We start from the raw sequence: 144,179 nt of genomic DNA, 5'->3' as shown, positions 1-144,179 counted from the left end.
AGCTAAAAAAGGCATGTTTGTACGATGGTAGATAATGAAGTGCAGAAAGGAACACTGCTTCAGTTTTGGGCTGTATGGAATTGGAAATACAATAAATAGGGAGGTTTGATAATAAGCCTATCATTCATTGACTAGGAGCTAGAGCAGGAGGCTTTAGAAACCTGCCACTCAGGAGAACATTGTCAATGCCAAGGATTCCTTGTTGATCAGAAGACTCTCTGACCTGAATCACCCTCATTCTCCTACCTCCTTTTTCGAAAGTTCCTGCAGCTCAAGATAGTATAGTACTAGAACACTTGATGCTGGAATCAGAGAAGTTGGGTCCAAATCCTTCTTCTTACGTTTAGTACCTGTGTGAGCTACAAGGCACTTCACCTTGCTGGGTCTCACCTTCTTTATCTGTAAAATGAGATTCCTTCAAAGTCTAGATCTATGATTCTAGATTTATTATTCTATAATGGAATAGGATTCTATTATAACAGGAGATATAGGTCAATGGAAGGCTGAGTCCCTACAAACATATGAGCCATGCTCTGCCTAATACAGTCTTCCACATGGACTTCAGAGTATGTGCAATTACTTTAAGGAAGATTTCTATATGTTTAATACATGATGAAGAAAAGGCCCTTTGGTTGGCTGCTGAGCTGAACTGAACCAGACAAAGTGATTCGCCTTTCCTCCCTGGCTGTGTTCCAATGAGGAGGATGAAATACTGTGGGTCTCCAGGTGGGGGTGGGGCCATGGACATTTTCTCAACCAGGCATGGCCTTTCCATTGCTTCTATCTCTGTTGTATGGATTCTTTTCTGCTCTTGGGTGAAGGAATATTGGAGACAGCTGTAACCTTATGAGTTTCAAAAGGTTGGGAATCCAAGCTCCCAGAAGTCCATAAAGTGGAATCCATACTAGAGTTTGTCAATAAGTGAGTCCAGGAAGGGTTAACCTGTGGGATCTAGCCCCACAGTGAATCTGACCCAGATACCATTTTCTGGAAATACTTCATCAGTTGCACTACATTCAAGTGAACTTGGTGGGTTAAATGCTTTGTAGCAACCATTTAAGTTTGAGCTCATGGACCAAGGTCATGTAGAGGAGAGTGTGCTCCTGATTTAAGGGTGGAGAGAGGAGGGGAATGTGTTTCTACTTTCGTTCTATATCTTCTCAGTAACTATCCCCATTATAAAAGCTAATTGCTATCAATTGGTTAAATGATATTGGAGTGTTAACCCTTGAGTAAGTCAATGATATAAAGGAGGTAATAACTGTAATTGTCAATTATACTTAAGCTGATAAGGTTAGAGAGAACCTCATTGCCCCAACTGGTACCTGTAGGATCTAAAAGGGGAGCTATAGCTAGCCAGCCCCCTGACGACCTGACTCATTAGTAGAAGTGGGAGTTGGGATATGGATACCACCCCCACCCCCACACACTAAGTATAAAGTCTTGACTTTACACTTTAGAGTAGTCATATACAAGACAAAAAGCCACTTTAAATTGAAGGTGGTCATCACTTAAAAGGAATAAAGAAAGGGCTCTGAATAGCACTTGATATTCTAAGTATAATATGTAGTGTGCCCCTTATAGATAAATCATTTAACAAATGTTTATTGAACTGAATAAATTAAACTGTGGCCTAGAAAGGTTAAATGATTTGCCAAGAATTCCTATCTTCTGATTCTGTTCTAACGTTCTCTCCACTACATCATACTGACCACATTTTATACTACATGCAATACTATATCATCTTCTCTGGCTGATGAAGATGCTGTGATCACCTTCAGGCAGTGTTCTGACTGCACCTGAAGAGTAGGCAGCATATTACATTAGAGACAGAACTGGCTTTGAGGTTGGAGGCCCTAGGTCCACATGCCAGCACTGTTTAATACTTGTATCACCTTGGGTAAATCACTTAACCTCCACTGACCTCAGTTTCCTCAACTATAAAAGGATGGGGTTGGACTAGATACCCTCTAAGATTCCTTCCAGCTCTGATCTATGATCTTTGTTTTCTACTTTTTTGTTTTGTTTTGTTTTGATCAGACCTGCTATTCATTTGTATGTATGGACAAAGTCTCCTAGACAAAAATCCTTCAACCAATGCAGATCAACAATGGTTCTGTAACTTGACAGTGTTAGAGAGTTGCCTGAGGGAGACACTGAGAGATTAATTGACTTGCCCAGGATGCAAAGCCAATATGTGTCAGACTTGATCCCAGGTCATCCAGACTCTGAAGATGCTTTTTTTGAGGGGTGGGGGGTGGGGGGGTGTTCCTTTGATTGCTAACTGAAAAGGCACAGTCTGATGAAGTGATAAACTTACTAGCATGGGTACAAAGTAGCCCCTACATTCACTTCACCTGGCAAATCTGGAACTGATGCAGGGACTTTAATCTTATGTAGGCCAGACTAGGCCTGAGGCTAGAGCTCCAGCCTCTAGGGCCATTAAAAAGATGGAACATTTCTAGGCTAACTGGGGAGCGTGGGTACTTTGCAGGGTAGGTCCAAGACTTCTGTTCTGGAAGCACCTTAGAGAGGCTCCAAACCACTAGATAACCCCACTACTGCCCCCAATCTACCATAGAGTCCATAAATTGTTATTATGGGAAGAAAGATCCTATAATCTTAGATCTAGAGATGGAAGTCACCTCAGAAGCCCCCTACACTGGCTCCTTCATATAGATAAGAAAACTGAGGAGCAGAAAGTTATAATAACTTGACTATGGTCATATAGACAGTAAGAGTCAGAGGAAATATGTGAAATTAGGTCCTCTAATTCTACAGTGTATGTTCTCTCCACTCTACCACATGCCACTCAAGGGCATTCAAGGTGGGACCAGGGGTGAGAAGGAGGGTAATGAGTGAAAGTTCAGTGAGTTCATGGAACCTCAAGCACCAACTATACATACAAGATACTATACATACCAGGAGCTATTTTTAAGGTATAGGAACTAAGGTTGGATAGTTGGAGTAGTCACATTATGAAGACCCTAGAAAGCTACCTGAAAAGAGGAGTTTGGATTCAGTGTGGTGAATAATTGGGAGCTGTTGTTGGCTAAAACTTCAGTTTTAGACTCATAGATTATTAGAGCAGGAAGGAACCTTAAAAGTTCCTCTTTGTCCAATGTCTATTTCAATTCTGCCTTCTCTCCACCCTGGGCAAGTCACTTAACCCCTATCTTCTTGAGTTCTCTCATCCGTAAAATGAGTATAATAATAGCATCTTCCTCCCAGGCTTGTTGTTAGGATCAAATGAAATAATAATTGTAAAGCACTTAGCACAACTCCTGGCACATAGTAGGTGCTATATAAATGTTAGCTATTATTATCATCATCACCATCATCGTCATCATCATCATCATCTTCATCTACTGCCCCACAATATCCAGTCATGAAGAACTATGACTTTTTCACAACACTATCATCTCTTGAATTCATCAGTTCTTTCCCTTTCCCACTGCTGTCATTGAAACAGTCCCTTATTACCTCTTGTCTGGTCTATTATAATTGTCTCCTAACTGGTCTCCTCGGTCCCTCTAGCTTAATCATCCAAAAGTACTTCTTGGATTATGCTCCCTTTCTACTCCAAAGTTTTCAATGCCTCCTGACCCTGACTGCCTAACAAATAAAATCCAAACTCCTCAGCTCATTGTTCAAGGCTAGTCCCACACTGCCTTTCTGACGGTATCTCCTACTGAGCCCGGCAGAATTCACTCAGTCAGTCAGTCCCTAAACATTTGTTAAGTACCTGATGTGTGCCAGATCTTCCTGGCATGCCCTTAAAATACCTTGTGCTCTCTTGCATTGAGGATCAAGTGAGTAATTTATGTAAAGCACTTTGAAAACTTTAAAGCACTATATAAATATTATTGTTAGTATTATTATTATTGCATCTGCAGAAGAATCCAGTTGGAATCTCCCATCTTTCTCCCTCTTCTATTCTTATGTCTTCCTCTCAAAATGCTAGTTTTTAAGGCCCAGTTCAAATCTTACCTCTTCCAAAAAGCCTTTTTATACTGTTCTGATTAGAAAAGATAATTCCCTTCTCTGAATTCCTACACTTATCATTACCACTCGTATGACACTTAGCAAAGATGGCTTTATATTGTCATTATTTGTGTATCTGTCATTTCCCCAGTAGGGCAGCTAGGCAGTGCAGTGTATAGAGAGCTAGACCTGGGGTCACAAACACGCATCTTCCTGAGTTCAAATCTGGCCTCAGACCCTTACTAGCTGTGTGACCCTGGGCAAGTCACTTAACCCTGTTTGCCTCAGTTTCCTCATCTGTCAAATGAGCTGAAGAAGGAAATGACAAACCACTACAGTATCTTTACCAAGAAAACCCCAAATGGTGTCATGAATAATCAGACATGACTGAAATGACTGAACAACAATATAGAGCAGGGATCACCTCATGTTCCTTCATATTCCCTCACACACAGTATAATGCCTCTCACACAGTAGACATTCAATAAATATTTGCTGAAAGGATGAACATGTCCACACCAAATCACTTTGCTTCAGGACATTCCACTTCTAGCAATCAATTCCAACCCTCCTAGAAATCTACATCTGCCAGCCCTTCAATTGTCCTCATCTCCTCCTAGCTCTGAATGCCAAATAGAGGCACAAGGGACAGCTGCACAGTAGACAATGGAATGTAATAGAATCAAGCCAGAATGCGACCACCAAGAGGAGGGGAACATTGCCTGGAGATCAAGAAATGATATCAAACTGACTGTGCCCCAAAGACACAGACAGAACACTCACAACTTATCTCGTTTTAAAACATTAGCTTTCATTCAAATGGTTTTCCCCAAGGTGGCTGAGACAATTTCTTGACTCACAAATAATTTAGCCTTCCAATCCACTGCTCTTACTGTTTTAAGAAGATTGAAACGCCAGCGTCTTAAACTCAGAGTGTCCCCACTGGTTTTTCTGTGTTTCTGTGCCGTATTAGTAGGGACCATATTACAGAATTCCTCTCCTCAGTCCTTATGTTCCCTCCACTACCCTGTAGTTCCCTCTCAACCTCCTTTCTCCTAATATTTTACACTATATTTTCCCTTTCTTCTTCAAGAGGAGCATTTATAATAGTTACAAGAAAATAGGTTTTTAAAAAATATTTATTTATTTTTTTTAACATATGTTTTTAAAACTTTGGATTACAAATTTTCTTCCTTCCTCCCTCCCCACCCACCCTCACTAAAAAGGCAAGCATCTTGATACAGGTTATAGATAAGTAGTCATGCAAAAACACTTCCATAGTAATCCTATTGTGAAAAACTAAGTATATTTCCCTTCATCCGATCCTACTCCCCATTTATTCTATTCTCTCTTTTGACCCTGTCCCTCCTCAGAAGTGTTTGAAAATAGGTTTTCTGCTCTTAAGTGTGCAACAGAAATAGTTCAGTTATAAAGGGAAATACCATACTACAGAGATTGGTTGAACTCATTTGTAGAACCTAAATAAGTCCTGGGTTCTGTCTGTCCTTTTTATCTAATAAGCATACAATTGATCACAGAGGAGATATCAGAGTTATTATCAGTAACCCCCAATCCAACCCACACATGCTGCTACATAGCAAGGCAGAGTTAGAATTGCAACCACTCCAGGGGCCTCTCTGAAAAGAATGTATAGGAAAACTATAGGAATAGTCAGTGTATAAAAGGAGTGGAATCCTGCCCTTGATTTCTGCTCATGCTTACTGCCAATAAAAATTCAAGTTAGAATCTTAGATTTTGATCTGGAAGGAACCTGAAGGGCTGTCCTGTCCAACCTTCTCATTTTACAGATGAGAAGACTGAGACCCAGAAAACCTAAGTGAATTATCCAATGTCACACAGGCAATGTGACAGAAGAAGGAGATGGGCGCCAGTGAGCCAGCACATGGCCTCCCTTAACATCAATGATGCTTCACATTTAAATTTACTTATTTTCTAAGGGAAAAAAAACTGTAAAATTGGAAGATGAAAAAGAAACAGTGAATATCCTTATCCTGGGTTCCCAGAACAGGAACACTTATCATGACTCCATATTGAAAAGTTATTTTTTCCCCCTTTTTTAAAAAAAATGATGGGGCTTTTCCTTGTTATTTCATCTAGTACCACCTTCCTGGACTTCTCTTTACCAGACATAGTATAAATCTACACAGTAAACGTGGTTAGCAGTCCTCAGCTAAAATAAACAGTTGTTAACAGAAAGAACACAGTACAAAGTGGGATGAGGCCACACCGAGTACTGAGAACTACAATATATACAGTGTATACTTGTCTTCCTGTTTCTCATACCCTCTTCCAGAATGTTACAATCAAAAATAAATACCAGCCAAGAAAATCAGTTTCTGGTCCAAAATCATTTCACATTTGCCCTATTTTCCCATGTACAGTCTTACACAAGATAATTAGGACAATTTTTAACCTATCAGTCATTAAATGTAGTAGTCCTCTTAAAATAGAAGTGAGTCATACAACAAATGAGGTTCTTTCTCCAACATCAGAACAAAAAGCAAAGTTTTGAGTATGCAAAGAACCTTTCCTTTTTCTTTTCAAGACAATTGGGGTTAAGTGACTTGCCCAAGGTCACACAGCTAGTACGTGTCAAGTGCTTGGTGTAGGCCGGATTTGAACTCAAGTCCTCCTGACTTCAGGGCCGATGCTCTATCCAGTACACCACCTAGCTGCCCCCAAAGAAATTTTCTTTAAAAGAGCACTACAGTAGCAAGCTGGAAAGAAATGGTAAGAGTTGGTGCAGAATGGGATCACCTCTTGGGACAGCCCAGAAGTCTGGGGAATTTCTAGACTTGGTATGAACAAAAACCAAGCTAGCTCTAAACCTGCAGGGAGTCCATGAATTTGGATAGGAAAAGAAATTACATTTTTATTTCCACTAACCTCTAGATGAAATTCAGCATTTTCTTCAATTTAAAAAAAATTTTATTCTGAGAAAATGTCCATAGGCTTCACCAGACTGCTAAAGGGATCCATGAGACAAAAAAAGTTAAGTACCTTTACTTTGATGATGTAGAACTCCTGTCCAAATCCACATCTCTAGACCTTAGGCTTATATTATCCCAAAGGTGACAACTATGTATTTGGAAAGTCTTCATTTTTATAGTTTCTGTTTTATTCGACCATCTTGTCTCCTGGAAGTTCCATTTTTATAGTTACAAAAAATAAATATCTACTGATAACCTACCCTGATGGAATTCCACTTAGTCACTGGGCATCGTGGGAATTTGCCAAGCTGCTTTGTAGAGGTCATCCTACAAGGCCTTAGTGGACTTAATAATACCCTAGTGACCTGAAAGAATTTCTAAACAACCCTCTCTTGACAAAGAAGAGTCTAGAGTTTCTCATTTCCCTTCAAGAAAATAGTTAAATGGGAATCATAAACCCTGCCTACCTGCCAAGATCACTGTGAGGATCATATGAGGAAATACACGTGGTAGTGTTTTGAAAACTATGAAATGCTTACATAAATGTAAGACACTATGATGAATCACAGTTATGGAAAGATACAGAGACTAAAATGACACAAGGGCAAAAATGACAAATCTTAGAGGGAATGTGGAAAAATTGAGACACTAATAACACTATTGGTGAAGTATGAATTGATCCAACCATTTTGGAGAGCAATCTGGAATTATGCCCAAAGAGTTATAAAACTGTGTATACCCTTTGACATAGCAATACCCCTATTAGGTCTGTTTCCTAAGGTGATCAGGGAAAAAGAAGAAGAGCCTATACGTTCTAAAATATTTATAGTAGCTCTCTTTGCGGTGGCAAAGAACTGGAAATTGAGGTTATGTCTATCAATTGGGGAATAGCTGAATAAATTGTGATATATGGTTGTGATGGAATACTACTGTCCATAAGAAATGATGAGCAGGTTGATTTTAGGAAAACACGGAAAGATTTGCATGAAACAATGAAGAGTGAAATGAGCAGCAACAAGAGAACATTGTAAACACTAACAGCAATATTGTTCAAAGAGTAAATGTGAATGACTAAACTATTATGAGTTATATGAATATTCAAACCAACTACAAAGGACATATGAAGGAAGAGAAAGAATTGATACATGGAGCTATGTATTATGTAGTTTCACAGATGGATAGATAAATAGATACATAGATAGATCTGTGTCAAATGTTGGCCTTCTCTAGTGCGGAAGGATGAAGAGAAACAGCTTGGAACTCAAATGTAACAACAAAAAAAAAATGTTTTAAAGACATGGACAAGAATCGCACACGATGTAAGAGGACATAGAGGGACTGCCATCTACATCAATGAAGGAAGTACCCACAACAATGAAATCAAGAGTTCACAAAAATATGGGGAAGCTAAGTGGTGTAGTGTATACAGCACCGGCCCTGGTGTTAAGAGGACCCAAGTTCGAATCCTGCCTCAGACACATGATACTCACTAGCTGTGTGACCTTGGGCAAGTCACTTAAGCCCAATTGCCTCGCCAAAATAAAAAAGGGTTCACAAAAAAAAAAAAAAAAATTTTTAATAAGTTTTATTGTCAGTGTAGCAACCTCCCCGCACTATACCCCAATACACACAAGCAGGTTGGGAAATGACTACTCCAGTTTCTAGGTATTCTGTGGGGCCATACTCCTAAAAGCACAGTTTATAAGCCCCAACTAGTGTTTATTTTGTCTCTAGTCAGAAGATTCAATTAACTTAAGACAAAAAGATAGGGAGGGAAAGGGTGGTGGAAGATAGGTAGCGTGTTAGATCTGGAAAGACAACTGGTTCTGGAGTTAGAGAAACTGAGTTCAAATCTCCTCTATAGCATTGGTGAAGTCCCTTAATTTCCCTAAGCGTCAGGGTCATCTGTGAAATGAGGTGGCTGAATGACATGATCTCTGACATCTCTCTCAGTTCTAGATCTGTGTTCTCAACCACAGACCTCAGCCATAACTCTGGTGGTCCCTTCCATAAGCACCTGCTGCTAGCTGTTCACAAGGGCAAAACAAAGCAGATACAAATCTACTCCACTTCTGGTTGTTGTTGTTTGTCCTTTGTTTTCTAAGAGGACTACTGACATCACGGGGTAATGTCTCGACTTGTGGTGAAATGGATTTAAGTGAAGCAGAGTGCCACAAAGTTGTCAGCCTCATTTTCTCTTCCAGAGTCATTGAAGTCCAGTGGCAAGACAAAAGACAGGATGACTGGTGATGGCCCAGGACACAGTAGATGACCTGGTACCTTCAATGTCTGACCAAGCTCTAAGCGCTCCACAGAGGCTACATCAGCCTCCTTCATGGCCATGGAATAAATTGTTTTCATCTGCCCATTCTGTTGGGGGAAGTGTTCACATGCTTGGGGTAGACATCCCCCTAACTCACCAATGGTTTTAAGGTCTATAAGTTATCCTCAACCTGGGTTAGCCCATATGCCAAAATGATTTTACCAAGGTGTGGCTGCTGTGCATGCTACAGCTTCTTGGAGCCACATGTGGAGTTGGATGAGATGTGGATACCAAAGGTGGATGGGCAGCCCTAAAAAGGGATCAGCAAGCCCTCACTTCAAAGGTTCTGGTCTTCCCTGAATATCCCATATATCCCCACTTTTGGTAAAAAACAAACAAAGAATCTCAGAGTTTACTGGACTTGGGAGTCAAGAAGACCAAAGTTCAAACTCCACCTCTGACATTGACTGTGTAAGCCTCAGTTTCCTTATCTGTAAAATGAGAGGTTTGGACCGGATGACTCTTAAGTTCCCTTCCAGCTCTATATCTATGATCCAATTATGATCATAGTATTTCTGACGATAAGAAATATCTTTGCAAACAAGGATATGAATTGTAAAATTTTAGAGCTGGAAGGGACCTTACTAGCCCAGCTACAATGTTGGATATTTTGATGTAATATACTTTTCAAAGGTAGGGCAAAGGATCATAAATGCAAAGCTGGAAGACATCTCCAAGGCAATCTAATCTAACCTCATAGACGAGGTTACAATAGAGGTGAAGTGGCTTGCCCACTAGTCATAAGCTAGTGTCTGAGGTCAAATCTGAACTCAGGTCTTCGTGATTCCAGTTCTCTATCCACAGCAGACTGAATTGCTTTAGGAAAAATGCAGAGCTCCTTCATTGACCCAAACCTTCTCATGAAATCCAAGAACTATCTTTTCAATACTAATGTTCTATCATTGTTGCTCTCTCTTCAGTCTAGTCAAACTGGACTTCCTTCTGTTCTTTACACACCATATTCCATCTCCAACCTTAGTGCCTTTAAATAAACTGTATTTCCCCACCCCATCCCCAGAATGTATTCCCTCTTCACATCCATCTCTTAGAGTTCCTAATTTCTTTCAAATTCAGTTCAAATGCCATCTTTTACATGAAGTTTTTGTTGGTCCACCCCAGCCGACAGTGCCTTCTCTAAAAAATTACCTTGTCTTCATGTTGTACATATTTTGTATATTCTAACTTAGTACATATGTGTACATGTGTAAGGCAGTTAGGTGGCACAGTGGATAGAGTGCTGAGCCTGGAGTCAAGAAGACTCATCTTCCTGAGTTCAAATCCGGCCTCACATACTTACTAGCTGTGTGACCCTGGGCAAGTCACTTAACCCTGTTTGCCTCAGTTTCCTCATCTGTCAAATGATCTGGAAAAGGAAATGGCAAACCACTGCAGTATCTCTGCCAAGAAAACCCCAGAATGGGGTCACAAAAAGTCAGACACAACTGAAACAACTGAACAAAAACAACCGAGTATGTGTGTAAATGTATCTCCTGATAGAATGTAAGCACCTTGAGGCTAGGGACTATTTCAGTTTTGCCTTTATATCCTCAGCACATTATGCTTGGCAGAGAGTAGACATTTAATAAATACGTATTGGTTGTGTAAGAAACAATAAATACGAAGAATTCAGAGAAATGTAGGAAGATGACAATTAATGCAAAGGAGGGTCCATTAAAAATAATATATACAATGATAACAAAAATACAGAAAGGACAACAAAATGAACCTGAATGCTCTCTAGTCCTAATGTGTAAGCTTGTCCCCAGAAAATTCAGTGGGGAAAAAAAGCACTGACTTTGGAAACAGAAAACTAGAATCCAAAGCCTGTCACTGATGTTTATTACCTGTGTGACTTTAGACAAGTTGATTAGCTTTCCTGGGTCTCAATTTAATCTTTCACATAGTTGGAATAGTAAATATTTTTGATTGATTGAATAAAATAGTCTGGTATAGTAGATAGGAGTCTGGGCAAGAGTCAGAAAGATGAGGGTTTAAATTCTGACATTTATTAACCAGGAGGGGAAGTCATTTAACCTCAGTGTGCCTTAGGCAATTCTCTAGCATTTATTTACTAAGTCATAGACCATTCTGAATTGGAATCTTCCAATTTACAATAGTGACAGGTGTTCCCACAGCAGGAGTTCCCCATACTGATGAAATACAGACTCTTTGTATATTTATGTTCACTGAACTTGAGCAATGTTTCTCTCCCTTGAATCTCTAACCAAACTGGAACAGATATGCAAAGTAGAGAAATACAAACATACATACATGCACACACACACACATTTTTGTACCATAGGAAAAGGAAAAATATTATAAAGTATATTCCTTTTCGGAGGTCCAAGTCTAATGATTTAAACAAGAAATGAATAGTCACTTCTTAAAATTATTAAAAAAGCAAGACTACTTCTTGTAAATCTTATTTACCTTGGAGACAGCAATAGTAAATTACATGAGTTGGCCTTGTGAGAGGCCCAGGGTTGGAAGTGTGAAGAAATCCGTTTACTTATGGTTGAGATATTTAATAAGCTAATATCATTTAATAGGATAATGTCAGATGAAACAACACTAGGAAGGATAGCTAACACGCTGGATAACAAAGTCAGGATCCAAGATGGTCTTGACAGGCTAAAGCAATAGGCTGAATCTAATAAGATGTAATTCAATAGCAGTGAATGTAAAGTCTTACACCTGGGTTCAAAACATCAGCTTCAGTCAGCCAATGAACATTTGCTTATTAAGTGCTTGCTATGTGTCAGGCACTGTGCTAAGCACTGGGATACAAAACAAAGACAGTTCCTGTTCTCAAGGAGTTTACAATCTAATGGGAAAGACAACAGTACCTGGCATGGGCAAATTATGGGGAATTCCAAAAGGACAAGTATTCAAGTATAAGATAGAAGAGGTGTGTATAGATTACAATTCTTCTAAAAATTTTTTTTAAAGATCTATGGGTTTTAGCAAATTTCAAGGTCAATGAGCCTGTGATGTAATATGATAGTCAAAAAAGTGTGATCTTGAGGGATAGAGCTTACAAAAAATAGGGATATAATTGTTCAACTGTTCCTGATCAGACCTGATAGTATCACGTTCAGTTCTGGACACCATGATTCAAGAAGGACATTGATAAACTGGAGACTGTCTAAAGGAAGGCAATCAGGATGGTAAAGAGGGGGATGGCATGGATTAATAACAATCACATATCATGTCATATGAGAAGAGATTAAAGGAACTGAGGATGTTAAGTCTGTACAAAACTCACTGGGAACAAGATAACATGATAACTGTCTTCAAGGATTTGAAAGACCATCATGTGGAGGAGAGGTTAGATTTTTTCCATTTGGTCCCATAGGACTGGAAGTTGCAACTTGGGCTTGATATCAGAAAGAGCTTCTTAATTTGAGCCATCCAAAAGTAGAAATGGGGTTACCTTGAGAAGTGATGGATTCCCCTTTCTTGGAGGTGTTCATGCTGAGGCTGGACAGTAACTTATCAGGCATTTTATAGCAAGGATTAATGTAGATATAGCTTGGGCTAGATGGCTGCTGAAGTCCCTTTGAGCCCTCAAATGCTGTGTTTCTACAGCACAGATTAGCTAAGAATCACCTGACTCATCCTTATGATTCCTCTGGTTTAGCCAATTGTCCTTACCTGTCTCCACCTGTATGCTCAGGCAGGCATTCCTAGCATCACATCAGTTCTGCCTCTGGCTGGGAAACATGTCAGGAACACCTGTCTCAAAAGAATGTTACTTCACTAGCAAACTCTATTCTGGCTGGCAGTGCCCTCTACCACTACCCTGACCTTTTTCTTGGAATTTTGGACCATGGATGATCAATTTACTTACATTCAAACATCATTCATTAAGTACTATGGATACAAAGATGAAAAATTCTGCATCTTCTGCCCTCAGAGCTTGCAGTCTAATGGGTTGGGGCTTTAAAATATTTCTTTTTTAAATTATACTTTAGATAACCTAGTGCAGGGGTGGGGAACCTGTGGCCTCAAGGCCTCATGTGGCCTTCTAGGTCCTCAAGTGCAGTCCTTTGACAGAATCCAAATTTCACAGAACAAATGGTTCCTTACCCCTAATTTCTAATGCATAAGAAAATTGAAATGACATAGCATGGAATATTTAAAGAGGAAAAGATCATTCATACCTGGAGGAAAAACAAGGACGGCTTCATAATATATGATGGTCTGTGAGTTAAGCCCTGAAAAAGTATTTTGACAAGTAGAGATTTGAGTGGTCAGCTAGGTGGTTCAGTAGATAGAGTGCTGGGTCTGGAGTAAGGAAGATCTGAGTTCAAATATGACCTTGGACTGTGTGACCCTGGGCAAATCACTTAACCCCTATTTACCTCATTGTTCCTTATCTGTAAAATGGGGCAGCACCAAAGAAGGAAATGGCAAACCACTCCAATATCTTTGCCAAAAAAAAACCCAAAAACAAAACCCCATGGACAAGTCCATGGTGTCATGAAGAATGAGACATGACCGAACAACAGAGATGTGAGTAGAACTGCTTTCAGAAATGAAGGGAAATGTGTAAATATATGACAGGAAAATGTTGTAAAACAGCATATGGAACAGTTTGGCTGAAGTATAGAGTGTAAGAACAGGAGTAGTGAATACACTATTTGAACCTAGTTCATTTTCCAAATTCTCTGCCTGGGACCCTAGGCCTTGGTTCTCAATCACTTAGCTAAGGTTCCTCATCTTGGCTCCATGGTCTTCAGGACTTCTTGCTTGTCTGGACTCATGGTCTCTGCTTATACCTACCAGTTTCCTTTCTGTCTAGCCAAATTCCCAGTCTTGCCTCCACTCTATTCTGCCCTATTGTATTGCTGCCCAAAACCTCCTATATTATTGTCCTGTTTTAAAACCATTTGGTTCCTTTAAAGTCAACTAACTCAATTATTTTCCCAGAGAATATCCCAATGAAATAAATTAGAAACACCTGGGGCAGAAAGAGCACTATTACATGTCTCTACAAGTAGTAAAGTAATGTTAAGGTGTAGTTTAAACATTGGCACTTTGACTTTAAGGAGAGAGGGCTCCAAAACAGTGGAAAGGTCAGAAAAAATAGATAGCAGCAAGATAGCTATTGACAGCTAGATAAATAGGTGTCTATCTCTAGCTACATCTATCCATAAATATCCATGTGATATCTACCTAATCACAGATTTCCATGGGATCTATCTATAGATATAGACATGGATATGGATATATAGCCCAGAATTATCTGCTAAGAAGTGAAACTGCATGCTTTTGTACTTAGAAGTTTTTTTTTTTAATTTGGCTTGATTTTTCCCTTACTATGTATTGTTTGGTTTGCCTAATTATATTTAAAATGAATTAAGTAACTTTGCTTAAATTCTTTTTAAAAAATATACAAAATACTATTTAGTATAGTAGATTCCTGCATTTCTTAGAGTCCATGACCAAACCATCCCATGGTTAATCAATGGTGCCTGCTATGCTGCCAAGAAAAGAGATGTGACTTCAAACATCTGGTAGCAGAAACTAGAAGAAAAGGTAAAGGGGGGGAAGTAGACCTCTTCTTTAGGACATGCTCTCAAACTTTAAAACATGACAAGATTATCACAATATCCTCAATATTTAATAGAGGGAATCTCTACCAGAAAGTAAACGAACATCCTTCTAGTAGCTGGTGGGGTAATTTGCACCTCTCGTAATTTTTTAAGGAGTGGGCAAGAGTAGCAGTGACCTGTTACCCTGGAAACACTGGCTAGTAGAGTGACATCATGAGAGCTTGCCTGATCTATTTTGTGAAAGTTACTCAAGTTTAATGCTAAGAAACAGATAGAGGCTGGCCACAACACAGCACCTAAAATTGTTACCCTAAGTCTTAGAAGCCCTCTGCCCAGCCTAAACAGACATGGACACAGTACTCACTCTGCAACTACGTCCCCAATTCCCTGGCATTGACAGACTGGGACTCTAGAAGTTGGCTAACTCTCCTATCAGTGCATTAGGCATAACCAAGAAGTGCTAAGGCACTAACTCCTGGGCCCCCAACCATTTTTCTTTCCATTGTCAACCAACCAGGGCAGCTGGGTGGCACAGTGATTAGAGTGCCAGGCTTGGAGTCAGGAACTTCCTGACAGTTCAAATCTGGCGTCAGACACTAACTAGCTATGTGCCTCTGGGCAAGTCACTTAACCCTGTTTGCCTCAGTTTCCTCATCTGTCAGATGAACTGGAGAAGGAAGTGGCAAACTACAACAGTTATCTTTGCCAAGAAAACCCCAAACTGGGTCACAAAAAGTTAGACATGACTAGAATGACTGAACAACAACAATCAATCAGCCAGTAGAACTCTATTAACTTTCAGAAAAGTGGTTTAGCAAGAATAATAGTTATAAAAAAATCACCACCACCACCACCAAAGGGAACATTCTTCCTTTGTACACACAAGGTACTTGGGGAGTGGGCTCAAACTTAAAGTATAATGAGAGCAGGGGACCTACCCATCTTTTTTTTTAATTTTTTTTTTATTTTTTGGCTAGGCAATGGGGTTAAGTGACTTGCCCAGGGTCACACAGCTAGTAAGTGTTATGTATCTGAGACCGGATTTGAACTCAGGTCCTCCTGAATCCAGGGCCGGTGCTCTATCCACTGCACCACCTAGTTGCCCCTATGGCTCACATCTTGCACCTGCCAAAAAGAAAGAGAGTGAGAGACCCACATCTCCCTTTTTAGATGCAAATTCAGTTCTGGCACAGCACTCCCTGAGGACTCTTGGTTCTTCTGTCTCCACAGACAACTAGAAGACTTTTTTTATCCATCATATCACACCAATCCCTCAATTACTCATGGCCAGAAACCAGTTCCCTGAAATTCCATGTGTTAGATTGAAACCAGGCAGTGAATTTTTTAAAAATATAGTTTTAATTTCTTTAAATATTTTCCAAATACATGTAAAAGAATTTTTTTAACAAAAAAGTATGCTTCAATATGCATTGAGTTCATCAGTTCTCTCTCTGGAGGTGGATAGTATTTTTCATCATCGTCTTGATCAAAGTACCTAAGTCTGTCACAGTTGGTCATTTTATAATATTGCCATTACTATGTAAAACGTTCTTCTGGTTCTGCTCACTTCACTTTGCATGAATTCATATAAGTCTTCCCAGGTTTTTCCAAAACCAACCTGCTCATCATTTCTTATAGCACATAGTATTCCATCACAACCATATACCACGACTTATTCAGTCTTTCCCCAATTGATGGGCATCCCCTCAGTTTGCCATTCTTTGCCACCAGAAAAAAAGAGCTACTATAAATATTTTTATACAAATAAGTTCTTGTACCTTTCCTTTGATCTCTTTGGGATATACACCTAGTAGTAGTATTGCTGGGTCAAAGAGAAAGCACAGTTTTATAACTCTTTGGACATAGTTCCAAATTGTTCTCCAGAATTGGCAGACTGGGAAGCTGGGTGGTGCAGTGGATAGAGCACTGGGCCTATTGTCAAGAAGATCTGAGTTCAAATGTGGCCTCAGACACTTACTAGCTATATGACTCTGAGCAAATCACTTAACCCTGTTTGCCTCAATCTCCTCATTTCTAAAAGGAGATGGAGAAGAAAATTGCAATCCATTCCACCATCTTTGCCAAAAAAAACCAAAACAAAACAAAACAACCAAATGGGGTCACAGAAGAGTCAGGAAATGACTGAAAAACAACAACATGGTTAGACTAGTTCACAGGTTCACAAGCAGTGCATTAGTGTCCCAATTTTCTACATCCCCTCCAATATTTTTCATTTTCCTTTTCTGTCATGGTGACCAATCATCAGATTGGTGTGAGCTGGTATGTCAGAATTGTTTTAATTTTCATTTCTCTAATCAGTAGTGATTTATAGCATTTTTTCATGTGATTATTGGTAGCTTTGACTTCTTCTTCTGAAAACTACCTGTTCTTATCCTTTGACCATTTGACAGCTGGGGAATGGCTCTTATTTTTATAATTTTGGTTCAGTTCCCCAGGCAGGGAATATTTGTGCACTTATGTGTACAACCTCCCAGAAAGAAAAATATCAGAGCATTCTGTAAGGACTGGGCTCTCACTGGCCAGTCCCCATGTTACATATGCATTCCAACTGCACATAAAGTAGCTTCATAGGCAAATAGGTGATGTCATGGATGGGGGGGGGCTGGAGTCAGGAAAACCTGAGTTCAAATCTGACCTCAGATACTTACTAGCTGTGTGACCCTGAGCAAGTCACTTAACCTCTCTATGCTTCAGTTTCCTTAACTGTAAAATGGGAATAATAATAGCACCTATCTCCCAAAGTTGTTGTGAGAATCAAATGAGACAACTGGAAAAATGCTTAGCATAGCGCCTGGTACATAGTGGGCATTTAATAAATGTTTGTTTTCTTCCTTCATAGACATCCTTCAATTAATTGAAGGACTTCCAGAGGATGTTAGAATATTATATGGAGCACAGATATAAATATAATATCTTTTAAGCTGCCATTTACCTAGGATATCATAACCAACTCACCATCAGTAGGTCGTGAACCTTTGAGGGGATAGGAGGGGAAGATTTTTCCCCTTATTAATGGTGACAAAAATTCACTCTTTCACCCTATTCCCCTTGTGATAAAGGACCCACATTTGTTGGATGCCTAATGAAGGGTTAGTGGTACAGTCTATGTCCAGAGAACAAAGAGAAGCCAAATGAGTCCAAATCCACAAATCCAACTTCACACATATCCTCCTTTCACCAACTGAACTGCATACACATGCATGAGGTACCCAATAGGTGATGGAGTAGGGGCAGAAGCTGTAGCTGGTAGTGAGTACCAATATCCACAGGTTCTCAGCAGCCATCTGCATCCTGCCTGATTCTTTTAAGAATTATTCCCCAGTGCCCTGAGGGTGCTGGCCCCTTCTCAGAATATCTCATTGCCTTCAGATGCTAAATCTCATTGGGAAATAGGTTCCTTTGAACTTTTCAAAGGTATAAAGGAATGCCTCCCATTTTTATGAGTTCTGTCCTGCTGTAGGCAGAGGAAGTTGCTGTATGTGAGGAAGGGGCCAATTAGAGCAAAGAGCCATAAGCTAATCCCTTATGGCACTGCTCTATGAGCTGGGCTTGTTGCAGCCTGCCAAAGAAGTGTTCCCGAAGCTCAATTCTTGGACTGAAGTAGAAGAGACGGAGAAGGGGCTTGAGGGCGGAGAATCCATTCTGGCTGCCTTTTTTTGCTGCTGAATTCTGGAGTACAGTGGCTCGGTTCAGCTGCCTGTAATCATTAGCAGTTGTGAGAAATGTACCACCAAGGAGTATATAAACTATATAAAAAAATTCTCCAGCTTTTTATTCTCAGGATCCCCTCGCACTCTTAAAATCTATTGAAGATCCCCCAAGAGCTTTTTTTTATGTGGGTCCTATCTATCGATATATATATATATATATATATATATATATATATATATATATATATATATATCCATCTTAAAAATTAAAACATCTTACTATTATTATGGAAATAGTTTTGACCTCACAGACCCCCGAAAGGGTCTTGAGGATCCCTTGAGGTCCTTGGACCACACTTTGAGAACCATTGATTTCAACCAATACTGATAATGAGAGAAAGTAGGGTGGCAAGTTCTTCTTGAATTAGCATCAGCATCTCTGCCCAAATATCCACATGTTTGTGGTAGGGTTGAATTCTCTAAACACATCATTCATGGCTTAGATCAATAGCACTTCTTTTCCTGGGACCTAACCTGTGGTTAAGTTGTCACATTTCCTGCATGGGCCTAATTATTCCCCTAATAAAAACTCAATGGGAAACATTGAAACCTACCCCCTCCAGCCAATTCTGGGAAAGACATGTTTCATGGAAGGAGAGGGAACAAATGGGAATTATCTGGAATCAGGCTATATTTTCTGAAGCTGCTCCAGACACATACTACTAGTGCCAATCTGGAATTGAAGAATCTGATGATGACTAGGCAAGTAATAGACTTAAAAATTTTGACATATTATACTGAGGACTTTTTAGACCAAATTTCTGAACCTCATAGAATTGCTATAAGCCTCAAAGTGGAGAGAGAAGCAGGACCAGTGGCCTACTCAAACCTGGCCCAACATGTGCCCTTGAACACATGGCATTTCTGTTCCTATCGTGTTTCTTCTTTCTTGTTCTTGGGTGAATGAGTATTTTTGAGATGAAATGGGCTGTGCCCTTATAAGCTTTGAAATATCAGAAGAGTTACCAGGAGTTCAGTGGCCAAGCCTGGGAAGGAGCCAACCCTATGGAGCAACCTGTTTAACCCAGACCAGTAATGCATCAACTTGGTAGCTAAGATGCTATCTCCCTAAACAAAGGAGTGACTAACCCATCAAGTATGCCATACCCAAAAGTGAACATTAGAACCTACTCTCCTCAAGGACTGAAGTATAGAGGATAGCATATGCCCTAATTCAGGATGCCATTTTTGTACTGTGGGTTTTGCTTTATCTTTTCAGCAAATATCTCTTTGTAGAAGCTATTTGATGTCAATTAGTTAGTTGATCTTGAAAAATAAAGTGATTAAATCAATAGTAGAGTGCTAATCACTAGTACTGAGGAGATATTAACTGGAGCTGGGTGACTGATATTGGGAATAATATATCAGAACTGGAACTGGAAACAATAACTTCAGAAGATCCTTGCAATCCCTCGGGGAAACTCCTAGGACCATAAGGGGGAAATGGAGCCATCCATGCTCTGAGAACCCAACTTGCTTGTGTGTAAATTGAGATAGTAAGTCCAGATTCTCACTCTACATAGAATGCTAAAGTATCTGAAGAATTAAAAAATTCCATGTCTGCCAAAAAGCAATGAAAGAATGAATGAATGGTGAACATTAGGATGCTTCAATATATTACCAGTGATGTATATGACACCAGAGAAACAGTATAAAGGATGACATCCAAAGTATATGATGTGAAAAGGAGCTCATCTATTTATGTAGCAAAATTGAAGTGTGGCTGATAGCCTGAAACAACAGAGCCTGATAGCTCTGATAACAACATGTCAATATATCCAGAATCAGGCCACCAACACATAGAGGACCACTTCCCCCTCCCCCCAAGGATTGATGAAAGGACAGAGAAGGGCTGCAGAGATATGGATGGGTAGGGATCTGCACTGATTGACTAAGTACCAGGATCAATTAGATCACAGATCTGCAAAAGGAAACATTTAACCTAGGTCATCCTTTACCCAACTGCACTAACATACCAACAATGGGGCCAAGCACTGCTTGTAAGTGTCATGGATGAACTTCAGGCCTAAGCAGGAGATAAAGTTAAAAAGGAGATGGAAGGTGGGGATGTTTAGGGAGAGAAAGGGAGATAAAGTAGAAAAATAAAAGAGGTACATAAAGGGGGAGAGGCAGATTAGAAGAAAGCCACCAGTAATATTCCAGTCTTTTTGGTGGCACCTATGTCTACTACTGCTATGAAAAAAGGTCTTGAAAATGTAACTCTTGAATGCAAATCAAAAAAATTCTGAAGTTTGTCTCAAACTCAGCAAATTTGTAAAGATGACGAAAAGATGGAAGTAGTCAAAGCTGAAGTGGTTGTGCAAATACAAGCCCACTGATACACTGTTGGTGGAGCTTGGACAAACCATTCTGAAAGGATATTTCAAATTGTGCTAAAAAGGTGACTAAACTGTCCATACTCTTTGGCCCACTGCTAATCATATAGATCCAAGGATGTCAAAGAGAGAAACTTCTATACATCAAAATATTCACAGCAGCATATTTTTTGGTAGGAAAGTACTGGAAACAAGATAGGTATCCATCTATTGAGGACTGGCTAAATACATATATAAGAGTATTACTGCATTATAAATATTAAGATTTAAAAGAAGCACAGGAAGATTTATATGAACTGATACACAGTATATCAGCAGAACCAGGAAAACAATATACATAATCATTACAATGAAACTAGAAAGAACAAAAAACTAAAACTGAATGCTGTATAATTATAATTACCAAGTTTGACCCCAGAGAAAAGTTGAGAACATGCTTTTCCCTCCTTTCATTGCAAAATAGAAGCATTATAGATTGTAGAATTATAATATAGCAAATCCTATCCGACATGGTCAATGTGTTTGAATAGGTTTTTTAAACTGCTTTTTTCTCTTAATTCTTAATGCTAGGTGAGGGTGGAAAGACAAATATATTCAGAAATTAATGTAATATAAAAACAAAAGCTACAATAAAAATAGATAATTTTAAAAGAAAAAGAAAATGTTGCTTTTATCTTTAGTTTCATCTACTTCTTCACCTTGGGAAAATAAATTAATTTGAGGTTCTAAATTTAAGATACATGAGCACTATCCTTATGGTACATATTAGAAATGGCACTATGCAAAACACACATTTGATTCATAAAATGTATCTAGAAATCTCATATATAACTGGCCAGCTCCCCCTGCCGTCATTTCAGGGAATTGGTGGGTACAGTGGGTCAGCAACAATGCTAACTCATAAAGAAAGAAGTAAAGAGCAGCTAGCCATTCTGGAAACAAATAGTGCCAGACATAAGAATAACAAATAATCAAGCAATTCATGTCTATCTTTTTGCAGAGAGCATTAAGAAAGTCAATAATGTTCTGCTGATAAAATCAGTGAGGGATCTTTCAAAAATTTTAAATGCAAAATGATTCATACATTCGGTACAAAGAACAGGATAAGAAACAAGATCCACCCCTAAAGCAGACTAAGGTACTTGATGCACATACACAGTAAAGAGAAGGCAGGAAAGAGAATAAGCATTTATACAGTATCCTCTGCTATGTGCCAGGCACTGTGCTAAGCCCTTTATAAATAAGATCTCATTCAACCCTCACAACAACCCTGCAAGTTAGGTGCTGTTAATATTCTCATTTTACAGTTTACTGAGACAAACACAAATTAAGTGATTTGCCAAAGGTCACATACCTAAGTGTCTGAGGCCAGATTTGAACTCAAATCTTCCTGACTTTAAGCCAGCTGTTCTATTCATTGCACCTTTTAGCTGTGTCTATGTTGCCTCCCTCAGTAAAACGTAAGCTCTCTTAGGATAGGGACTACTTCACTTGTGTCTCTGTATCCTGAGCACAAAGCTAGTATCTAGTGCTTAATAAGTGCTTTTTGATTAATAGATTGATTGGTTTGAATTTCATACTTTTCATCATCTTGACAACCCTAGAGATGGCTCATTTCATCAGTATCCCCCTTCAAGTGGGACACCTAGAACTGAATGTCATTCACCAGAATGGACTTAAGGTAGAGTACAGTATGACAATTACCTTCCGTGTTCTGGACACATTTACTTCTATCAATACAGCTTAGCCCCAGGCCTCACAATGACCGCATGTGATTAACAGGAAAAATTTATGCTCTCTTTAATTTATATGGAGCAATCCAAGGAGCAGAGATATAAAATGTCTTGCCAAAGTCACATACTCATAAGCTTGTATTGGTAGCCAGGTATCTATCTGGATTCTAATTCCATACCATCTACTATCCTATGCTGTGTCTTCACTTCTTGTTTCAGTGAATGATATCCCTAACCAGAGCAATCCCACAGATAAACAGGGAGAAAGGATAGTATGTTCCTCATTAGCCCCTTTCTGGCTATATGTTACTTTGACATTTCCCTTCCAACAATATCAGCTTCTTTCTAAAAAACTCTACTATCCAGTAAAATTTATTTACTTTAACCTGTCACATTTAATTATTTAAAGATTTTTGTTTTGTCTGAACCTGTAATTTCCTTAACATGAGTAATTCCTGGTGTGAAACATTCTACCCCCACTTCAGACTAGCACTTCATCTGTAACTTATAATCTTAAAGAGACACCTGGGACACTGAGAGATTGTGTCAGTATTTGTCAAGGGACTTGAACCCACATCTTCCTGACAACAAAGCTGGCCCTGTATGCACTGTTTCAAGCTCTCCAAACTCTCTCCAAACTCAGCTATCTTGTTAATGTACCACAATACTGCTCTGTGTATGTGAAGATATTGGAATGACCTTTTAACCTATTTTTTCCAGTATAGTGATGAATTTTGTCTATCCTCACTTTCTCCCTAATTTATCCTGAAATCAGTGAGTAACAGTTTATAAGTCAGTTGTACTCAGTAAAGATAGAGTCATAACTGTATGTTTTTTAACAAACGGAAAGACCTTATTCTATTTGATCCCATAAGTAAGGTCCTTTCCAGATTTAAATTAATGAACCTATGATTCTAAGCTCTGAACCTATTTTGTGATGAAATGCTACCTCTGGTTTCAAGAAGGAATTTAGTGGGCCAAGAGGGAACTCTCAGAACATAGTAATGAATGAATAAAGCATTTATTAAATGCTTCCTGTATATGAAGCACAGTGCTAAGTGTAAAGGATACCGACAGAAAAGTAAGACAGTCCCCGCCCTCAAGGAGCTCACATTCTAATGGAGGAGACAACATATATGGAAAGTTTCAACAACAAGTCATATGGAAAGGTCCCTGGTCTTTAAGGTGCAGTAGCAAGGCATTAGTGTTTCTTCCTTAATGTCATTTCCACTGATAAAATCATGTTTCTGATGTTGAACTATCTGATAATGTCAAGGACTTAAGAGGTAAGAATTTTCCTTCCTGGGTGGTTAGTAGCTGTGGCTCTAGCACCTGGAGGAACAGTTGCAAGGCTGTCTCTCCACAAAAGCTGCTTCCCAGGATGATGGCTAAGAACTCTGGACTAGAAGCATGACTACTGGAAAGGCTCTTGTGTTCAGGGCTCTGTCTCCATCAGGTTGTGAGGGAAGGTAGTAATCAAGGTGGTGGTGATAGTTTGACTTACCTGGTACATCCTGTCTCCTGTCTCTCCCTCAGGGTGCCTTGCTGCTTCAGCAAGGCTGGCTTGTCTGCCCTATGGATGATAATGAGTGACTTTTACATAACACTAAAGTATGCAAATTGTTTTTTATATATTATATCATTCAAGCCTTACAATAACCCTGTGAGGGAGGTGCCACAGGTATCATTATCCATCCTAATTTTACAGAAGAGGACACTGAGCCTCTGAGACATTAAATAACCTTTTCCTGGTCACACAGTTAATAAATATTAAATCCAGGATTCAAACCTAAATCTCCTGACTTCAAATCTAACCCTCTAATCACAAAATGCCACAGTTTCACAAGTTTTGTTTCTTTCTTTGACATATGGAACACTATCAGAACTACCTGAAGGTATTGTTTAATTAAGTAAAATGGAGATACTGGCATTTGCCACTGAGCTGTCTCAAGGTTATGTATGTTTTAAAAGCAACAAGAAACACACAAAAGACTTATATAGACTCAATTATAAAATGTTCCTTAAAGAAAAAAAAAGAACAACTTAAATAACTGGAAGAATATTCAGTGTTCATGGCTAGACCATGCCAATAAAATAAAACCAATACTACCAAAATTAATTTATACTTTAAATGCTATACTGATCAAATTACCAAAGGGATACTTTATAGAACTTGATAAAATAATAATAAAATTCATTTGGAAAAACGAAAGATCTAGAATATCAAGGGAAATAATGAAAAGAAATAAGAATACAGGGAAAGTAGTTCTTCCAGATGTCCAACTATATCATAAAGCAGCAGTCTTCAAAATTGTCTGGTTTTGGTTAAGAAATAGAGACATAGATCAATGGAACAGACTAGACAAACGAGAATCAGAAATAAGAGAACTTAATAACTCAGTTTTTGTTAAAGTGGAAAACATAAGTTACCTAAGAAAAACTCCTTACTTGATCTAAAAAACTGCTGGTAAAACTAGAAAGCATTCTCACAGAACTTTGGCTTAAACCAACTTCTTATACCACAATACCTTTTTAATGTATATGCAACCTTAATATTAAAGATAATGCTATTTAAAAAATTAGAAGAGAAGTAGATCATATACCTCTCACAGCTGTGGATGGGAGATGTATTCTTAATCAAACAGGAAATAGAGGCAATTACAAAAGTCAAAGTAGAAACTGAAAAGCTTTTGCACAAACAAAATTAATGTACCTAGGATAAAAAGAAAAATGGTTGAATGGGGGAAAAAATTGCATCAAATTCCTCTGATAAGGGTTTGGTATCCAAGATATATAAACAATAAATAAATGTTCATAAACTAATAGCAATTTCCCAATTGATAAGTGGTCAAAGGATATCAACAAACAGTTCTCAAATGAAGAATTGCAAAGTATTCATAACCACATGAAAGAATGTTCCATATCACTAATAATAAGAGAAAATTAAGTCTAAACATCCCTGAGGTATCACCCTATATCCTGCAAATTGGCAAAAATTATATGATTCCCAAAAATCCTAACAATCAATGTTGGAGAGGTTATGGAATAACAGACACACTAATTTATTGTTGGTGGAGCTATGAAATGGTACAGACACTTCAGAAAGCAACTTGGAATTATGCAAATCTGAACCAGAGACTCCATTACTGGGCTTATACTCCATTGATAAGAAGAAAGTTACTATAGTTCCCAAAATATTTATAATACCATTTTTTGTGATAGCAAAGAATGAGAAACAAAATAGATATTCATCAATTGCAGAATGGCAAAACAAATTGTGGTACATGAATATAATGGAAACTTACTGTGCCATAAGAAATTTTGTGTGGAATAAATATAAAGAAGCATGGTAAGATCAACATGAACTGATGCAGAGCGAAGTAAGCAGAGCCAACAAAACAATATCCACAATAACTACAACAACATAATTAGAAAGAACAACCACACACTAAAAAAATCAAAAGTAAATGTAACAAAATTATGAAGATTAAGCATGACTCAAATGAAGAGACATGAGAGGACACACCCAACTGACCCCTCTGTAGAGGTGGGAGGTCCACAGATGTCACATAATCTACATGTTTTGAAGTTTTTCAAGATATCAATCAGGCATGATAATTTTTTTCCTCTTTAAAATACTATTTGTTATACAGAGGGCTTTCTGGGAGAAGGAAAGCGAGGAATATTTGGAGACCCTAAGAAACAAGACATTGACAAAAGCTTTTTTTTTTAATGAGCAAAGGAAGGGAAAAAAAAGTAAGGAAGCTAATTTGTCCCAAACTGATTTTGATATACTGAGAATGGCATCTTGTCTTGGACATGTTCTTTTTTAAGTAAAAAAAACCACTATTTTTAGCAAAAAAAATCCTTTGTTTTTACATCACATATATTTTTCAATATATCCCTCTCCCTTCTGCCATCCAAAGAGATATCTATAATAATGAAGATTTTTTTTAAAGGGTAAAGTGGCAACACTAACCAACTCATCTATAATGTCCTATGTCATATGCAGTGTTCCACATCATCCCCTACCTCTACATAGAACGGAAGGAGGCATATTCTCATACCTCTTCTTTGGGGACTAAGCTTGGTCATTATAATTTCAAAGCATTCATTTTTCAATTATGAAAAACACTAAATTTAAGAGAATGTTATGGAGACTTATTGTACTGGGCTCCTAGTATCAAATGACAAAGGATTAGAAGTTAAATTGCTTATTTAAAATAATCTCAAAGAAATCCAGAGGAAGGCAGACATTGATTAAAATCTGTGTCTCCCAATTATAATAATGATAGAGCAGATAAGCAAAAAACACTGGACACCATTGGGAACAAGAGCAAATTTTTTTGCAAGGATCACTGCATTATAGGAAGTTTATGTTCATGAAAGCCAAATTTGGATATTGAGACATAAAGCTGACTTTATGATCTACATGTCAGTAATCTTCCACATTATGCAAGTGCAAAGCTAAGCCTTTGGCAGCAAGCTGGAGCACATGTGTGCCAGGGACATTCTGTTAACAAAGCACAAGGGGTAAGGAAAGGGGAACAAGTCATTCTTGTGCACTGTTCTGTTGGGAGAGCAAATGCCATTGTATTTATCTGGCATCAATGCCTTTGTCACTGAAGGCTCACTGGCTACCACTGGTTTTCTTCACTTAGAACTCATTTTGCCATATAATCATAGATTCAGCTGTCTGATCCCCAACGAAAACCTTGCTGCTTCTACCCATAAAGCACTCTGCTCCCCACCATTTTTGCCTACATATCCTCACACACCATGCAGATACACACACACACACACACACACACACACACTTTTTTGTAGCAATCTACCTAGGTTAAGAAATCCCATCTTTCTACACGACTGTACAATGTTGGAAAGATGACCTGCTAGAAGCAGCTGGAGGGGGCTTTTCTGGGATACTATTCTGTCATTGATGTATGAGAGGCCTTTCAGGACCAGTGTAACAATCTCAGCCCCCAACCTACCTCCTGTTCATTTATATTTGTATAACTTTCAATCATGGTGACAGAGCTGCCAGTCTCTCTGACGCACTAAGGCACACCCTGTCTTTAGGAAAGATAACCTGTTTCCCTTGTCTCTTCCCATGGCTTTATGAAAATGGTGCTATACAGTAGAATACTCACTCTACCCTCCCACCCTTTCCACCCCAGACTTCTGCAAATGAGTTCACACGTCTCTAAATACTCTCTGGGAGGCCAAACTAGGGCAAACTCCCTTGTCAATCATCTGGACACAGACATTTTTAGCTGATACAGAACCAGAAACAAACTCCCTCAAATGTATCTGAATTCAGTTTGAAGGTTGAGGAAGAGGCACCAAATCCAATCCAATGACACTAAAAGGTAAGAAACAAACAAACAAACAAAAAGATTTACTCGTGTTCCCCTTCTTTCTGGCATTGTTCCTACGCTTCAATAAAGCTAACATGCTATCATAGCAGAAAAGGGATGAACAAATCAAGTACCATGAGAATTATTTTAACAGATTTGTTCTAGTCCATCACTTAAATTTTTGTCAACTTAATAGGATCTGATAGGAGAATGTGCCTTCTTCCTCTCTTTGCAGGATAGGGGACCATAGGTGTAGAATACTGGAGGTGATTAAGGTCAGATTGGTTGATGTATTGTCTAGTTTTGCTGAACAATTTTTTTTTCCCTTTTTTTGTTCTTTGTTATAAGGAATAGCTCTCTAGGTGAGGGCAGAAATAGTAAACAGCATATCATTGAAAATTGAAGGTGAAATAAAACTAAAGATACCAATAAAAAATTTTAGAAGAAAATATAACTTAGGAGGATTTTCCAATTACCCTAGGAGTCTAAGAATCCTGTTATTTGTACACCCGTTCTAAATGGCAAATTAAATCTTTGAAGTTGACGACCTCATGCAAAGAAGAAAGACAGCACATTAGAATGATTGAATACATTTAGAGAAGCTCCATGGTAGCCAGCTCCCAGAATAATAACCAGAGGTAGCTTAGTATATTGGGAAACATATTAGATCCGATATCTAGAGACTTGAGTGCCAATGCTGGTTCTACACTGTAACAATGGACATTTTTATCTCTCTGAGATTTAATTTCTACATCCATTAGATGGTGACAATAACTATCTGTCTCAGTGTTATTGTAAAGAAAACTCCATAGAAAAGTGAATGTGTTGTTGTAGATTGGTTCAAATCTTGGAAGTTTGTAGAATTCTTTTTTTTTTAATTTTTAGGCAGTTGGGGTTAAGTTATTTGCCTAGGGTCACACAGCTAGTAATTGTCAAGTGTTTGGTCTGAGGCCAGATTTGAACTCAGGTCCTCCTGACTTCAGGGCTGGTGCTCTATCCATTGTACCACCTAGCTGCCCCCAAAGCCTGGGAAGTTTGTCACTGGACATATATACATCACATACATAATAAAGGAAAGATTTTGGAACAAAGGATTGAAATGGAAGAGGTATTCTTGCCTTCCTCCCCCTTACCTCACTTCATATGGGAAATCCAAAGCACCTTGAGGAATTGAAAAAAAAAAATCCTGAGCCTCAGACCCTGTCAGGCTTTGAAGATTGTTGGAAGGTTGACCCTGAAATGATTTGAGGGAGATATGGGGACCATGAGCAGAGAGATGAATACTGATGAGAAATAAAAAATGGGGTCAAAAACAGACTAAATGCTGCGGGTCCTACTTAGCTGTCTCACTGTGTTGCTTTCCAAAAGGAGTTCAAAGACAATCCATAAATATTTTAAAGAGCTTCTTATATACCAGGCACTGTGCTAGGCCCTACAGACACAAATACGAAAGTAAGACAGACCCTGCCATGAAGGAACTTATGGAAAGAAAGTATCTAATGACTTTTTCCCCTAGTCTAGTGACTGGATATATGAAGGTTCTGCCTTTCTCACTACAAAAGCCAAAGCATAAGACCCTGGAATCCAAGCTAAATCCATTCCTTTTTATGAGGAAGAGATAGTACCACTGCTGAGGACTTCATCAGAAACCAGAAGTGAGCAGCTCTGCAATGATATACCTTTTGTGTGTCCCAGTAGTGACCACATGGCCAGCATATAAGCCAGTAGGAACAGAACAATAATATAACCAGAAGATGTCAGCAATACCGAGGCATCAGAAATATGTTCTCTATGTAAGCACTGCCTCCACATGTGTCTTACATGTGTATCCATCCACAAATGCTCCCAGGCACAACCTCCATCCCCACTGTTAATGTGTGTATTTGTGGGAGACTGTGCCCAAGGTTTATGAGAGAAATGTTTTATTGCTACTTTGCTTACTATACCATTTCACTATATGCTTTTGCTTTGAGTTCACTGAATCTTTAGCAAGCTAGTAAAAGTAAACGCATCAGTGGATGTGGTATTGAGTGGACACAGAGCCATAGAGTTAATTGAACTTGAGGTAGCTTGGCTGGGTTGAGATGGGCGGCACGTGTACGTTTGGGGCCACAAAGGCTATATTATGATAATAGTCATATATACAAAACCAAAAGCAGGTGAATGAGAAATCTGTCAGGAAATGGAAGCCAAGCCAAGTAGAAATTGTAGACACAACTTAGCAAATCACCATAATAAGAACAAAGTGAAGCTAATAAATCATTTTTACTCTGTTGTCAGAAAACTTTCTATCCACACAACTAAAATTGAGTGGAATTAGACAAATATCAATCAGTCAGCAATTAGTAAGGGTCTACTGTGTATCAGGGGCTGTGACAGATCATAGCAAAACTGACAAAAATGAAATAACCCCTGCCCTTAAGCACCCCAATTCTATTGAAAGAGGAAACCTGCACATATATAAAAATATATTAAATATATACTGCGGGGACAGGAACTTGCAGCTGGGAGATGAGGAAAGGCTCATGTAAGAATAGGAATGTCAGATTCAAATAGAAATGAGGACCACTAAACCATACATAAGAATCTCTGAATGTAGCATATTGACTTGAAAAATCACAGTAATATTAATCAATGTTCTATTATATTTTTTAATTATTTTGTTAAATATTTCTCAATTACATTTTAATCTGGTTCAAAGACCACACCTGGGAATCTTGCATTTGAAATAAAAGATAACACCTGAACTGAACTTTAAACAAAACTATGGATTCTAAAAAAAAAAAGCAGGGGGAGGGGGGATGGTTTGAGGGGAGAGTGCATACCAGACATGGGAAAGAGCTTATGAAAAGGCAAAGAAACAAGAAATGTGATGCCCTGTGTGAAGAATAGCAAGAAACCAAGTCTGGCTGGAACCAAGACAACATGAAAGGAAGTCATGTATCATTCATTAGGCTGGGAAAGTAGGGTCAAGCTAGGTGTAAAGTGTATTAAATGCTAACATAGTTTGTATCATATACTAGAGGCAAGAGGGAGCTACTAGAATTATGGAGTAGGGGAGTAACATATGCATCCTTGTACTGGAGGAAAATCACTTTCACAGGGGTATGGAAGAGAGACAATGCAAAAGGCATTTGCTGAACACTGTGCTATTAATTTGGGGATGTCATATGGACTAATTTGGATGAGTTGGGGAATAGAGAATTACACTCACATAGACTGTGTGGCTCTTCTTGAATATACCAGGTTGCTAGGTAACCCTACGCTTTGTTATGGTTCTTAGGTCATGGTCTATGTGCAATAGGACATTCTGTTCACAGGAGTCTGCTTGGGGTATGTGAGCTCAGACCTGCATTGGGACAGTTGAAACTCAGGTGTCCTGAACACTGGACTTGGCTCATTCCATGGTCTTAAGTCAGTCACTTCACCACCAATTTTTAAAACTGTATAATAGCAAGAATGACAACTTCTTGGAAAGAATACAAAGTAGCACAATTTGTGAAATATTTGTCATGAATAACATACTGTGCTTTGTCTTTACCTGTGAGTTATTGTAATGTTTCTATCCCATACTCTTATATTTCTAAAAATTGTTCTCTCTGAAGTTACCAATGATCTCTTAGTTACCAAATCCAATGACATTTTCTCAGTCTTACTTCTCCTCGACCTCTCTACATATAGCCTTTGACACTATCAATCACCATCTCCTCCTTGATACTCTCTTCTCTCTAGGTTTTCAGGACACCACTCTTTCCTGGTTCTCCTCCTACATATCTGACCATTCCTTCTCTGTCTCCTTTGCTGTATCCACACCCAGGGGTTACTCTCTAACCATTGGTGTCCCACAGAGTTCTGGACTAGGTCCTCTTCTCATCTCTTTACACTCTACTTCACTTGGTAACCTCATCATTTCCCATGATTCAATTACTATATTTACACTGATGATTCTCAACTCTACCTATCCTGTCCTAATCCCTTTGCTGACCTCCAATCTCATCTCTAACTGCCTCTCAGAAATCTTGAACTGGATGTCCAGTAAACATCTTAACTCAACCTATCCAAAACTGAACTCATTATTTTTCCCCCTACACTTGCCCTTTATCCTATCTTCCCCATTACAGTAGAGGGCAACGCTGTCCTCCCAGTCCACAGGCAACCTAGGTGTCCTTCTCAACTCCTCACTACCCCTTATCCAATCTGTTGCTAAGTCCTGTTGATTTCACCTTTGCAACATCCCCCCAAATACATCCCCTTCTCTCCTCTGATGCTGCCACCACTCTAGTGCAGACCTTTATCACCTCATACCTGGACTATTGCAATAGGCTGCTGGTGGGTCTGCCAGCCTCAAGTCTCTGTCCACTCCAACCTATCTGCCATTCAGTCACCAAAGTGATTTTCCTAAAGTGCAGGTCCAACCATACCAGCACCACCCCCACTCAGTAAACTTCAGTGGCTCCCTAACACCTCCAAGGATCAAATACAAAATACCCTGTTTAGCATTCAAACCTAATCACCTTCATAAGCCATCCCCTTCCTACTTTTCTGGTCTTTTTAAAACTTACTTCCCACCACACAGTCTTCACTTCAGCGATTCTGGCCTCCTTGCTCTTCCACAAACAAGACTCTCTATCTCTTGGCTCTAGGAATTTTCTCTGGATATCCCCAATGGCTGGAATGCTCTCCCTCATCTCCATCTCCTGGCCTCCCTGGCTTCCTCCAAGAACCAACTAAAATCCCATCTTTTATAGGAAATCTTTCCCAGCTCCTCTTCATTTTAGTGCCTTCCCTCTCTCATTCATTTCCTATTTATCCTGTACGTAGTTTATTTGTACACATTTGCTTGTTGTCTCTCCCATTAGATTGTGAGATCCTTGAGAGTGGACACTTTCTTTTGCCTCTTTTTGTATCTCCAATGCTTGGTATACTACCTGCCTCGTGATAAATGTTTGTTGACTACGTTAGTTTGTGCAAAGCCCTATGCTACATACTGAGGTAGACACAAAAATATTCTAGATGTCGTTTAACCAGGGACAAGTACATTGAAATATTGGACGTAGAGGTAATGCTGGAGGCAGCTAGGTGGCGCAGTGGATACAGCACCGGCCCTGGAGTCAGGAGGACCTAAGTTCAAATGTGACTTGAACATATAACACTTACTTGCTGTGTGACTCTAGGCAAGTCACTTAACCCCAACTGCCTCACTAAAAAATAAAAATTAAAATAATAATCATAATAATGATAATAAAGGTAATGCTGAAAACCAATAGACAGGATAAGATTACAAAGGGAAGGAGTACGGAAAATATCAGAGGGCTAGAAACTAAATTTTGGGCTCCCTATGAGGAAAGATTGTTTCATTTTTTATGTTGGTACCCCCAGCCCGCATGCCTATTGTGTAGTAGGGTGCTTAACAAATACTTGTTGATTGATTCATTTGAGGAAATACCCGCATTTTGGATGTAAGAAAAAGAAGAAGCCAATGAAGATGACTGAGGAAAATTAGGAAAGTGCAGTACCTTGGAAGCCAAGACAAATAAGCCAAGGAAACTTAGAAAGCAACAGTGATACATACCAAATAGTACAAAAAGCCTCAAACACATGTGTCCTCTTCTCAGGAAGCTTGGGTGAAACATGTATTTGGCAATGGTAAGAATCTTACCAAATTTTAAAATGAACAAGGACAAGTGGGGTTTTTTCATTCCAGGAGAATCCAAAGAAGTGGAGGCATTTGCTGGTACTTCATTCTAGAATAAGGTTCAAATCCCACTACTCCACCAACTGTCTTGTAACGGTCCTCGTTACTTGAGGAGGGCTGCCTGGGTCATACTCACCTGTACCTGCAGTCTTCAGGCATCCCCGGAAAACAAAGGAGTGGAGTCAAAAGAGAGGTATAGTTTCAAAAGGTTTATTCAGCCATTCTCTCAAGCGGGTAAGCAACTATGCAGCTATCCTACTCGCTACTGCTACTACTGCTGCTACTCCCGCTGGTCCTGCCTTCAGCGTTTTATAACTTTTACTCACGGGAACATACTCCAATGTAACAGTGAACAAAGCAACAAGGTTTACATATCTTTACCAATAGGCAACACTGAACATCTTTCCCATGCACATAACAATCAAAGTATCCACAAGTACATTTCTTTGCAACGTTGTCCTGACTGTGTTCTTCTCCTGTGCTGTTTCCGTAAAACACCATGTACTTTTCATTCCCGGAATGTTCCCAATACTTGATACTTGAACTAGCAATACTTGATACACAACTTAGCAATACTGGATATGTCTTTGTGCTAGAGCTGACTGTGCTTGAGCTAGCAACATTGTGTTATAGTTTGAGCTCGCCTAGTATCAGAGTTCTGCTGATTGGGGAATGCAAGGTCCGTGGACGGAGAACTGAGCCAGGATATTCTGCACATGTACTAACACCCGAGAGGGGCCTTCGCCCATCAGTGAAGTCTCATGAACAGCCTGTGGTACTCAACGTCCTACAGATCCCTACACTATCTATCCTCTTTCCATTGGAACTCTGTTCTAGAGTTCATTGAATTTAAAATCTGGAACATTGTGTTCCTGTTTTATTAAGTTTATCTTTAAAATCCTTGTTTGCCATTGGCTCCTTTTTATGGAACAGGCTTGGCATTTCCCTAATTATATTCCTGGTTGCCATATGTAGGGGCAGGGAAGAACATGGGGGAAGATACAAAGGATTTCCAAGACACCTACTGAAACACAGCCTGGTTTCTCTTTGGAAGCCGGTCTTTTTCTCCTGCTGTATAGATACTCTATTTTTTAAAAGATACATATGCCTATCATAAAGTAAATTTAAGCATAAAGAAACTCTGGCATCAGTACCTCCAGCCTAGCAATAGGGCAAATTTCCTACTGTTGGAGTGTTTTGGCTTCAGTATATGAGCTGGCTGTCAGGATCAAGGATTGATTGGCATCCCTGCTCAAGGTATGACTGGATTCAAAAGCCAGGATCACACAATTTGAGCAGATGGACACAAACACCTATAGCCAAAATCCTGTGTGCCAAAGATGGCTGAAGAAAGCAGGAGACCAAGCCACGAACATCTAAATAGCTGTCAAAAGCTGGATTAAAGGAAGATAATTTTTGGCCAAGAACCGTCTGAGCAAAGTCAGTTTTACACAGAGCTTTATTTGTCCTCTGGAAAAGTCAGAAATGTCAGAAGAGTTTGTTGGAGTCAAAGACCCCAAGTCATAGAAATAGTAACATATTAAAGTGAAACGTGGGTGAAAGTCAATTTTTTGTGTTTCCTGCATGTTTATTTATCACCTATGTGCAAATTAGCACCATTTATGGTAGCACACTGGCATGAATCTTTTATTTTTACAGTGTGATGGATAATCCAATTTAATAAGCATCTATTAAAACACTTAGAATGTGCCAAGCACTGTGATGTATGCTGGGGATTGAGATCAAAATGAAAGAGTTCCAGCCCTTGAGGAGTTTAGGGCAAATGTGGTAAATAAATAGAAAAATAATTTTTTTTTTAAAAAAAGGAAACTTATTTATTTGCCTGTGGGGGAAATAATGTAAGAATTGATTGATATGGGTGCTGCTAGGTGGCACAGTGGATACAGAACCAGCCCTGGAGTCAGGATGACCTGAGTCCAAATCTAACCTCAGATCCTTACCAGCTATGTAACCCTGGGCAAGTTACTTTGCCTCCCCCCACCCCCACCAAAAAAAATAGTTGATTGACAACTTTTTAAAATTTCATCATGGTATCATAGAAGTAAATTTAGAAGATGTCTCGGAGGTCATCTAGTCGAACTCATTTATTTTACTGATGAAGCCTAGGGAGGCTGAGCTTGAATAACTTACCCAAGGTCACGTAAATAGCATTAAAGGTGAGATTCGAACCCAAGTCCACTACATTTGGTAGATCCTCTATGGGACAAGAGGAGCAACGATCATGTCTTGTCCACTGTAACATCACATGCACAAGTTTCATTCTTCATAATGTGGTCCCCATTCCATTTACCCAACCTTATTTCTCACTATTATGAACACTTTGCTGCTCCTTTGGGGCCAGCCTTCTTATTTTCCTTCAGAGGGCTTGTTCTAGATTTCAAGCCTTTAGCCATGCTATTTTCTCCACTTGGATTTCCTTCCCTCTCCGTTTCACCCAGACAAATTCTACCCATCCTCCAAGTCCCCTCTCCTTCATGAAGTCTTTTCCCTGATTGCGCTAGCCCATACCAATCTATTGTGTCTCTGATTTATTGCACTTAAGAGTTAATACTATATATGTTAATGCTTAATTGTCTTATTATTTCATGAATGTTGACTTACATTTCTTTTGCCATCTCCACAGAATCCAAATAAGTTCTGGGTACATGGGACTAATTATTTGCTCCTCATGGCACCTGGAGTAAGAGACTATTTGGGGATGGAGTAAACAATCTGCTCACAATACCAGCTCTAACTACATTATATACAGTTTTAATCAATTTCCAACTATAAACTTGTATTGGTAGTATCTTAATCACTTTAATAAAGCAGGATTCCAGCAAGGAAGGATGTTAACCCTCTTTCACAATAATTTATCATAAAGCAATTTTTACATGGCCCATCCTCCTTATTACTGTCTTTCATTATTGACATTGACAGGAAACTAAATATCTATAAAAAGGAAGATAAGTGTCTGCACTACACTGGAATCAATGACAGGGGTCACCACTCCTGACCTTTGAGACTGTTATACATATGAGCCCATTAACCACTACCGAATCAGTACCTGGTCAAACCTTGTAATTCATTTATTGCATGATTGCATACTATGAGTCATATCCAGTATGAGAACTCAAAAGGGCCTTGTGGCCCAGGAGGCAATTGTGCACAGGGAAAGAAATGAGAACAAAGAGCTCTGAAACTCACTGGAAATCAGCTAAGGAACCACAAATAAGCAACTATACTTAAGAATTCCTAACCCACTCCCACCCCATTCTATCGTCTACATGAAGCATTCCCCAACCCTCTCTTAATCTTAGTATCTTCCCTCTGTTGATTATTTCCAATTTATCCCGCATATAGTTTGTTATTTGCATGTTGTCTTCCCCACTAGACTGTGGGTTCCTTGTGGACCAGCAATATCCCCAGCACATAGTACAGTGCCTGACACATATCAACTACTTAATAAATGTTTAGTGACTGACTGACTTCATCTCTTTACCATTACTATTACTCCCGGCTGCTGCCCTACCTTCTTAACTTTCAAGTCAAAGCAGGGTCTTCCATACCTTCCTTGCTCACATTGGGTAGAACCAGAGAAATTCAATCTTTCTCCACAGAAGACAAATGTGGAGCAAGATGGAATGCACAGCATTGAGAAGTTGGTGGCAAAGGGCAAAAGGGAATCATTGTCTTTAGATCTTACAGCTCCAAGGTTTCAAAGTCAACTGTAAGTTTCCATGTCTTCAAGATAGCCTTATAAACTCATCATTTAATTCCTCTTGGCATTATTTCGCCATCAGCAAAACTGGCATTTCATCATTAATAACTAACATTTACATAGTACTTTAAGGTTTACAAAGATACATACATACACATATAATGTATATTTAGAATGTCTTGAAAAAATGTTATAACTATTATAACTATGCTGTGGTGAGGGTTAGATGGTCTAATGGTTAGAGAGCTGGCCTTGAAGTTGGGAAGATCCAAGTTTGAATTTTGCCTCAGATGCTTTAGTTGTACGACCTTAGACAAGTCACTTTACATCTATAAGCCTTAATTTCCCCATCAATAAAAATTATAGGTGATAAAAATTATAATCCTCTATCTATAAAAATTCTGTATTATAAAAATCATATTCTCCCTATATATAAAAATCTTGATTATAAAAGTTATAATTTTCCCATCTACAAAATTATAATTTTCCATTATAAAATTATAATTTCCCCTATCTATAAAAACTCTAGATTAAAAAATTATGATTTCCCCATCTACAAAAGTTGTAATTCCCTCATTACTAAAAATTCTAGATTATGAAAATTATAATTTCCCCACATATAAAATTATAGATTATAAAAATTATAGATGAGGAAATTGAGGGCCAGGGATGTTAAGTGGTTTGCCCAAGGTCATACAGCTAATAAGCATCGAAGACAGAATTCAAACTCAAGTCTTCCCAACTTCAGAATCAGCACTCTAACTAATAGACCACCTAGCTCCAACAGGAGCATAGTTATTACCTATAGGCAAGGTGGTCTGGAACTGTGATTTCATCAACATAAGCCACTTCCAGTGTGGGAATGCCCTCTTTCAAGGCTAACAGAAAACTTGACTGCAACTTGTAGACATATAGAGAGTTATCTGGGACACTGAAAATTTAAATAATTTGCCCAAGGTCACAAAGCTAGTATACCTCAGAAGCAGGACTTGAATCCAGCTCTTCCTGACTCCAACATCAGCTCTGTAGACATTATAGTCATTATCATCGTTATTATCTCAGATTTCATATTATGAGAGATTTAGGTCTGGATGGGCCCTTAGAAGTCATCAGGCTCAACTTTCTTGTTTTGTGGATGAAAATTGACACCTGGACAGGTGAAATGACTTGCCTAACGTCACACAGATAGTAAATGACAAAGCTGCCATTCAAAAAGCAGGTCCTGGTATTCCAAGCCCAGCATTCTCTACACCATGCCATGCTGTTTCCAAACAATTCAAAGTTCTCCTCTATATCTTTTCTCATTTATCTTCCCACCACCTCTTCCATGTAATGACAAACACAGGGAGTGATGATTTAACAAATGAGACTGATAGAAAGGTTAAGCTATCTGCACAAGGATGCATAGCCAATCAGTGCTTGTCCCAGAACTAGAATCCAGATTTCTTGACTATAAATACTAACTATACTGCAAGTAGCAACTGCATAGCATAGCTAGAGTGCCTTGGGAAAAAAAATGTTCTTCTCATTATATTTGGACAGATTTAGATAATTCCATCCCTGAATAGAAGGGGGGCCCCTCTCTTCTTTCTAAGCAGGTGGGCTTCATTTTCCCATTAGTAAAACAGGTTAAAGGAAGGTCAACTTCTATAGCTCTGGAAAAGTTAGACATCACAGACTAATTTCTTTTGGCTTTGAAATGCAAGAGTTAGACCAGAAGGGAATTTAGCCTGGCTTAGACATCCTGCCCAAGCAGATGCAGGTTGTGTCTGAGTGTCTGTCTGGCTGTGTTTAAAAAAAAAAAAGCCTGAAAACTTGATTTGTCACTTCAAATAGATACAGAGGAAAAAAACATCAAATAAAACAAATACAATACTGAAAGAACAGAACAACAAAGCCATCTAAAGACACAGAATAAATGGAGGTGGGAGGAGGAAAGGGTAAGTAATCTTGCAATGTTACAACTCAACTGTCTCAACTGTCAATAATGAACTCTAATGCTTTAATCCTATAGGTATCACCTTTCTTGAAAATGTCCAATTCCATGACAATAGCTGTATTTATTATAATCAATTGCCTCAGACTCTCATGCTCAGTGAGAGATGAAGTCCTCTCACTAATGACCTAGAACCCATCCCAGGTTACTACCTGAAATGAAGATATAGAAAAGGGGCAATGGGGTCCTTCTCAGAGATGGATTTTGGTAAACACTTCTTGTTACTGTTTATGAATGAGCACACATTTGAATCCTATGGAAATAGGTGATGGGGCCTAGAAAATAGTTAAGACATATTGCCTCTGCATCCCTCAAAAGAAAGTAAATCTGTCTTCTACTGACCTGAAGGGTAAATGTAACTAGTAAAGATAAAATTCCAAATTATTTGACAAGGGAGTGTAAGGAATCTTCCTTTGCCACAAACAACTATAATCCTTGTGTCAGAGCCCACCTCTACATGTGGAGGGCCTGGGGTTCATTTTGGGGCTCTCTCATTTCTCTAAATTATTGCCTCTGTAATTCAGAGAAATGGGAGTTTCCCAAAATGAACCCAGGCTCTTCATGTAGGTAGACCCTAAGACCAGCGGTGTCCAGGGTCCCCTCATAATCATTTGAGTTCATAAGGTTTAAAACTTAACACAATTTTCTTCTTAAAAAGTAATGTTTCTTGAAAGAATTCAAGCCCTAAAGAGTCAAGAGACTCCCTAGGTATCTATCTCAATGACTAACAAGACTGCTCTCGGTAGAGCTCTAACTTGGGAGAGGGAATGAGGAATGTGTTCTTCTCCCCTTCTCTCTACTCTTTATCTTATGAAGGTCCCCTTAAGCACCCAGAAAAGGGTCTCTCTGCAAGCCCTGCTCAGCGTCTTCTATGGCTCTGCTTCCTGTAGATTAACTCCCACCGTCGCTGTACCTCTGCCTCCTGTAGACTCGTTCTCTAAGCAGCTGTGAGAACTGCTAAATGAAACATGGTAGAGTGGAAATGGCACAGAATTTGAACCAGGAGACGAAGATTAAAATGCTTGCTTAGCTACTGGCAAGGTCACCTCTATGATCTTAGGCTCCCTGAACCTCAGTTCTCTCATCTGTAAGATAAGGAAATTGGATGAAGGGACTTATAACATACCTCTAAAATTCTATGATCCATTCTGGTGCCAAATATATTACAGCTTTTTTTGTCCCATGGCCTTCCCATTCCAAGAGTTTTTCTGGGTGCTATAGGAATGCTCCCTTTTGCCCTACACAGATTAATTCCTACTTTCAACCTCGAGTTGGCTAAGGGTGTCGGTCCCACTTGCCTCCTTGCTCACCAGAACCCAGCCAGCATACCTCCCTCTTACAATAGCACCTCTCCCTGAATCTTGAGGTGCAGATAGGTGTTCTGAAATCAGGTCATACCAGCTCATGAAGACTCATTGTTAAATTTCAGGGTGAGATTTTACAGCTCAGAAATTGGCAAAGCTACAAATCAGGATTTGATCTATTATTTTCTTGATTGTCAAAACTTAAGAAAGTGATAGAGAAAATGTTATTAATATAGACTAAACTTAAGTGTCATGGCTACATTTTTTCCCCCAAAGAGGCAGTTGTTAAACCTTTATCAGCATACCTTTGTGTCCCTTTATATGCTATCTTCCTCCATGTCTATCCACACCTTATCTGGGACAGCTGGGCTGGTTTATTCAAAGTATCCTAATGTTGTTTCAGCAAAGATCTTTAAAAGCAGACAGAATGGGGGTGAAGTCAGTTGCACTCTGAATAGCAGGAGATAAATCTGTAACAATAATAATTAATATTTATATAGTACTTACACTGTGCTAGGCACTTTACAATTACTATCTCATTTGGGCCTCACAAAAACTCTGGGATGTAGGTACTATTATTATCCTCATTTTACAAATGAGGAAACTGAGGCAGACAGAGGTTAAGTGACTTGCCCAAGGTCACACTATTAGTAAGTTTCTGAAATCAGATTTTAATTCAAGTCTTCCAAGCCTGGAATCAGGAAAACTCATCTTCCTGAATTCAAATCTAGCCTCAGACATATACTAGTTGTGTGACCCTGGGCAAGTCATTTAACCCTGTTTGCCTCAGTTTCCTCATCTGAAAAATGAGCTGGAGAAGGAAATAGCAAAGCACTACAGTATCTTTGCTAAGAAAATCCCAAATGGGGTCACAAAAAGTTGCACTCAACTGAAAAATTACACACACACAAACACACACAGAGTCACTTCACTACCTAGCTGCTAAAGGAGATTTTTGAAGTTCTCACTATACATATCTTTGGCATGAACATTTTCCAAAGAGCCACAGGATTTTAGAGCTGAAAGGGATTTTAGAGGTCATTTATTCCAAATTCTTTATTTTACAGATAAAAAGACTAAAACCTAGGAAGATTTAGTGTCCAACCCAATGAGATATTATTTGTAAAAAGCACCTCGCACAGTGCCTAGCACATAGCAGGTGCTTAGTAAATGCTTACCCTTCCCTTCAGGGTAGCCTTACACAAATCACAGTAAGTATTTAGCAGAGCTGGGATTCAAACCTAGGTCTTCTCATTTGAAATCCATCATTCTTTTCACAACATCACATAGACACTTGGTTTATTGTATGTCATTAGAACTTTAGTAATAATAATGAATGTACTAAATCTTGGGGATTTTAAAACACACTACAAAAGTTTGATTTTTGTCCCTTTCCAATAAGTAATCAGATAAAGAAAGAGTAAGGTTTTTTCTTCCTTAAGGTTAAAATACCGTGTATATAAAATGGCAACAAAATTAAATCAAGTTATATAAACTGGTACCAATATGCCAAGATCATTTGCCAAACAGTGTATAATGAATACATCAACTTGTAATCCTAGCAGAACACTGGATTTGAAGTCAGAACCTGAGTTCTAATCCCAGGTCTTCTCCTTTCTGGAATCTATATGACCTTGAGAAAGTTACAATCTCTCTGTCCCAATTTCCTCATTTATAAAATAAGGAATTTGAACTAGAACATCTCTGAGGTCCGTTCAAGCTCTAACTTGCTCTTTGACTTATTGTCTATCATTATTCTTAAAGAAAGAGGCATTTAAAATAAAGTTTTCCAATAAATGGAATGCTGTATCACAAATGTTATTGTATAGAGCTATATGTGTACATATATATGTATATACATATATATATATACACACACACACATTCCACTGTTTTTACAATGTAAAATTACACATGTATAATACGGATTTTATATACACATACATGCACACAGTACTAATATGCTGCAGAGCTGCCCAGCATCAGGCCCTCAAGGCACAGCAATTAGTCCATCAACAGTCATTAAGACTTCCTAAGCAGGAAGAAATTTCAAGGGAAGGGGGAGGTGGGGGAAGGGGAGAGGGAATGGCAGAGGAGAAATATGACCTGAAGCTAAGAGTCCATTGAAATGCACAGGAAATCCTGAGCTTTGTAGGGGGTTGTTGCCCAGAGCCGAAAGGTCCCGTTCTCTTCAGAAAGTACTTATAAGCTCTGGAAATGGGTTCCTTTTAATAGCTGGGTGGGCTCACCTACCTTTGCTATTTCTCAGTGTTGTGGAAAATGTGTTTTGTGATCTTAAATCACTGTATAAATGACATTATTATTTGCTGCTCTAAACATAGGACAAGTAAGTCTGAAATACTTTATTTTAAAAGTAGGTTATGATCAGTTGCTATGAACTAAGGATTGGAGCACTCCACCCCTCCACCAAAGTACCCAGTTCCCCCCTGTTTTCCCTAATTTAATCCATTGCACTCCCTCCCCTCCCCTAATTCTTCACCTTAACTCAGAGTTCTTGTCCAAGGTAATTAAAAACTTACTAGTTTCTTGAGGTGTGGAAACTGCTATTCTATTTGGGGTCCCTTAGGCTAGGGATGGCTATTGTGACCTTCTGTTCCTAGGACCACAGAGGTCTAAATCTGTACCCTGTGCAAGTCCCAAAGTGTTTTAAAACCTTCTCAAAACATAGGGGTAAAGGCCATGAGCACTCATGGTCAATTTCTACCATATTGCTAGCTGTTTGAACCATGATTTATCTCTAACTCCCCCATTCATGCCCATATGCCTATTGTTCAATGAATGTTGACTCTGTTTTCTTTTTTTTTTCAGACCAGAACTGTGATTTTATTGGTATAGGGAATTCCTGGTAAGAAAATTCCCTCTACCAATGAAGATTAGCAACTTATAGTCTTAGTTGCACAAGAACCGATGATATAAATAATTTGCTCAGAGTCCCCCAGCCAAAATATGTCAAATAGGGAACCTATACCCAAGTACTCCTAATTCCTAGGCATATACTATCTGATATACCTCACCCCTGTCTCTATTGTGATATAGGCAAAATTCCCTATTATCAACCCAGTCAATGGCATACATTGTTTGCTAGCTTCATTTCATATAGATGCCTATTACTACAGTGTACAGAGGTCTTATACTGTATTATTTGTTTCTTTAAAAAATGTAATAATGTAAAATGTAATATAAAATGTAAAATGTAAAAAATGTAATAATGATCTGAATGATCTGAATCAGCAGACAATAACAATTTGGAATGTGAGTGGTAGAGAGAAGGAGAAAGAAGATTAGATGCTAAGGTTTTGAAGTGGGATAGATATGGTCACCAAATGCAATTACTTGTTAAAGCTTTAGATCCAGCTACTTTCTTTTTCCTTCTAGCATTGTGGCTAGCTAGACTGACACCACGGGAGCTAAATACTTACAGTCTTACTCCAATACCTTGTCTTTTACTTGCAATTGTAGTATGCCTATAATCAGCTCTGGATAAGCCTGACCTTTAATCATGGGAATTTGACTCTCCATTCTTATATTCTTTGGTTTATCACCCTCCCTCAGCTTTCCAAGAAAAGTGGCTAATTACAGCCATTAACCAAAAAAGAAAGTTCCTAATTATAGAATCTTTTGTTCTAGTCTATTATTTTCCCAAAGAAGGAGTAAAGTAAAAAAAATATTCTCAATGTATAAATCTGGATTAAGAATAGGATAGGTATACTCCTTCCTGGAAAAGGGATTACCAAGCATAAAAGAATCATTGAGTACATTATAGAATGATTAATTTATCACTACTAGTGTAATCATTTGGAAAGCTGATATTAGGACTCAATGAGACATAAACAGTTTTGCTTTGTTTTTGGAAGGCTACTAATTAGCCATTTTACATTTCACCTCTGCTGAGCACAGTGCAATTAAATACCAAAAGGGATCTTCTTTCTGGTGGTATCTGTCTCTTCAATGTCAGTGCAAGGCTGCTGCTGCTGCTCTAAATGCAACCATTCTAGGAAACTGTCACTTCTCACTACTATTCACAGGCCTTCCAGGACAATTTTAAGACTTACAAGGTCTGTATTAAAGGAAACACATAAGAAAGGCAAAGGACAGCCAGGAGAATGGGTACAAGCCTAATTAGTTGAGTATATACTCACTGTGAGGAGCCTCTGCCACCATTATGTTGGGGCAACATCCATTCCATAATTCACTGAAATTACATTCTGTCATCTGCAAAGTTACAGCCAAAAGAGAGCAATAAGCCCTCTTATTTATCAGATAAAGAACCTACCCCCTTTCTTGGGGGAGAGAGACAATTGAGGGACTACTTAGGGTTTATCACATCCTCTCCAAACACCAGCTTTCCACTGTGGGCCATCACAGGGATGAAGGCATCCAGAAAGTTCATCATACCCAAAGGTCCAAGCATGAAATTACTTTGTCCTTAGAGTCCCTAGATGTTTCCATGGGAGCTCTCACTATATGTTCCCTGGAAAGCCTCTATAGGGTCATTCGGTTCTATGCATGCTATTTTGAGCAGTGATATCCAAAGTGGAGACCAAACACTCTCATTTAGCATTCCCCTACTCAGATCCTTACTGCTGGCCTTCCATGGCTACATTGGGGCACCAGTCCCTCAGGGTAATAAAGAAATAACTTCACTGATCTACAGCAACTATGAAGGCAAATTTCCACATTCATACCTCCACCACAACAGCATTCCCACACCTGTCACCTGGATCACCATAATGGTGGGCTCTGTGCTCTATGAAAGTAGCAGAAGAGTAAACTTTCCCACACACACACACACACACATACACACTTTTGATTTTTTGCAGTGGGAAAGAGTAGCACAAGATACACAGGAATGGATATAGTAAGATTACATTATCTCTCCCCCCAAGCCCATCCCTTTTTCAAACTTCTCTGTTTCCATGGAGTACACACCACCTTCTACTTTCCCATGTTCTCAACCTCCCCCTTATCCTTGACTCCTTATTCGATTGAAACTATATTCTTCAAAGTTATCATTGATTAATTGTCAAATCTGATAATCTTTTCTCAAACTTCATCCTTCTGCAGCATGTGACAAAACTAACAACCTTCTTCTCCTGGATACTTAACTCTTTCCTCTTTTGGTTGTCCTGAAACTGTTCTCTCTGTTTTCCTCCTCCATCTTCAACAACTCCTTTTCTGGATAATAATCCATATTATGTCTCATAATCATATTATCTAATAATCCACATTGCTGTTTGTCTGCCCCAAGGCTTGTCCTTCACTCTTTTCTCTTCTCTCTCTCTATTCCCTTGGTCACTTCATCCATGGGTTTAATTATCATTTCCATTCAGATGACTCCCAGATCTATATATATACAACCCTAATTTCTTTACTGAGCTCCAGTCTCACATCACAAACCTCCCATTGAACATATAAGCTACACATCAAGTTATAAGTCTTATGGGCAATTCAGACTCAATGTATTCAAAGCAGAACTCATTATTTTCCCCAAAAACTCATTCCTCTTCTGACCTTACCTATTTCTATTTGAGAACATGGCCATCCTTCTGATTAATCACCCATCTTCTCAACTTTGTTATTATCCTTTACTCTACTCCTTCTTTTACCCCATGCATCCGAGCAATTGCCAAATCTTATTGGTTCTTTCTCCACATTTCTCACATCTATCTCTTCCTCTCTACTCACTAGGGCAGTTAGGTGATATAGCGGATAGAGTGCCAGGCCTGGGTTCAAGAAGACTCATCTTCCAGAGTTCATACCTGGTCTCAGACACTTACTAGCTGTGTGACCCTAAGCAAGTCACTTAACCATATTTACCTTAGGTTCCTCATCTGCCAAATGAGCTGGAGAAGGAAATGGCAAACTACTTTAGTATCTTTGCCAAGAAAACCCCAAATGGGGCCACAAAGGGTCAGACGCAACTGAAATAACTGAACAACAACAACTCTACTCATACAATAACTATTATAATTTAAGAGCTATCTCACTAGGTCTATTGTAATAGTCTCCTAATAGGTCTCCCTGCCTCAAGTCTTCTCCCACTCATGTCCATCCTATATACACTTATCAAAATAGTTTTGTAAAGTACAACTCTATGTCACTCCTTTATTCAATAAACTCCAGTGACTCCCTACTGACCTTAGGATCAAATATTATTTCATTTTAATTATATCCTTTTAAAATTTCTATTTTGTATACATTTTATGATGCATGTAAATATACATGCATTGGGGTGAGTGTGCAAGTTTCTTTTAGAGCTAGGGTTGTTCAAGCAAAAACATTTAGACACCATTGAGAACTGAGTGATTTGACTTTGTGGTGTGAAGAGGGAGGAGTAAACATTCCTTCCTAGTCCTACCTCTAGCCTCTCTCATTGACTGAATAATCCAGAGCACTTGAAGGAATAAAGGTATCAGTGTCAGTTATGGTAGAGTATATGAAAGAGAGGGGAAAAAATGGAAAAAAAAACCCCTAGCATCTTTGAAATGTTCCTTTCCTGGAATCTGTTTCAAACAAAAAGAAAAAAGGAAGAATCATTTACAGATTTAGTTTTACATTTCTGCCCCAGATTCAGTGTAAACAAGTGTGTGGCAACTAATTACTGAATAGTCTTCTTTGGAAACAGAGAGCCCCCTCCAAGGCAAGCAGAGGGAGGACCCTAAATGCACTCACTGCTCTCTTTATCCCAGTGCCTGCTCCTGGACAGCCACTGTATTTTAGGGCTGGCGGCAATGGTTGATGGCAGCTCCTGCATCATGAGCCCAAGGACAAAGATGACACCTTGAGGAAGGTCAGCTTCAAGGGCCCCTGCCCACAGGACTCAGCAGAGAGCTATACCTCAGGGGAACTTCATAAGTACTCCACAAAGGGAGAAAAGAACTTCAATTCCACCCAAAGCTGTGAGTTAACACCATTGCCTCTTGTGTTTTCTAAATTTGAGGCACTCTCCACTGGATTCTATATATACTTGTGGGAAAGTGTGTTCTGGACTTGGAAGGGAATATTGTATTTTGGTCCTTGCTATATCATCTCAGTAAGTATCCTTATATAAAAATTGATTGATATGAATTGATTAAGTGACATTGGAGAGATAGCAACTGGTCAATTCTATTGTGGAACACATCAGATAGCGGCTTATGAAAAATAGTATTAGAACCTCAAACCCCTTAGGGTTACTGCTAGAACCCTGAGGGGAGTGGATGTTGCCCTTCGTTCTGAAAGAGGACCAAAATGACATCACTATGTTAGAGTCAAGTTGCAGTGCATAAGGCTGTGGCTGATCAGAACAACACAGCTCAGAATGCTTTGCCACAGGCCAGGCACAAATAGTCCACATGAACATTTGAGGTGGATTCTCTAAATTGTGCATCTTGTGTTTCTTTTGAGCTGCTTCAATTCTGCTTTGCCCATAGAGCACAGCACCTTCTCTGATGCGGGCTTGCCATGCTGAGCAGTCCCTGTGCCAGTGTCTCCCATGTCACACAATCGATTTCAAAGTTCTTAAGGGAAACCTTGAGAGTGTTTTTGTATCACTTCTGATCACCATGTGAATGCCTGCCCTGTGTGAGTTCTCCATAAAATAGTCTTTTTGGCAAGCATTCATTTGGCATTCGGAAAATGTGGCTTGCCCATTGTAGTTGCACGCTCTGCAGTAGAGTTTGAATGTGTGGCAGTTCAGTTTGAGAAAAGGACCTCAGGGTTTGGTATCTTATCCTGCCAATGATCTTCAGAATCTTCCCACTCTGGGGACTAATGCCCTCCTGTCCTGGTTAATAATCTGAGCCTTTCTATATGCCTATTAAAAATACTACTCCTAATAAGCCAAAAAGGAGACCTCTTTCTTTCATCTTTCTTTCTAAAATCTTTTGGATTAAAAACTATAATGACTTAACACCCTTGTTATGACACATATCCCATCTAAGTAAATGTGGGCTTTTGGGATGCTAATTTTATAATGAGCCAATAATTGAAGAATAATATGACAGATGTCTTGAGGGTAGAAAATGAGTTTAGAGCAGCAAATATGAACTAGGAGAAGGTATGTCCAGGAGAGAGAATTGAAACAACAAGGACAGAACAAAGTGAGAAAAACGAAATAAAGACTAAGTTAAAAACAGGAGGAATGAATTAAATCAAAAGCAGTAGCTTGTAGAAGATGAATCTAGCTGGGTGACCAGGGAGAGATAGGTAAGGAGAATCTGGCACTAAGCACAGTGCCTGGGACATAGAGCTTAATCAATGCTTATTGACTGATTAGCTGATAGAGCCAGAGCAGAGAGCAACTAGTTTAGGACTATCAAAGTGTTTCTGAGGAGGATAGCTTGATTTGTATCTGGAATTCGGACAATAAAGATCTTATTTTTCTCAGGGACTCAGAGCAATAGCCAATAATGAAGCTGGAAATGTGAAAGCAGATTTATGTGGATAAAGTTGAACTCTATAGCTAAGTTGTGTACCTGTAATTTGCAGTAGCAACAGCAGGAGGACCTCACGTTTCTATAGTCCTTTAAGGTTCAAGTTTTTTTCCTCCCAATAACCCTCTGAGATAAGTACTGAAAGTATTATTAAATTCCATTTTACAAGTGAAGAAACTTTGGCTCCAAGTGACCATGTGACTCATCTGTGGTCAAACAGCTATATAATTCTAATGTCTTCCCTCTGGTAATTTATTTCCTATTTATCCCGTACTTGGCTCTCATTTGCTTACATGTTGTCTCCCCCACTAGACTATAAGCTCCTAGAGGGTAGGGACTATCTTTTGTCTCTTTTTTATCCCCATGCTTAGCACAGCGTCTGTCACATAGCACTTAATAAATGTTTACTGATTGATAAATTGATGTGAGAGAGCCAGAACTCAACTTTGTCTTCTAACCTAAGCCCAACACTTTTTCCCCATAGTACAAGCCACCCATCCATAGATTTCTTATACATCAATTAAGTAGCTGGATGAGATGCTATGCTTTGGATGGGGAGTCTGGGGAAATCAAAGGAGGAAGGAGTATGGAGAGATCAAAGAAGGAGGGCTGAAGTTCCAGGAAACTGGCTCTAAAGAGATGAATCCCCCTTTATCCTATGGGTGGTGGGGTAGGAATCCAGTAATGAACATTGAGAACCCTTTGTTTCACTTAGTGGTACTCCTAGCATTTCTGTAACAAAACCAGCAAAAGTCTAAAGCTTTTCTTTGTATTATACGCGACCCAATTCCCTCTAAAAATTGCTAAAAGAGCACTAGCAAGTTCAATGGAAATTACTTCATATGGATATCTATTTCTGCTTCTTAAGCAAACGGGTACCTTAAATGGTAGAACTAAGGTCACCCTGGGCCATTGGGTGTACAACCAGCAGAGCATTCTAATAAGCCTTGTCATTATTACAAATTACTCTGTTTTACATCACTCTGTCCTTTGGTATAGGTTTCTTGGAATGCCATCATTGCCAGCTTCATTACCGCCAACACATTTCAGTTTTTGAAATGTAATATGCCCAAAGATGACTTTTAAAGGCTACTATATGCCCTCAATCTGACAGTCTGGATGCTATTAGTGGAAGCAGATAGATACCGTACTTTGTTGGATCAAGATAATAGACCCACTCTTGTTAAGCTGGAATAACTGAAATAATAACAAGACCTGGAAATTATCCAACACCTTTGACCCTGGTCATGCAGAGTTTCATAACAAATTTCTGAGTAGGCAGAGGGTAGGTATTGAGGCCTTACCCTTAATACTGTCTCCAAGATAATGAAAAGCAGTAATGGAATGGAAAGCACACCAGATGAGAATCAGGAGACTTGTGGTTTTTCTTGTCCTAGTTCTGCTGTTAAATTACTAACTAATTTTATGTAAAGTTTGTGTAACTGTGGAAATCCCGATTCCTTTTCTGGACCTCAGTTTCCTCATTTTTGTTGTTGTTGTTGTTTTTTGGGGGTTTTTTTAGGCAATTGGGGTTAAGTGACTTTCCCAGGGTCACACAGCTAATAAGTGTCAAGTGTTTGGTCTGAGGCTGGATTTGAACTCAGGTCTTCCCGACTTCAGGGCCGGTGCTTTATCCACTGCGCCATCTAGATGCCCCCAGTTTCCTCATTTTTAAAAGGAACAGATTAGCCCACATAATCTCTAAGGTACATTCTAGTTCAAATGATTTGATTTTAGGTTCATCCCATGGTATTTCCTAACAGGTAACATCATCTTTTAAGTGAGATGTAGGGGCTAGAGGGTGGCTAAGGCTTTCTGGTTTTTTAGTAAATAAGTCCTTTTATTACTGCTGCAGCTCTATCCTGAATTTTTCTCCATTAGAAATATTGTCATCATTTCTAATTTATAGATTATGAAACTGAGGCACAGTGACAAATTTATCCAAAGTAACAGCTCTTCTCACTCATAGTGCTGAGATATTAATCTAGGTTTAATCACCCCTTCCAAGAAGAAAGGGACTCTATTCTGTAAAACTCTAAGGAATATTTTAGCATTAAATTCTGTAAATCTCTAAGGAATATTTCAGCTAGTGTTTATGGCACAATTGCTTACTATCTTATATTCTTATAGGAAGTCATCAACCAAATCAGGCAATTTATTCTTGTTCACTCCTATCTCTGAAGAGATGGCCCTTCCCCTTGCCAAGGCAAAGACCTCTAGATTCACTTGTAATCCTGTTCCATCCTTTCTTTTCTTCTCTAGCAGATTGCTCCAGCTGTCATCTTCACTCTCTCTAATCTCCAGTCTCTCTTTACTGATAACTTTCCTGCTGTCTACAAATATATCCATATCTCTCCCATAGTTTAAAAACCTTCATTTGATCCTATCCTGTCCTCTTCCCCCCTCCTCCGCTAGCTATCATCTGATATCTTTGCTTCATTTTTAGCTAAAATCCTTGAAAAATCTATCAACATGGGGGCAGCTAGGTGAAGCAGTAGATAGAGCACTGGCCCTAAAATCAGGAGGACCTGAGTTCAAATCTGGCCGCAGACCAAGCACTTCATACTTACTAGCTGTGTGACCCTCGGCAAGTCACTTAACCCCAATTACCTAAAAGCAAAAAAAAAGAAAAAATCTATCAACACTAGATGCCTCCATTTCCTCTCTTCTTACTTGCTTTTAAACCCTATTCAACATGATTTCTGACCTCACTATTATTCAACAGAAATTTCCCTCTCCAAAGTTACCAATCACCTCTCAATTGCCAAATCTCACAGTATTTTCTCAAATTTCATCTTTCTTACCCTTTGACATTATTAGTCACTTTCTCTTCCTGAATACTCTCCTAAAGAAGAGACCCCTCTAAGCTTTCTGTGACACTATTCTCCCCTGGTTCTCCACCTAGGTATCACACCATTCCTTCCCAGTCATTCATGTCATGCCCACTAACTGTGGGTGACCTCCAGTGCTCTGTCTTGGGCTCTCTTATTTTCTTCCTCTATATTATCTTTCTTAGTTATCTTATCAGCTCCCATAAGTTTAATATCATCCCTATACAGAGTATTCCTAGATCTATATATTCAACCTTAATTTTTCTCCTGACTTAAAGTCCCACATCACCAACTGTCTTTTGGACATATTTAACTATATCTTATAAGTATCTCAAACTCAACAACTCCAAAACAGAACTAGCTATCTTTCCCCTTAAATCCTCCTTTCTTGCCATCTTTCTTCTTCCTAGTCATATAGACTCACAATCTTTGTGCCATTCTCAAGTTTTCATTCAAATTCATGCCATACATCTAGTCTATTGTCAAATCTCATAGATTCTACCCTATGTCTTTTACATATTTTATACAAAAAAAAAGGTCTCTTCTCTCCATTCCACTCCACTCCACTTAACCACCTCAAACAGAACTTCATCACCTCTCATTGGGACAATTACAATAGCTTTGCAACTGTTCTTCTTGCCTCATGTCTCTCCTCATTGCAATCCATCCTCTATTCAGCTGCCAAAGTAACTTTCCCAAAGTGTATGTCTGGCCATGTCATCCCCTTGCACAATAAACTCCAGTGGTTCCCTATTATTTCATTTGGCATTTAAAGCCAGTCATACTCTTTCCCATTCCAACCTTTCCTGTCTTCTTCCATTTGATTCCCCTCTATACACTCTAAGATCCAGCTCCATTGACCTTACCTCACACATGATAATCCATACCATAACTCCTCGCCTTTGCCCTGGCCGTCCCCCATGGCTAGAAATGTCTCCCTCCTCTCCTCTGTCTCCTAGCCTCCTTGGCTTCCTTTAAGATTCAATACAAATTGCACCTTCTACAAGGGGCCCTTCTCTATCACTGCTGCTATCATAGCTGCTGCTACTTCCTTCCCTTCTTCCATTTACTTCGCATATGTATTATGAAGTACCCAGTTATTTTATGTGTCTCCTCCATTAGAATGTAAGGGCCTCAGGCAGTATTGTTGCCTTTCTTCGAATCCTTAGTGCTTAGCACAGTACCTGACACACAGTAAGTGCTTAATAAATGCTTACTGACTAACTGCTCCTTAACACTGCCACTGGTAAACATTTAATGTCTTTTTTTTAATCCAAATACTTTTTACTGTCAATGTCAGAAGAAACTTGAAAGCATCCCAGCTCACAGCAACTAGACTGACTGAAGAGGAAAAAAAGGAAAAAAAAAGAAAGCATGGTGACCAATAAAGAAATTAGTTAGAATGGGGCTTGGGAGGAGGGGGTTCTAATTGTATAATCAAAGAAATGAACATCAGAATGGCTTGATAAGGCTATGGAGGCTGGTGGGTCTCTTGAGCTCCTTAGTCACAAGCTGCTATGGGCTAATCCAATTGGGTGTTGGAACTAAGTTCAGCATTAATATGGTGAGCCTGAGGGTGTGGGTTTGGGGGGAGGTACCAGGTTGCCTAAGAAGGGGCAAACTGGACCATGTTGGAAACAGAATAGATCAAAACTCTTGTGATATTGGGCCAGGGATTGGCCCCTGCACTTCCAACCAGAGTGAGATATGAAGACCCAATCTTTAAAGAAAAACAAAGAAAAGGAAAGAAAGAAAGAAAGAAAGAAAAGAGAAAGAAAGAAAAAAAAAAAAGAAAGAAAGAAGAAAAGAAAGAAAGAAAGAAAGAAGAAAGAAAAAGGAAGGAAGGAAAGGAAGGAAGGAAGGAAGGAAGGAAGGAAGGAAGGAAGGAAGAAAGAAAGAAAGAAAGAAAGAAAGAAAGAAAGAAAGAAAGAAAGAAAGAAAGAAAGAAAGAAAGAAAGAAAGAAAGAAAGAAAGAGAGAGAGAGAGAAAAAAAGGGTTTTTTAAGTGAGAATCAGAGATTGAGTTTCCACATTATCCTGACACGATATGTTTTTATTGTTGAGTTGTTTCAGTCATGTCTGACTCTGTGACCCCTTTTGGGATTTTCTTGGCACAGATACTAGAGTAGTCTGCCATTTCCTTCTCCAGCTCATTTTACAGATGAGGAAACTGAGGTAAACAGGGTGAAGTGACTTGCCCTAAGGTCACATACAGCTAGATAGTGTCTGAGGTCATAGTTAAACTCAGGTCTTCCTGACTCCAGGCCTGACACTCTATCCACCACGCCACCTAGTTGCTCTGACATGATATGAGGAATTGACATTTCTAAGTTTTAAGCTCTAACAGGAAATATCTTCTTCAGGTTCTGTTAATTTCCCCAAAATACCTAATATACACAATATCCAATAAATACCAAATAAAAAAATTAAAAAGCCAGTTAGCTAAAGAAGCATGGATTAAGTACAAGACTAGGGAGGGTAGCTAGTCAGACACTCCTGGATATTAGTTGCCCTGGGTAACATACTAGCAGTTGAGTTGCCTCGTCTTCCATCCAGAAGCTGCCTTATAGTACCTACCTCCCTATTTTGACTGTTGTGACCTCTCTTTGATTATTATGCTGCTGAGAGTAAGCAAAGATGATATTTATAGGTTGGTTTGAACATGTGTAAAATGATAACATAAAGATGAATAAGTCAGAAGGCCCTCGAGGTCAGTCACTCTCAGGGTGGAGCAAATAAAATGCAAAATGATTATATTTTTGAAAGTTATTTGACTTCCCTCAAAAGAGAAACAACCTAGAACAGTTTTTGGAAGTTTTCATGATTCAGAGTCATGGAAAATATTGTCACTCTCCAAAATTTTAAGACTCCCATGATTGTCATGTTTGGGCTTCACAAGGTTCCTCAAAAGGAGCATTTGACCTTTAAAAATATTGAAGAGTTGTAAAATGTATAGATATTGTAAATGAAAGGTGATGGAAATTTCACTCTAGGAAGTCTGAAAGTAAGCTCATTTAGAGTATTTTGCATCTCTAGAAATGTCTACCACCAATAACTGCCTACTGAATATCTCCAACTGAATGTTCCATAGACATTTCAAACTCAACATGTTCAAAACAAAACTCATTATCTTTCTCTCTAAGCTTGCTCTTCCTTTCAGTCACTCAGCTTCACAGCCTTGAAATCATCCTTGACTCTTCCCTCCTTCTCCTCACCACCACTACCCCACAGCCAGTTACCAAGTCTTCCTGATTCTATATTCACAACAAAGCTTTTATATTTCTTCTCTCCAGTTACAGTCACCAGGCTAATACAGGCCTTTATCGTTTCTCAATGGAACTTCTGCAATAGCCTCCTAACTGGACTACTAGTTTCCAGCCTCTCCCCTTTTCCAATCCATCCTCCTCTCAGTGGCCAAAATCATCTTGGCCGTTGTTCAAAAACTTCCTTTCAAAAAGCTCCCTATTATTTCTAACTGTAAACCTTCAACATTTAAGGCCCTTTACACTCCAGTGTCAGACTATCTTTCCAAGTTTATATCGTAGTATTCCCTTTCACAAACTCTATACTGCATTCTTCTAGTTATTGCTTGGTCGTTTCAGTCATGTCCAACTCTCCATGACTCCATTTTGGGGTTTTCTTGGCAAAGATACTGGAGTGATTTGCCTTTTCCTTTTCCAGCTCATTTTACAAATGAGGGAACTGAGGCACATAAGATTAAGTGACTTGCCCAGGGTCACACAGCTAGTATGTGTCTGAGGCCAGATTTTAACTCATGAAGATGAGTCTCCCTGACTCCAGGTCTAGCACTCTATCCACTGCACCATCTAGCTGCCCCAATTACCTGAGAGTTACCAGTCTGCATTGGCAGAAGGACTTTCCCCACAGGAAGTTCCCTACACCAATAAAATCACAGGGAATAGGAGGTGGAAAGCTTATTAATTTACTATATTTATTATTGTTTATTATGAGAACAACTTTGTGATACAATTTTATTTATCTGAAGGGAAAGCTACAAAATTTAAAATTAAAGCTAGCTATAGTGACCTTTTTTTTTGGTTGTGGAATAACTTTTTAATCTGAAAAATAAAGTAGATATGTAGAGTCTAAATCTGAGTCTGTCTCTTCTGCAATAAATGCGTAAATGCACACAGAAATGGAATGTATTTTCAGAAGCAGTGTTCTAGTGCCACCCCAAGGATCACCATGGGTCTGCTGGTGTTGCAGGAAATCAATTCCTTCCAGGAACTCCCATTCCCCTCTCTGAATTTTAATGTAGGATGGAAAGTAGGGTCATTTCCATGTCAGAAATGATCTCCGAAGGAAATGCATTTGTAAAATACACTAGCAAAAAACATTTCTTAAATTTCTGCCATCTGAGTGGTTTTATAGCCTCAAATGAGATAACATATGTAAAGAAAGTGCTTTGCAACTTTCAAGTACAATGTGAATGCTAACTCGTATTATTATAAGTAAATTAGTAACCGTACTAGATATAGTAAATGTAATTGTTCCTAATGGAAACTCAACTTGCTTTTATGTCTTCTAATTCATTTTCATGTTTATTTTTCTTTTGGTAGGAGGATACAGTGAGATGGAAAAGTATTCTTGGTTTAGAGCAGGGGTGGGGAACCTGTAGCCTTAAAGCCACCTGTGGCCTTCTAGGTCCTTGGGTGTGACCTTTTGACTGAGTCCAAGTTTTACAGAACAAATACTTCTATTAAGGGGATTTGTTCTGTGAAGTTTGGATTTAGTCAAATGGCCACACTTGAGAACCTAGAGGACCACATGTGGCTTCCAGGCCGCAGGTTCCCGACCCCCGGTTTAGAGTGAAAGAAACCAAGGCCAGGAAGGAATTTGCTTAAATTACAAAACCCTAGAATCTCAGAGAGCACTCAAAGGCCCTCTAGTTCAGACTGCTACAACTTCTACAAAATCTACAGATTTTGCTTGAAAACTGAGTGAGTAAGGGGGAATACGTAACTTGGGCAGCCTATTCTGTTGGGAAATATTGGGTGTTGTTTTCGGCTTTTTTTTCTGACATCAAAACAAAAATCTGTCCCTTTGCAACTTTTGTTTATTGCTCATATTTCCATTTTCTGGGGCCAAGCAGAACAATTCTAAAATGATTTAGGCATGATATGGTTCAAATATTTGAAAATAGCTATCCTGTACCCATACTCCCAGAAGTCTCCTCCAGGCTTAAACATCTCCAGTTCCTTTAACCAGTCCAGGTACAGCATGATATCTAATCCCTCACCATCTTGCTCACCTTCATCTGGATGCTCCCCAGCTTCTTGATGTCCTTCCTAAAATGTGGTACGCAAATATGGTCTGACCAAGAGAGTATAGAGGCACATCACTCTCCTAGTCCTAGACACTATGCCTGTCTCACAACAGCTCAACTGCCATAGAATATCAATGCTAGAGCCCAAATGAAAAATTGTCAACAATAATACAACAGTAATAATAACTTACATTTATATGTACGCATATATTATCTCATTTGATCTTCGCAATAACCCTATAACATTGTTACAATTATTATTATGCCCATTTTAGGACATGCACATTGTGTTGGTCAATAAATATTTATTAAGCACCACTATGATCTAGGCACTACACTAAGTGCTGGGGACATAAATATGGAAGAACAAAAACAACAGACCCTGCCCTCAAGGGACTTACAATCTAACGGCAGAAGACAAGACACAAAAGAAAGCTGAAAAGAAGGGAGGGAAAGAAGGTACGTTGTGTCACTGGCTTCTATGACTTCTCTGCCAAGAGGTAAGAAGTATGCTTCATCATCAGTCTTCTGGAGTCATCACTAGTCCTTGCATTGACTGGAATTCTTAAGTTTTTCAAAGTTGTCTTTTACAAAGTGGTAACCAAGGTATAAGTTATTCCCCCGGTTTTGCTCATTTCACTCTGGATTAGATCACATAAATCTGCCTAGTTTTCCCTTATTCTACCCCTTTTGCCATTTCTAATTATGCAATAATATTCCATTCATATGCCACAATTTGCTCAGCCATTTCCCAGTGGATGGGCACCTCCTTTTGTTTCCAGTTCTTTGCTATAACAAAAAGTGTTGCTATGAATAGGTTTGTAAATATTGTTTCTTTCTCTCTGTCTTTAATCTCTTTGGGATAAGCTTCTGGGAACAGTTGGTGGTTTGATGGTTGGTTACAGGAAGATATCTATACCTGACTCCCTACACTCAATAACTGCTTAGAGGGGTGGCATCATCTAATAACCTTTTGGTTGACTGCAGAAAGTACTTCAAGTCATGTTGGGAGCCCTCCAATTCCTTAAGATAGTCATTATTTACAAGAATTGTAGGGTGTGGGATGACTACAGGAAGACAGAATGAACAGAAACTATAATTTGGATAGAAGAGCATTTTCTGGGAGGACAAATGGATTGTATAGTAAAATATCACAATGGGCAGAAGGGCAGTGTATTTATTCTGATTTTAGGAACATTAGCACTAGAAGTCCTTATTGTTCTTAGGTTCAGTTCATGCTTTTTTGTTTGCACATTCAACCTGGGTGTCCACCTGCACACCCTAGAGCCATATTGACTTGTAAGAACTCACTTCATCTAGCCAACTCTAGCCACTGTATCATGGCATCCTCCTGCCAGGCCACCTAGAATTGCCATTCCTGCCATGGAAAAGTGAATCTTTCCCTGGAGAGTCATGAATAGCTCAGTCTAGAAACCAATCAATCAAGAAGTAACATAAGACAAATGGGGAAACTCCAATTACAGGTGATATGAGGGGAAATTTCAGAGCCAGAAAATTTCCTTTAGGAATAAGCAGGCCACCCCTATTACAGTACGAGTTCCAGAATAAGGGAAGAAGCGAGACCTATCAGTCAGGGTGTCTAGGGCACCATAACCCTGTAATACGGGAAGGTATAAGATACCACAATCCAAGGGTGGAAGGGAGTTGGCAAAGGTTGCAACAAGCCTGTTGGCTGCCCCACTCTGTCCTTGGCCTAAGTTCCTACTTCATAGGCCTGGGCATATCAGTGAATACGGCCAAGTCATGGCCAAGTCCCAAATGACTGCTTGTTAGGTCTGAACAAGCAGGCCCTCATGGCCTGCTGCCGAACTCTTGTGGCAGAGCCACAGCCCTACCCATCAACCCTTGACAGGAAGGATTTAAAGTTATGAATAAAGGTACAGGAACTCATCAAGAATGCCCTTCCTATGGGGCAGTTAGGTGGTAGTGGATAGAGCACTGGCCCTGGAGTCAGGAAAACAAATCTGGCCTCAGACACATGATATTTACTAGCTGCATGACCATAGGCAAGTCACTTAACCCTGACTGCCTCACCAAAAAAAAAAAAAAGAATGACCTTCCTACAGGCACTGGCATCATGCTCATCTGGTGCACAGATAAATGGGCCTGAGTATAGGTGAACTACATCTGCTTTTAATAGATTAACTTTACAAAGTTCTAGAACATTGGTGATAATAAAATGGAACCTATTGAAAAACCAATCTGGCATTTACTGAACTGCCAGATGTACCTCCTAATGGTATGTTTTTAGAGTTGGTATAGACAATGACAGGTACCAGTTTGTCAGAAAAGGAGGTTCCCTGCTTTAAATGAAGCTCTGGCTGTGAGCAGTACCTTCTCCTAGATCATGTGGTTCTTTTTGTGTAGGAAAAGTATGGGCAGGGCAGGAGCATGGAGGAGGTTGGTGTAGTCTGAGCAATTTGCCCCCAAGTATTGGCTCTGCTGGTGTCCATGAACCACAGAATCATAGAATCTCAGTTAGCGGAGACCTCAGAAATCACCCAATTGAACCCATACCCAGATCCTTCTATAAAACAACTACCAAAGGATCATCGACCTTTTCTTAAAAACCTCCAGTAAAGGAGAACTTGACATCTCCAAAGGCAGTCCATCCCACTTTTGGATAGCTGATTAATAAAACATTTCTTTCTTTACTAAATCTGCTTCCCTGCAAGTTTCACCAGTTGCTTCAATTCTGTCATCTAGGGCCAAGAAGTACAAACCTCAACCCTCTTCTGTCTTCAAATACTTTAAAACAATTCCTGTTTTCTCTTCTCCAGGCTAAACGTCCCTAATTTCATCAATTAATCCTTATAAGACATCATCTTCAAATCTCTCATCATCCTGGTCTCCCTCCTCTAGATATCAATCAATCAATGAAAAACATTTATTAAGTACCTAATAAGGTGCTATTGGCAGCCAGGTGTTACAGTAGATAGAACACTGGGCCTGAAGTCAGGAAGACATACTAGCTGTATGACCCTGGGCAAGTCACTTAACCCTGTTTGCCTCAGTTTCCTCATCTGAGCTGGAGAAGGAAATGATAAACCCTTCCAGTATCTTTGCCAAGAAAACCCCAAATGGGGTCACAGAAGAGTCAGACATGGCTGAAATGACTAAACATGAAGGTGCTAAGCATAGGGGATACAAAAAGACGTAAAAGACAGTCCCTGCCCTCAAGGATCTCACAATTGAATTTATTTTCATAGTCTCCATTCTGTCATTGTCCCTCCTGAAATGGGGAACACAACACTCTAATACTATCTGACTTTGAGTAATATAAAGAATGACTATCATATCCTTTGTTTTGGCCACTTTGATTTGAAATGAGATATATTTCTTAATTTGATATTTTAATAAATATATCTTCTTCTCAATGTGGATACACCCCCCAGTGGTGTAGATCTCAACCCATCTGCACCTTCTCCACCTGTATGATTCTTGTCCACGTCCATAAATCATCCATAGGAGAACTGCACAATGCACTCAGTGGGGGGAGGGGAATTCCTCAGATATCTTGATGTTGTATAAGTGCATGTGTGTGTGATGAAGCATATGGATAGAAAATCTGTTATACTTTACTCTCACACCATGACTAACCCACCTCCCTTTCTAGGATCAAATTTCTTTTATGTAAGTTAGGCTACTTCTGTTCAAGTCTCCATTTATAACATATTACAGCATACTCAAACTCATCACGTGCCTATCTCCATGGTCATTTAGGAGACCTGTAACACGAACTTTTCAAATACTATAAATTCTGTGACTCACATTCATGTCATACTGGAAAGTCATTTGATCTTTTAATGTCCTGGACAACTCTTCACAAAGTACAAGGAATACTGATATTAAAAAGAGGAGCCTTTATTTCAGAGAGAAACTTGGGGTCACTGCACAGTTTTCCAAATGCAATGCAGCTCATTTTCCTGCTCTTATTCAATGGTGGACCCACTTAATTGTCCATCCATATAATCTGTACAAAATATGTGAACCGATTAGCCAGCTCTGTGGACTGTCCATCCAACTCTCTGGACAACAGATATTCTTCATATACTTGGTAGACCTTTGTTTGCCTATGGATGACGTCTCTTTGATAAGGTATACGAAACAGCCTTGTCCTGAATATACTTGCTTCAGTGAACTCACACTAATGATGACTGACTGATAATTGGTGACTCTCTACTTCATCCACCCAAACTAAACGGCTGGATATTTAATTTGTGACTGCAGAGCTCATGATACAGAAGACAGGCTTGGATTCACTTCATTAGGGGAAGTCTGGACATCTATGCAACCCCTCTAGGGAACCACGTACATCAAGAAACCAAGGAACTGATACCAAATGAAAAGAGAAAAATGAAAGAGTTCTGGACCAAGATGAGAGCTATGGGATCACAAACCAAGGAAAAATGAGGCACAGAGCTATAATTCTGCCTGGCCCTTCACTAATAATGGACTACGCAAGTCTAAAGAAGGATTGTCCATACTCCAACAACCATGAGTGCTTTCTCCTTACAGTAGAGATACCACTCCAAATAGTATTTTACAATACAATTAGCCTGGATGACTATATGAGTCCCTGGGGAAAGTAAGGCTGACCAGAAATGGTATATTTAGCTGACTGTACAGGTCCCTGGAGGAAGGTGGACTCATCAGAGAGAAAGGTTTAACTCTCCAGGAAGCAAAAGTGTTATTATTCCCTTGCTGGGGAACCACACCCAGCGTAGTGCTATAAATCTGAAAAAACTGTATAGGTGGGGTGATAAGGCTCACCCATGAAGGGAAGAAGGATGGTATTTTACTCTCTAGAAACCCACAGTCCTTTCCCTCTGAGAGGAAGGTGGGCAGCCACCATAGGAGTCTGGAGTATTGTATAGAACCCATTAAAGAGGTCTGTGTGTGTATGTGTGTGTGTGTGTGTGTGTGTGTGTGTCTTTTATCAAATTAAATACAGATTTCCCATATTTAATGTCTTAGTTTGAATGCATACATAGAAGCTGAGGACCTTTATTTTCATGGCACACAGCAGCAACATGCTGCCTGGCATTCAGCAGATACAATAAATGCTGGTTGATTGATTGATTGATTGATTGATTGGAGACCTAAACATTACACAGGCAAAGGAAGAATAACTCCTATATCTTCCCTCTTTTGACATGACTAACTCCCTCTTGGAAATTGTCCCCCAGGTACTTAAAAAACTTTCCACCCTTGATTTTGCTACTAGACTAAAATAACAGCATTTATTTTAGTCTAGATAATGATAAAATTCTGTAAAAAGACTAAAATGTTGATCAGTCTACCTACAAGGCCAATTCTAGTAGAAATTAGTCATTATTCCTACAGAGTTTATTAACCTTCAATCTGTAAAAAAGGAAGCTGTTTTCTTAAAGGAGACTGGCCATTTGTTTGTCTGTGTTTTCTCTGGTTCTTTAATAAACCTTTACTCACCTGCTATGAGAAAAAGTAGTCTGTTCTACTATGATAACATGGGCCAAATCTTGTTTACAAGGGAACCCCATCATAGCATCTTTCTTCTATGCCATTCTGTCATGCACCCTCCCAACTTGATCTCCAATTAACATCAGGGGCCATGCTGTCTGGCAAGAGCTCAGTTCATCTAGACAACTCCAGCCCCTTCATCATGACATCTTCCTGCTGCGCTTCCAGGGCTGCCAGTTCTAGACAGCAGACCTCTCTATTGTTCATGTCACTTCAATAAATGGTTCCCTCTGGGCATCTCAGAAAGGAGCACCCGTCACCTCTACTCATCTCTTCTTCCTGTGTCCATTACTAACTTCTCTTCTGGCTTTATCTGTAGTTCCTCATCAACATATCTTAAATCACAAAGAGAAGCTTTCTCCTCAGAGGGTCCAACTCTGCTCATCATAAAGCCTCACACTTTATTAGTGACAGATATTCAGTGATATTTCTTTCTTCTTGTCAGTTTTCAACACAGTTAACATTCTCTTCTGCCTTTTTTTTTTACCATACCCCTTTTCTTCCTTTTAAATCCCTTCTTCCCTGTTTTCCATGAATGGAAGTCCATGAACACTTCATTCTCCCTGACATCTTCAAGAGTGGAGAATTAATTCCAAAAGTTCTTTCACTTATGCATCCATAGGTGCTACTTGCCAGTGGTATTCAATCAACCAAGAAGCATTTATTAAGCATGTATCTAGCCCTGTGCTAAGCAGCAGGGATACAAAGACAAGCAGTTTCCCTGCCTTCAAGGAGTTTTCATATTATTGTGGATAACAACATGCACAAACATAAATATATACAAAATACTTGGACACTACATAAATATTTATATAATATGGTGGAAAGACTATTGACCCTGGAGTCACAGACCTAGGTTCAAATCCTACCCCTGAGGTATACTATCTCTGTGACCTTGGGCAACTAAGATTCAGTGTCCTCATCTGTAAAATGAAAAGATCTTAATATTCTCTGGGGTCCCTTCCAGCTCTAGAGCTGTGATCCTGAGTTGCAAGATAATCACTAAGTGGCACTAGCAGCAGCCAGGCAGATCCGGAAAGGCCTCACATAGTATGGGGCCTCGAGGCCACACGTGGCCCTTTAGGTACTAAGTGCGGCCTTTTTACTCAATCCAAACTTCACAGAACAAATGGGATTTTGAATTTGTTCTGTGAAGTTTGAATTCAGTGAAAGGGCCACACTTGAGGATCTAGAGGGCCACATGTGGCATTGAGGCCACAGGTTCCCCACCCTTGACAGGATATGGTGTTTGAGCTGAAGGGAAACTAGGGCTTCTAAGGAGTAAAGGTGAAAAGGGAGTGCATTCCCGGTATGGAGATGGGAGATCAAGTGTCATGTGTGAAGAACAGCCAAAAGGCCAATCTGGTTCAATGCAGAGTGTGTAAAGGGCAATGGTATAACAGAAAGCTGGGAAGGGAGGTGGGCGCCAGGGAAGGAAGGGCTTTAGGTGCTTTAGGAATTTGTAGTTAACCCCAGGGGTAAAAGAAAAAGGCTTGACTTGTTTACAATGCATTTCTATATTTTTTCAGATTTTGTTGAGATAGTTGGCATGGTGTGGAAATTAATCAATTCTTCCCATGTCCCAGTTCAAATCAGTTTCCCAGAGCTGTTGTCCATGAGAAGGACTCAATAAGAAACCAATTCATGGCACATTCTCACCTATTCCAACTCCTCTCATTATCACCCTCAAAGTTTTCCGGTACTATTTCCTGCCTTACTGTTTCTCTGGCTGCAGCATTCTCTGTTCTTGGTGTTTCCCTGGATCTAGGTATACCCACACAGGAGCTGAAGTGATTTGGCTCTTCAGATTGGGGTGCATTAGGAAACCTGGGTATGCTTCAGCCTATCAGTAAGAGACACCACCAAGACAAAGAATTGAGGGATAAAGTATAAAGAATAGCCCTAGAAGCTTAGCAAACACAAGGCAGGTCTTCCATGGAGAGGAGGGTCTCCCACTGTAGTATGGCCTCCACTGTACAAGGACCCATAAGGACCTACTACCACCTACTACATGCCCTAGGAGCTCCATCTCTTCCTTCTCAAATTAACATTTCTCCAATTTGGCAAAAAGCTGGTCCTCATGTAGGAGCCAGAGGATGGCTTGGGCCAATTCTTTCAGTTGGCAGGATGCTCAGGACAGATGAGGATATTATCAAGATAAACTATCATCCTCCAGCCCAACAGAAACACTGAAGTAATTAATTCTGGAAACACTTCTGAGTTGTTGCACAACCCAAACATCATAACCCAATATTCATACAGACCAGACCAGGCCTAGAAGGCTACTTTCCCATTTATCAACTCTACTTTTCAGGCCAAGTTGTATGTTCCCCAGAGGTCCAATTTGGTAAATACCATTCCTGAACTTCATTCCTGAACACTGCCAGCACCCCCACAACCTGTCACCACCACATAAGCTCTTTTAGAAAAAGAGCTCCTGAACCCTACCAGAATGAATTTTGTTAAAAATGGAAAAAGCAAGGTTTTTAAACAAAGATTTTATCTTGTCATATTGACTGACACATCTCTACGAGAATAAAACATCTTAACTCCTATAGATGCATTTCAGGTTGTTCTATCTGTTCTATTATTTGCCAATATGACTGTGAAATCTGACATGTGAAGCCGGCATGCTGATAATAAGCAAATTATTTTTAGTATCTTCCATGTAAAAGCTACTAAAAAGAATTTCTTTTAAAAAGCATTAAATTTATGATAGGCCTACCAACTGATTTTTAGGCCTTTTTTTTTTTAAGGTTGTGTGGGATATATAGGCATCTGCTTGTTTTAATTTCTAAGTTCTGCTGAGTAAAAGGCTCAAAGAAGACAACTGGAGTTAGATATTAGGGTATTACATCTCTAAGTTGTGGTTGATATAAATGATATTTAAAATAATGAGTCCCATAGAAAATCTGCCTAGCACTTAAGATGAGTACAGAATGAGATACATGTTTTTGGGCACGGCCAAGGTGGAAACATGTTTTGCTTAACTATACATATTTTTGAAGAGTTTTGGTTTTTTCAGCGAGGAGGTGGAAGTAAAAGGACAATAAAGTAAATCAATTCTGGTTAATTAAAAAAAAGAAAATGTTCAAAAGAAAGACGGAAAGGGGGAGAGAGACAGAGAGGAAAAAGAAAAAGAAAGAAATCTTCCTAGCCCTTGAGTTTTGTCATATAATAAGTCTGGAGTTCCTTCTTTACTGCTAGGGGTGCTTAATAGTTCCTCATACTATGTATTGGTCCACATGATTTGCTTTCAGTACTCCTGCATATCTCTCTGATGAGTTAATGGGTTTTACTGTCTGAAATGGGTAACATGGACATTCCCAGAAGATTTGGTTAGTTTTAGGCTCATTTGTTTTCCTAATGTTAGCTCTAACGGTTGTGGAATTTTTCCATCTAATTAAATCTGCCAATAACAGTTCAATTTTATTACCATTCTCATAAATGTCTTTGCTTTATTAAGAGGGGAGCAAACTGTTTTAAATTCTTTTCTAGTTTCCAAGAGAACTTTGCATTCTAAAGTTTTGGTTTTGGGGGGGGGGTTTTGGAAGCATAGTTTATATAGATATGATTTTAAAACCTATTTATTTTACAGGCAATGATAGTTTTTAAAAAACTATCTACCACACTATGTGGATCTCTGAGACATCATATTATGGAAATGGATCAGTATGAAGTGTTTTCTCCATATATCACAAAAGATCTTCCCCCCCCACCCCACCAAACATGTTGGTATATAGCATATGGTGTCCCCATATTCAAACTGGGGCAACTGCTGATTTCTATGTGAAATGTAGATGAAGAGTCTTAAGTATTTTTAAATGTTTTCAGCAGAGGTCACTAGAGAATTGCTAAAGCTAAAAAGGGGTTGTTGTTTTTTTAAACCACATATATGTTTACTGTGTATCTCCAAATAGAAGATGTTATTTTAAAAAAAATGATGGCTAGGCAGAAAGAAAAGGTCCTTTCTGATGGTAGGTAGTCAGTGACATTCATGATAGTTGTAAAAAGCTAGAAAGTATTTATTACAAAGTGTAGGGAGACAGAAAAAAAGAGAAATTGGACGGCAGAATCCATACAGAATAAGGACAGCCTTTATAACTGAACAGACACTAATAGAGGATAGGCACAACATATAAGAAAGCTTACACTGAATGCTGGAAAGAGAAGATAGCAAGACAGAATTTACTGCAAGAAGCCAAAGAAATACTAGTAGAAGTGAGGTCATGTGATATATAGTAGCAAGAGTTGAGATGACTTTGATCTCTTTGTCAGGAGAGACCTGGATTTATGTACCACTTCTGAAATTTGCTAGTTGCATAACCTCTGTCATGTCAACTTAAATCCTTGGGCCTCCTTTTCTTCACCTGAAAAATAAGACTACATATCTTGCAACACCTATTTCACAGGGTTAGGAAGGAGGAGACAGAGTAATTTGCCCTTAAAAACTAGAATAATAGGAGTCATTATTATTGCCTTGGAGTGGGTATCTGCAAAGTCGTTGTCATTTGTGCCAGAAAATGCAAGGAACCTGGAACCCAAATGGGAAAGGACCTTCAGTGACAAAAAAGGAGGGATAAAGGGCAGTAGCTTAGCCTAAGATTAGAGGGTGGGTATAAGATGAAGCTGAAGTCATCTGACCCAAAACCGTCTTTTTATTTTTTAATTCAATTTTATTTTATTTTCAGTTCCAAATTCTCTACCTCTTACCTCTCTCTCCTCCCACCCATTAGGAAGGTGAGAAAAACAAAATCAGTTACAAATATGTATAGGCAAGCAAAACAAATTCTTATATTAGCCATGTCCAAAATAAAATAAAGAAGAAAAAAGAGAAGAGAAAGAAAAGGGAGGAGAAAAAAGAAGAAAACATACTTCAACCTGCAGTCTGAGTCCATTGGCTCTCTATCTGGAGGAAGATAGCATATTTCATCATTAGTCCTTTGAATTTGGAGTTCTAGTTAGTCATTGTGCTGATAAAAGTTCCTATGTCTTTCAAGGTCGTTTATCTTTACAATAGTATTGTTATTTTATGAACTGTTCTCCTGGATCTGTTAATTTAACTCTGTATCAGTTCATACAAGTCTTCCAGGTTTTTCTTAAACCATCTCCTTTATCATCTTACGGCACAATAGTATTCCATCACATTAATATACCATAATTTGTTCAGCTATTCCTCAACTGATAGGCACCCCCTCTGTTTCCAGTTCTTTGCCACAATGAAAAGAAGTGCTATATTTTTGTATACATGAGTCCTTTTCCTATTTCTCTGATCTCTTTTAGTGTTGCTGGTCAAAGGTATGCAAAGTTTAATAGGTTTTGGGACATAGGTTCAAATTATTTTCCAGAATGTCTACACCAGTTCATAGCTCTACCAATAGTACATTAAAGTACCTGTTTTCCCTTAACCCCTCAGTATTTGTCATTTCCCTTTTTTGTCAACTTTGTCAATCTGATAGGTATAAGGTGGTGTCTCAGAGTTGTTTTAATTTGCATTTTTCTAATTATTAATGAGTTAGAGCCTTTTTTTATATGGCTATTGATAGCTTGGATTTCTTCCTGTGAAAACCACCTATTCATATCCTTTGACTATTTATCAGTTGGGGAATGGCTCTTATTCTTATAAATTTGAATGAGTTTCCTACACATTTTAGAAATAAGACTTTTATCTGAGAAACCTGCTGCAAAGATTCCTCCTCCCAATTTCCTGCCTTTCTTCTAATTTGGTTTTGTTTGTGCCAAAACTTTTTAATTTTATGTCATCAAAATTGCCCACTTTACATCCTGTAAACCTTTCTATCTCTTTTTTGGTCATGAACTTATTCCCGACAGGTAATTTCTTCCCCAAAAGCTCTTTTTAACAATGAATTACTGAAGCCCAGAGAGTTTAAATAATTTGCCCAATATCACAAGGACAGAAAATGCAGAACTAGGAGTCAGATCTGGATCCCCTGTCTTTAAATTCAATATTCTTTCCATCAGTATTACTCTTAGAACCAAGCAAGCGGGACCCCTGCCCTAACACTAGGCTTTGGAGGATCCTGCTTATAACACACACACACACACACACACACACACACGCACTTCAAAGTGAGCTGTCACAGTGTAAACTATTTTCCTGAAATACCTGACAAATAGTGTTGAATAGTGCACCAAATAGCCAGGAGCTTAGATGGGAGATTTACTCTTTAATTTATTCAAGGGTCACATGAAATTTTAACTCTAGTGGCTTCCAGGATTATAATTGAAGTTCCATACCAGTTTGAGCACTTATCAGTTGGCATAAGTTCATACTGATTTAATTATTCTTGTGTAAGAGAGAATGTCTAAGAATGGTACCATGAAGCATATGCCAAATCTTTGTAAATTTCCTTTAGAGTCATGACATAAAAAAAACCCCTGGATTATAATAGTTACCCAAATGACCACTAAAGGGTTAAAAGGTTCTGTATGTGTCCTGTATTTTACAAAATCACTCCTGTTTTCAAGATCTTGTACTGCCATCCTGAAAAAGTTTGTTTCAGAATAAATTCTTCTTGTGTTTTAAAGGCGTGTGTTTATTGTACAAAGGACACCAAGAGATTGAGTGATTTTGATCTCATATTTGAACAATGAAAAGAGGGCCATGCTAAAAAATTACTTGACAAGTGATTATATTCACTACTTGCTATAATTCTATATTACATCATTATTTAAGACAGAATTTTATATTTTGTGATATATTACCTTGAAAGAATGTCATCAAAAACACGAATGTCAGCATTGGCAAAAGCCAAAACCTCACACTTTTCTCAAAAAAGTAAAAAAAAAAAGTGAAATAAAAACAAAAAAGTTGTGTAATGATGCTTCCAGAGGACGTATTCATGAAAATTCATATGGAAACCCTATCAAACATACTGATTGTTGGTTGCATGGTAATGGGACCTAGATTATAATATTGACTTGCCTTATGGATTTTCCTGTCTGCTCTTCTGGTACACCTTTTGCTGTGTTGATACATATTACTGAGATGACAAAAGTACCAAATATGAATACAAATGATGTATGAATGTGCTTTAGATGAGAGTTCTGAAGCAGACTGAATTTGCTTAGTTCGTTGTTGTAGATTATCAAAAGTAGAGCATTAATATTAACAAAATATGCCTTTATATTCAGGCATTTAAAACTATCCTATAACTCATTTGGTGAAATTACTCAAATATGTGAAAATTGTGAATGCTGTTATTCAGTCATGTCTGACTCTTTTTGGGGTTTTCTTGGCAAAGGTACTTAAAGGGCTTGCTGTTTCCTTCTCCAGCTCATTTTATAGATGAGGAAACTGAGGCAAACAGGGTTAAGTGACTTGCCCAAGGTCACACAGCTAGTGTCTGAGTTCATAGTGGAACTCAGGTCCTCCTAACTCCATGCCTAGCATTCTATCCACTGTGCCATCTAGCTGCCCCTGGAATTACAAATACTTTATAAGAAATAATGTTTTTGAAAATACTTTTAAAATCTAGTTCTTTATTTCTTATAATTACTTTAATTGACATTAAAGTGTAATGATAAATCAGTATATCTCACATGGGTGCATGAATTTTGTAATATATTTTTTAATCAAATTATTTATATAGGCAAGGACTCTGAAAAAAATGTTTGCCAGGGCTTTTGAACACCCTAGGGACAGCCCTAGCTTTCACTGCACTACACTGCCTTCTTAATGCACAAAAAGGCTGGAACCCCAGAAGTTAGGGCCTGGTAAGGGGGCCCACAGTGACACAAGGAGTGCAAAGAAAGTATTGTTTACTATTTCAAACATGAATCAAGTTAATTAAATAAGATGAGGCTTTACTTGTGACTTATTTCCACTATATCTAGTTCAACACCCTGAAATTCCCTCACATTGCAGTAATGTTTGTAATGAACTTACAATTACTATCGTAATGAACTTCAGTCCATCAAAAAGCATTTATTAAGTGCTTAGTGTGTGCCAGTCACTATAGCAGATAGAGTGAGAAAAGGTATAGAAGAGAACAAATAGGAGAAATCTACCTTTCCAACTTTATCTCACAGGCTTCAACCGAAACTAACCAAACACCATTCCCCAAATATATCTCACAATTGTTGATATTTGTGTCTTTGTCCAGGGAATTTGCCTACTCTTAGAATGCCCTAATTGTAGCTTAGCTCTTCCTTTTGAAATCTTACCTCTTCTTCAAGGTCCAGCTAAAATGTGACTACTCCAATGAAACCCTATCTGTTCCCTGCCCTGCCACCAAAGCTGGGAATGATGTTTTAAGCTTCTGGGAACTTCCACAGAACCCACAACCCTTCTCTACGTTATTGTCACCCTGCTACAGGCCCTCAATACTTCACGCCTGGACTATCTCAATAGCTGGCTGGCTGGCCTCCCTGCCTCAAGTCTTTCCCCATTCTAGGCCATCTTGCACTCAGCCACCAAACTGATCTTTCTAAAATGCACATCTGATCATATCACTGCCCCCATTCAATCAATTCCAATGGTTCTCTGTTACCTCCAGGATCACACATAAAATCCTCTTTTTGACTTGGCCCCTTCCTACCTTTCCAGTTTCTTACACCTTACTCTCATCCACGGCCTCTACAATCCAGTGACATTGACTTCCTGTTTCTTGCACACAACACTCCATCTCTGGACTCTGAGTGCTTTTACCTATGCAAGCCTAGAGCTCTCTCTCTCTCTCTCTCTCTCTCTCTCTCTCTCTCTCTCTCTCAATCTCTCTCTCTCTCTCTCTCTCTCTCTCTCTCTCTCTCTCTCTCTCTCTCTCTCTCTCTCTCTCTCTCTCTCTCTCCCTATCCTTATCTTTGCCTCTTTGTTTCCCTGGCTTCCTTCAAGTCTCAGTTAAAATTTCACTTCTGGCAAGAAATCTTTCCCAGGCCTCTTTATCTTAGTCCCTTTCCTCAGAGACTACCCCCAGTACATCCCCTTGCATCTTATTTATACATAGTTGTCTACGTGTTGTCTCCCTCATTAGACTGTAAGCTCCTTGAAGGCAGGAATTATTTGTCTCCCTTTGTATCCTCAGCACTGTACTTATTAGGTGCTTAACAAATGCTTATTGATTTGACTTAGGGAAAGTTGGACAGGAGGAGAAAAACCTACAGCTCTACTACTTAGAAAGGAAGGAGATGTGGTGTAAGAAAAAAAATCAATAAAATATTTTTGGAAAGACAAAAAAAAGAAAAGAAGCAGAAAGGGTAAAGAAAGGGTAGGAGCTAGGAATAAGGGACTGGGTGGAAGTAATGGATGGATGGATGTTCAGTAAAGATCCCAAGGCTGAGATAAAGTACAATAGTCTAAGAAAATTAGAAACACCATTACTGTGCCCCCTCCAAAGTACAAAGACTTAAAGGCCCATCTTGAGCTGAGGAATTGCTTCAAAATTTACCAAGTATGGTATCTCTTGTATTTTATTTGCTTCTTACTGTTGGCAGCTAGGTGGCGCAGTGGACAGAGCACCTGGCCCTGAAGTCAGGAGGAGTTGAGTTCAACTAAACGACCTCAGACCAAACACTTGACACTTACTAGCTGTGTGACCCTGGGCAAGTCACTTAACCCCAATTACCTAAAATTAAAAAACAACAGCAACAACAACAACAACTACAAGTAATATCTTCATTTTATAAATGAGGAAATTGGGCCTCAAAGAGCTTAAGCGATTTGCCCAGAGTCTCACAGCTAGTAAGTATCAGAAGTACTCCTGGAAGCCAAATCTTAGCAGCTCCAAGAGCTGCACTCTCTCTATCCACCATGTCTTGTTGTTTCTACAAAGTCTGGCCCAGGATAATGATTGATGATGATGATGATGGGGTGAGGGGAAAGGAGTGAGGAGGTGATCTAGCCCTTTAAGAGAATTCTAAGCAAAGTAACCTAGTATCATATAAATTATTTTTAAAATAGGGAAATGCATGATAGAATTTTAATAATAATGCCATGAGCTGTCTCTCCCTGCAACCAATTCATCAACAATTATTTATTAAACAGTTATCACATACCAGGCATTGTACTAAATGCAAGGGATACAAAATAAAAGTAAAAACAGACCCTGCCTTCAAGGAGTTTATATTTGAATGGAGGAGACAATATGTGCATTAATAGATACAGACAGGATATATGCAGGGTAGACTGAAGCTAGCCTTAGCCAGAGGAAGACATATGTTTTGTACTCAGCCACTGAATTCCATCTAAGAAAGATATGCCCCTCAAATAAGAGGATATTTAGTCTCGAAAACTGGTGTCTACAACCATTATTTTAAATGGTCTACAAAAATTAGCTCTCGATAGCATTGTTTTGGCTGTGTAAAACTGTTACATGCACCTCTCATTCCAGATTTTATGGGAGAGTTCTCATTTCAAAAACATAAAACATACTTTTAATGAGATTTTGTCAAAGAATATACTTTGCCTAACCACAAGCCCAGATTTTCACTTTGTGAAATATGGTCACCATAGCAAAATGTATTCTGGAGAGATTTGCTTTTCGGTCAAAGTTTTACTATATAGACTCTACTACCCAATGCGCCATTAAGTTATGTTAACACATCACTTTTAGAAGACCTAGCCAGAGGGTAAGATGGATGAGATGTAGCCAGCTCCTTCTCTTGGATTCCAGTGGGTAAGTGAGGGGACCAAGGTTGGCAGGGTTCCATCAATGTGCAGCTGCATTCCTTCCAGCTTCATAAATAAGTTCTGGGGGAAAATTTTCAGGAACCCATTGTAATAATCCACTGACTCTTACAATCTCAGATATCAGCATTGTCCTCAAGAGGGCACCACCTGATCAGAGAATAATAACCTATGTGAAACTAGGCTTCCTTAAACCTGAAACTACGAGTCTGAGCTCCTCCCAAGGTGGCTGTGAATCAAGATCTTGAAGCTTGGAAAGGCAGCACTCCAAATAATATTGAGAAGGGTTTGTTTGTTTGTTTGTTTTCTGTTTTTTAAATTAGTCACTTTGCCTGCCTTAAGGCAGAATGAGTACCATTTTAAATTTTAGCAGTACCTGGCAGGCTGGAAGAGAAGAGAGAAGGAAACCCCACAGAATGAAACTGCAGAGCTCTGTCCTTCCCTAAAATGAAAAGTAGATATTGATAGAGAGGGCTTTAAGCAATAATAACCACTGAGATTTACATGGTACTTTAAAGTTTGCAAAACTCCTTATATGTATTTCCTCATTTGCTCCTTAGAGCAGCCTGTAAGGTAGGTACTGGTATGAGTACCTCAATTATACAGATGAGGAAACTGAGGCTGAGATGGCATAAGTGATCTGCCTGCACGTCTGTCAGCCCAAACTAAAACCTGCTGAGGGTAATATCTTACAGTATCTGAGATCAGATGGTTACAATTAAAAGAATGGAGAATGTCTGTGAAACTATTTTGGAAAGTTTCTTTCTTCTCCTTTACTGCTACATTTCTAGAAAGAGTAGTAACTAAACCTCACTGCCCCTACTTCCTCACCACCCACTTGTTCCTCTGCCCACTGCAATCTGGCTTCTGATCTCTGTCGAAACTCCTTTCTTCAAGGTCACCAATGACCTTCTAATCTTCAAAGCTAAAGGCTACTTGACATTCCTCATCCTCCTTGACTTTTCTTTAGAATTTGATGGTGTCAGGAACCCCTTCCTGGCTCCTCCCTTAGCTTCCACAGGGCAGGATCATAGGATTTAAGGTTGGAAAGGACTTTAGAGATTACCTATTTCACATATGAGGAAACTGGGACCAAAGGTTAAAGGGATTTGCCCATGGTCATACAGATAACAAATAGCAAAGTGTAATTTGAGCCAGTTTTAACTCTTTCATCTACAACATGGCCATTACTATTCTTCTCCTATCCACTTTCTACTTTTACTAAGTTCCTTCACTGGCTCCTCTTCTTCCAGGCCCTTACTTCTGGTCATTGCACAGACCTCTTTCTTTTCCTCTATCGTTTCTTTTGAAAATCTCATTCACTCCCATGGCTTCAATTATCATCTTGATGTAGGTAACTCCAGAATCTGAATCTCTAACCCTGATCTCTCCCTTAAACTCTATCTCAACTGCCTGACACCTCAAATTCAACTTATACAAATCTACACAAATCTGAACTCGTCATCCTGTCCTAAACCAAATGGGGGGAAAATCAGCGCCTCCTTCTGACTTCCCTATTTCTGTTGATGACATTGCCATCCTCCTAGTCAATTCTGCTTGACCCTTTGTCATCTTTGACTCTTCCTTTTCCCTTACTCACCAGATTCAACCAGTTGCCCAATCCTTTCAAATCTACCTCTGAAATATCTCCTGCTTCTCCCTCCTTTCAAATGTCTTTGCTACTACCACAGTGTTCTCCCGTCTTCACTCTCTCCTCTCACCATTTTATGATCCATCCTTTATATTAATGCCAAAATAATCTTCCTAATACATAAATCTGATCACATCACTTTCCTGCTTAAAAAAAAAACCCTTCAGCAGCTCCCCATTGCCTACTGAATAAGTATAAATTTTTTATCTTGTCATTTGAGGCCTCACACATTTACCTTTCAGTACTGTTTTACACTACTTCCCTTTATATATATTTTGTTCCAGGAAAAGTGATCCATTCGCTGTTTGCTGATCTCATTCTGTACTCTCCTACTTCTGTGGAGTCGTACATATAGTCCTTTATGTTTGGAATGGACTCCCCCTCTATCTCTTGCCTACTGAAATCCTTCTTTTCTTTCAAGGACCAGTTCAGGAGCCATCTCTTCCATGAGACCTTCCCTGAACCCTAACACATCTCTCATGAGATGGGTGATCTCTCAACTACTGATCTCATTCTCATTTAAATAATAATTATGTACATGTTTCATCTTTCTACTTGAATCATAATTATGTTCATGCATCATCTTCTACCAGAACATTAGTAAGATCTTTGGGGACAGAGAATATGTCATTTCTTAAGACATGTTTGCTGAATTGAATTGTATTAATTTAAATTGAAATGCAATAATAGACATCATACAAATTGCAGTATATGGCATGGTTTTTCAGTGGCTGCCAAGGGTCTAGGCAAAAATTACAAAGAAGGCAAAGATTGTTTGCGGCAGTCTCTCCCCCTACCTGTCTCATACTTCTCCACTTCTTCAGTCCCCTCTCCTCAAACTCTCCACCTCATCCTTTCAAGCTCTAATGTTCTCTGTTGCAATCTAAAACCCTCTATTGGAGAACTGCCATGCCCTCGAAACTCCGCAATCCTACCCTCTCAAGTCATGCTACATGCTCCAAAACGATGGCTACCCCAAATCAAATTCCTATGTGCCTCATCTCACCTAAATTCACAGTAAGGAGGAGATGACTAGTAAACAATGTTCCTGGTCTTTATGACAGCATCTTTATTTATTTAATTTTGAACTTAACAAATAACAAAGAAAATGGGCCTTTATATACAATTGAACAGAATAAAAAGGATTATATAGGGAACTGCAGGTCTTTATTAGGTACAGCTTGCCTTTTTAAAAAAATACAGTATATAATAAATTCAATGTATAACTTTAAAGCTGTCCTACTTGCTTGGGATTCTTTCTGTTGGGCCAGTATTTTCATAAATGGGCAATTCTTAACCCACATGAATGACTAATCTGAGAAATAAGTCGGCGCGGGGGAAGGTCATTTTAAGCAAGGTAATCTTCTTCCCAAGGCATGAACCACTACTCTCCTACCCTGCAGCCTATACAACTGTATAGAATGACTCTAGGCTTCTTCATACCATATCATATTTCCACTACTAATCTGGATGGTATCAAACTCTATATATAGCACAAGGTTACACATGCAATATGCCAGAAGAGGTAGCAGCATTTTTATATCCCATTTCAGAAAGGTCACCAGCCTAGATCATATAGATAGAAGATTTTATTGTAGCATTACTGTTATTACCATTTGGTACTATGTTTTGGTGGACTCAGGGGCAGCAGATTTGGATTACTTCATATTTCGTTTGGCAGGGATGGATGATTTGATAATGTCTCCTTAATCTCTTTGGGCTTCTGTAAAGTGGAGGAAATAGGCCAGATGATTTCTACGGTCCCCTTTCAGCCCTAAATAGCCTTCTATTCTAGACACTGGGAGGTGTAAAAGAGGGACTACAAGCCATAAGTAAGGCCAGGAATGAAGGACTTATCAGGGCAATCTTGCAAGGGGAAATTTCCACCCAGGAGGATCAGCATGTAGGGACAACAATCCTCTGTCAAATGAGCCTGAAATCATATGAGAAAGAAGGTTCCTAGGCAAGCATGAGGGAGTTTAGGTCAATGTCCAAGGAAAATTGAATGATTTCTTTACAAACCATATTTCAAAAAGGAAATCAAGCTAAAAACAGTTTGTTACATTTTGCACTTAAAATATAGTAAGAAAAAGAATAAGGGAATTTTTTTAAAAATTCTGATATTGTCCTTTTAGGAGCAAAAGCAAAAAGAAAGTGGAACCAGAAAATACAAATATATTAAAAACAGGATAAAAGGAAAATGTCAGATAAAATAATTCTTGAATATAAATGCTACTAAGTGCAGAGATAGACAGAGAGGCAGTGCTTATTAGAACTAAATGGAAAGGAGATTGCTGGTGAGTTTCAAATTTAAAAAGAAGATGGGCAATTACTGTGTCACCTATCTAAAAACGCATCCATAATGCTAGGCCTAATTTAATATAGAATATTATTACATCAAGTACATGTGGCTACTGTTAGACAAACCAATACTGATATAAGAAAGAAACTCTCTTGTAGACATTGTAACTAAACTACAAAGATTAGCATTTGATATTGGAGCACTACCTACAATTGTTGCTACTGTTTTCCTTGACAGACTTACAACAGGGTTTATTTTTAACTCATTGATGGTGCCATATAAACAATCACTCCAACAAACACTTTCTCTTCGATGGCTCTGTGGCCAGATTCCTCAAGCTTCTTTTTCGCTTTTGTTCCAGACCCTCCTACCTCAAACTACCTCCAAAACCCTCCTATCATATAAGATACATCTCTCCTTTTTGGACGTTGGGAAAACATATCTGACCATTTTTCTTCTCTCTTACATCCACTATAACAGGCTATATACTTTTCATTTATGGTAAGAGCTTTTCTACATTTAAATATTTTGGTACAGTGGTATCAAAATAGTGAATAACTAAAATACAGCTCACCAAGAGCTAAATTAGGTATATGAGTTCTACATGAGGAACAGAACTTCTGGGTTTAACTTCATTGCTAAGGGCTTCCATGTTCTGCTCATTAATCCTTCCCACAAATGAAGAAGTGGCAGGCAAGCAGAGTTCCCTAACCCCAGCTGGATCAGCCAAGGCCCACAGGGAAAGAGAGGCAAAAGAGCCAAAGAACTGCCTTTCTTCCCCTTCCACCCTCTTCCACCCCTCCCCCCAAAAAATGGAGGAAAGTGGAGGTGAGGAGGAAATAGTGGGATAAAGAGATGGTTTGTATTGAGGCAATGTGGTAAAATGGAAACAGTGCTAGAGTTGGAATCAATAAGTCCGGGTTTGAATCCCAGCTCCTACACTTAATAGCTCTGTGACAATGGGCATATCACCTAACCTATCTGAAACTCAGTTTCTTCTTCTATAAAATGTTTGATAGTAATACCCACACTACCTCCTTCACAATGGGGTTGTTGGGAAGACAGTAAAGCACTATATAAATATGAACTTTGGAAACCGGAAAGCACTATGTAAATATTATTCTTACAAACAAAACAAGTTTGTCAGGAGTTTTAAAACTACTTTAGTTACAAAAATGACATAGATATAAACCTGACTTCCTATTAAATTATCTGTAGCCTGCTAAGTGGTTTGCATTTCATTGTGACCAGGAGATCCCAGATTCTATTTTCCTAACACCTTTCAGATGCTAAACATAAAAGCAATATATACAGGATGTGAGGCCCTGTGAGAGTTTGCCTGATTTAAGTCTTGTGACTTAAGAACAGGACTACCAAGAGCCAAGAGGATAGTGCAGTGGATACTAGCACTGGGCCTGGAGTTAGGTAGACCTGAGTTCAAGTTTAGTCTCAAATACTTACTAGCTGTGTGACTCTGAGTAAGTCATTTAACTTCTATCTGCTTCAGTTTCCTCAATTGTAGACAGAAATAATAACATCTACCTCAAAGAGTTGTTGTGAGGATCAAATGAAATAATACTTACGAAGCACTTAGTACGCCCTGGCCCATAGTAGGTACTATATGAATGCTTATTCTCTTCTCTCCACAGGAGAGAAAAATGAGCCTATAGTGAATATACTGGAGCAATATGGAGAAAACTACAAAATAATGATAATTAATAAACATGGATTGATAGACTACATAATGGGCAACTAGGCGACACAGAGGATAGAGTGCTGAGCCTGGAGTCAGGAAGACCCGAGTTCCAATCTAGCCTCAAACACTTACTACCTCTGTGACCCTGGGCAAATCATATAACCCTATTTGCCTCAGTTTCCTCATCTGTCAAATGAGCTGGAGAATGACATGGCAAACCACTCCAGTATCTTTGCCAAGAAAACCCCAAATGGGGTCATGAAGAGTCAGACACAACTGAAATAACTGACCAGAAAAAGCTAGTAGATGACAGTTTCCATATGTGCCCCAAGTGAAATCTCCCCCACCCAGGCTTGCCCTCTTCTTCCTTCCTCTGCCCCCCAACTGAATTTATCTTTAAAAGTTTATTTGAGAGCAAGATTTCTGCCACTTGTTTTCCCCAGGTTTCTGTTCTCTTCTTATCTTCACTCCCTTATTCAGAAAAAAAGGAGCTTGTGAAACTTTATTGAGGGAGTGGCAGAAGGGACTTAGAGAAGAATAGGCTGCTGAGGTAGGAGGATTTAAGGAGGGATTCCTGACAAGCAGATGGAGCAAGCTGGGATAAAAGGGAGGAAAAACAGATAAATGCAAGAGGACAAAGAAAGGATAAAGGAAGATTAGGGTGTATGAGATGGATTCTTAATACTTTTTGGTATCATGGACCCTTTTACCAGATGGGTAAGCTCAGAGATAGCAAACACATAAATATTAACTAAAAAAAAGTTATTAAAAGTGTCATCTGTTTGGTGTCATTGCTACAGACTCCAGAAGGTACTACAAAATTCAGGGAAGTAAGATTTTATTTTTAGAGATACTGGGTTTTAATCACACATCTAAGTAGCAAAGTAATCACATACCATCCTGTAAAAGCCTTAGAAGGCTGATTAAAATTTGATGTGTGAAATAATCAACCACTTGAGAGGGAAAGGAATCACAGAACTAAATAGGAAATTGAAAGAAATCTATCAACGACAGCTGTCCACCAGTAATTATAAAGAAAGAACAGTGGAAAAGAGAACTGGGTTTAGAACCTGAAGTTTAGAGTCTGGATGGACCTACCCGTGTGACCTTAGGCAAATCACAAAGCCTCTCTGTCCTCTCTTCTCATCTGTGTGATGAAGCAGCTTGGACTAGATGGCTTCTGAGATCCCTTCCTGCCCTAGACCTGTGACTCTATGATCTTATGACTTGGATCCAAATCCTTGTTCTGTCACCTAATAACCTGATGACCTTTAGCCAGTCATGCAGGATTGCTAGAAATGTATGTGTGTGTGTGTGTGTGTATACATACATACATACATACATACATACATACATACATACATATATATATACATATACATATATATGGAACCAGTAAATGTCTACTCTATGTTGAAAAATACAAGAACTTGACTCTTTTTTATTTTAAATACATTTCATATTTACCTATCAATTTATATTTGGCCAGATTTAAATTGTAAATAACTTTGAGAAGGCAGAATGAACTTGCTTCATCTTGCTGTTATGGTAAATATTAAACAAGTATCATCTTATAGTGGGTGATGATGACAAAGAAAATATTGTCAAATGTTTTGTGGGAATAATTTTTATCAGTTTGATTTCTTATAATAGAATTCCAAGGATTTAATTATCTTATCTATACAGATGACTCCTATACCTATATAGCCAGCCCTAATCTCTCTCCTGAGAGAGGTGGGGGTCCCACATTACCAAAGTCATCATGTCCAAAACAGAACTTATTATCTTTCCCTCTAAATTTATTACTCCTTCTAACTTTCCTATATCTATCAAAGGCACCACCATCCTTCCAGTCACCCAAGCCTGGAGTGTTATGTGTGTTACAGAGTATGTACAAGTTGATAAGGATCTTATTTAATTGAGATAAAGTTGAGTATGATGCTTCAGATCAGTGAAAGAGAATTTCTGAATTGGTTCCAGTCACTTTTGGAAGAGATACTTGAACAAAAGACACTCCATGGAGGAGAAGGAGAAAGTCTTTGAACTAGCAGACATACATGGGAAGCCAGCCCCATGCATTTCTTTGGACTTGCTCGAAATTCTAGGGAGTGATAGAATGTACTTTTTCTGGGTGAGATTGTTCTTGCTTCCCTAGTCTAAGTTGAGCTTCCTAGATGAAGAACTTTTTCACTTATGTGTATTCTTTGCCATATTTTAATATATATAACTTCTCTAATTTCTATTCGCTGTTTTACTTGGATAAATGTATTTACTCTCCATTTGCTATTTGTGATGGTCTTTTGTGCAATGAGTATTTGGTGAGAAGCTGGTGAATATAAGCTAAGGGCTACAGTCTCCCTTAAAAGCAACCAGGAAATCAGCTTTCCTTTTAAACCCAGATTCACATACCTGATATTTGAGACAGCAGCAGATAAAAATGATTCTGGCCTGATACCTCTCTTGGAGATTAGAGGAGAAATTGACCAGCTGTCTCAGACCTTGCCTGCCCCTTTCTCCAGCTAGCTTTGGGATGGTGCAGGCAAAGCCATCTGCAGAGCAGGGCTAGCCCCCCGATCTTATCTATTCATACCTATGAGTATCTCTGCATTTAGGCCACCTACATGGGAACATATATCCCCTAAAAGGCCTTGAAAGCTCTTCACAACTTGGCCCCAACCTAACTTTCTGGCCTTACTTTACTTTATTTACTTACTTACATTGTGGCCTCTAAGTCATTCTAAGAGGCAAATTGGACAGTCTGTAAACCACATGTCACCCTACATTTGCACTTGCTGGAATGTACTCCCTCCTCACTGCTACCTTTTGGCATCTCTAGCTTCCTTCGTGACTCAGTTTCTAAGTACCACCTTCTACAAGAGGTTTTTCTGGATCCCCTTGCCCATCTGCTAGATCCTTCTCCACCAAAATAATTTTGTATCTGTATATATTTTAATATAACTATATATGAACATGTTGCTTCTCCTCCCCTCCTCTTCTCCCATGAGATCCTTGATAGGGACTATTTTCACTGTCATCTTTTTATCTCCAATGCACCGAACGGTCCCTAGCACACTGTAGACAATAAATACATGTATATATCTTTCTGCTACAACTGAAATACGGCTGCATGGCCTCAGAGCGGCATAGTAAAGGCCAGAACGTGCAAATATTTTTTTGAGTGCCCCAGTCAATGCAAAATATACGGGATACCAAGGCAGGGTACCAGCCCTCACCTTGGGTAATCTCGTTTTAATGGAAGCCGCCTCCTCACCTAAGCTCTTCTCCCAATAGGAGCCTAGTAAGCTTTCCTAGCAGGTTATTCTCCCCCTGTCAGTAACCCACCTAAGGATGGGGCACTCCCTCTTGGGACTCCACCTCTAACCTCCTACACTTGGAGCTTTCGTCCCGGGCGTGTGCAATCCGCCGCCCCTCCCTCCCTTTCCCCGGGTCTCCCGCCGACAGTCGGCCCCGGATGGAGTTCCGCGCACGTGCTCTTTGTTTTGGTGATCCAGGCTTTCGCGCACCGCCCCTTGGCCCTCCCGCCCCTGGTGCGCAGGCGCTAGAGAGGTGGGAGGTCGGGTTTCCCCCTGCTCACGGTCTCCGAGTACTACCTTCCCTCCACCCCTCCCCTCCTCCTCCCCTCCCCAGCCAGTTCGCTCCCCTCCCCGCGCTCTCCAGGGGAGGGAGGGCGGAGAGGTAGGTGGGTGGGCAGTGTGCGCCTGCGCGGAACCCCGCGGTCCGGTCCTGAGCAGGAACGGCTAGGGGTGGCTGGCGGTTGCCGTGGGGACCCGGCCGCGCCCCTCCTTCCCCGCCCACCCCACCAGTTCTACGGGCTCCCTAGCCCCGGTCAGACCTTGCTCTAGCTGACTGACCCCTGCTCCTCCCCTCTCCTTCACCCCCCACCCCCGGCCCCCGAGCTGCAGCCGGAGACCGGGGGAAGAGGCGGCGCCCGCTTCCCAAGATGTCGCAGACGGCCATGTCCGAGACCTACGGTACGGGGAGGCCGGGGCAGCGGGGGGCGCATCCCCCGGCGAGGCCGGGGCCTCCGCGGCGTTGGGGACGTTAACGGCCGCCGCGGGGACCGTCCCCTCCTGCCCGGAGCGGCGCTGTCGCTGAGGGGAGGTGGGGAGCGGCGGGCGGCAGGCGGCTGCGCGGAGGGCGCCCCGGGCCTCGGGCCGGGGGCGTCCGAGTGACCCCTCCCCGGGTCAGCGTCGTGGGGGGCGGGCGAGGCTCGGCCGGGAGGAGCGCCGGAGCTGCGGCGGATGACGGGGTTCAAGAAGGGGCCGCTGTCCACGGACAGCGGCGCTCCCCGGTTCTGCACCCCCGGGTGCGAGCGGTTTACCCGGATTTCCCCAATGTGGAGTTTTTAAGTTTACTTCTAGTTTTGCTCCCGGGCTCGTGGCTCCCCGGGGGTTGGGGAGCCAGTCTAGGACTCACTCTGCCCAGCAGGGCACCTAAGCGGGGCATGGTGGGGGAGTGAATCCTGTTCCCCTAGGCTCTATAACAAGAATGAATCTACACCTCCCCCCTCATTTTTTTGTACTCTTCCCTTCATCTTCCTCCATGTGTAGAGTCTTTCCCTATTCATAAACTTTGATCAGTTTCTCCACGTCTCTAAGGCCAGCCAACAACAACAGTTGTGCATCTTGGATGAATTGATCTCTTTGATTAGCCACCTGTTCAGGTAGATCGTCACACTTTGGGATTTGGATTTTGGTCACCATAGAAAAAAGGATAGTGTTCTAAAGTACAAAATTTGCCATGGTAAATTAGTTTGTGGGGGACCTGTTCTGGAACCAGTGTGCTGTTTTAAAGGATTATAGGTTAGTCTGGATACTGGAATGGCACCTTCCCGCATTATTGAGGTGCTTTTAGATTGTTGTATAATGTTTGAAGGCATAGGAATCCCTTTTAAATCTGATAGTTATTTTGCTCTGTATTAGTTTCTGGTGGTTTTAGAGGTTGTGACTGGTTTGTCCAACTCCTGTCTTGATGACAAACGGGTGGTAGATTCCACAAATAAGCTCGCTCTCTCTCTTTCTCTTTTTTGTTTTGTTTTGTTTTGCCAACTAGCATTGATTGGTTCTGTAATTCTTAGCACCCTCTTCCCACTCTGTCTGTGGAACTACAGGATTAAGAAGTCCTGTGGTATTCTTATGTTTCATAGATCACAAGATTTAGATCTGGAAAGAACCTAACAGATCATCTACTCCAACCCCCTCTTTTTACAGAAGAGGAAACTGAAGCCCAGACAAGTTAAATAAATTGCCCAAATTCACACATGTACAAAACCTCAGAGATGTTATGTGAACTAAGGTTCTCTATGGCTTTTCATTATACCTTGTAGCCAATCAAAATTTTTCTTCATCTAGAGGCCAACCTCCTGATGATAGCTAGATCCATTTTTAGCAGACCCAGAGGAAAGCATTCGATTCGTTGGAGAGATTCTCTATGCAGAATTTACAGAAACACATGGACAAGAAGTACACAAGATGAGAAAGTGTAGGTTGCATTCCTGAGTGGATGAGATCTTAGATCTCTTGAAATAGTCTTAATTTACTTCCCTTTAATTCTACGTACTACATTTTTATTGAATTGGAGCAAAGGATATTAGGAGTAGGAGAGTCAAAGTGAAATGATAATGTGAATTGTGAATGATTTAGTGAAGCAAAGATGGAGAAAGAAGGGAGGTTCCACAGGAAATACAGGGTTTGTTTTTGTTCTTAAGTAAAAACTGAATACAGTATTCCAAATATAATATAACTGTTTGACATCTATTCCTTTACTCTAGTCACATTTAATTGAATTCAGATTTAATATTTGCTGTTTAAGTTACGTACAAATCTTTCATTTCATATTCATATTTTCCTTATCTACTATCATCCTTATAATCTATAATTTACTTTTCCTGTTTGCTTTTTTATGTTAGAAAATGAATTTTGAAAGGGAAAATAAGGTGGTTGAAAATATCATCTGGAAAATAGGAAGTAAAAAATGTTTAAGAACCTGCCTTGACTTAACATTGCCCTTATCAGCGTAATACCAGGCAAAGAGAAAACAGAATTTTTTTTTCCTGGGAGGTTATCATCAAAAGATCATGGGATCATAGATCTAGAGCTGAAAGGAACCTTGGCTACCAGTTGCCATCCTTTCATTTTACAGATGAGGAAACTGAGACCCAGAGGAAGTTAAGTGATTTGCTTCAGGTTACTAGAGGTTGTAAGCATGAGAAATGGCTACTAGGATTTAAGTGCTTACTGTGTGCTAAATTCTGGAGATACAAAGAAAGGTAAAAAACAGTTCCAGCTGTCAGGAAGCTCATAGTCTAACGAGGAAGACGATGTACAAACAACTCTGCATAAACTAGACATATACAGGATGAGTTAGCAATTTTCTCATAAGGAAGGCAGTAAGATTAAGGGGGACTGGGAAAGGCTTCTGGAAGAAGCCAGGGAACCTGGGAGTTGGAGTTGAAGAGGAAGAAGGCTCCAAACATGGGACAGCCAGTGAAAGAGTTTATTAAATGGGGGTGGAGAAGGTGATATGGTCAGACTTGTACTTTCGAAAGATTATCAGTTTGATAGCTGAGTGGCAGATAGATTGTTGGAGTGGGGATAGACTTGAGGTAGGGAGACCAATCAGCAGGCTATTGCAGTAGCCCAGGCATGAAATGATAAAGGCCTATATCAGGATGGTGATAGTGTCAGAGAGTAGAACAGGATGTATATGAGAGATGTTTGGAAGATAGAATGGACGGGCCTTGGTAATTGATTGTGGATATGGGGGGGGGTGAGTGAGAATGAAGAGTCAACATGTTGGGTTGTAAACCTGGATGATGGTGGTACCTTCACCAGTAATAGGGAAGTTAGGGAAGAGGGGTACATTTGGGGGAAAAGATATGATAATTTAATCCAGGGGAGCTATTAAGATCACCAAGCAAAATAGTACAGAGGGAGAGAAGAGGACCCAGAACAGAGCCATGGGGGATCCCCACCTTGGTGGGTGTGACTGGATGAAGGAGCTATCAGACAAGTAAGAAGAAAACTTGGAGAGAGTAAAGTTGAAGCAACCTAGAAAGAAGAGAGTATCAAGAAGAAGAGAGGTTGGTTGATAGTGTCAGTGACTGAAGAAGTCAAGAAAGGTGAAGATTGAGAGAAGGGTAAAAAAAGTTTCAATTGAATGATGAGGTTGGAAGCCAGACTGCAAACACTTCAGAAGATGGTAAGAAGAAAGGAAGTGGAAATACCTATTGTAAACAACCTTCTCAAGTAATTCAGGCATGAAAAAAGAGAAGAGAATATGACTGACGGACAAAGTGAGGATTTTTTGAGAATGAGGAGTTGTGGCCATGTTTGTAGGCAGTAGGGAAGCAGCCAGTAGAGAGGAACCAATCAAAAATTAGTGAGAGTGGTACTGTTGGTAGGACCATTCTGCTGGAGAAGATGGGATGGAATGACATCACTTGTAAATGTAGAGAGTATTGCCTTGGCAAGGAGAAGAACCACAGCTTCATGTGAGATAGGGTGAAGGAGGAGATATAAGCAGAAGACATCTAATGGTGAGTTGCCAATGACCTCAATTTTTTCACTGGAATATGAGGTAGTGTTCTCAGCTGAGAGGATGAGGAAAGGAAGAGCCAAGGGAAGTTTAGGGAGGGATGAAAAGACTTGGAAAAGCTACTTTGGTGAATGATATAGTAAATTGATTGGGAGGTATAAGAGGATTGTCTTGCTACAGTGACACCCAGTTGAGATTATGTAACATAAATTATAGAGGACCCATCCATCATGGTTTCATGATTTTCTCTGGCTTCTGTTCACCAGAGAAGGCAGTAGCCAGTGGGGAGTAATCCAAGTATGAGGTTAAGCAGGCAAGATCTTCCATAGGATAAAAGGACAAGAGACTCAAAAGAAAAGGGCAGTTTACAACGTATAATGGTCAGAATGAGAAAGGGAAGAGAGTATAGCCAGTATAGAAGTGATGACCGGGGCAAAACTGAGGAGGGGAGTGATTGGAAGTGATGGTCAGGAAGAAGAATAGGATTTGGAGTTGTGCAGTAGAGGGAGAGATGTAATGACAGCAGATGATCAGAGTTCATGAACATGTGTGTGGCACATTTGTGGGTGATAGCAAGATCAAGGGTATGGCCATCTTTGTGTAGCTGTAGTGGAATGGAGGAGTAAGTCATGGGAATTAATAAGTTGAGGAATCTGGAGGTTAGTGTATTTGAGAGAGTATCAATGTTGAAGTTCCCTAGTATGAGGGTAGGGGTTCAGATCCACTGACTCCAGAGCCAGTATACATTTTCACTATACTATGCTGCCTTCCCAGTGATAGCATTCATTTAGGTAGATAGATTGATAAAGTATTTATTATGTGCTAGGCACTACGATAAGCACTGGAGACAAATATGAGCCAGAAAGATAGTCCCTGCCCTCAAAGAGTTTACAATCTGCTTCAAAAAGACAGCATGTGACAGGTTGCTAAGCAAGGGGAAGGCTATACTGTGTGGGGCTGGCCTGGAAGTGGCATGGTAGCTTGATTCCCACCAAGGCATAATTGAAAGCTCACTAATCAAAGCTCTGCATCTCAGAAGTAGTGTTTAAAGTTCTTTGGAGAGATGAGGATGAGTTCAGGCAGTACGGTATAGCCTTAGTCAAGAAGGCTGTATGTATGATGTAAGTGTACTGCAAATTATGTTAACTCACAGGTTCATTTTCTCTTCTGTAAAATGAGAATATTTGCAAACTTCATAATAGGATTTTTTGTGCAAAATAAAATAATTTTGTTTACAATGCACTTTATTTAGGTATATCTATTTCATTTTAAACACAGTTACCGGTTTTTCATTTTCGGTGGCCTAAAATGGTGGTGATTATTTTAGAAGCCACTTTTGCTTGTTAACCAAAAGAGCAATAATCAGTCAACAAGTATTAAATGCTTACTATGTAGAAAGCATTATGCTAAGCACTGGGTATACAAAGAAAGGTAAAAAACAAGGTCTCTGCCCTCAAGGAACACATTCCAGTGGGAAGAGACTGTATTTGAACAACTGTGTATATATAAGATACATACATACATATATATATATAATATATATATATATAATATATGTATATATACATATATATAAGATACATACATACATATATATATATTATATATATATATATAATATATGTATATACATATATATATAGTTGTTGAAAGGCAATTTCTGAAGGAAGGCCCTAGCAGTTTATGAAGGGAGCAGCCCTGGCAGTTTATGAAGGGAACAGAGGAGGGAAGGCCATTTGAACTGTCTTAAAGGAAGTCGGGAAGTAGGTGGGAGTGAGGAGGAAAATATTGCAGACATAGGAAATAACCAGTGTGGAGGTATAGTGAGGAGATAGAATGCAGTGGAAGAAAGAAGGAAAAAAGGTGTTTGGTGGATTGTAAAGTAATGGAGGAGAGTAAAGTGTAAGATCTCCTGGAAGATAGGGAAGCCAGGTTGTAAAAGGTTTTAAATGCCAGAGAGCATTTTCTGTTTGATCCTGCAGGTAATCAGGAGCCACGAGACTTAATTAAAAGGATAATATAGTCAGATGTATGCTATATGCTGTAGATTCCAGTATAATATTATGAAAAGCTAGAGTTTATGTGTGATCTGTATATTGCACTAAATCTTGTGATTTAATTGGTATAGAACAGAGGTGTCAAACAGGCTAGCATTCCAGAGTGCCTGCTAGAACCAGATTGCAATGTAATTAGGAAATATTTAACAAAATAAATAAAAATATGATAAAATCTACATAATGTTAATATATGGCTTTCTGAGTCATTATATTAGAGATGAAGAAATTCTTACAGTGTAAATCTGAAACTGCTTTGGAGCACTGATAGATGAAATAACATGCCCAAGTCATACAACCAGTACTGAACACAGGTCATCCACACTCTGTCTACTTTCATGCTTCCTCTCTGGTCTGAATATAATTAGCCTAAAATAAGAATCCTTAATTAGTGCTAACCAACAGAAAAACAAACTTGGTGAGTTTATAGGATTGTGGATTTATAGGTGAAAAGGGATTTAGAGTTTATCTAATTCAACCTTTTCATTTTGCAGATAAAGAGGGCTAGAAGGGGGAATGAAAGAGAATAAGTATATAGCACCTACTATGTGCCAGGTACTGTGCTTTTTTATGATGATCTCATTTAGTCTTAACAACTCGGCAAAGCAGGCACTATTATTATCCCCAAGCAAGAGGTTATGTGATTTGCCCAGAGTCAAACATCTATAACAGTCTGAGGCCAGATTTGAACTCAGATCTTCTTGACTCCAGACCCAGCACTTTATCCACTATACCATCATCTGCTTAGAGAGGGGAAATAAATTTCCCATGGTTGCATGGTTAGAGGTAGGATTTGAACTTAGGTCCTCAGAGTCCAAATCCAACACCCTTTCACTGTACCATACTGTTAAACTTAGGAATTTTTCTAGGAGCATCAAGACCTCTAGAAATACAGAAGGATCCAGATTGTTCTTGGGTAAACTCGGGTCGCTATACTCATCAGGCAAATAATGGAATCATAGATCTTAGAGGTTGAAGAGACCTTGTGAGATCATTTGGTTCTTTGAGACTAATAGCTCAAGTGACCCAAGTGTCTGGAAAGGGGATAATAATAATAATAATAAGTATGTGATTGAGAATAGTTGGGGAAATTAAAAGTATCTAGGTATTATGATTCTTCTAGCAAACTTAGCAGTGTACAGTTATCCCTTCCACATCGTGACTTTTCCCATCGCAATTTCGATTGCTTGTGAGTTGGCATTAAAATTAAATGGGAATTTTTTGAGAGTTTTGCAGAAGCCAGAAACGATGCTTGAAGGCCAGCAGATGACACAAAGCCAATGGCCAAATATTTAATCCAGATTTTACAATAAGGTACTGTAAATACTCTATCGAAGAAAAAGAAAAAAATTCAGACTTCTCTGGTACAAAGGGAGGGTCAAAAAATTTTACTCAGATTTTCCAGATCAAAGGGGCTCAGCGCACCTAACCTGACCTCCACCATGTGACATGGAAGGGATAACTGTAGTTACGCTTTAGAGTTTGCTACCTATGGAAATAATATAAAAGAAATTTTGTTGCTGCTATAGTTTCTGGTCCTACATTGTTTTTTGTGACCTGTTTTTATGATTGTTTAGTAATATTAACATTTTGAGTATTCTTGGAGTTTTTACTAATTCATTTCAACATACATTGATTGAAACCTATCTGTGACTTGAGTCCTAGGAAATTGCTTGAGGCATATAAAGGTTAAGTGACTTGCCAGAAGTCACATAGCTAGTGTCAAAGGTGAGTGTTTGAGTCCAGTTCTTCTGCCTCCAAGCACAGCATTCTGTCCACTGTGCCACTGCAAAAAGTTATCTTTTTAAAATGTGTAATTAAGAGAGCTGAGTATTAAGTGTGTAAGTCAGTGGATATTTGTTACATTTGTCCTGGACTTGAAAGCAGGAATTGAGGGAGGCACTATATTTTAGGAAAATCATATCAAAGGCATAGAGACTCACATGAGCTAGCTCGACTAGTATGAAAGGTTTGTAACTAGAGGAAGTGGTATAGGAGAAAGATCACTGGATGAGTATGGAGATGATCTTTTACCTTCCTAGGGCATGTTTCTAAAACGTAACAGAGAGCTTTGAGTTAGAGCCAAGGTGACAGAGTTAAAGGAAGCTCCTTTCCAGGAACTTCTCCTAACAGATCTAAAAAATGCACTAGATTGAATCCTGATGGGGATGTCCAGAAAAAGAGGGCATCCTTTGTCCAGCCCACTTTGGCCTAGGGAGATAGAGGTCTAGAGACACTGGGAACTTCATCAGACAAGGAGCATGCTGTGCCCAGGGAGAGGCTGTGCACCAGGGCAAGAGGAGACATCAGACATCCAGACCCATCTATGACTGAGATCAGGTGCCAGTTGTTGGCTTTGTTGCTCACTACCCAGTCCCTGTTTGCAGGTCAGTGGCAGAGTGAGAAGGGGACCTATGCACCACAGTGGCATTTCCAGTGGGGAAGCCCTGGACACCCTACTCTGGGCAGCATACAGAGAAAAGTTCAAAAGCCACTAAGTAGCAGCACCAACAGCAGCAGTGGTATAGCTTAGATTTTAGACACAAAGTGAAGTCTGACTTGCAACTTCTAGCCTAGCCTGCAGAGGAATAATCAGGATATCCTGGACCAAAAGGGAACCTACAATTCTGCCACCGTGAACCAATAGAACTTTCCAGTTGGCAAATAGGAATAGAATCCAACAGCGGTCTACTGTAGCTCAGACTCAGGTCAGGAACTTGCAATGGTCAGACCAGAGCAGGCCACAGACTTTGCCCTGGATCTGGCTACTTTGGGTGCACTTGAAGCTTTCTGGTCCCCAGCCTGTCCCTGAGATATTAGATTAACACAGCATTCAGTATCCCAAGAATGCAACAACAGAACTAGCCCAGGCCTTCCCTCCAGAAGTGAGGCAACAGAAGTGCCCTAACATCAAGTCCAAAGTCAGGAAGTGGGCTGGAAGAATGGCCAACCAAAAAAAAGAACCTCACCATAATTAGCTATCATAATGTCAGGGATACTCAAGATATAAACAGAAGAGAATGACTCTAAAACCTCTATAAGCATTGCTTAGAGAAAACACCAGCTTGGTCACAAGCTCAACTAGAATTCCTAGAAGAGATGAATCAAGAGTTTTGGAGTTTTTTTTAAGAGTTTAAAAAAAAGTTTTTTTTAAATAAATGGAATGAGAGCACTTGAGAGGAAAAATGGAAATGAGAGCTATAAAAAAAATTGGAAAGGGAATTAACAGCTTGCTACTATGTGAGATAGAAAACCTTACCCAAGCAACAAACTCCCTGAAAATTCAAATGGATTAATTAAAAGCCAATGACTCTAAAAGCCCCCACATATACATATATGTGTGTGTGTGTGTATATATTATATGTACACACACATATAAATACATATGCACACACATAAGTGTATATATGCATATATTAAAGTCAAAAGGCTGAAAAATGGAAAAATATTTAAGATATCTCATGACAAAAATAACTGACCTAGAATTAGAAAAGAAAAGTTAAGAATCATGGGCCTATCAAAACAACATGACCAATAAAAGAGCCTGGACATCATATTTCAAGAAATCTTAAAGTAAAACTGCCAAGATCTCTTTGAAGCAAAGGGCAAAGTGGAAATAGAATCCTCTTGTCACCTCCTAAAGGAAATCCCAAAATGAAAACTCCCAGAAACATCATAGCCAAAATCTCAACCTTCCAGGTCAAAGAAAAAACATACTGCAAGCAGCCAGAAGGAATCCAGGTATCAAAGAACCACTTTCAGGATCATACATGATTTAATAGCCCAGAATAATTTATCCCAGAAAAAACTGAATATAATGCCACAGCAAGAAATAATTTTTAATGGCAGAGAAGAGCTTGGTCACAATCTCAACTAGAATTCATAGTGAAAAAATAGGGAGCATTTCTAGTGAAAAAACCAGAGATGTGGAGAAAGTTGAAGTGCAAACACAGGAATGAAGAGAAAGATAAAAAGGTAAACATGAATGAATATAAAGAATTAATATGAACATAAAGAATTAAACAAGTATAAACTGCTTACATTCAAATATGGAGAGATGATGCATATGTCCATTCTGATCCTTATCACCATCAGATTTCATAGAGGGAATCAAGTTAGACAAGGCCTGGAAGTGGTTCTGGTATGTCTTGATGATCTTAAGAATGGAAAGAGAAGGAAATAGGAAACACTGGGAGGAAAAAGGAAGGTGGAAGGTTAGGGGAAATTATCTCACATAATGTGGGTGCACCAGTAGACAAGGAAAAGGAAGAGTGACTGATATTTGAACCTCAGACTCTTGGAGTTCCTGAGACTCACTTGAACTGGTCAAAAGAAAGAATACACACACACACACACACACACACACACACACACACAGAGTTGGATACAGAAATACATTTGACTTAACATGGAAATAGGAAGGATAGAGGTGAAGGGGAATTGGAGAGTATATTAAGGGAGGGATTATTAGTTCTAAGCAAAACAAATTCTCAGGATGTACAAAAATATTTATAGCTTTATTCAAGGTGGCAAAGAATGGGAATCTGAAGGGGTGTCCATAAATTGGGGGATGGATAGACAAGTTGCGTTACATAAATGTTAATAGAATGCTATTGTGCTGAACTCTTATCCACATAATAACCAACTGGGATTGCAGAGGACTGATGATAAAATATGCTACCCACTTCCTTATAGAGAGGTCAAGCACTCAGTTGCATACAAATATTTTTTAGAATTTGGCCAGTGTGGAAATTTGGTTGGATTGACTATACATGTGCATGAGGTAGGGGTGGGGGTAGGAGTGGTGTTAGGGTGAGAGAGTGAGAAGGCAGATCTTGGCTAATTAAAACAAACAAATATATGTGTATGTGCATACATAACATAGAGACACACAGGGATAAGACTTGGAAACTTTGATGTATACAATGACCAGCCTCAATTCCTGAGGACTCATGATGAAACATGCTGCCCACTTCCTGACAGGGAGCATATCAAAACTTTTTTTAAGACATGGTCAGTGGGAAAGTTTGTTTTGCCTTATTATACATGGTTGTAATAGGGTTTGTTTTTCTTGTTTTCTCAGTGGGAGGAAAGACAGATTACAGGGGGAAAGTAGTGGGAGAAAGAGAAGGCTGATTTTTATTTGATAATAAATTTTAATTTCAAAAAAGAAAAAAATCTTCCAAGACTTTATTAAATTAAGTGACTTTGGTGATTCATTTGAGGACAAATGATACTCTGGGACAAACCTGAGAAGTATTACCATTGATTTTGAAGTCAAAGAGAAGAAACTAAAGACCATGGGAACTCTCATTCATTGTGTTTGTCTCACTATTGCACATTAAAGGGATGAAAAATAGAAATGGTAATTTGGGGAGTGAAAAGCTAAGAAGGTAATATCTGTGAATGGAATTGTGATTTGTGGACCACTAGAAATACTATAATATAAGACTGACAGATTCCTGGCCAGATGATAGTACACTTAACAAAGGCTGGTAAGAATGTAATTACCAAGTGTCTTGCAAATCTAATCAAAAGACTCTTAAGCTGAAGGAATGGGGGGGGGGGAAGAGGACTGTCTATGCCTATTTCCCAAGTTAACTATCATTGAGAGCAGCCACAAAGAAGGAAGAACAGTGACTGAGACACCTATAAGTCAAGTCAAGAAAACAAAATATTTATTAAGTACTTTCTATGAGCCAGACGCCACTAAGCTCCATAAATTCACAAGAGACAAATAAAAAAAAAAGAACCAGTGGCCACAAATATTTATACACAAATGCCCAATGTTTAGGCAATAAATAAGAGGAGCTAGGGATCTTAATGCAAAGGGCAAATATTGTCTCAGAGGTACTATTGAGACTTAGTGTGATGAAACCCATAACTGGACTATTGCTTTGGATGGGTGTACATTATTCAGAAGAAATAGGATAGGTAAAGGGAGGTGATAGAGGGGTAGGATATACATTAGAAAGGCAGAGTCTACAGGAAATCTAGGAGCCATTGTAGGGGCAGCATGATATACCTGAGTGTTAGGGTGCAGCTCAGAGGATGGAGAAATAGAAGTGACAGAGGAAATAAACGAGTTTGGGAAACATCACAAGCCTAGCACAGAGGTATCGTATAGTAATGATGGGGGGGGGGAGTGTCAGTTATGTAAAACATCAGCTTGAGCTCTTGGTCACAAAAAGAAGAGCTAGTAACTTCTTTACTTGCCTTAGTGTTAATTTCATCCTTCAAATGTTGGAGGACGTAGCAAGAAGAAATTCCATTCTGAATCTGATTCTCACATGGAGGAACTGGTTGCTGGGATGGAACTTATGGGAACCTTTAGAAGAAGTAACTGCTTCATCTTAAAGTTCATAATAAAGTAGAAGGAACCTGAGCATAGTCTGACATTCATCCTAGCTTTTGGAAAATATGTTTCACAGGTACAGAAGATATATGCAGTTCCATGGATTAAAATGCTTCAGGGGAAGTCAGATGAGCATGGATTGGAGATGTTCGAGAATGAAATTCTGAAGATATAAAGGGAAACAATTTCAGATTGGAAGAAAAATAGAATTTGTCCTAAGAGACCAATGTCAATGAAGAGGGAACTTATGTACCAACTTAGATTTTTAAAAGAAATGTATAGAAAATGCAGAAATAGCCAACTAAAATAGAAGATGAATATAAGATGATAGCACAGCCCTGTAAAAATAATGTTAGGAAAGCTAAAGCTCAGAAGTAGCTGAGACTGGCAAAGTAAAAAAAAAAACTAAGAATGGGAGAAAGACTTTGATGTTTTGTTTTTTAACTATATTGGGAGAAAAAAAGAGTATCAAAGAAGGGGTGGGTGAGGCCATGATAATTGAGAGCAGAGACAAGGCGGGGCTGCTTAACTTTTTCTGTTGTCCATGCAAAGGAAAATGACTTTTACACTGCAAATGTACAGAAATAACTAATAGTTGATACCCAAAATAAGTAATGAGACAATAACAACACTTAATTCGCCTGATAAATTTAAGTCACCTGACTGGATAGACTATATCCTTAGGTCCTGAAGGAAATAGTAGATGTGATTGCTGACTAATCAGGGATGTTTGATAGACCACAACATTGGGAAAAGGCAAATGTTCTAACTTTGAAAAAAGGAAAGATAAAAAAGTGCGGACTTCAGGGGTGGGGAACCTGTGGCCTGAAGGCCACATATGGCCCTCTAGATCCTCTGTTGAGGTCCTTTGACTGAATCCAAACTTCACAGAATAAATCCCCTTGGTTTATTCTATGAAGTTTGGATTCAATCAAAGGGCTGCACTTGAGGATCTAGAGGGCCACATATGGCCTCGAGGTTGCAGGTCTCCCACCCCTACTGTAGACCAATGAGCTTGACTTATCTTCTTGGAAAAATTCTAGAACAGATCATTGAGGAGGTTTCTGGTGAAGGGAAGCAGTGATCACAAAAAGCCAACATGGCGTCATCATGCCAGACTAAATTTCATTTTTTGATAAACTTTCTAAATTAGTAGATGAAGGGAATACCATAGCTATAGTATATCTAGATTTTGATAAATTTACTCATATTATTCTTATGGAGAAGATGGAGAGATGGATTAGATGATAAAATAAGCAGATGGATTCAGAATTCACTGTAGGGATGGACACAGTTAGTAGTTAGTAGGTCAATGTCTACGTGGTAGAGAATCTCCAGTGAAGTGCCCCAGGGATTTGGGCTTGTAGTTGTGCTGTTTAAGTTTTATAAATTATTTGGATAAAGGCATAGATGATATGCTTATCAAGTTGCAGATGATATAAAACTTGGAGGTATAGCTAACATACTAGATAACCCTGCCACATTAAGAACATCAGGCAGAATCTATTAAGATGAAATTCGAAAGGTATAAATGTAAAATTTTGTCCTCGGGTACAAAAATTAACTTCACAAGTATGAGATGGGAGAGGTATGGTTAGAAAGTAGGGGTTTTTTTTCTGAAAAAGATCTTAGAGTTTGGTAGATTTCAAGGTCAATATGAGTCAGCAGTGTGATCTGAGAACCAAAAAAAAAAAACACCATTGTGATAAAGGGCTGCATAAAAGGAGCATAGCTTCTTAGAATAGGGTAGTGGTAGTCTACTGTACTCAGCTTTTCTGACTTCATCTGAAATATTGTATTCAGTATTCACAGTTTAAGAAGGACATTGGCAACTGGAGAGAATCCAGGATGATAAAAGTTCTTGATTCCAAGATTTGAGAATCAGTTGAAAGAACTAGATATGTTTTCCTTGGAGAAAGGAGCCAGAGCAGGGAGCACACAACATTTTTTCAACTTTGAAGGGCCGTCACGTGGAGTAGGGGTTAGAGCTCTTCCTCTTGGTCCTGTAGGTCTGAGCAGAGAGCAATTTAGGCTTGATGTCATGAAAAACTTCTTAACGATCAGAACTGTCTAAATAGACCACCTAGAGAAGTGGTGGGCCAGGCCTGATCCCCAAAGACTGTCTAATTAGCCAATCAGAAGATGGGAAGATGGATTTCATCCTACCTTCTTCAGGATAGCCAATCATATTGCTTGTTTCCATCACAACCACACCTACCCTCTTTTCTCAGCAACATCCTTCTCCATCCTGTCCCTCTGCTGCTTGAGCTCCCAACCTATCTCTTCAGTGTGAAGCATTGGCCCCTCGGGGCAGTTATGACCTAACCACAGCTTAGTACCATGCAGGTGTCGTTGAGAAAATTTGCCTGTCACCCCAGCCTCTACCCTGCAGATCACCTTGTGGCTACAGCATGTGCTGAGTGCAGTGAGAGCCCCCTACCTGCACTCTTTTCATTTAGAGTGACATGGGGTGAGCAGCAGCTTTCAGATCTCATTAAATTCTCTCTCCCCTGCCTCACCCCCCAAGTCACTCCCTTGCAAATGTCCTGGTTAACTGTCAAGAGGAACACCAGCTTTCCAGTCACTGTACTTCACAACCTCAATGTCATATCAGTTTGTTATACTCGCATACCCCACATGTCCAATCAGGTGCCAACTTTTCTTTTCTACCTCCACATCTCTTACACTGACTTTTCTCTTTTCACAAAACTCTGTTCTCTCTTCACAAAACCACCTTATCACCTTTCGCCTGGACCATTGCAGTAGTGTCTTTAATTAGTCTCTCTGCCTCAAGCTCCCCTCTCTGCAACACTTCCCAACACACACGTATACCATCCTCTACACAGCTGCCAAAGTGATTTTTCCTGATGTACATATCTGACCTTGTCTTTCCTTTACTCAGTAAACCCCACTGGTTCCCTATTGACTCTAATATCCTACAATAGTTCCTCTTTATCTCATTTTTTCAGGATTCTATTTTATGTAAGTTTTATAATATATAATTATTAGTACAGTAGTATGTGTATGTAATTTGTACATGTATATATGTATGTATAATATATATGTATATATTAAGGAGTGCATCCACAAAAATTTTTTACTGATGAGGTCCTATCAAAAAAGTTTGGCAACCACCAGACTAGAAACAAGAGACAGGGTTCTACTTCTGACTCTTTGATTGACTTGTTGAGCAGTCACCTTTTTGAATCTTAGTTTCTGCAACTTTGAAAGAAAGTACCAATCAATACTTAACTGAGGTTTACATCACAACATTTATCACTTTTGCTGTCCCTGCAAAGCCTGGAAAGGGAGACCTTTCAGTCTATAATGAGGTTGTTTCTGAGAGTTGTAGGCTGGAGATGTTAGTGTGGATCCTTAGCAGGACTGTTGAAGCACAGGAGATTTTAACTTGTTTTATTGTTTCTTTTGGTGTGAAGAGTAACTAATTGTATTTTCAAAACACTTTAAATTTTTAGCTGTGGTAGTGATAGTAGTCTTTTTAGTTAAAGGTAATGTCAGTGACTAATGTGAAAATATGTTTAATATGAATGTATATGGAGAGCCTATGTCAGATTACATGCCATCTTAGGGAGGGGGGAAGGAAGGGAGAGGGAGAAAATTTAGAACTCAAAAGCTTATGGAAGCGAATGTTGGAAACTAAAAATAAAGTAATTAATAAAAAAAATCAACCTGTGATTTTACTGGTAAAAGTAATCCCTACTATTCAAATATCCATAATCAATAGATATTTACAACTCATCTGTTATAGTTTTATATAGAGTTGTTTAGAGCACTGAGAGGTTAATTATGTTGGGCCTAGTCACATACCTAATGTGTCAGAGGCAGAGAACTCAAGCTCAGGTCTCCCTTACTCCAAGGATGGACCTCTATAGACTTATGCTCTCAGGTGCTAAACTTATATTAAAAGAAAATATGAACTTACTGGAGCTTATAAGCTTAATCTTATATAGTATGCCCATTGTAAGGTAAAGTAGTCTAGTGGTAAGAGCCATGAATTTACAATTAGAGGGCTTAGGTTTAAATCTTAACTTTACCCTTGATAATCTTAGAGGAAGTCATTTTACCTCCCTGATCCTCAGCTTTCTCATCTACAAGATGAGGTTATACTATTTGATCTCTAAGATTCCATCTAGACAAATGATTTGTGTATCTCATAATGTCTTCTTGTTTATTTTTACTGTATATTTGGGGGGGGGAAGGTTCACAATTAGAGTTTCCAATTCAATGGCATGTCATCCCTATTTTTCTCTTTTTTTAATTTACTAAAATTTAAAAAAAAAAGGTAATGCCAGCTACTTTTTCTTTAGGAGCACTTCATATTTTATACTACTTGTTAAAAAGCTAAGCAGTTAAATTTGCCAGGATTCAACATTAACTTTACAGAATGTGAGAACTGAGGCAATGTATTGGAAAGCATGTGCTTGAGAAACAGCTAAAGTTATCTCCCTTAAATATAAAGAAAGCGGATGGTGCTACTTGAATTGTTCCTTCTAGAATTAGTTTAATCAATCTAATGGACTTCTTATGTGTCTAATATCTATAATAGAAAATGTGACATTGACAAGCTTTTTCTTTTAAAGACTTTGAACATCTGTCCTTCCTTTTTTCCAACAACACTTTCTTTAAATGATACTGCTTTCACTGAGTCAATCTGATCTCAAAAATGAACTATGTTCCATGTGTTGGAAGAATGCGCAATATGTTTGCTTTAGAATAACCAAAAATATAGATTGAATATTAAGTGATATATGTAACTAAATTATCAGTGAACTTTAGGAAATTTTAAAAGATAAATTGTTTTAATTTTCTCGTCCTTTTACCAGAACATTCAGTGCATTAAATAATAAAATATAAAAGGCTAAAAGGATTCTAGAATCATAGTTTTAGAGCAAGAAAGGAACTTAAAGGTCAGATTGTCTAACTCCTTAACTTTGAAGGGAAAGAAAAAGTAGGGACAAAGTTTTCCTTCTAAAACCTTTCAAATAAAGGAAGGTTTGGTCATTCCAAATAAATCTATGATGTTAATGTTATATTTTTCCTAGATAACCACTGGTTTATAGTTTTTTCACACCACCAAAATGTAATCAGTGTACTGTTCCAAGTTCTGCTTGCCATTTGTTGTGGGCCAGTTTGTAGCTCAGGCCACACCCAAGATTCAGTCTAGAGTACACATTAGAACGTAATAAGGAAATTCTGGACCACAAATTCAGGAGCCTCCTCCCCATGCACAACTTGCTATAGGATTAAAAATGCTCCAAATCCTAGTTTAATTCAAATAAAATGCTGCTTACAGTAATCAGCAACACTTGGGGCTAGCTAGAAGTCATCGCTGCAGGGCACTGGGAATTCTACTAAAACTTGTAGTGCTTTGGTTCCATAAAGACTGGGTTTCTTCCCAGAGCCCTCTAAATTAACCAAGTCTTGAGGATGGCCTTCTTGTTTCCTCAAAGGGAAGCTACATAAGTCACCAAGCATTTTTTAAGCACCTACTATATACCTGGCACTGTGCTAAGCTCTGGGTATAAAAAGAAAGGCAAAAAACAGTCCCTGCTCTCAAGGAGTTCACAGTCTTATGGAGGAGACAACATGCAAACAACTATGTACAAAGTATATATAGGATAAATTAGAGATAATGTCAAGGGGAAGACACTAAGATTAAGGACTGGGAAAGGCTTCTTGCCAAAGGTAGAACTTTAACTGAGACTCAAAGGAAGCTGGGGAAGCCAGGAGACAGAGGTGAAGAGGGAGAGAGCTCCAAGAATGGAGGACCTCCAGTGAAAGCATTCAGTCAAAAGATGGAATGTTATGTTCAAAGAACAGCCAGAAGTCTAGTGTCACTGGATCACAGAGTACATGGAGGGAAGTGAAGGTGTAGGAGAACTGAAAAGGCATATCATGAAATGCTTTAAAAGTCAGATAATTTTTATATTTGATCCTGGAGGTAATAAGAGACTTTGGCATTTAATGGGGGGAGGGGGAGGCTCCATGAGGTGACAGGGTCAGACCTGTCCTTTAGGAAGATCAGTTTGATGGTTGAATGGAACATGAATTGAAGTGAGGAGAGACTTGAGTCAAGAAGACAAATCATCAGGCTATTGGAATAGTTCTGTTGTCAGATGATAAAGGCCTGTGCCAGAGAGAGGATAGTCAGAGAAGAGAAGGGGACATACATGAAGGATATTAAAAAATGGACAGGACTTGGCAGTTGATTGTGGATATAGGGGATGAGAAAGAATGAGGAATCAAGGATAGCACCTAAGTTGTGAGCCTGAGTGCTGGTGGTGTCCAGTAATAGGGAAGAGGGGAATGTTCCAGGGAAAGATGAATTCAGTTTTGAACATGTTGAGTTTAAAATGTCTACTAGACATCCAGTTGGAAATATCCACTAGGGCAGTTGAAGTTGTGAGACTTGAGATCAGGAAAGAAATTAGGGCTGCATAGATCTTAAAATCAACTGCATAGACATGATAATTGAATCCCTTAAGATCACCAAGTAAAATCATATAGAAGGCCTAGGATAAAGCCTTGGGCAACCCCACCACCACCACCATCTCCCCCCGTTAATGGGCAGGGTCTGAATGAATATCCAGTGAATGAATGCTCAGATAGGTAGGAAGAGAAGCAGGAGTGAGTGGTATCACAAAAACCTGGAGATGAGAGAACATTAAGAAGATAAGGGTGATTAGCAATATGTCAAACAAATGTTAAAGAGGCCAAGAAGGATTGAGAAAAGGTCATTAGAATTGGCAGTTAAGAGATCTTTAACTTGTATAGTCTGATGCTGAGTGAAGTGAGCAGAACCAGGAGAACCTTGTACACAGTAACAGCCAGGTTGTGCGATGACTAATATTGATAGACTTAATCCTTCTCTGCAATACAAGGATCTAAGAAGACATCTCCAAAGGCCTAATGATGGAAAATGGTATCCACATCCAAAGAAAGAACTATGGAGTTTGAATGCAGATCAAAGCATACTATTTGATATTTTTTTTCTTCTGTTGTGTTTTGTTTCCTCTTTCTGGTGGTTCCTCCTATTGGTTCTAATTCTTACTTACAACATCACTAATGTGAAAATATATTTAATAGGAATGTATATGTATAGCCTATATCAGATTGTGTGCTGTCTTGGGGAGAGATGGAACGAGGGAGAGGGAGAAAAAATTGAAACTCAAAAGCTTCTGGAAGTGATTATTGATAAATAATAATAAATCAATTTAAATAAATAAGTAAATGAAATGAAATGAAATGAACTTGTTGGACTGCATGGCCTCTAAAGCTCCTTCCAGCTCTAGGTCTGTGTTCTTGTACTCTATAACCTTGATTCCACAGCCAAGGTTGGAAGAAGAGGAAGATCTAGGTGGGGAATGTGTTCTTAGCATTCCAAGTCAGACCAAATGCAATTACCATAGAAACATTCTAAAGGGAATTAAAGGAATACTTTTCTGTCATCTCTTTTGGAGAAAATTCCCATATAAGTGTTCCCCATGCTGAAGAAATCACAAGATTCTTTCTATGATATGAATAAAAAAGGATGGGTGATGCAGAGATGAGAGAATGGAAAGTGGATGTGTATATGTATATGTCTTTTTCTCCTTCTCCCCTTCTTTCTGCCATGAGAGAGAAGTGTAGGGCCTTATAACTGGATAGGGAGGGAGGCCCTAGACTGGACTGAACTAACCTAGACTTGGGATAGAGGGCTAAGTTAGAGAAAAGATGAGGTTTGCACCTTCTGAACTAGAACACCTTTCCTAGAACCTCAGATCTCTTTTTTTTTGGGGGGGGGTTGGCATTATGCAGTGGGTTAAGTGACTTGCCCAGGGTTGCACAGCTAGTAAGTGTTATGTGTCTGAGGCCAGATTTGAGCTCAGGTCCTCCTGAATCCAGGGCCGGTGCTCTATCCACTGTGCCACCTAGCTAGAACCTCAGATCTCTTCTTCTTTGCCTTCATTCTAGAAACCTAGAGCCCTCATTCTGCCCTCCTTCTGTCTAAATTCCCCCACCATGCTCAGGGTTATCCTCTTGCTGAAAAATCTCCCCTTTATACCTGCCTTTTTTATTTTATCTCCAGAACTTAGCATGGTGCTTGGTACATAGTGAGTAATAGGTAAATACTTTTTCATTCATTCACAGCTAACCAAAAAAAACCACCAGATCTCTTAAAATCGCTGGAGAATATTACACATAGCCACAAGCTAATGAATTAGAAATCCTAAGTGAAATGGATGGCTTTAAAAAAAAATCCAAATTGTTGAAACTAACACAACACAAAATTGATAATTTTCCCTATATTTAACCTTGATTACTGGTCTATTCTGATCTCTAAGATCTTACCCATAAAACTAGTTTATGGGATAATTTTTTTTCGGATATAGTATCTTATTTTTATCCCTTCTTTTCCACTCATATTGTCCCCTGTCCTAATTTAGAATCTCATTGTCTGTTTTCTAGACTATTGTAGTAACCTCACAACTGGTATTCTTCTCTCTAGTTTCTCCCCTCTTGAAACCATCCTTTGTGGACCTTCCAAAATAATCTCCCTAATGCACACGTTTCACCTTTACTCAGCCCCTCAAAGCCTTTAGTTGCCTAATAAAATATGAATTCCTTATTCTGTTGATAGAGCCTTCCTTATCCCAACTGATAGCATTTCCAATAATGTGTTAAATAGAAGTGGTGAGTGAGCACTCTTCTTTTTGTTCCTGTTCCTAGCTAGCATTTAAGGCCCATCTTTATAATGTTGCTCCATCTTTGACTTTCTGAGTTTATTTCATACTACTCCACTACATTCTATGCTCCATCCAAACTGTTCTCCTTTGCTACCCCTGCACCTCTGTGCATTAGTTCTGGCCATCCTTTCCTTTACACTTTTATGCTGTCATGTGCTTCTAAACTTTAATCTCTTAGTCAGTAAACTTACTTAAGTTATGAATTTCATTTTTTAACTTTCTAGCCCCAGACCTTAGCACAATGCCTTGCATACAGTGTCGAATTGCATTTAAAAAACTTTCAAAGAATAATCTTTATATTTGATAAAATATTTCTAAAATTGAAAAAAGATATCCCCAATTATGAGGCAAATATGTTAAAAAGTGACTCCATCATTATTTTTTAAAGGATTTTTAACAATGACTAGATACTGATGTTCATCAAATGCTTTGAGGGAATTTATTAAGATAGTAATGATTAGTATTATTTGTCCCTATGAACTGTTAATTTTTTTAAATATTGAAAAATTACTTACAATATATTTCTGCATTGTTTGCTAAATTTTATTTAAGACTCTTATCTACATTAATGAGTGAGATTGACCTATTCAGGGTGTCCCACATAAGTGGAACATCAGGAATTATATAATGAATAAAATAAATTAAAAAGCTTAAAAATGTAATTCACTCATGTGATTCAATTACTACATGGGCCATTTTTTTCAAAATAATTATGGTGAAATCTGTTTATGAGTTAACCTTTAAACTTGAAATTAAAAAATATAAATTATTCTATTTACATGAAATCTTAAACTTTTTTGTATAAATTGTGTCACTTTTTAACATAATAAAGAGTACTCAGTCCAAACCAAGAGCCAACTTTATTCTTAATAAAGAAATAGTGGGGGGAGAGGGCAGGTAGGTGGTGCAGTGGATAGAGCACGGGCCCTGGAGTCAGGAGGACCTGAGTTGAAATCTAGCCTTAGACATGTGATGCTTAGTAGCTGTGTGATCCTGGGCAAGTCACTTAACCCCATTGCCTAGTGAAAGAAAGAAAGAAAGAGAGAGAGAGAGAGAGAGAGAGAGAGAGAGAGAGAGAGAGAGAGAGAGAGAGAGAGAGAGAGAGAGAAGAAGGCATTTTTCTTAAAAACAAGAGTGCTCAGTTACCACTTCTGTTTAATATACTGCTGGAAATGCTATCAATTGGAATATAAAACTTTTTTAAATGAAGGACATAGGAAAATAAACTATTAAAGCATTATTAATGGATGAACAGAAGGTATGCCAGGAAAATCTAAGGGAATCAACAGATTTTACTGGAGATAATGAGTTTACCAAATTGCCATTTGTAAAATAAATTAAAAATCAGTTACATTCCTGCAAACTAAAAGCAAACAACTAGAAGATATAATTTTTAAAACCCTCATCTATAATAGCAACAAAAGCATTAAAAACTTGAATATTTACATAGAACAGACAAGTTGCATGAAGAGAAATATGAAACTTTAATGGTAGAAACTAGATTCAGATGGAGAGATTTAAATATGCTCTAAGTTGAACAGACTATTTGTAGTAAAGATGGTATTCCTCAAGTTAGTTTATAGATTCGACACAATATTAATTAAAACTTCATTGAAGTTAGTTATAGAATTAGATAAAAATGATAGATTTATGTGGCATAATGAACAGGTAAAAATATCAAAATGGAAAAAATAGAGTTTACCCTAATACACCTTAACAGTCATATTACAGGGCAGTGATTTTCAAAGCAGCCTAGCAGTAAGTTAAAAGTAGAAAGTAAATGGACTAGACCAGAGGTTTTAAAAATTGATCCAAGCATATGTAAAAATTTAGCATGATAAAGTATGTGAAACTCCTACTCTGTACTGGCTGCCTTACCTGCCTGGACCTTCCAGCTCTCTCCTGTCACTCCAACCACCTGTAACACCACAGCAGTTGCTGTCTCCCGCCTTTCAGCTACATATCACTGCCTGACACCCTGAGTCCACCCTAACCTAAGGTCAAACTTTTATATCAAGAGAAGGCCCAGCCTCACTATTCACTTTGCTCTGCCCCACCTCCATACCTGGCCCTTTAGGGGTGATGACAAACCTACTTAAACTTGTTCCCCAGTAATTAATATATTCCCACCATTATACCCTACCCATCCCAGTGATTCTTAACCTACATTTGTCACTGTACAAAATCTATTCTCCGTCCCTCACTGCCTTAAGCCACACACACACACACACACACACACACACACACACACACACGCACAAAGCAACAACAACATCCTACTCTAAAACTGCTGAACCCTACTTCAACATTGCTAGATAAGTAACAAACTTGTTTGCATCTTTCCTTTCCATCTTCTTGCATTCACTGAAACCTGACTCCCTCCTTGGCATGACTTCCCTGGCCACCCTTTCCAGCACTGGTTACACTTTCATACCCTAATTCTGTGGTCATAGTGGAAGAGTTGACCCCTGTTGCCACTTCCAGACTCTTCCCTCTACTACTACTCATCTCTTAGTAACCTCTCCTACTTTAAGGCTCATTCAGTCTCTTGTCACCCATTCAGAATTCTGGTAACTATTATCTGCTGACCTCCAGAACACTATCCTTCCTTAATGACTGGCTCATTCTTTCTCTCCTTCTCAATTCCTGGCCCTCCTACAAGGAGACTTTAATATACATATTGATTCTTCTGAGTCTCTCATTTTCCAGTCCTTCAACTAACTCATTTACTGTATCATTTCTCTATTCTGCCTTAGCTACATAGAGATTGTCATGCCTTTGTTCTTGCCGTCTCCCACAAATGTTCCACTGCCATGTTCATAAATGCTGAAATTCCTTTATCTGATCATAATCTGTTACCATTCCAACTCTTCCTCTGCTTTGCAACCCCAATCCTACTCTTCATCTTTACCTAGACCTCCAGCGACTCCAACTTTTGGTTCTTTTTCACACTGTCACCTTTGCATTGAGTACACTTTCCTCCTTTCCCCATCATGCATTTGTTGATCTAGTTCAGCTAGCTGGTGTCTTCTCTCCAGTCCTTTGCTCCCCTATCCTACCATTAATCTTTTCTTTCCAAGCCTCAGCTTTGGATTACATTCACCATCTGTTGCTTTCATTCTTTTATTGAATGAAATGAGAAAAATCACAAAACCATGCTGGATCCACTACAAATTTATGTTACATAATACTAACCAGACCATCACAATAGCAAGACAATTCTTTTATACTTCCCTAAGCAACTACCCATCCCACTCATCATAACAGCTTTTCCAGACTTTTTCATCCCTCCTACCATTGAGTGAGATAATAGTTGTGAAGCACTTATTTGGTGCCTGGCCTGTAGTAGGCACTACTTCCCTTCCCCCTTCTCAAACCTCCCATGACTGTCCCTACCTCTACCCTGTGAGCTGAGAACTTTGCTTCATATTTCACTGAAATAATTGGGGCCTTTTCACAAAGCTCCCTCTTCTCCCCTCCTCTTCATTTCACATCACTCAGACTCTTCCTTCTGCTAACTCCTTCATACCTCACATGAAGATGTGGCCCTTATTTCCACCAAGGAAAACCTGCATGTACAAGTGATTTCATTCTATCCTGTTCACTCCAGCAGATTGGCTCATCATCCCTACTCTCCCACTAATCTTCCCCGTCTACTGGCTACTTCCCTCCTGTCTACAAACAGGCCCATGTCTCCTTATTCTCAAAAAACCCTTACTTGAACCATCCATTCCTGCTAGCTGTCATCTTATATTCTCTCCTCCTTTTTGTGACTAAACTCCTTGAGAAGACATTCTGCAACACAATGCCTCCATTTCTTGGCCTCTCCCTGTCTTCCGAACTGACTAGTCTGACTTCCAACCTCATCATTCACCTGCTTTCTCCAAAATCACTAATAATCTAATGGCCCTTTTCAGTCTTCATCCTTCTTCTTTCTAGGTTTTGATGACCTTGCTCTGTCTTGTCTCTTCTACGTAACTGCTCTTTCTCAGCCTTCTTTGTAGGATCTTCATCTGAGTCCTGCCTTCTAATCGTAATGGTCTCCCAAGACTCTGTTCTGGGCTTTCATCCTCCCTCTATACATTTTTGCTTGGTGATCTCATTAGTCCCCTTAGATTCAATTATCATCTCTATGCAGAAGATTCTCAGATTTATTTAACCAGCCCCAACCTCTCTCCTGACCTCCAGTTTCACATTTCTAGGTTCCTATTAGACATAACAAATTGGATGTACCAGAAACACCTAAAACTTAATGTGTCCAAAATTGCACTCATGATCTTCTCTCCCTCCAACTCTCCTCCCCTCTTCTTAATATATCTGTTACTAATAGAATGTATGGCCATCCTCCCAAGCATGCAATCTAGGAATCATCCTTGACCCCTCACTCTCACTCCCCATATCCACTTAGTTGCCAGGTCTTGACCATTTGACCTTCATAAAATCTTTCATGTTCATCCCCTTTCCTCCTCTGACAATGTCACCACTCTGGTTCAAGCCCTCATCATTTCACATTTAGATGGTTACAAAAGCCCTCTGGTTGACTTCCCTGACTCATGTCTCTCCCACTCCAATCCATCCTCAACACGGCTATTAAATGTTCTTCCCTAAAGCACAAATATTTTCACGCCACCTTCCTCTTCAGTAAAGTGTCTTCCTGTTACTTTCAGGATCAAATATAAAATCCTCTGTTTGACTTTTAAAGCCTTTCATAATCAGTGGAGCATACAGGCTTATCCATTGGTTATTTCTTGCCCTTGCTATGTGACAGCCTCTTTTTTTCTCCTCCTACATATTTTTTATTATATACTTTACTTCCATTGTAATAAGTTCTTCACTGGCAGTATGTTTTAGCCTACTCTTGCTCACCATATGCTTCTCCATTGTCTTGTGGGTGACCTGCAACTTCAGCTTTTGGAGCCTGTTATATTATTCCATTTCTCACATCACAGAAGAATATTGATTTTTTTTAATGGGTGTCTATTTCAGGAAGAAGCATGAGGTCCTTGATAGCATTGCAGTTTTCTCAAGTGCAATCTAGCCTATTCTCTTATTCAGTTCTGGGATCAGTTGCTTTTCCATTTACAATATCTATCTAAAATATGAATACTGATTGAACTGCTGTATGGGTTATCTCACTGAATATCCAAAAGTACTAATTCTTTTGCTTCATCATGTCATACAAATGATCCTGGTAACTCAGAGGTTGCTAGTAGAGAGCAAGCTGTACCATGCTAAAAGAAAAAAAAAGCTTTGAGGATGGTCCTGGCAACAGATTGTCTGCTTTCCAAGCACCAACATATCTAAATATGTACATGCTGATCACCAGTATATAGCCTTTTTAATGATGAATTCTTTGGCCAGGACAACCCATGAACCAAAAAAAAAAAAACAGTATAAGAGGGTCCTGCTGTTTCTGACGAAATGATGGCAGAGTAACAGAAAAGGGACATGGTGTGATAAGAATCACACAATTTTTAAACAATCTATAAATGCCATTAGAATCATAGGTACTCTAAATGTGAGATACTTAATGACCAAAAAGTGAATTACTGCTGGAGGACCTGAGCCATATTAATCTTGACATTCTTGTTAGAAATGAAATAAGACAAAAGGATGTTGTAGTTAAATGGAAGCGTGGTTCATGGGTTTTCTCCATAGAAGCATGTAAAGGAGTTGACAGGCTTGTGTTTTTAGATAGATATAGATATAGATATATACACGCACACACACACAATGACAACAAGATTAAACATTATTTTATAAGACACCATGGAGATTTGGTAGTCTCATACTGAAGGACTCATAGTAGGATTTGTAAAAAGACCATCATGAAGAGAATTGCAGCTTTTGCACCAACATGTGTTAAAGAGAATGAGGAAGGAGGGAAATTCTGTGAAGAACTCAGTAAGACCCTCCAAATTAAATAAACCAATACATACTTTAATACTCAGGAACTTTGAGACAAAGGTGAAGTCAATGAGAAATACATTGGAAAGTATGGTTCAGGAGCAAGAAATGAGAATCTAAAGACTTGAAAACTATATATAGAAGCTTCATGTGCACATACATGTACATGCATATACGTATATGTATATATGCATAAACATATATGTATGTGTGTATTTCATGAATACTTCAAAAAAGAGAGATGGGAGATTCTGAGCATGATAGACACTAAAGAAATCACTAAAAATGGGGGGCAGTGAGGTGGCACAGTGGATAAAGCACCGGCCCTGAAGTCAGGAGGACCTGAGTTAAAATCCAGCCTCAGACCAAACACTTGACACTTACTAGCTGTGTGACCCTGGGCAAGTCACTTAACCCCAATTGCCTTAAAAAAAAAGAAATCACTAAAAATGAATGATTATATTCTTATAGACAAGAAATGATTGGGCACTGATATGGGAATCTATGTGGTCAGCCCATTGATTTGTTTTTGTGAAGGGAAAGATCAAAATCAAATAGGGAATAAAGATGATAAGAAGATGTATAAGTGAGGCAACTCCAACCTTGGTTATTTAAATAAACTATTGACTTCAAAGAGTGGTAAAAATCAACACAGCAGAAAGGCCGAACAAGTAAGTCTAGAGACTGCTTTGTCTGGCAAACACTTAGTTTTTCCAAGTAGAGAAATAACATTCAAGGGCAACATCAATTTAGAATATAAACTTGCTTGTAAAAATCTTAAGTGAGGATGCTAGAATTTTATGAGCAGTACTGCCTCAGGACAGCTAACGTCGAATAGTGGATAGAGAATTGGCCTTAGAGCCAGGAAGACCTGGGATCAAGTGTCTTCCTGACATGTACTGACTGTGTAAGCCTGGGCATGTTGCTTAACCTCTCAGTGTTTATTTTCAGTCATCCTCATCTGGGAATTCCCTATGCCAATGATAGCTGAAGTTTCATTCCCTCGTAAAACAGACACACTGAAGGGAAAAAGAAGTTTAGAGAGTGTTTACCAAAAGACCCTTCAAGCTAGATCATTCCAAGGACATTTTAAGGATGAAAAAGAAAGCTCAAGCGACAGATGAGGAGGGAGGAATCTATTAAGATCATTATAACAGGCAGCAGCTAGATGGTGCAGTGGATAGAGCTCCAACTTTGGAGTCAGGAGGACCTGAGTTCAAATCAGGTCTCAGACCAGACACTTGACACTTACTGGCTGTGTGACCCTGGGCAAGTCACTTAACCCCAATTACCTTGCCAGAAAAAAAAAGATAAATATACCAAACGACTTTCTTCAACTACTTTCTTCATAACATGATAGTGCAGCCAGCAGATTTGGATCTAAAATCAGTTCCCGGGGTGCTAAAATCTAAGTACACAATAGCTACACAATTCCTCTTATTTACATTTTAGTAATCCTATCAAAAAAGGAAATGAGCTTAGTCTGGCATGGCCTGATGTTGATGAAGCCATGTGGCTCTGTTATCCATTCCACTTTCTAGGTGTCTACCAACTGCATCTTTAATGAGCCTTTCTAGAATTTTCCTAAGAATGAAAGGTAAATTCATTGGTCTATAGTGAGCAGATTGTTTTCCTCTCTTTTTTGAAAATCACCAGGATCTTTGCCCTTTTTGTAGCACAGATCCTGATTTCTGTGATCTTTTAACTACTGACAATGGATCCGTAATCATGTCTATCAGTTCTTTCATTTTAGTATCCAAGGATATAGTTCTTGTGAACCAGATGACTTGAATTCATCAAGAGCAACCAACTAGTACTGTCTCTTTATCTTGAGAATCAACTCCCCATTAGTCATTTCTGTGCTGTCATTTCCAATTCAACAGAGAAAAAGAGAAAAGAAGCAACCTTGCCTTCCCCTTCTCTCCATCCACCCCAAGCACAGGTCTCTTCATTCGTCCTTTTTCCCCTCTCAACACAGCTGTAAAATTCTTTTTTATATGACTATATGTAGTTTTGATTTCTTCATCAAAAAACTGTTCATATCCTTTGTATCAAGAGTGTTTATAATTATTATGTTCATGTAGTTCTTGGGTCTGTTTTGGCAGATATACTCTCAGACATGTTATATTGGCTACAGTTATTTTAAATGGAGTATCTCTCACTATCTCTTCTTACAGGGTGAATATATAGAAATGCTGATGATTTATGTGGGTTTATTTTACATCCTTCTACTTTGCTAAAATTATTGTTTCAACTAACTTTTTTCCTGAATCTTTAGGATATCCAAATATATCATCATATGTCTGCAAAAAAGAGATAGTTTATTACCTCATTTCTCCTGATTCCTTCCATTTCTTTTTCTTCTCTTATTGCTATTGCTAGCATTTCTAAAACAATATGGAATAATATTAGTGACACAGTGTAATTTTCCTGTTTATCTCTTTTGATTAAAGATATTAACTTTGTCAGAGATCTTGATTGCTACTCTTGATTTTTTAACATCAGCTGAAGCATAATAAATTCTGCTCCAGCCCTTTATTTTAACTATGTGTATCTCTCATTTTTTAAAATTTTGTTTCAGTATATTGTCGAATTTAGATTTTTAATCCATTCTGTTATCCATTTCCATTTTATGGGTAAATTCATCCCATTCACATTCAAAGTTATAATTACTAGCTGTGTATTTCCCTCCATTCTATGTTTCCTCCCTATTTATCCTTCTTACCCTATTTACCCTATCCCACCTCACTCCACTTCTGTTTACTTACTATTTACTTTTAATCACTACTTTGCCCTGCTTTTCCTTAATCCTCTCCACCCCTAAAAGAATCCCTTCCTCCTGTCCTCCCCAACCTCTACTTTAATCTACCTATCACTCTAAGAGTCTCTTCCTTATCTTCTTTCCCAAACCCCCCCAATTCTTAGTCTATACACCCACCTAAAAGTTCCTCCCTTAACCTGTTCCCTCACCCTTTTATTTCATTATAAATTCAGAAGACTTTTATAACCTTCCATACATACATATATATATATATATATATATATATATATATATATATATATATATATATATATATATATATATATATATATATATTTCCCTCTTTAACCCAGTTAAAACCTGTGAGAGTAAGGTTCCAGCACTACCAGCCCTGTACCCCCACTTGCTTCTTCTGTATCAGTTCTTTTTTTCCTCATGGGTGTGAGATAATTGCTCCTTTTTACCTCTCCCTACCCAGTTTTCTTTTTAGAATCAACCCATCATATTCAGCTTAGTCTGTCTTTTTTCAAACTACCCTAGTAATGACAGTCTTGAGTACTAATAACATTTTCACATATAAGAAGTAAACAGTTTGACCTTATTTAGCCTCTTATAGTTGGTCTTTAATGTTTATCTTATGTTTCTTCTCTATCTTGTATATTGAATTTTACATTGAGTTCTGGGTTTTTTGTCAAAATATTTGAAAGTCTCTCAGTTCATTAAATGTCCATTTTTTTTCAGGATTATACTCAACTTTACTGGGTAAGTTATTTTTGGTCACAACTCCAGCCCTTTTGTACTTCAAAATATTTTGTTCCTACGGTTTTTTAATGTGGAAGCAAGCTATTAGGTCTTGTGTGATCCTGATTGTAGTTCCTTGGTATTTAAATTTTTTTTCCTCATTGCTTGCAGTATTTTCTCCTTAACCTGGGAACTTTGAAACTTACCTATAATATTCCCATAAGTTTTCATCTTGGGATCTCTTTCAGGTAGTGATCCTTGGAGTTTTTATGTTTCTACTTTACCCTCTAATTCTAAAATTTCAGGGCAATTTTCTTTAATAGTTTCTTGTAATATTGTATCAAGACTCTTATTTTGATTGTAACTTTTAGGTAGTCCAACAATTCTTATATTGTCTGTCCTCCATCTGTTCTCCAGATCAGTTGTTTTTCTAATACCTTTTATGTTTTCTTCTATTTTTTCATTCTTTTGATTTTGTTTTATTGTTTCTTGGTGTCTTGTAATGTCATTAGCTTCCTCATGACCAATTCTGGTTTTCAAGGATTTATTTTTTTCTTGAATTTTTGGATCTCTTTTTCCAGTTGGTTGACTTTCTTTTCATAATTTTCTTGATTTTCTTGGATTGCTCTTATTTTTTCCTTAATTTTACCTCAATCTCTCTTATCTGATTTTTGAAATACTTTTAAAGTTCTTCCAAGAACTCTTTTTGGGCTTGTAACCATTTGACATTTCTCTTTGAAGTGGAATAACTTGTAACCATTTGACATTTCTCTTTGAAGTGGGATAACTTCACTATCTCTGAAGATGAACCCAGATCTTCTCTGTGCCCATAGTAGCTGTCTGTGGTCGGGTTCTTTCTCCTTTGCTTACTCACTTTTATTTTTATTTCGTTTATTTTCATTTAACAGCTTATTATTGTAATTGGGCTGTAGTTCTGAGGTGTGGAGAATGGTGCCCCAGGTCTCAGTTCCTTCTTACTGTTATTTTCTGAGCTCTGTCCTAGAGGCCCAACCAGAGGTACTCCTGTCTACCCCTAAGACACAGGTTAGTGGGCCCCCAGACATACTTGTTCCCTGGTCCCTCCAAACTTCCCCTCTCCCTTCTACTTTCCTGCCAATGGCCACAGCCAACCCTGGACTCACTGGGCATGTGCTTGCTCCTTCTTGTTCACAGGCTGGGGTATCTGTTCAGTACAGCTGGACCTGGCATCCTGATGTAGCAAAGGGTCCTTCAGTCTTCCCCTATTCAGCTGTAGGACCCCTACACTGTCTCTGAGATGAGAGTTCCTAAGGCCAAGGCTGTAGCCCAACCCAGCTGCCCCCAGGGCTTGTTGTTTGTTGATTTAGTGGAGTCTGCCTGGAGGTATTTGCACTTCACTCAGGCCAAACCTCCACCTCTTGGAGGTCCTGAGGTTCTCTCAGGTTATCTTAGGAGTACAACTGCTTTACCCTTACTTTATTTCTGCCACTCTATGTTCACTTTGAGGCAGTGTTCTGGGTTTTGTTTTGTTTTTTTTGGTTGGTTGGTTGGTTGTTTTGTGGAGGAAATGTGGAGAGTCTGGAGTTTTCTGACCTACTCCACCATCTTCCCAGAATCCTCTTCCAGACTTTTAATCACTCTTGTCACCCAGCTTGGCTTCTGTCTTCTGTCTACTTCTTTTTAAAAATCTGAGTAAATTGGTAAGTTCCATGTGTGTCCGCATTGTTCTCTTCAGACAAATCTCATTTTTCCTGCCCACTGGAATTAATTTCTGTTGTTTCTTCTTAATTTTATCTACCAGTCCTCTTGTGCTGACTTCCTCTTACTTTGATCATTAGCTTTACATATCTTTCCTCTGAACTTTCCTTATAACATGCTTTTCCAAAGTTCAGGGTGAGTATCAAGACTATAACCAGATTTCCTCTTCTCTTTCACAAATTCCAGGAGGTTTGGTCACTCCAAGGAACTTACATTGTATTGTATGAATATATTACATGCATGTTCACAAGTAAACACACAAATAAATAAATAAATAAATAAATTTCAAGGAGAGAGCACTAACAACTACAAGGATCAAGAAAAGGCTTCATGTAAGCAGTGACATGAGTTTTGCTTTAATGGAAGCTAGTGATACGAAGAAGTGGAGGTGAGGAGGGGATACATTCCAGACATGGGGTATCATCTGTGCAAAGGCATGCAGATAGGCTATGACAGGGGGCAGAGGCCATGTGACCCTCTAGGTCCTCAAGTGCTGCCCTTTGACTGATCCACACTTCACAGACTTTGACTAAATCCAAACTTCACAGAGCAGATTTCTTCTGTGAAGTTTGGATTCAGTCAAAAGGGACATACTGAAGGACCTAGCGGACCACATGTGGCCTCAAGGCCATAGATTCCTCATCCCTGGGCAACGGAATGTTAGAGGGGAGGACACAGCTATCAACCCTTTTCATTTGATTTCATACTATATAACCGTAGTCCAAGAACACATTGATAATTGTTGCTTTGAAATAATTTTTTCATATCATTCTTTTTATCTTTTAGATTTTTTATTCAAATTCCTGGTAATTGGAAATGCAGGAACTGGCAAATCGTGCTTACTTCATCAGTTTATTGAAAAGAAATGTAAGTTGTTATCTATATGTCACTTTTTCATATATGTGTGTGTAGGTGTGTTACATATGTACTGTTTTCTGACTGCTATTTTATTCGTATCTATTCATAATAGAACTTTTAAAATGTTTTCCTGGAACCACAGCTATGATCTAAAAGGGATTTTGTTTTCTTTTTCTTTTAAATTGCATGAAAGAAGAAATTTGATTTATAATATTTGTTGGGACATTTGGTTGAGGGCTTACAAAGTAAATGTTACAATTCTGTAGTGAAGTTTCATAAGCTAATATTAATTATGTTGACTATATAATAAAGAATTTATATTTCATATGTGCTATAGATAGCTACATTTTAGAGTTGAATTGAGATAAATAGATGTGGAAGAGAGGCTAGAGGAAACCATATTGTATATTGGCCCTACCAGGTTTTGTAGAAGAAATGGGATTTTAGGAGATTGGAATCTTGAGGATGTAAGTAAAGATGTGATATCTTTGGTAAAAATTTGTCAATAACTTAAAGAAAAAATGGCATGTATTAATAAATTAGGTTCTGTTTTTTAAGATAAATAGAAGTTGTAGGCTACAGTGTTAAAGTTGGTTTAGATAGTTTGACAAATGGCTTTGAAAATTATATTAGAGACTTTTTGCTTGATCCTGCCACTTAAAAAAAACCAAACAAACCAACCAGAAAACAATGGCACTGCAGTGAGTACACCCAAGGTTTCCCAATTTACTACAAATTCCCCCAAAAACCAAATAACCCTCTCAGGGTGGCTCTCTTTTTTCTTCTTATCCCATTAATTTTAGGAGTCCCTCAAGGTTCAGTCATGGGACCTCCAGTTTCTCCTTCTATACTAATTTCAGAACAATTACTAGTCATGTCACTTCAGCTATCACCTGAGTATGGGTTGTTCTCAGATCTCAGATCTAGAGGGAGGGTTTAAAAGTACCTTTGCAAGATGTCACATCTTGTTTATTCACACATGTGTTCACAGTTTGAGAATATCCACATAATTTGTTCGGTAGATAAAGAATTGGGTGAGAGCCAGCCACCTCGAAACCTAGACTTGGTAACATTTGATTAGTCACTTTGGTCAAAATAATGTTAAGGAAAAGATCTATCAAGTCGTTGAAGGTACAAATTATGTAGTCTTTTTAAAGCATAGCACAAAGTCAATACATTTTATTGATTGTTGTTTAACTTTATCAGCAGGCGACACGTTTAATTTTTATTACAGTCTACTGCCTGATTTTAGATACTTAACATAAAATGTGGGGGGCAGAACTTATTTTGAGAATAAATAAGTAAGACCAATTTTCTATACATGGAATGAACTTAGTGCAATAATATAAAATGTTTCCTTGTTTTGTGAAACCTGTAAAGTGTGTTTTCTAAATGTCCTAAAATTTAAAATTTTTTGTCTTTGTTCCCTTTTTTTAGTCAAAGATGACTCAAATCACACTATAGGTGTGGAGTTCGGTTCAAAGATAATAAATGTAGGTGGTAAATATGTAAAATTACAGATATGGGATACAGCAGGACAAGAACGATTCAGGTATTTTAAAATTTTATTTAAAATGTTTCTTGTTAGAATTAAAGCCATTACTTTTCCTTCTTTAACCTCTCACAAATCTACTCCTGTAATCAGCTGTTTTCTTTCAATGCATAGTTAACTTTCTTGGAATAAAGTTTAGAAATTTCCACCTTAGGGAACTCCTTTAACTTAAAAAAAAAGTTGCAGAAATTCAATTTTGTTTCCTATAACAATGATTTACTAAAGAATCTATTAGTGGTATGAAAATGAGTGCACTACTGAAAGCACCTAACTTGTTCCTAGGGAATATTTTATTTACTGGAAGAATCTCTTTCCTCCTAATTTTACATAAAAGTGGATACATTGCTTTTTTCCCCTATAAATTCAACCTATTTTTTTCCTTAACTCTTTTTTTAAGGTAAAGAGTCAAACATCAGGTTTAGTAAAAAGTCCCTTTTCCTCAGGGTATGTCTTAGTGTCATTATTCCATAAAATACCCTAAACTTTCTACATTTATGGTATTATATAATTATAATTCATATTTATAATATTGACCTAACCTTAAACTGTAAGATCTAAAATCATCAAAGATTAAATTATGTTCATTATCCTATATTAATGTGGAAAAGTGGATTGTTATATAACTCATCGGTCTGGGTATAAGATTTTTGTTGTTTAGTCGTTTCAGTCATGTCTCATTCTTCATGACCCCATTTGAGGTTTTCTTGGCAAAGATACTGGAATGGTTTGCTGTTTCCTTCTCTAGCTCGTTTTAGATGAGGATGAGAAACTGAGGCAAACAGGGTTGAGTGACTTGCTCAGGGTTGCACAGCTAGTAAGTGTCAGAGGTCAGATTTGAACTCAGGAAGAGGGTCTTCCTGACTCCAGGGCCAGCACTCTATCTACTGTGCCACCTAGCTGCATATAGGGCGTATAGGATATTCCCCCTAAAATGAGGCCTCTATAAAAAAGGATAAGATGTATACACATATTAGGAAAAATAATTCCGTAGAATTACATATAAAAATGTTTATTGTGGAAGGTTTTTTTTTTTACTAGAGAATTATAAATGTTTAGAGATAGAGGGACCTTAAAGATCATCTAGTTCAAACTCCTCATTTTTTTTTAATGAGGCAGTTAGAGTTAAGTGACTTGCCCAGCATCACACAGCTAATGAGTGTTATGTATCTGAGGCCAGATTTGAACTCAGGTCCTCCTGACTCCAGGGCCAGTGCTCTGTCCACTATGCTACCTAGCTGCCCCAAACTCCTCATTTTATAGATAAGGAAACCGAGGCCCAGAGAGGGGAAGAAACTTGCCCAAGGTCCATGGCTAATACATGTTAGAACTGGGATTTTGAAACCACATCCTTTGACTCTCAGTTCAGCCCTTTCCCCACTGTTCCATGTTATTACTTTTCTTTTTTTTAAAAATAGTATTTTATTTTTCTAATTATATATAGAACAACAATTTTTAACATTCATTTTTACAAAATAATGAGTTCCAAATTTTTCTTCCTTCCTCCCCACCCCCTTCTTAAAATGGTAAGCAATTTGATAATAGGTTATATATGTGCAGTTATTATTTTTCTGATTCAAATAAAAATATTTTGTTTGTTTTTAGCATTAATCCTTTCTTCCTCTTCATTAGATTCATTGTTTTCTTACTCCCTTTCTTCTCAAAATATGAATGTAATGTCCTGTACAAGTCAGACTTGGGAAAGATGGGTTGCCAATATTGAGACTATTCACTTTGTATTTTCAACAAGTATTGAGCCAGAAAATTTTACAAATCACTGTGAACATTCAAGCTAATTTTTAATTTTATTAAACAAAACTATAAATCATATTTAACTAAGACCAATATTCTGAAGTGTCTAAGTTTTATGTACTGTCTATGGGGTTTTTTTTAACCTCCACTAAAGTCCTATTCTAATGCTTCATCATGGCATGAGATGACCTTCATTCTTAAAGATAAGTTAGTAAAATAAAATGTAAGTTCTGTCACATGCTACCAAGCTGAAAAACTTTTAAGTACAAACTCATTAATAAACTATTCAGTGGTGGGCTATATCTCTACTGTCTGAGTACCAGCCTAGCTATGATGGAGTGACTTACCTCCTGAGTGATGAATTTTTCAGTCACAGCCACTCGTAAAGACCACCTATTAAGTTGTAGTTGAAGGGGCAACTAGGTGACACAGTGGATAGAGCACCAGCCCTGAAGTCAGGAGGACCTGAGTTCAAATCCGGCCTCAGACCAAGCACTTGACACTTACTAGCTATGTGACCCTGGGCAAGTCACTTAACCCCAATTGCCTGAAAAAGAAAAAATAAAAATAAAAACAAAAAGTATCAAGTTGTAGTTAAGTTTCAACCATCACCAGTGAAGGGCATAATCCACACCAATGAAATCACAGAATCTTGAAGTGTTAGGTGTTAAGTGTCAAATTCAGTACAATATTTAAAGATAAAATATATTATTACTAAATAATTATAGCCTACCAAATAGCCAAAGTTGGACTGCTGAAATTGAGACATGTTGTTTCAAAGTAATACCATTTACTTTTAGCTAAATAAATAACATAGAAATGGAAGTTTTCTAAAGTATTTCCAAGATAAATCTTTTAATACAGGTCAGATAATTTTGATCAAGGATATAACTAATATATTTGGTAAAAACAAAGTGGATGAAAAACATGATTATTCAGAGGGTCTTTTTCCAAAAATCATTAATGCATTAGAATATGCCATCTTGGGGGCCTCCATTCTTGCCATAATATACTGCAGGATTGTCAACTACAGATTATGGAATTTTTTTTTAGTGAAAATCATTTTAGTAATTGAAAGAAGAGTTTTTTGATGTTGAAGGTGTTCAGTCATCATTCCTTGTACCATCTAATTTCAACATATGCTATTCCTGTATTTCTAGGACATTAATGTATTTTCCCCTACCTAAAAGTATACCAAAGGTATCTTTTCTGCCATTTCCTGGCATTTTTTTGACTAACTAATTATTTATATTAGTAGTTTATTAATGTATTGAATTTTTTAAGTGCACTGTGTCATTTGTCTCTGTTGAATTTAATAGTATGTTACCATTTCTTCAACATGGCAAAATCTTTTTTTGTATTTTATCATATAAAAATAACTAACCAGGCATTCTAAACTAATATCCATCACAAGTTTAATATTTTATGTATAAGTTAAAAAATGTCATATAGAACCAAATATCAGAAAGATGTTTATCAAATACTCAGTTTACTTTCCTGTATTGGAACCCATTGATATAGCCAACCACTTCTACATAATCATTCAGTAGTCACATAGTCAAAACTAGGCTTATAAGGAAGAAAATTTCATACAAAGAGCTATAGGAAAATTTGAGAAGATGGAGATAAGATAACTTTTATCTGGAGTAATTGGTGGAAGGCTTTGATTGGTGGAAGGCTTTGTAGAGAAGATAACACTTGTAGAGAAGCTGGGCCTTGAAGGAAGAGTACAATTTCAGTATTCAGAGAGGTAAGGCGAGTACATTCCAGGAATAAGAGATAGCCAGCTGGCATGTGCTGAGACAAGATAATACTGGTTGAGATTAGGAAACAACTAAGGATGAGAGAAAGGGGAGAGACAGAGTGAAATAAAAATGGAAAGCTAAGCTAGTTTGGAGCCAGCCATATTTTATCAGGCCTTAAACACCAGAAAAAGAAATGCTTATTTTAATCCATAAGTATTAAGGAACCACTGAAGATTTTTGAGGAAGGAAAAATGGTGATACTTGTGTGATATGAAAGATTATTTTGGCAATTGTATTAAGTATGGATTGGAGAGTGAAGAGATTGGAGTCAAAATGACCACCTAAGAAGCTGTTATAACAGGCCAGTTGAGAAATGAGGGCCTTTTAAATAGTGATGGCAAGGTGAGTAGAAAGGAGAGAACAGACATGACAGGGATTGTGCTGATAAAATAGATAATGACAGCTGATTGAATGTGACAGAGAGGGTAGAGTCCAAGTTAACCTCCAACGTGACTGGGAAAATGGTGTCACCAACAAAAATAAGAAAGACAGGAATAAGAAACAGCTTTTAGTGGAGGAAAGATGGCCAGTACTCCTCAATGTAATTTAATTTGTGCCTTTCCTTTTTAGAAAGTACTACCATTACAGCTAAGGAATTTCTCTCTCTCTTGTAAAAGGAACTTGTTTTTATGACATACAGAAGACAATGGGGGAAAAAAGTCTAGCCTACTTTGTATTGTCCTAGCTCTGAGGTTATTTTAAGAGAAACTTTGAATAAGATACTCTTTTCTGCCCTCCCACCATCTTCCATTTTCTATGGCTTCTCTATTCCAGTAGCACTATAGAGTTTAGGGGTAGGAAAGACACTTAATTTCCCCTCTACATTAAATGCCTACCAGCCTGACTCCATAGTATATAAAAGGTAGGAGAAATTCCAAACCCCCAGCCTCTTTTGGGGCTCAGGTGCCTAGCAATTGGGTGATTGGGGGCTACTTACAAGATTCTGAACTATGTTTTTGTGGTGCATATTCTATAGACCACACCCAACATCCAGCTCTTCACTTGATTCAAGTTAACTTGTCAGATCTACCTACTACAGATACTTTAATCACTAGCAGCTTTACTTTAATTTCTAGACTAGCAAAATGATAGGAAACTGATTGGATGTGAGGGAGAAGAAAGATTTGCAGATAACTGTAAAGCACCAAGCCTCAGCAACTATAAGAATGGTGCTATCACCAAAAAGAATTAATGAAGCTTATAATTTTGGTCACATATTGCTATGACTTCTGTACTTCACAGGCACTCTAGAGCTAGGAATAGAGAAAACTAATTCGGAGCAGTGAATCAGTCATTGCTCTTATCCATTGATGATATGAGCAGTTAATCTTTTCCAGCTATAAATTAACAACATTAAAATCACCTTCTTTGTGAATATGGGAGAGATTTCTTGAAAAGGAATTGAGGAAGTGAGTCTTATTTTAGCTGATTAAGTTCATTACTACTCATTATAAGGCTAATCAAATTTTGAAAATACTCTATAGTATGTGTCTCTGCTTGAAGTCAAGATACTAATATTTCTTGCTTTCTGCCTAAGTATAATGTTTTCTGCTCATTTTAGAAGGAATTTCAATTGGTCTGGCATGGTTTGTTCTTAACAAGAAAAACATCTTGGTTGTTATTAACAATTCTTGGACTTTATGATGTTTTAAGAATTGGTTTTATTTCCTGAATTTTCCCTAATTAAAGTAAGGTTTCTTTCCCATTTTTCATGATAAGCATTATTCTAGCTCTTTTTCTGTCTTCAAATAGCTTCTCTATATGTAGTTTCTTGATACATCTAGCTGCTTTAAAGTAACTGTGTCTATTTCATAAGCTAGAGAGAATAGGGATGCTATTTAACCATGCTGCCCTCCCAATATTGATAGCAAATGCATTGGTTCTCTCTTAGAAACATTAAAAATAAGTGCTTCTAAGTACTTATATATCTTTATAATTTGTAATTCACAGAGCTAAAAGCTATATATTTTTCTCTTTCTTTGGAAACATCTTGTTTAGAACAGTAGTGAAAATCTGTTTGAATCTGTTAATAAAGCTAATCTAATTCTTTCAGGTCTGTGACAAGAAGTTACTATAGAGGTGCAGCAGGAGCTTTGTTAGTCTATGACATTACCAGGTAATTCAAAATTTACTTATAGGAAAAGAGTGTGGTCTTTGTGTTCTGCTTCCTATAGTCTGAAATTCATGCAATCTTTAGTTTCACAGATTTGTGATTTTTTTTTCACTTCAATTTGCATAATTTGGAGCTTATTAAATATACTTGACCCTTCCTCTGTGGTCTCTGGCAAGCTACATCACCTTTCAGTATTTCTGTGTCTTTCTATGAAATATAGCGTTATTTCAGTACATATGGTATTCTCTGAATTATTATTCATAAAATATCTGTAGGTACATATACAGGTGCTTTTAGATGAAAAAAATGAACATTATTTAATGCATTTCTTAATATGCTGTTTTTTGGTTCCTATAAGTGTTAAAAAAAATTGACACATTAGGCCTCATTAGTAGTTTGCTTAACAATAAATATTATTTGTGAACAACATCAATTTATTGAGAGCTTACAGAACAGAACAGGTACTTGAATGCTACCAGGAAGTGGGCCCTGTCATTCACTTCCCACAGTTTGCTTTCTGAGTCAGGAGTGCTACAACAAAAGGACTGATAACATAGATAACATTGATAACGCCTGCCCAAACACTGTACTCACAAGGAAACAATTAAATATGATTGTTTAAGTCAATTTTTTTAACATACACCAGTACTGATAACTTATGTAGTATTTTTTGGCCCAGACTGAACTTACATGACATATTAGCAAAAATAAAAAAAGCATTGAAGTGAGAAGAAATCAGATCCTTAATGCCAGAAGGCTCAGTTGCATTAATTGATGCAAAAATTTGCTTGGTCTTTTGAGTTTTTCTTAAATTTCCAGTCCTTCTTAAGTCTAGTAACTTATGAACCAGATTTTACCCTTAGATGCACAACTTCTTATTTCTTCTCTTCCCAGTGATTAAAACTAGTTAGTGATGACAGAATGTTAACATAACAGATTTTTTTTTTCATTTTGTTTTTGTAAATTCTTATTGTGGTTAACTAATTGTTTGGGGGATATTGTTATGATAAGGATGTTAAGTAACTATAACATCTTTTAAATGTTTAATAGTATGCTTGATTTAAAATTAAATCATATTTTACAGACTTCATTTTTTAATTTTGTGATCTTATATTTTGCAGCCGAGAAACCTATAATGCACTTACCAATTGGTTGACAGATGCAAGAATGCTAGCAAGTCAAAATATTGTCATAATACTCTGTGGGAATAAAAAAGATCTGGATGCAGATCGTGAAGTTACTTTCTTAGAAGCCTCTCGGTTTGCCCAAGAAAATGGTAGGGGAACTATTAAATACCACTTCATTTCCATGTTATATTTTTTATTAATATGATATGTGTTTGAGTCTACCTGAACTATTTTTATTACAATATTTTGAAATTGTGATAGGTTTTTGCTATATTATTGAATATGTAAGAAGAGGAGACAAAGTTCCTGACCTCAGTGCTTTATTGCATAGCATTAGAACAAAAGAGAAGGAAACTCATTAACAACAGCTAGGCGGGTGGTAAAGGAGAAATGCTCAACCAGCCTAACTGTTTTGTTGTTTATGAACAGATCTGATAAATTATTTGATATAAGAAAGAAAGGTAACAGTGGCATAGAATGAATGATAGATAGCTTGTGCTTGGATGTTCTGAGTTGCAGTGGGTCTAAAACTGATTGGCATCTCATTAAGTCTGATATCCATTTATATGGTAAGCCCCTAAGAGGGAGATGTAACCAGGCTGCCTAAGGAGGAATGAACTGGCCCAAGTCCAAAGTGGAGCAAGTCACAGCTTCCTTCCCAGTTGCTAGTAGAGTTGGGCCTCTGTGTGGCCTCTGCATTTTCAGCCTGGGAGAGATAGGGAGCCCTGGTCTCAAAAACAAACAAAAATCATAAACACTGGGAACAGAAATGGAAAAGTAAGCCAGTCCCTGCTCTCAAGGAGCTCACATTCTAACAGGGAAAGACAACACATATAGGGAGTATCAGCTATAAATCAGATGAAAAGGCCCCCGTGGTGTTTAAGGTGCAGCAGCAAAGCAAGTGGTAATGCATCTTCTTTAATGTTATTTTCAGTGATAAACCATACCCCTTCCTGATGCTGAACCATTTGACAGGACAGTGGCTTTCTTTTCCATGTCTTTAGTATCTGGCTGCTTAGGAGACATGAACTGAAACCCAGAATGAAGTAGCTGCTCAGTAAACATCTCCACAAAGGTTAATTCCCTGGATGGCATTTGCAGGGCATGGGCTAGAAATGCACCCAGTGGTCTGGGGACACAGCTGTTTCCAAGGTTCTTAGACTTATCTGCTGGTCATCAACAATTGGTCAACAGTTGGTATTGGTAGTAGCAAGAATGATCATGAGTCCAGTCTCAGTGATGACCTGTTCTTCCCAGGTTTCTTGCGCTCCGGGTCCTGGGCTTTCTCCATTGGGACTTAAAGGGAGATGGTAGTCAAGGTGGTGATTATATATATATAAAACCTTCCCTGACAAGGTTAAGAAAAGAATATGCAGAAAGAAGATGAGAAGAATCAGATATCCAACCTAGCCCTCTTCTTAGATTTTAGATCCTATGCACTAATTTATGACAAGGATATGCTGCAGGACCTCAACGTACTCATTTCCAGGTCATACCAGCAACCCCTCCTTACTCTTCTTGCTGCACATCTCATCCTGGGCTCCTTTAATATTTGAGCTGTGAAACATTCTATATCAGCTGAAGCAAACATTGAAACCAATGATGAATGATGGGTAAAGAAGGAAAAAAACCTCACCTGTACCCAGCCCTTGGCCATATGGTTCAGGGTTAGGACTAGATTATGTAGCCTGGCAACAGGATCTTCACCACATAGTATAGGGATATATGAAGCAAGTTAATGATGGTGATGATGATGATGATGATGATGATGATGATAAATAATAAACTAAAAATAAGTGAAAAGTAAAGCGATATATGGGAAATGGTAGGTTTGTTTGCTTGATTTCTTTTCTAATTGAAGTCATAGGGTGATAGCTTTAGAACCGGAAGAGACCTTAGGGATTGTTTAACCCAGCCCCATTCTGCAGAGAAAACTGAGGCCCAGATTCGTTAACTTGGCCTAAGATCACACCAGGTAGTATAATGGCAGATTAGGAATTTGAACTAGGTCCTTTGACTCCAAATCCGGTGTTTCCAAATCCACCACACCAGATATGTTCACCTTTTCACAATCCACTAACTACAAACAGAATAAATGGGAATGCCTTTGAAACAACCTTTAATGGTGAAATAATGTATCTATGAAAAGTATCACTTTAAAAATAAAAACTGTTAGTATCTAACTCTGCTTTCAGCATTGTCTTATACAAGACCTAAAGGAAAAATAAGTTTACAATACACAAGTGAAATTATTTGGTAATTTTGACCATGTTGTTACTTAGTAACTTCAGGTGGGCCAGACTGTGAAACTAGTATTACTTGTTAGACGATTTTGTCAACAAATTCTTATGTGCTAACCTAAAGTGATAGTGATTTTTATGTTCACAATAAAATAGCAAAGAAATGTAAATTTCAGCGAAATATTTTTATGCTTGGACAATCTGAGTGTTAGGCCAGAAATTACCTTTCTGTTGTTCTTTTTAAGAGAATATCATGTACAGATTTGATTGTGGCTCAGCAACTGTCATTATTCTAATTTGGGGTTTGTATTTTGTTTCTGTTACATCAAATATAGAGCTTATGTTTTTGGAAACAAGCGCGCTAACAGGGGAGAATGTGGAAGAAGCCTTTGTTCAGTGTGCAAGAAAAATACTCAATAAAATTGAATCAGGTAAAAAAAATTCTGTTAGTAAAATGTTTGATAAATTTGGCTCTGTAACTCTCCTTACAAAGTTATTTATCGTGTATATATGTGTTATATGTATTTATATATATCATACATATATATTATATGACAAGTATTGCTTATCAGTATTTTTAGGAGAAATTTAGGCAAACCATACTTGCCTAGGGTGTCAAACAAAAATTGCCATTACTTGATTAAATGGGTACGGTTTTGATCCCCATAACTTTTCTGTTCTTATAGTAGATGCTTGAGCCTTCAGTTATGGTAAAGAGAGAATAATTCCCCTCAACTGTGGAGATTAGTAATGCTATTAGCAAAAGAATAGCGTTATGCTACCCACCTCCAGACAGGTGATGAATCCAGGGTGCAGAATGAAATATGTTTTGGACATGGCTGATAAGGAAATCTGTTTGTTTGACTGTGTAGCCCTCTTATAAGGGTTTTATTTTTCTTTCTTTCTTTTTTCAATAGGGCATAGGGAGGTAGAAAATAAAATTTTGTTCACTGGAAAAATATTTATTTAACTTTAAGATTAAAAAATAAAGTGATGGTACTGTAGGTCATGAAAATTTTGGGGTTTCTTTTTTGTTTGTTTTTTTTACTTCAATTAGAGCTTTTCCTGGACTCATTGGATAGAAGAAGAAAATAACTTTCTGTATTCTTCTCTCATCAGGACTGATTCTATTAAAACTAGTTGTCATATATAGCAATTTTATGGCAGGAAACAATGTCAGGAAACCCTTTTGTTTAATAGTCAAGAAGTTGCATATTCTACTGTATTGTTGGAACAGTTTCTAACTGAAGGCCATTCTACATGTATGTGTGAGTGTGTGTGTATGGGTGTGTATAGATACAGATAGATATCGATATATCACATCAGGTCCAGTTTCTGACCTGTAAGCCTACACTACCTGTGTTGTAAATTAACTTATTGATCACTATTTGTTGCTTCAGTCAAATCAAATTAAAAATAATTCAAATTTAGCCTACTGAATCTATATTCATTTTCCATAAAATCATGATTCTCTTTTAAACTAGCACTTTTGAATAGATTTCCTATCCAGCTTTTGTAATTAAAACTACACATATATATGTATGTATGTATGTATGTATATATATATTATGTATGTTTATATATGCATTCAGCTTTTGTAACTAAATCTTAAAACCAGAAATTTATAGAGTTAATGGTATTAGTGTATACATTATTTTAAATCTTAGTTTAATGCTAAATGACTTTGAACATATAACATGAAATTTTATGTAGGATATTTTATTGCTTTACTAGTCTATCCTTAGATGATATGTTTGTTATCTCATAAGACATCTCTGAAAATTAATTCCTTCTGGGATATTAAACAGAATTTTGATATCACTTCTGTATGTAAATGTAAAGATAAAATCTAGGGTTCCTAAGTATTATTGATAAGATGTTAAGTGGATAAGTCATTACAGAAACATAATCTACCATTACCATATTTCTTTTATTTCAGAGACCTTGCTCCATCAATCATTCTTTCTCCTCCTCTTCCCTTCTCTATTTCCTCTCAATCTATCTCTGTCTCTCCCTGCTTCCTTCCCCCTTCTCTTTGACCCCTGTCTAATCAATTGCCATGGAATCTTACTGGTTCTACTTCAATGATACGTCTTGTATCTGGCACTAATTTCCACTCCCATTGTCAATACCATAACTATTTCAAGATGAAATTACTTTTCTCCTAGGCTTTTGCAATTGTTTGTTAACTGGTCTCTTTGCCTCCAATCCTTCCCTTTCTAGTCCATCCTTGTTATAGTTGCTAAAGTAATCTTTCTAATATACAGGTCTCATCATTTCAACTTCCTCAAAAATCTTCAATGGCTCTCCATTAGCTAGGAAATAAAATAGAGCCTCCTTAAACTGGCATTCAAGGCTCTCCACAATTTGCCTCCAATTTTCTTCTCCTTTCAAAGTAGCACTCTAGCAAAATTTGGAGCACTTGTCATTCTTTGATATCATCCCACCCTCTCCCACTACCATATATTTCCAGATATTGCTTCCCCTGCTTGGAATGAACTCCCCTCACATCTGTGCCTGTTGAAATCCTTTTATTCTTTCACAGCCTAGCTCAAATAGCACCTTTTCTATAAAGTCTTTCCTAAATTATTCTCTCTCCTCCCCCCCAACTAGAAATGATCCTTTCCTCCTAGATTCTTTTATGCCATTATGTTTCATTCCACTCCTATGCATTTAGTCATATTCTGATTTGTATAATAATTATTTGTGTACACATTTCCTCTCAACTCTTCATAGTTTATAAAGTATATGAGGGACTGTGTTGCTTTGTATCTTCACTATTAAGATATAGATAGATTAAGTTTTAAAGTATTTTTCAAACAAATATTGGTTGATCCCCAGGTGAACTGGATCCAGAAAGAATGGGCTCAGGTATTCAATATGGAGATGCTGCCTTAAGACAGCTTAGATCACCACGTCGCGCACAAGCCCAAAGTGCTCAAGAGTGTGGCTGTTAAAATTTTGGACACTATAAAAACCTAAGGTAGGTTTTGGCAAGAAGATAGCTTTGCTCCTCTTTTGATGTTTAACTTTAATCTGTTTGCAAGCTACATAGCTTTTTACATAGTTTGCTGCTTATGAGTATGTTGTGACTTTTACAGATTGCTAGGTTGTAAAAAAAGAAGGGGTCATGTGGTAGAGAGCTTGGTGTCAGAAGCCCTAAGGGAATCCCACCTCTGCCACTTACTACCTTCAGCAAATTATTTCAACTGCACCTCACCTTCCTCAGCTTTTGAATGAAGGGATCAAACTAAGTGATCTCTAAGATCCCTTCCAGCTCTGTACCTGTGATACTGTGATCCCATTCTGGTAGAAATGTGTTGTAAATGTGTGGGAAATTTATCTGCCTGTTTATTTCTGTTTCCCTAAGTGAAAAAAGGGGGGGGGGAATCTTCCTTGATGCTTTGTCGTGAAAACATGCCATTAACATTTTATGTTTTTAAAATAAGCATCCTTAAATATTCTCCACTTACTTAATATACAAAAGCTTTGTTGTTTTTGTGATTTTCATTAAACAGTGAATCTTTATGTTTTAATTCCAAGTCATAGATTCTTCTGAAAAAATCTATTAAAGCCAATTGGTAGTATCACCATCATTGGTAAAACACAAATTTACTTTATATTTCATGGGCTAATGAAAATCTGATGAGATCAAATCTCTTTAGGAAAAAGAAATCTCATTTATGTAGTTTTAAATGGAAATCATATTTTTTTTAATCAAAAGCTTTCCCTTTTTTCTTTCCTGTTGGCCACAAACTGTTTCTTTCAGTTCTTACTACGAGTCACATGCTAACCAAAATCTGTTTTAAAATGCATAGTCACGATTTGTTTTGTTCTTAATGTTTTCTAGCTCTATATACAAATGATATTTGGGAAGCAACTGATGAAGCTTCAAGGTTCTGCCGTTTTTATCACAATCTTTCTACTCTGTGTCTGAAGTAAACCATTGCTGGGGGAAAAATAAAAGTACTTCAAGGTGTTATGCAAGATAGTCAATATGGCACAGCAGATTATATAATAAATCTAATTCAATGGACAGTACAATTAGATGTATACATAGATGTAAAAATTTTCTGTTCCACATTTTCCCTTTCACTTTTCATTTAAACATTGCTGTATCCTGCCTGTATATACTGTAGTGCAGTAAGTTTCCAAAGCATGGTATATGATGTATGATATAATAGAATGTTGCACTAAATGCAGTTTAATATTTTTTTTAATCATACAAACTAAAATTTGTTAATTGTGAGGAGCGCTTTTTATCATCATGTTTGTGTTGTATTGCACATTTGGTTATATTTATGACCTGAAATACAAAGCCACTGGCATTGTTGGTCAGTGCATTTCCTATTTAATTTTTTTTTTTTGCCACATGCTACACAATGTTTACGTGATTTACACTTGAAATACAATGAGGTCATTACTTTAAAGTTCACTAATATAAAAAAATAAAATTGGAAAATGATTTTTCCATTGAAAATGCACCTGTACAGGTTTCTGTTGGTTTTTGAGGTATTTTCCACGCTTAGCCAAACATACTAAAAACATATATTATACTCCTTTGAAAAATTTCATTTGACCTTGGATCTTCAAAACTCTTCATTTATAAACATAAACAACAGAGTCTTTTTTTTTTTCATCTAGCTTAATGACTAGAATCTGGATCATTTGGGGGTTGGTTTGTTTGTTTAATCAACATCATAGCATCAATGTCCCTACTCTGTTATGTTATTATTTCATGACCATTCTTTAGAAAACTATTACATTGAGCTAATTTTAAGAAATTTTTAGATAGTTTCCCCAGATATCTAAGCTTCCATTCTTATATTTTTTTCTGTCATGGCATGCATTTAAAATCATAGTAATGATGTATGATGAGTTATCTGTGTATCTCAGGTATGAGTCAAAACTACACGATACAAACATACATGAGTTCAAGCTAAGATGCCTTATTGCAATTCTCGCTTTTCGGTGGTTTTTAATTCACGTAACATTATCAACATGTAAATTATATTTTCAATTTTAAAAAAAGAATTGTTCTAACATTTTAATATATCACTACTTTAAAGGAATCTCTCTATGCATATATGCTTATGTGGGTATATAGTCAATGGAATGTTTATACTTAAATGCAATTTTAAGTCTGGTACTAAAAGTACAAAAAACATTCTTCAGCTTACATATTTCTTGTTCTTTCCTTCTCTGGTGACTTTTCCTTGTTGTAAGTGATTGATAGCAGCCACTCAGTTCATCTCACTTGATCTTTTATTAAAAGCCATTCACTGTTCTGATTTACTAATGAGCTGAGATTGAGGATGCAGCTAACAAATGAATGATGGTTTTGGTGAAGGAATCAGTATGTATTTGTTTTAGGCATTTTCACTTTGCTTTTAGTGCCTTCAGTATCTTATTTTGAAAAATGTTGAATGAGATTCTCAATTTAATATTTTTCTTGGCAATTTAAGTTAAGGAAATACATTTCACTCAAAATATTCTTTTCCTTTGACCCCTCACTTTTGAACGATCTGTCAACTTGGATTCACTAATTTTTAGGTAGCTTTTTTGCATGGAATTATAAATGTTTTTAACAAGATCTTATGTCAGCGTGAAAAAAAGAGCTTTTAATTTTGATTAAACTTAAAACTTTGGGGTGGAAAGTAGATTGACTGTATTGCTAAACCACGGCTACTGTGTGCCTCTTTGCAATGATAAAAGCTTCTGGCAAACTAAGCCAGTAAGGACTCTTGCTACTGGGAAGCAGGAATAGGAGAGCGAAATTGTTCAGAGTTACTTATTCCAGTAACTAAGTACTGGTTATGGGACTATCAAGAAGCATTTGCTTTTTCAGCCCCTCGATTATTTGAATGGTAGCAGAGCTGAAATTTTAGAATACGTGCTAGAAAAAAATCCTGAGGTCTGTTTGGAATTAGAATTGTGGATTAATTTTTAAAATTTACTTCTTCATTGGTAAGACAAAAGAATCTTCAGAGAAGTGTGTAGTTGTCATTATATTTAGACTCTTTTAGAAATCTAGTTAAGGAAACCAATATTTTTATACAGGGGTATTCCAGCAAAATTAGAAACTCTGATGATTTATTTCATACTGCAATAAACTGCATCTATTTTCTGTCTAGTTCAAAAGATTCATATGAATGCTGGACTCATTATGTACCAACAAGTATCTTTTTGCTAATGTAACTATTCTCATACACACAGCTGTATGGCCTCCTTTGTTACTCTGTAACTTTTGCATTGGATTAACATCCTGCAAAGGAATTCATGCAAACGGTGGTCCTGCCACAGTTACATTGAGGGGGATGTGGCTGAATTTCTGAGCTCTCAACATCCTCCCTCTAAGACTTATTGATACTGTTTATTGATATAAAGTAACCTAGGTAGGAGTCTTTTCTAATGCAATCATTACAAATCTAAGAACTAAAATACTTCCTCCTCCCTTATTTCACTATTATAAAAGACTGATATTTCAGTCTTAGAACTGAAAAAATAAATCTTTTTAAGAAGTAGAGCATTTGTATTGGTGGCCCAGTAATTAAATAGTATGGCATTTTCATGGAAACCTACGTGGTTCAGGTGTTTTGTATTTAAGGCATTTACATTCTTAGTGAATGCCATTTTTGCCTAAAGAGACTTTCTCCCAACCCCTGTATTATAAGTAGTATACTTAATTGTTAGAATGTTCTCATGTGTCTCCTGTCTGTTGTAATTACTGAATCATATTTTTTATTTATAAAGAATTTTGTAATGGTAGGCATGTAGCTTGAACATGTGCTTATTTAGCCAACTTAAGGCAAGAGTTTAGTCATATCATAAACTTATTAGATTCACAAAAAGATTTGTTCAGATTCTAGGATTGCCACTGTATGTGTACACAGTTTGTTTTTCAGGCTTTCAAGGCACAAAAACATTCCTCTTTCTTTTATTTTGATCTACACTAAAACATTTGTGGAGGACACGCCATGTTTATTTCAGTCCTAGAAAGCTTTATGAATTTTGAATAGTACTGGAACAGCCATATACTTTGTTCTTCTGAGCACTGGACCCACTACAGGAAAAATGCTAAAAGAACAGCTTACTCCTTTTAAGAGTCATCTTAAGTTTATCCTCAGAGTTTAAAAAAAAAGTCTTCTGAAGACTAAGGTAGACGCAAAGGCAGCACGAAAAAGCCACATTTCACCAAAATAACAGTCTCCTTTTGTTAACTTCAACTTATCTTCCTTCCACAAGTTGTTTAAGGTACTGAGATATAAGCCTTAAAATAAGCCTGGTATGTTCAATTGGGAGGAGAAAGAGAGGGCAAATGAAGTTGTTAATCCAATCAGTTAAATGATCCAAATATTCAGAGAAGTTAGATCCATAAAAGTTTGATTCTTCACTTCACAGCTTCCATACCTTCATTTAAAGAGAACTGACAAAAATAAAAAATTTAAATCTGCTTATGGCACTAAATAAACCATTTTTAAAATACATTTTACTGATATCTTTTGCTTTATGTTACCTAATTTCCCTAATATATCCCTCCCTTTTCCTAGATAACCTCTGCCCGAGTACTTCCATTAATGGGGAATTGACTACCTCACACAGAGGACACCCCTTTTTAAAGCATTTCTGTTTACTATAAGACTAGGGCCTTAACATTTGGAATGGGGTTCATATAAAATATGAAATGAGATTCTTGGGAAGATAGCCTTAATTACACATTTGTACATTTTGAATTTATTTTTAATTTTAATGGACCAGATCTATGATGTTGTTAGGAAGCTCTAGGTGGGGAACTTGACCACCCCTGACCAGGCTTGAGTGGCTTGCCCACGGTCACATAGCCAGTGTGCCAGAGGCAGGGCTTGAATCCAAGACCAGCTCCCTGTCTACACCCAGCGCTGCTTCTCTGCTACACATCTGTTGTGACTTAATTGAATATATGAACTTTCCTGATAGTTTATGGCACTTTTTGAATGACATTAATCCAGATCTCAGTGTAGGAGATGTTTTATACCCTCTATTAGAAATGACAGGCTTCTACATTGAGACAAAGGCCAAAAATGTCACTGACACCATAGGACTTAGAGGTGGAAGTGACCTTAGAAGGAATGGAGTGCAACCTCCAATTGTTAAAGATAAGGGAACTGAAGCACATAGAGGTTAATTGACTTACCTAGGGCCAAATGGTTATGTGTCTATGGTAAGATTGGAAGCCAGGCCTTCCTGGCTCCAGACCACCTTAAAGATCATCTAGTTCAGGGATGTCAAACTCAAATAGAAACAGATCCCTGATGACCCTCATATTGACTTAGGAAACCACACAACATCTATGGTTCTGTGGAATTTCCGTTTATTTTGTTAAATATTTCCCAATTTTTCATAGCCAGCCACATGTTTGACACCTCTTATCTCCTCCAACCTTTTCATTTTATAGATGAGGAAACTGCGAGCCAGACAAGTGAAATGACTTACCCAAAGTCACAGAGTTCATCCCTCTCCTCACCTGGGCTAGATCCAGGTGTAACAACTCACTCTCCAGGACTCTGAAACATATACCATACTGCCTGTATCATGTCAAACAAAGTGGTATTGCCTCTATAGTGAGAGTAAAATGACAACTTCCTAACCCCATATTTTGATGAAATCATTACACTAAGTAATTTTGTAAAATATAATCGTGTTGATCACACATTTTTAATTGTTCTTTTCATATTTGACCTATATGTAGTCATAATTGTTCTTGTACCTTTAAAGCAACCTTGATTTGGGAATCTTCATAGTTGTAATAAATAGAAACTTTTTTTTCAACAAGTTTCTGACCCAATATGAAAGTATAAACTTCATTCTTCTTTCCAAGTCACTGTTACTTTGTTTTTTTCTTGTAAAGCAATTCTCCATTATTCTTTTAAAATGGGAGTTTATGGATGAAAAAACTGAAGTTAATCTTTTAGGTTTTGAATAAACCAAATCACCAAAAACCTAAGAGGTTTTTAAATTATCTCCTAGTTTCAAAATTATCTCTAATTGAGATTCCTAAGCCACCTTAGGATAGCTGCTTTAAAAACAAACAACTTGTTTGATTGCTCTTAAAAGAATTTTAAGAGTGGCTTATTAACCAACCTTGAATATCAGAATTGATTTATAAGACATTTGTCAAAAATATATGGATGGATGTATACATACATATACATATACATCCATTCATATACATATGTTTGTATATAGTCCTTGAATTTTAAAGCTGCCCAGTGCTGAAGTTGTCTAAGAGACAGATTTTTTTTTTGGTAAAGGTATTTGCTTATGACAATGTTGTGGGCCATTTTTCCAGTTAATAGATATAGACTTTTATCTCTCTATACAAACTCAGTCCTGTTCTAGCCAGCTGCGTTTAATGTGTTAACTTTGGCAACAGCACTCTTGTATGATGTCTTGCCAATAAAGTTATTGCAGTGGACTGGCCCCTGCCTGTACTATTCTGCCACCTCTAGCTTAAGGAGAAGAAAAAAAATATATGGTAAGAGTTGTCACTTTGCTGCCTAACCTTTGAGTAGGAGGAAAATTTGCATTATGGTAAACTTTTAAAAAGCCTTTCCAACATCTCAGAAGGCTTTTTTTCTTCCCCCATCAAATTGTATTCATAGAATTATAAATCTAGAATTGGAAGGGTCCTCAGAGGCCTGGCCCACTCATTTTACAGATGAGGAAACTGAGGCCCAGGAAGGTTAAGTGATTTTCCCAAGTACACAGTAAGCATCAGAGATGGGATTTGAAGTCAGGTCCTCTGATTGCAACCCCCCTGTTCTTTCTGCTATACCATAGCTACTAACCATGTTAATTTTTAAAGTTTAAATGTATCATTTATTTATTTAGCAGCTTAGATTTCATTTTTAGAAGTGCCAGAGAACAGTTAGTGGTAGAGAAAAGGGCAGGCCTATGTTGCTGAGGTCCATTGCTGCTAGTCAATGCTGAAAGCTATAGAACCATTTATTTTGCTCTTTTAAGAAAAGATCTGGAGGCTTAACTAGAGAACCCCAAGGGAGCATGGAAGGGGAGCCAGGGGCATCAAAGGAAGGAATATCCAGCCTCCCTCCCAACTGGGGCAGTAACTGATCTTTTCAAAACTAAGGCAGTCTATAAACCCTCTCCCCACCCCACCTCCCAACACACACACAGACTCACACTGGGCCTAGTGTGGATCCCTCTAAAGCGGGATAAGGGAGTAATATAATCAGAGATGTCACCAGGGAGTCTGGGTCACAAGTCACAATGGCTTTGGAGCAATGAAAGAGGAGGAAGGAGTCCAATTAGTTTCTACAGATGCTGCTCTCAGGCTTTGGCCCAACCAATTGCACCAAGCCAGAAGTCCCCAAACTTTCTTGTTTCATTGTACTCTTAGAGTCTCAATAATTTTTTCAGAACACTCTTAGACCAAAAAAAGACCTAACAGTTCTGTTTATTAGATATTTAGGGCCAAACAATACCTATTTAAGTACTAACAACTTAGTAGCTGTTTGGAAAAAATAATAGATATAAAATTTCATTCTTAACAACAATTACTGAGGGGATGTGTGTATCTATTGGGCACTACACAGCTTCTCAAACCCTAGAGTCAGGACGCCATCATCCTCCTTTTCTGTTCCACATTGATTTTCACATGGTACTTGCTTTTTATCACAGTAACCCCATTTAGCAAAGCTGCAGCTTCACAAATGAAAAAGTTCAAGAAGTTAATAGCCTAGAGAAAAGTGCAAGAAAACAAAAACATATCAAACATTTGAGAATGTAGAATGTAGCATGATCTGATTTTGAAGCTATGAACTACCTAGCACTGGTAATTCATATTCCGCTGCCAAGAATAATGTGGGAACTGAAGCACTAAACTCTTGCGAGGAGACCTGGGTCTGCCATTACTCCATGTTTCAGGGCAGTTTAGGTATTCTGTAGAGAGGGACATAGGTGAAGCTGGAAGGTGCTAAATTAGTCAGGAAACAGGAAGTTCCAGAATGGAAGTTTCCAAACTTAAATGATCCAAATCTAGGGGGTTTCAGGAAAGGATCAGGTCAGAAGAGAGGGATTCACTTAGCCTCTCAGCTTCAGTTTCCTCATCTGTAAAAGGGATAATAATACCACCTATGTCACAGGGTTATTGTGAAGACCAAATTAAATAACATGTAAAGGTTCTCTGCAAACTTTAAAGCACTACATAAATGTTAATTACTATTATCATCATGATCATCGTTACTATTACTGTTGACAAAATAGGAGGAAGAAAAGTGTCTAAGCTGCTTGTTGGAAGAGGAAGACTAAGCCTGACACACCTAAGTTTTTCAAGAATATGAAATCAACCTTATAGATTAATGCATCAGGCTTTTGATATATTCATTTGAATTTTAGAGACCATGATAGGACCTGCAATAAACTGTGTAACTAGGCCTTTTTTGTAGTAGTACATTTCTACATTTATCATGTAGGAGGAAAGTATGCTTTGTTATTTGACCCAACTAAAAGAAGCATGTTTTATGTAGAGCAATGTGGCACAGAACCTTTTTTACCCTTCAGTTCTCATGGCCTTAGATTATTAGTTCTAAAGAGCAAGAACTAAACATCTAATTTATGTATGATGTACTTTTCATGATTTACTGCATAAATGTACATGTAAAGCTATTATTGCCCTTTGTGTTCAGAAAGGCAATCTCAGATTTGCAGTCACTCAGCTAGAAAAAAAGTTAACCCTTCTTTGCCAAATGCTATTGTATATGTTAAAGTAAATATAGTAAAATAACCATTCGTTGCCAAATTGCAATTTTATGTATTATAGAAAATATGCTGATTATGCAACATTGTAATGGAAGTGAATTCTGTAAAATGAATTATTTCAAAAGAGGTAATATCAAAGGGAGAAAGGTGATTTATTGGGTACTCAAGCAAAATTCATTTGTGAAAACATAATCCCATTTCAGTAGCAGGGGGACTATTTCTGGAAAGAAGTGGTCAGGGAATAAGGAGGTTCTGATGGCAAGTGAATAGTTTATCTGACCTCACCTCCTCTTACAACAGTTTAGAACACTCTGTCATAGGTACTTCATTTGTCCACTCTTTTATCTATTTGAAGATCCCAAATAGCATACATATATTAACAGAGAGGCAGTATATTGGATTGAAAGATGGCCTCCAAATTGGAGAGTTTGAAGCTTTACTTCTGAAATATATTGGTTCATGTGACCCTAGGCAAATCCCTTTAGCCCTTCAGTGTCCTGGGTAATTCTTCAAGACTGCTAGTAACAGTCATTGGGTTCTGATCAGCATATGAAATCCAGTCCATTCCATTTATTCATATCAATAGTCAACAGTACTAGCTACTCTGATTCTTGAGTCATAAGATTAGTAGATTTAAGAGTTGAAAGGGATCACATGGTCCAACCCCTACTCTTGGAGTAAGAAGCCAAGACCCAGAGAAGATGCAACTGGAGCCTACCCATAAGAGGATAGATTGAAGGAACTAGAAGTATTTAGCCAGGTTCCAGGTGAGGTGTGGTACATCCCTACACCCTCCCCACCTCTTTCCCTTGTCCCCTGCCAGCTTCTGCAGGTTTCCTCTCCTGATCTAGGCCAGGGTGATCCTCTCCTCTGCTCTTCTAGCACATGACCTCCCAGCAGCGTTCAGGTCTTTTTGGAAATGGTGTGTTCTAATGATATCCCCTACTGGGGTGGTGAAGGAGGTATTTTTTTCTTGACAATTCATTTCCCAATAGATTCAAACTACCTCAAGTTGCATTTGCATCAATAATTTATAATCCAATATTAACAGTAATGATAGCATTTGTCTAGATATTCTATAGCACTCATTTTCTTTCAAAAAGATCTTGTCCACTGAGTTCAAATCCAGCCCTGGACACTTGACACTTACTAGCTGTGTGACCCTGGGCAAGTCATTTAATCCCAACTGCCTCACCAAAAAGCAGAAAAAAAAAATCTTGTCCATCTGTTCTCTACTGTGTGATTCCAATCTTGATCTTTTAGTGCCTAAGATTTCAGGGATCCACACAATAGGGAAAAAAAGTACAACAGAATAGCTCAGGAATGGACTTAGAAGTATGCAATACCATTTAAAGAAATTTTGCGACAACATGTACAAATAAAGATAGGGGAAATCCTCTGGAAGGGAAAGTACTTTTGATTTCCATTTGACTTATTTCTAAGCCTATACCTTATTTTCCATTGTGCATATTTTTACTTTGTCAGCTGTTAAAATCTTGCTTTCTGTACATATGGAACAACAAAACAGATACACTGAACTTCCAGTGCCAACAGAACTCCCAGCAAAATGGAGGGGGGTGGGGTTAGGGTGGGAGGGAGAAAGGCCAATTCTTCTGTCATAACCTAGTTGTAAGAATAAAAGCTTCCCTTAATGACATTGCATAACAGTGCAAGGCCAGGGTGGGTGTTGTATGGTTTGTGGTGAGACAGGAGAGGGGAGGCAGTTACACTAACCTATGGAAAAAATTTTTTAAGTTGAATCATTTCAAACTCAAAATAATTATGAAAGCAAGATGAAAAATGTCAAACTTCTGCATTCATTTTATTCAAAAAGGTCTACTTAGATAATTGTTTAAACCAATAAGATTGGACTGTATCCTCATATTTAAAATCTACAATGTTGTGGGGTAGCTAGGTGGCACAGTGGATAGAGCATTGGGCCTGGAGGCCCATGGAAGAACACATGAGTTCTAACCTGGCCTTAGACACTTACTGGGTGTGTGACCCTGGGCAAGTCACTTAACCCTGTTTGCTTCAGTTTCATCATCTGTAAAATAAGCTAGAGACAGGAAATGGCAAACCCATTATCTTTGCCAAGAAAACTCACAAAGAGTCAGTGGTAGGAGGGATTTCCAGATTTTCTAAATCAATACCACCCCCGATACTTTTTGATTTGCATATGGTTTCTCAATACATAGCAAATAGCTCTTAATACTTCTTATTTTTTTTAACTTCTTTGGTATATCTGAATATGAGCAAAAATTCATTTGACAGAAATCCTTGAGTACCTTTAAAGACCCAACTGCTCCTCTAGAATTTGTTCAAGAATTGCTAATCTCGGAATAAGTTGAGCCTATTCTAAGTAATGATCAATTAAAAAATAAAAATGGTTTTAACATCTATTATTTGTGAATAGTATTTTAGTCCTTCACTTAATTAATTTTTAAGTAATCCTGCAAACATGGGGAGAAATAGTCATCAATTTTAGGCAGTGGTGCCTCATCCTCAAGTTTGAGTGTCCTTTAGGATAGTCAATACAAACATCATGGCTGCTGTGAAGATGCTAGAGCAGGATTCTAAAACAGTAATTGGAAGTTTTCTACTGTTAAAAGTTTCCTAAAAATCAAGTATCTATTTATAATGATAGATATAGATGAACTTCAACTCCTACTTTGCTTTCCATAAAATTTCAACTTACTCCCCTTTTCAGATGTATATAGTTTGTAGGTGTTATGTGATACTTTACTTTCTTAATATTCAAAAACCTGTTTTCAGTCAGTTCTAAAATTAGTTTAATTGCTTTGGATACATAAATCAGGAGAGGGGAGATGGAGGACAGAAGGGCATAAGTCATGTGCCCTTATTAAGTACATCGATGAACAGCAAAATCCCAGCAAGAAGAAGAGGTTACAGAAGCATGGGAGAGGTGGCAGAATGAAGGGCTCAAAACTGGAGTCATGTGGGGCAGGTAGGTGGCACAGTGGATAGAGCACCGGTCCTGGATTCAGGAGGACCTGAGTTCAAATCCGACCTCAGGCAGATAACATTTAAGAGAGGGGGGTCTTAACCTAATAAGAGGAAGGAAGTCTCACTGAAGAGCACTTTCATGGGGGGAGTATACACGTCCAATGGGAGAAGAGGATCTTCAAGATGATTTTAATAGTTGTAGTCAAAAGGGAAAAGATAGTTTTCTTTTCATTTGCAAGAGAAAGTTCAAATACTCAGAAGGGTAGGATGAACTTCCCACTGCTATGACAATTTTTGAAAGTCTGTGACTGAGAAGGAAAGTTTAAACTGAGGGAGCAGGAAAGCAGGGAGAGCTGCACAAGAGTAGTTTGGGAGTTAAAGAATCCACTGCAGACAGTTTACTGTAAAGATTCTGAAACTGGGGACTGTTCTTGGTAATCCTTGTGAATCAAAAAAAGTGCAAAAACTTTTAATTCGTAAGTGAAATTTGAAGATATTCTTCTATACCTTTTTCCCTATTTAAGCTGTTTCTAATTTTGGGTCATGTTTCCATATTAAAAAAAATTTTGGTCAATCGTAAGTGCCTTTTGATGCATGTTTATGCAGTAATTGTGTGCAGTATTTCCCTGACTTGAAGACTCAGAGCTATAGTTGCAAGACCTCCCCCCCTACCCAAGTCTTCTCTTAGCCAAGCTACATATCCTCTGTTCCCTCAACTAAACTGCATGGCATGGCCTTGAGGCCACTCACCATCTTCATCACCCTTTTCTGGGAAACCTGAGTTCAAATCTTTCCTTAGACGCATACTAGCCATTTAATAAGGGACAAGTCCCTTAACCTCTCTCTGCCTCAGAATCCTCATATGTAAAATAGTGGTGTTGAAAAGAAAGGCTACATATACACCAAAATATGTAGAGCAACATTTGTTGTTGTTGTAGCAAAGATGGGAAACAAAGTTAGCCATGGATTGGGAAATGGCAAAACACTAATGGAATGTGGTAGCACAGTGAAACAATGAACATGGTGAATAGAGAAACACAGAAATACCTACTTGGACTGATACAAAGTGAAGTAAGCAGAGCCAGGAAAACAATATACATAACAACAATGTAAATGGAAAACACCAAAAAAACCCCAAAACAATTAAAACTGAACATTGTAAAATTAAAAAGACCAAGCTTGGCCCCAAAGAAGAGATATAAGAAGATACTTCCTTCCCCCACCCCCATTCCTCTGTAGAAAAAGGGGCCCATGGATATAGAATTTTTCAACGTGTTTATTGTTTTTACTGAATTTTTTTCTTTTTAAAAGAATCTTTGTTATAAAGCATGATGCTGGGGGTTGGGATGATAGAGGGATACAGGTGGAACTATTATAGACTATATAAAAACAAAAGATTTCCCCCCAAAAAATACATATTTTTAAAATGAGTGTTACATTTGATGGCATCTAAGATCCCTTCCAGCCCTAAATCTGTAGATTATCCTTTGTAGAAATCCTATTAGCTCATCAATATCTTTCCTAAAATGGAGGACCAAGAACTAAACATTAACTTTCATATATGTGAGTAGGATAGAGTATCGTAGGAGTAGCACCATCATTCTAGCCTGTGTATTCTCTTAATGGAGTTTAGGATTGTGTTAGTCCTTTTGACTGTCATTTCATCTTACTGATTCATACTGAGCTTGTAGTCCACTGCCTAAAGTGTTTTTCAGATAATGTGCTAGTCATGTTTTCTTCATCTTGATTTATAAAGGGGGATTTTAACTCATGTGCAAGATTTTGCATTTTTCCTTATTGAATTTTATTATTTTAGCCTAAGGTTGAGATTGTTTTGGATCCTGATTTACCAACCAATTTAGCTCTCTCTCCCAGCTTTTTGTCACCTGTAAATGTGATAAGTACCAACCACAGGTTTAGCCAAATCATCAATAAAAATATTGAAGAGCACAAAATCAACTACACCTCCCTGAGACTCTACTAGAGACTTCCTTCCAAGGTGACATCAGACTATTAATGGCTACTATTTACACCCAGCAATCCAACCAATTCCAAACTCCTTTAGTACTACACCTCTCCACGATGTCCCCAAGAAGAGTGTACCAGATTGTATTAAATGCTTTGCCAAAACTAGGTAAACTGTATTTGGAACATTTCACTGATTACTTTTGAGTTTTTCAGTGAAAAAGGAAATTAATTTAGCCTGGCATTACCTGTTCTTGATGAAGTGATCTCCTCTCCCCAATCCATTGCTTTATATTTTGATTGGAATAATCCTCCTAATGCAATATTACAATGATCCAGTGATTTCTCTTCTCAAAAATCCTCATTGTCTACTGAATAAAGTATAAACTATTCTATATAGAGAACATTAAAAGCACTCCACAATCTGGCTCCAACCTTTCTTTTGTTATGCTCTTCCCTGTCAGTTACTGTGCTCTAACTAAACTTAGCTACCCAGTGTTCTCACATCTTTTACTGTCGTCTCCCTTCTCCGTATCTGTTTATGCTGCCTCCTATGCCTGAAAGAGGTTCCCTTTGTCCAACCCCACCCCAATCTCTGCCTGTTAACAATATTCCATTTTCTAATTTATGACAAAATTCAGGTGCCATGAGACTTCCACACAAATCTTCCACTGGCCCCATGCTAAAAGTAATCTCTCCCTTCCCCAATTTCCCATAGTACTTTTTCTGGACTTCCAACTTGTCATATTCTACCCATATGTCAGCTTTCTCTTATCTTCCTCAATATAAGACCCTTGAGAATAGGGTCTATGTGTGTCTTGATTTTATGCATCCCCAGCATCTAGCTTAATAAGTACTTAATAAATAAATAAGTATTCAATACATATTTGCTGCTTCATTGCCTGCATTTCAAAAAATGATGGGGGGGGCAATGATGGCAAGAAACAGTATGTAATAATTTATACGCCCTAGAACAACAGTTTGGAACTATTCATACTCTTTGTCCCAGCAACACTACTACAAGGCCTATGCCCCCAAAGAAATCAAAGAAAGAGAAGGACCCATATTTTTTTTTGTATAGCAAAGAATAGGAAACTAAGGGGTTTCCAGTTAAAGAGTACCCATCAAC

At 38.3% G+C, this 144,179-nt stretch overlaps 1 protein-coding gene across 1 annotated transcript; it reads left to right on the top strand.

Moving 5' to 3' along the window:
- Positions 1–82,695: 82,695 nt before the first annotated feature.
- Positions 82,696–140,520, top strand: RAB4A (RAB4A, member RAS oncogene family). Its single transcript, XM_021000446.2, has 8 exons — positions 82,696–83,050; positions 115,704–115,784; positions 117,213–117,327; positions 122,935–122,997; positions 124,116–124,270; positions 126,697–126,792; positions 129,203–129,344; positions 130,212–140,520. Exons 1-7 carry the CDS (start codon positions 83,020–83,022, stop codon positions 129,316–129,318), a joined length of 657 nt encoding a protein of 218 aa, XP_020856105.1. The 5' UTR covers positions 82,696–83,019; the 3' UTR covers positions 129,319–129,344; positions 130,212–140,520.
- Positions 140,521–144,179: the final 3,659 nt, after the last annotated feature.

The sequence above is a fragment of the Phascolarctos cinereus genome, unplaced genomic scaffold (assembly GCF_003287225.1).
Source record: "Phascolarctos cinereus isolate Bilbo 61053 unplaced genomic scaffold, phaCin_HiC Scaffold_5;HRSCAF=322, whole genome shotgun sequence".
In the NCBI taxonomy this organism is placed as follows: domain Eukaryota; kingdom Metazoa; phylum Chordata; class Mammalia; order Diprotodontia; family Phascolarctidae; genus Phascolarctos; species Phascolarctos cinereus.
The sequence above is the reverse complement of the archived record's forward strand: the minus strand, read 5'-3'. Positions and strand labels throughout refer to the sequence as shown.

Bases quoted from the DNA above. Each gene is read 5' to 3' on its own strand.
- RAB4A (XM_021000446.2), top strand. From the start codon at position 83,020: ATGTCGCAGACGGCCATGTCCGAGACCTACG. The intron at 83,051-115,703 runs GTACGGGGAGGC...TTTATCTTTTAG, and splicing joins GGCCATGTCCGAGACCTACG to ATTTTTTATTCAAATTCCTG. The intron at 122,998-124,115 runs GTAATTCAAAAT...TATATTTTGCAG, and splicing joins TTAGTCTATGACATTACCAG to CCGAGAAACCTATAATGCAC.